A 144,179-nucleotide genomic window follows, 5' to 3' on the forward strand; every position below is an offset into this window, starting at 1 on the left:
ATTTTAGATGATGATCAATTCTTTGATAGAAACGATTTCCAAATTGAAGTAATAATAATAGTAATAAATATATACTATATATATTGAATTTCTAGATTTCTTGAACTATTCAATATCTGATGAAGACTAGGAACGTAGAACAAATGCTACCCAGTGAAAAGTTTGCATACAATTCTCTATATAGCAATACTTTTGTTTACCTTTACTTGAGGGTGGATGTGTATGTGTTTCAATTATTCTTAAATCTTTACTTTAAAGTTTCTTAGAAGAAAGGTTCAGAGGTTAATTTTTCAAATAATATATTGTATTTAAATTAAATAAAAAGTAAACAAAGGCATAGTAAACTCCTTTGTATTTACTTATCATTGATTTATATTAGAACTCCTTTGTTTTGGTCACTGCTAGTAATTTTAAAGGAGATAATGAATATGCCTTGCTCTGGAATTCAAACTAAATTAAAGCAAATTGAAATATGTTCGAATTAATGATGAGGTGAGTATAGTTTAATTAACTTGCATTTCGTATCTTGTGACATGCTTATGCATAGAATTATACGAGTATTTATCTTGGCATGCTTGGAAAATGTTTTGATATGTAGTTTTTTTTAATACAAGTAGATAAATTGTAGCTCGCGGAAGGAATAGGTCGTAATTGCTAATAATATAAGAATATTTTATTAAAAAAAAAATCATGACTATAGAAGAGAAGCTTCTAATTATGAAATGGTTTTTCTTTTGCTTATCCTTTTCCATTTTAACTAAAAACAATCGGTTTGCTAAGAAGAAAATGTTTGTTTTTAAAGCTTAAACAAACATGAAATGTATTTTTCTTGTAAAATATTTTTTTAAACGAAATATTTTCTTGTAAAATGTTTTTTTTTTTTTTTTTCTAAATCAATTTTTGTGATATTTTTTAAGTCAGCTTTTGTGCACTATTAACTCTCTTTCACAGTGTTACTCACCAACAATAGCGAATAGTACTCCCTAAACAATCCCCCCCTCTCTCTCCCCGTTACTCTCTATCTCTCTCTCTAGGTTAAACCATCCATCCCTCTCTTTCTTGTTATTTTCTCTCCCCACTCTCTCTAAACCAAAGCATGCTCTTAACTAAAATCTATTCCTTGACTAATCCAAATTTGTGTCCATCTCTCTCTTCTCTCACTCCATGTATATACATATAGAGAATTTTATGTATATACATATAGAGAGAGACGACTGAAGATTAGATTTTTAGATTGGGATGACTAAAAAAAATTCGTTGTTAGAGGGGTTCAATAAGAATACGGATGGTTAGATGACCCAAGGTAACTTGTGGAAAATGACTTACGAAATTGTTTTGGTAAATCATTTTCAGTCATTTGGGGGTAAAATGATTTATATGAAAAATAATTTCCGAACCCAGGAGTCTTACAGAGAAATGAAAATATTTTCCGCTAAACATCGGAACATTGAAAAATGAGAAAAATAATTTCTGAATAGATAATGAATAATTTTTTTTTTTTTTTTTTCAATAATGAATAATTCAATATGAAGAAAAATCACCAACCATAACCAAGCGTAAATTAATGTACCAAAATAGTGGGGGCATATAAAATGCCTATTTTGTGGGAAATTATAGGTTTTTATGTTAAACAATAAATGCATGAACTTAGGAACTTTAATCTCTTCTATTAATAAAAGAAATTTTTCATTGTTCTTTGTCAACAAAAGAATGTTTGAAATATTGACTAGTAGTTATTTTTGTGCTCAAAAACAAAAAACAAAATTTGTGGAGATTTATTCTATAAGTGTACGAAAATCTCACAAATATAATACACCCCCCGTCTCGAATTAAATATTCCTTTTTGATGATCTAATTTTTTAAGAGGGTGCATTTTAATATTTTTTATTGTATTGGTAGTTAATTAATTATTAACTTTGTCCATGACGGTCCACATGATGTGATAGTTTATTTTTTATAAGTTCAATACAAAAAGGTCGTCGTCCCTCTCCATCTGCATTGTGACGCTAATAGTGACCCAACCGTTCTCCACGTGATGACCTAAGGTCGCTAACACAACGACCTTGGTGGTTGTTCCTCACAGCGTGAACTAGATCGCCAGCGATGACCTGGTATTCTATCCCACGACGACCTGTAGGTCGCTATGCAGAAAAAACCCAACATGGGTTGCCATCCACATAGCTGTAATGACCCAAGTCCACTGGATCCGGATCGCTAATCGGATCCTTACCCAACCCGAAATCATTTGAGGGTAACATGGTCATTTCACGTTAAATTACTACTTTAAAGCCCAACAAGGACAAAGTGATCATTTAGCATAATTATAATGATTTAAGACCCAAAAGGGTACAATAGTCATTTATTTGAGTCGTAAAATGAATAAGGTGAAGTCCGGGGATAATACAGTTATTTTCGGGGTCAAAATATAATTAATGTAATATTCTGGTCACATAATGTGTAATAATATACATGAGTGAGTGGAAAAGGGCAAAGTAGAGATAATAAACCACAATGGTAAAACACTCAAGAACCGGTCGACATGTAACGTACCCTTACACTTTGACTGGTTAGTGTGGTTCACGTCGACCGGTTTGTGATCGAACGTGTGGAAATTTTACGTCAAGTGGTTTAAACATGCAATTCAACACATAGAAAAATCGACTAAACACGTATCTTCACAACAATTAGCTTAAACATGCAATTCAACACGTAGTATTGCAACAATCATGCTTCTCACATATACACATACATCTAAACCATAATGGCCATGAACAATTACTACAATTAGGCATGCTAGATTGCAAATACAAAAGAACCAACTCACTATAATCAAAGATTGCATGGTTTAGGAATCTCTACCTCAAATGAAGAGCAAATACTTCAAAAATCCCCTATTTTCAAAAATGCAAAGGTGGCGCAAATGAAAATCCGTTCCGATCAACTCGTAGCGCTCAACGAACTCGTCAATTTTGCCTTCTATGGCAAAGCCGAAATCCAAGTAATCTCAGGGTTGTAATAACTTGGAAGAGTCCAAACATAATTTGAATTAAGAAAGGTATAGAAAGGGAAAAAAGTAAATAAATAATAAATATATTAGGTTAAAATTGAAAAAAGTAAATTAATGTATAAATAAAAATAAAGGATTTTTTTTTTTTTTTTTTTTTTTTTTTTAATATAGTAGTGGTTAACTTGTAAAACGAAAATAATTTTTTTTTTTTTTTTGTTAATATCGTGGTTAACTTGTAAAACGAAATTTAATTAGTTTACAATAAGGTAAAATTTAAATTTTAATTAAACAGTTACCTATTTTATTTCAATTGGTAACTTGTTTTATTATTTGGTAAATTATTTTATTAAACAATTTTTATTTATTTTTAATTGATAACTTGTTTTAGTTGTGTTAACCTTGAAACATAATAGGATTTATTTTAATTGATAAATTATTTTACTCTTTGATAAATTATTTTATTATTTTAATTGATAACTTATTTTAGTTGTGTTAACCTTGAATTGTGCCAGGATCCGGCTCTAACCGGGTCGCGTCCACGTATCTCTTGTTTAGACTTCTATTACGTACTCGTGTTCACATTCATACCATTGCATTAAATTGTGTTCACATTCGTACCATTGTTCTTTAATTAAAGAAGGTTCCGGTGATATTCAAATGTTCTTATATTATATTATATATATTATTGACTTCTGTGTTTCTGTATCGTGTGGGCTTTTCCAGTATGCACTTTTTCTCTACAAGTCAATATTCTTCTTTTCCTCTTCTTGACCAATTAATCACATGAGAAATGTCTAATTTGGCTAGACCCAAGAATTTTAACATAGAAACTAAGAATGTTTCTTCATGCATACCGTTGAAAAATTGCAAAAAAAGGTTAGTCAAGGCACTGTATATAATATTATAAACAAAGTTGCATGATGGGTTGTATTTACTGTGAGCTCAGTGGGAGCGTCCGTCCCATTAAAATTTTTGTTATTGTGTTTTATATTTTTAAATTTATATTTTTTTATATTTATACTTATTAAATTTTGACATTGTTCCCATTAAAATTATAAAAAAATAATAATAATAATAAGAAAAAAAAATTCCTTATCCTCTCTATAAATTTGCACCTCTTCATATAAATTTTTAAATCCATCCCTATTTGCATGATATAATTTTCGAGAGATCAGCGTACTCTCTTTAGGAGTTCGAATATCATTAAAAGTGACTAATTGAATTTAAATGATGAACGTAATATACAAATAAATATTGCTTGCATATAGAATTTACAAACTGTTCCAAAAGTTCAAAGTGACCGGGCAGCAAGTGGATTGATTATTAAAAAACCAAAAAGTTCAAGTGAGGTTTTATATATATTTTTTTCTTTGTATTTTTTAGGTAAGCAAGTGAGATTTTATCATTTACCATTTTATTTTCCGAACATTGAAGCAATATATATATATATATATATATATATATATATATATATATATATATATATATATTACATTTGGGCCCAAGGAGATCATTTACCATTTTGAATCCAAATAAATGTTTATATCATTAAATCAAGTACTTCAGTGAAACCCATATTAATTTTAGTATCTCAATCCTATTAATAATGGTAGAATTTTTCATGTGTCAATTTCCTTTCAGTCCAACTATATATTGTGTCGTTATTGTTTTCTCAAATGACTGGCAGAGTGGCCCTCCCTTTCATACCATGTTTTTGCATATTATCCGGAAAACATTTTCCTCATTCATCCAATCTAGAAAGAATGCCAATTATCCGAACAAGTTGCTGGAATTTCACAAATGCTTCTCCAAGGTTTAAGACGTGTATAGGACACACATGATATACTGTATAAAGCAACTTATAGCTGGAATTTCACCATTTGTAATCGTTGTTGTTTTGCGTTTTCATTTCATTTGAAGGAAAAACAATATTTTTATTGTTCTGTGTTTATTTGTAATTGAAAGTCTAAAATCTAACTGTTACAAGATTTTCAAAAGTAAAAATATAAAAACATATTTGATAATGTCAAAATATTGCAGTCTCACAAAATTACCGCTTAAAAAAGCATGCTACAATGTTTGAGCTACGGTGTGTCACTGCCAAAATATCATGAAACACCAACAAATTAATGTTTCCAATATTGGACATGTTTCGAAAAACGTATCCGGTACCCTTCAAATGTATCTAACCGGTTATCAAATATGTGGCGCGCAAGAGAAAATATTTGCTAATAAGAACCCAAGTGATCATAGTCTAATAAGAGCCCAAGTGATCACAGTCGTGGATTTTTTGTCCGGCAATTGATCATATATTTGCACTTTTGGCACTCGGCATGTCCAACTAAAAATAAATAAATGATATCAAACCCTCTTTAAGAAATTTAAAATTTTATGATAGTCTTCGACTAATCAGACAAGAATAATGAGAAAGAGATACTACGGAGTTAGAGGTTTATCGGTTCCAAGTCCCTACTTTTTTTTTTTTTTTTTTTCGATAATTAGTCCCTACTTTAAAAGATAAGGAATTTGAATTTTGGTAAGGACATGATGTATAAATAACAATTAGAAAAAATAATAATAATGAGAAAGAGACTTGTACCCACTCTCTTATTTAGAATTCTATTACTGGTGTTCACATTCGGTATACATGGTGTGCCTTTTCCAGTATGCACTTTTTCTCTACCAGTCAATCTTCTTCTTTTCGTCTTATTGATTAATTAAAATTTAAACATAAGAAATGTCTAAGTTGGCTGGACCCTAGAATTTTTACATCTCAAAAGAATTTTTCTTCATGCCTACCATTGAAAAAACTGCACAAAAATGTACTTCGGTGGAACCCACATTAATTATAGTTAATTTCTCAATCTTTTTTTTTTCTTTTTTTTTTTTTCCAACAATTTGAAATCCTATTCATAATGTTTATAGTGGAATTTTTTGTCTGAAATTTTAAAAAATTTCTTCATTATGGTAGCAAAATCATCGTTCACAGTCAAGTTTCTCTCACTCCAACTATTCTGTGTAAATTGTTTGCTCAAATGAATGGCAGAGTGATCGACCATCCCTTTCATACCATGTTTTGGCATATTATATATCCGAACAAGTTGCTGGAATTTCACAAATGGTTCTCCTAGGTTTAACTTGTAAGACAAATGTAATGGACACACATGATATATTAATGTAGAAGCAATGCTATTGTAAATATTTATTTCTTCATTATCGGATCAAAGAGTATACATATGTAACCAAGTTTTCTATTTTTGTAAATTTAAAAATTATTTTTTTAGTAAATACCATATAACCAAGGTGGTTATATAAAACGAATAAAGATATCAAAACAAAAGTGATTTGGTTATATTTGCAATTAATTAGCTAGTTAATTCCATCTGCCCTTGAGGAAGCCTCTGCAAATCTTTCCCCAACACTTCCTATCTGGTTCGGCTATCTGCAATTTTGCCTTGGCATCTTCAGCAAGACCTTTCTGCAAGTAATAATTAATGAAGTAACCAAAATGAGCTCAACGGAAAGGGAAATGAAGTTATATGAAAAACTAATACGTACCTCTATAGATTCGTTTGTGAGAAGACGATCGATGAGATTGTTAAGAATGTCCTTGGTATACTCTGGATGACCTTGAATCCCTAAAATGTGGTCTCCGATGGTGTACATCTCCACACCGGTTTTATCCGAATATGCAATCACTTCAGCACCCACAGGAACCTCCCATACCTCATCTTGGTGGCATTCAATGATCGAAAGGGATGCTGGGATTTCTTCTGAGCCTTCAAGGAAACCGCATGGGGAGAAATCTTTCACAATTTTCACTTTTCTAAGCCCAATATCCCAACCACTGTTAGCCTTCCCAACTTTTCCACCCAATGATCTGCACAAAACCTATATATATATATATATAACACCATGGATTAGTTTCTTTTCAATGAATATATCAAATACTGTCTATATTAGTAGTAAACACAATATGAATTAATTATATACACAATGTGAAAAGTACTACTATATATATAAATTTTACCTGGTGTCCAAAGCAAATACCAAGGACTTTCTTATGCATGGAGTCTAGGGTTTGCAAAAGAAAGCAAAGCTTGAGAACCCAAGGGTCATTGCCATAGGCGTCGAAAGGGCTACCACTGACCACAAAGCCATCATAGTTTTGGAGCTCATTCATGTCCGGGAACTCTCCTTCAACAACCCTAAACAAGTCCCACCTCTCTCCTTCTTCGCCGAAAGCTGCAACAAACACATTGAAGTAGCCACCGTACACGTCCTTCACATACTCAGAATCCTTTGCTGCTAGTAGCAAAGCATATCTTTTCTGTACTTCAACCTTCATGATCTTAATTAAATGTGTGTGTGAGAGAGAGAGATTTAGTGTGTGAAATAAAATTGCTAGAGAGAGAGAGATATGTAGAGAGAGAGAGAGAGAGAGAGAGTACGTATGATGTAATCAAAGTATGAAATGTTTGAGGAGCAAGGGTCCTTTTTTTATAGGCATAGCAGACCACCAATATCTTATGATACGGAAATTTCCATACATGTGGCGTGGATCGACTTTGCATATATATATATTAAAGCAAATTACTAAATTCTAAATTCTTGGAGAGAAGAGAGAATTGACCGTAACCATGTGATCAAAACCGAGTGAGGAAATACATGCACATACATAATCGTTACAGCCACGGTGTCTGTCTTTCTAGAATAAAACTAGTGGTGCACTCGTTTCAAATGGTAAACTTTAAATCACGTAATTCTTCTTAACAGGTCACACTTTCGCTCAAATTGTCATAACTTAATTTTTCTGCTCCCGCTTTGTATCACTTTGGTTAGACCAGACAATGATAGTTAATTTAAACTCAATTACTGCTATATATTTATGACTATTAATAGTGATATTGTGTAGGAAAATTAAATTAGTTGGACCTCCCAAACTCTTAAAAATTTCGTTTTTATGGTGAGTCTGGTGACCTATTTGGTTATTAAAAGTGGTTAACATGCTTTTAAAATATTACATCTCATGAAAAACATTTTTATTATTATTGCAAATTCTTCCTAGATACAACATGTATATTACAACTCTATAATCTATTCATATATATATTATTTATTATAAATTAAAGAGAGAAGAAAAAGTATGCTCAACACTTACATGTCTCTTCTCTTTATTTTTTTTTGCTAATATTGTTTCATTTATAGAATTGCTCTTAAAGATATACATTAAAAAATGAATTGTAAGAAATATATATATATATATATATATATATATATATATATATACAATTATTTTATTTTATTTTATTTTTGAAATTTAATCTTGTATTGCTAATTTGGCCTCCCAAATGGTCAATTAAGCTTCTCACGCATATAAAAAGCTCAAGTGGGTGGGGTTAAAAATATTTTAGTCTTTTGGTTTTACTCCTTAACACCTAATCCTACTATTTTCCACATACGCGCTATACAGAGCGAGTCTTGTTCAAAGTGGGAAGGCGACTACGAAGAAATCAACTGTATTCAAACGCTTCGCATGGCTGGTTTTTGAAGACCGGGTCGTCTTGGATTAGAAAATTGCAAATCTAAATAATATGGGTTTGGGTTTGGGCTGACAAATTCAATATATAATAACCCAAATTTATGATATTTTGTTTGTTTTTGGCAGAATTATTATTTCGAAAGGCTTGTTGAGTGTCATCTTGCATTTGGGAGAGAATAATATATCAAGATTAATTTACAAGGATGACTAGTGAATAATGAGTCTCTTGGCACGAGTAGTAAGTTCGAATGTCTTACGTTTAATTCTTCTCATAGGGCACAAAAGCACTTAAATTTGAATTATATGTGTAGTTTTTGAGCGATTATATTGCAATCAAAAGTTTAGAAGAATAATTTCGAGTATAATAAGATTTATTTTAATTAATAACTTATTTTATTCTTTGGTAAATTATTATTTTTATTTTATTTATAAATGATTTGATATACCTTGACCCCTTGTAATTTTAATAAAATCTAATAAATTAGTTTACAATAAGGTAAAAATTAATTTTTAATTAAACAATTACCTATTTTATTTTAATTGTTAACTTGTTTTATTATTTGGTAAATTATTTTATTAAACAATTATCTATTTTATTTTAATTGGTAACTTGTTTTATTTATGAACAATTTGAATCACCTTGACCCCCTGAACTTTTAATAATATATTCAGTATAATAGCTCGTGCGATACACGTGGAATCATTTAAAATAATTATTATAAAAGTTAAATAGTTCATTTTAAATAAAACGAAAAGCAATCATATTTATAATATTTATTCAATATAATTTAATTATAAAATAAAAGTTTGTGAAACGAAAATATATTTGAGAAAAAGAGAAAAGAAAAGATATGAATACATTATTAAATAAGATAGATAAAACTAAAATCTTACAAAAGAGTTTGTAGGTAAGAATAACATTATTTAACTTAGTATCTTTTACCAACCAAATTTAAGTCTTACAGGGATAAAATTCAACCATTAAATATATATAAACACTGAAAACATAAATATATTTATAATGTAATCTTTTTTTTTAAAAAAAAAAAAAAAAGTATAAAAGTTTGGTAGGTGTTGAATATATCCCACTTCACATAGCCCACATTTCTTGGTCAAATGGTCAACGGACTATGCCACATCATCAATAATGGCCCACAAAGCTTGGTCAAATAGTCAACGGACTACATTACATTATCAACGATGGCTTACAAGTCAAATGATCAAACAACCAACAATCAAAGTTACGTGGCACTTACCATGTCATCAGTATACATCAAACTGAAGATCGAAGACTAGAAGACCTAAGTCAGGAATAGGACTCAGGATTACTTGGGATCCAAGGAGGTTCTTGGTTTGGTGGATGAAGTTCAGGGCCCGTCGAGTCGACCCTCAGCCTGACTCGCAGAGAAAGATATACCATTTTGACTCCCATACAATTTAGACTCATTTTAATTATCTGTTAGGAGAGTCCTTCAGATTATTTAGTGATCACAGGAGTCTGTAGTATTTGTTCACTCAGCGGGAGCTGAATATGAATGTAATGACCCGGTCATTTTCATTTCTTTCCCTTTCTTCAAATTTTGCGGATAAATTTTTTTTTTCATTGTCTTTTCCTTTTCGGGTTCGATTTCCCGCCTCTTAGTGTCGTCTCGAATGCTCGGAAATGGTTTCTGAGACTCTTTCCTTTGAATTAACAACTTCCTTTGAGGACCGAGTCATTTTCACATTTTTTTGTTTTTTGACACTATTCATTTTTTCGTCTTTTCCTTATTTCGTCATTTTCTCGTTTTTCACTTTTACTTGCATAACCTCATTTTTTGTGCTCGGATTTGATTCCAGTTTTGCATACGTCCATGATATTTAAATTCCATGACATCTACATTTTTACTTTTGCAGAAATGCATATTAAATGCTTACTTTCTTTGTAAAAGTCATGAAAATAAGACTTTTTGTAATTATCCATAACTTGAGAGGTTTTTGGGTAATTAAGTAAAGTAATTATTTTTCGTCTTAGGGACCATTTTGTAATTTAATTTGGAAGATATTTTCAAAAAGGACTTGTTTGCAATTTTCGGAAAGTGTGACAAGTGTCACACTCTCATTGGTCCACTTGTTGACATTTGTGTGGAAACACTTTGATGCCTTGGATGATGACATGTGGAAGGTGGAGATTCACCCACTTGTTGGCCTAGGATTGGTACGCTTGTTGGCATAGATGGTTGACAAATGTAGGTTCAATATTAAGTCTTGGAAGTTTACATAGGATGGTGACAAGTGTAGGCTTGAGATTAAGTCTAGGAATGAACCATAGATTCATGACAAGTGTAGGTTCACCATTTAGTCTTGCATTGTGTGTGTGAGAGGGGTAGTGTAAGAGCACATAGTGAGTGGAGGATTTCTAGCCCTTCCACTCACCATTTTACACTTTATCATTTTCATTTTCATTTGTCTTCGAGAACCATAACCTAGCCACCATTGAAGAAAAACTTGGTTAATAGCTTTCTTTTTTATTTTGGCCTCCTTCCACTCACCTTAAACATAAAACCTTGGAAGACAAAAGCTTCCTCTCACTCCCCTCTTCATTAACCCTAAACTTGTTTTCCATTTTGAGCTTGGTTGCTCAGATTATAGAGATTCAATTCTCTATTGAGGTAGGGGGTGTTATCATTTATCTTCCAATTGATTTTATTTGCTCCTATAGTGATATCTAAGTTATATGTTTGTCTTGTATTAAAATGAGAAATAAATGATTAATTGTAACTTGTATGTAATTCACTTTAGACTTAATAAATAACATGACCCTGGCTTGATTCATAACTTATGTTAATTTGAGGTCATTTAAAGTTGTTTTAAAATCTAGAGGGATTAATGAATTAATTTAATTAATTTTTATTTATATGCTTCCATGACTTAAATCAAGTTTTGAAGTGATTTATATAATAACCATGACATGTACTACAACATATATTAAATTGAGCATGTTTGGATGAGAAGTGAAATCTAGGAAATTTAGTTGTTTTATTTAATTGTTTAAATTATGATTTTAAACTTATATCATACTTGTGAGGCTATGTTCTTGTTGTTGAATGATATTGTTGTAATTAGTGGCAAATTGCATAATGATCATTCAATATTCTTCATGCCATTTTAGTTGAGAACTTAGGGCATGTATTGTGTTTCCAAAATTGATTTGTGCATGTTGATGGCTTTACATTGTATATATATATGTTATGTTGATACATATATGTAATGTGCACAAATTGTTGATTTTGGAAACTTGGAGATGTCATTGTTATGACTATGGCTAGGGCATGGTTCTAGTACGGGGGAAAGTCCCTCTACAAGTCTAGTGCGCACATAGGGAGGTTACCCATGTGCTAGTAACCCTAAAGTAACCACATTGTCGATTTGATCCGGCTTGATGTCCAAGTATCCACTTTGGTTTGATTTTGCATTTAAATTCCAAGTTGTTAACTTTGTAAAATTACATCTCATTGTGTTATGTTGAAAGTTCTATTGTCACTTGATAGCATGAATTAAATGGTATTAGATTGTAACTTGGTACAAAGATAAACCCATGCATTCCCTACGAGTAAACTTGTTTACTCACCCTTAAGTTAATGGGTGTTTTGCAGGTAAAGAAGCCTTAGTGTGGGATGCACAGCATTCTTAGACTCACTAGAGTTCTTAAAGTATTTTTGATGACATAGAATATGTATATGTTAGCATATCTTGTCCTACTTTTGCTTACTTTGATAAAACTTGTACTTATTGTCTAAGTTATGTAATGTGCACTTAAGTCCACCTTTTGACACTCTTAGAATGTGGTTGTAATGAGGCCAAGGGCCAAAGACACTTATGTGAAATGTATGCTAACTTTGAACTTCATTGTTGCCTATGGAAGATATGTGGATTAATGCATTGAAGGGTTCTATTTTGCATATAACATGCCATGAGGCCATAGGCCATTGCAACACATCTATTTTATCACATTACATATGCTTGCATGCTCACTTTGGCAAACAACGCCACCCTTGGTGAAACAAAGACTCTAAGTAACATTTTTAGGGAGTTTTACCATATTCTGTTCTAGGGGCATTTCGGGTATTTCAAAATGCATTTTTTTCATTTTTCCATGTGTGTCACATAGAAAACTCAATTTTGAGGGGGGTTTCTTCTTTGTGTTTTTCCAGAAAATGCCATCTTGGCCCTCAAAAATCTATTTTTTTCCGAAAAATCATTGCTGCCAGGTTTTTGCCAACTTTAGTGCAAATATACTTGGTACTATTCATCGACTTTTTTTTTGAAAAGTGTGACGACCGATCCGAAAATTCCAGGGGTCTTGTGGGTGTATTTTAAGATTGCATTTTCAATTTAGGCAATATAAAAACCTTCCAAAGCCCCATTTCCTTTCTTTGGGCAGTAACTTGGAACGATTTTTGACCTCTAGACCTGATTTTCTTGAGGGTATTTTGGACATTTTGCAATGCTTTTTTTTTTTTGTTTCCGTTCGTGTTTCAGGTAGAAAACTTGATTTTAGGGGGGGTTCTTCTTTGAGTTTTTCCAGAAAAGTCCGTTTAGATGCCCGTTTTTACTCTCAGTTGCAGCAGTAGTGGGTTGACGGCACTGTAGCTGTCACGGCCTTCGTCGGGCCGCCGCAACGTCGATTTTGTTTTTGACCTTTCTCCCTCATCCGGACTCCAAATGAAGTGAGTTTTTTTTTTTAATTGATTAATTTTTCATTGTCTATCCAACGGTGTGCTCGGTTGCACCCAGATATTTCTGGATAATTACCAGTTTACCCTTTTAGCTTTATTGCTCATTTTTCTTTGTTTTGTCGTTTCTCCTTCGTCCGGAATCCGGATAATGAAATTCTTGAGTCCATCATGATTAGTTTTTCATTATCTTCCCAGTGGTGTGCTCGATAGCACTTGAATCCATTTTTTTGTAAAATGACCATTTTACCCCTAGGTTCCTTTTTGTCCGTTTTTGAAACGACACTTCTGCATTTGTTTTCCTTTGGGTTCCATGATCTCATTGAGGGTCACATTGGTGTCTTAGAGATGCATTGTATCATTAGAGACCGTTGTTTCACCTTTCGCTTCCGCATTTCGGATCCGTTATCGGGTCATCTTTTGGTCATCACTGACGCAACGAGTTTACAAAACTTGGGCCGTCACAATAAAACAGCGCAGATGGTTAGAGTTTGTGAAAGACTATCATTTTTCTATTCAGTACCATCCAGAGAAAGCGAATATGGTGGCAGATGCACTCAGTCGTTGACCCTATGCAAGTCTTTCTGCTTTATTCACCACTGAGTGGAATACATTAAAGAACGTTGACGAGTTATCTAATATTTTATGGCTTGCATGGTGGATACACCTATCAGTCACAAGGTCTTGAAAGCACAACTCACAGATCAGCAGTGCATTAACATGATTGTAGAGATAGCTTCTGGAGAAGTTCCATTCTACTATGTTGGGATTGATGGAGGCTTGAGGTACAAGTGACGTTTAGTGGTACCTTCTACTGACGATTTGAGTAATGATGTGATGAGTGAGGCTCATCATTCTGAGTTTTTTGTTTATCCAGGAGAAGATAAAATGTATCAGGATATGAAGCGGCAATTTTGGTGTGCAGGTATGAATAAAGACATTGTTATTTTTATCTTTCGGTGTAGTACTTGTCAGATGATCAAGATTGATCATCAGAGGCTGCCAGGATCTCTACAACCACTACCTATACCAGAGTAGAAATGGGAGGGCATTTCTATGGATTTTGTGGAGGGATTGCCTAATTCATACAACGATCACAATTCCATTTGGGTTATCGTTGATAGGTTGATTAAATCAGCTCATTTCTTGCCTATCCGCACTGATTTCACTTCAGAGCAGTTGGCAAGACTTTACATTACAGAGATTGTAAAATTACATGGCATTCTGTTATCTATTATATCGGACGGGGATTCGAGCTTTGTGTCCGGATTCTGGAAGAGTTTTCAGCAAGCTTTGGGTACAGAGTTGCATCTTAGTACTGCTTATCATCCTCAGACAGATGGTCAAACCGAGAAGGTTAATCAAATCATGGAGGATATGCTTCGTTCTTATGTTCTGGAATTCAAGGACACTAGGAGAATTATTTGCCACTTATGGAGTTTGCGTATAATAATAGCTTTAAGAAGACTATTGGTATGGCACCGTTTAAGGCATTGTACGGCTGACCATGTTGATCTCCTGTTTGTTGGATGAAGGTTAGAAAGAGCAGATTTTTGGGTCCTGAGTTCATTAAGGATACCTCCGAAAAGATCGTTCTTATTAAGGATCGCATGCGCACCGCTCAGAGTAGGCAGAAGAGTTATGCAGATCGTCGTACTCGTGCATTAGAGTTTCAGGTTGGGGATTAGGTTCTCCTCAAAATATCTCCTATGAAAGGCGTAATGCACTTTAGGAAGAAAGGGAGTTGTCACCATGGTTTATCGGTCCATTCATGATTACGGATCAAGTTGGAGCTATAGCTTATCGGTTGGCACTTCCTGATCATTTGGACCGTGTGCACAATGTGTTTCATGTTTCCATGTTGCGGAAATTTCTACGAGATAAGGATCGATATCAGCATATCGATGTTGGTGAGATTGAGTTGCAGCCGAATGCCACTTATGTGGAGCTACCGTGTCGTATTATTGACCATCGAGATCAGATTCTTCGTAATAAGGTTATACCTTTAGTGTGTGTTCAGTGGAGTTACCATAATAAGGTTGAGTCTACTTGGGAACGGTAGGATGTCATTCGCTCGCAGTTTCTTGAAATACTGGAAGAAGGTAAGAGCGAATTCTGAGGACGGAATTCCTTTTGTTAGATGGGAAGAATGTAATACCCCTAATTTTAAAAGGATAGTCTCGGTATTTTTTTATGGTTTTATTGCAATTATTTTTGGTTATATAGCTATTTGTTTAATTGGTTAATTGTTTATTTTCATTATTTGTTTATTTGGATTTTTGTTTAATTGGTTAATTGTTTAATTGATTTATTTGTTTACTTAATTGTTTAATTGATTTATTATTATTTGCTTATGTGGACTTTTTAATTTATTATTTAAATTAAATGGAGTTGGGCTTGGATAGCAGTAATGGACCAACGGTTTAGGTCACATGGATTACTTGGATAGGGGATTAAATTGGTATGGTTATTACCCATGGATGGTTGTACATATATAAATGGATATATGTGTATATAAAGCTAGTTTAATTATTAATATTATTAATAATTAAATTAGTATTAATATTCTGTATATATGTATTATATGGTTTTAGGGATTAATATATATATATGTGTGATTATTACGTGTAGGATGGCAGACTTTTATATATATATATATATATATATATATAATTCTTTTATATTATATTTTCTTTTATTTTTCGTTTCTGTCTCCTCATTTAATTAGAATTAGGTTTTCATATAAGCCTATATATACTGTGTTATGTGTCTGCCAAGGGTTTTAGAACCCTTTTCACGTAATAGTGTCGGCAGAGAGATATTACGGAGAGGTCTGAGAGAGAACTGAGGGAACGAACTAGGATTTTTGTCGAGAGCAAAAGCTAAACCAAGGGGAGGTTATTGAAGACTGCTTGTGGGTTGAACCAGGAGCAGTAGATGAGTGGAGAACAGTTGAGGATTTGCCGAAAAATCTAGGACGACGACGTTGAGATTTTAATCCGAAATCTATGAGGCAAGTTCTTTCTCTTGCTCTTTCCCTTAGACTTGTGTTCTGTGTATGCCTAGATAATCTCCAGGATTAATCAAACATTAAAATTGTCCTTGTGTGCATGTTAATTCATAAATTAAACTTTATATTGTGATTGAAATTAAAATTGGGTTATCGTATCAATTGTTTCATCATATGTGTTTTAATTGTTGTTAGTGATGCATACTGGGTTTATATAATAATCTGGAATTATTCGGGACATAGTTCAAACCCTTAGGACCATTAACAATGGAGAACAGAGGGGTTGAAGGTCACCGAAGACGGAAAAGGAAGGTTACAGCAGGTCGAGACGCGACTCTTTTTGAAAAAGAGCAGGCTCCTTTTGAAAAGAGCAGGCTCATTCGAACTCTTTTGCTTTGATACATACTGGAGTTTTTTTTAGGCACTGTTTGGATGTTATGGGATTCCAGAACTATTTTGGGTTAATGATGGGATGCTAAATAATATTTTATGATATATTAAAACCCCATAATGCATAATTTATATCTATATGCTAATGATTTGAATAGTATGAAAGTATAAACAAGTTTGCATGCTGTTAACGGATATAGAAGATTTAATTGCTTAATTTTATTTTTAGCAATTTAAATGACTGTGACATGATTTTCAAATCTTGTATTGGATGCATAATATGGACATATACATATCAGATTTTTATTATACTTATTCTGGATTATGATTGATGAACTATTTATTTCTACTTCATCAATTATTGGATTTGTGAATTATATGCACTGGTATGGGACGGTGGCATACTAGGAATGAATTAGTTCAAAACACTAAGTCCTACATATTCTATTAAAAGGAAATGGATTAACTATAAAAGTTAAGTCCTATTTATATCTGTATCAGGTCAATAAACAATTGAATAACATACCTTAGCTTTTGGATAGATTTATATATATATGATTATGGTACCGTGATATGAGCTTGAGTCTCAAGATCATTGTTAGGGTGCGTATATCACCTAGGATGGATAACTGGACATAGTAGACACCTGTTCCCTGGTAGGTCTACGTATATATGCCCACTTTATGTGCGATTTGCATGTTACCTTCTATTCAAGTTGAGACAAACCTATGGACTAGTGAGCGTCTTATAGTGTGTATTTATACATATATGAACTATTTAGCTATTGTTGAGTTGTCTATGATGTATCTGCGTATCGAGTCTCTGTTTGGATTGTAACAGAGTAGAACTTGTTTGTGGGCCTGACCCACTATTATTTTTCAGGTATTAGACGGTTCTAGTCTTAAAGTTTGTTCGTGCTAAGCAGAGATAGTCAATCATTCTTCTGACTACATAGGACTATTAGTTATGTTTAGTTTTGGTTTTCCCTTTTTAGTTCAGTTGTTTATTTTCTAGTTGGGTTATTATTAGGAGTCCACTAAATGGATTCCCGAGTTGTAATAATGATGGAGGTTTTGGAATATTGGATTATTTTATTAATACTTTGAGGATTTATTATTCAGAATTCTTTCGGCGTATTTAATTATTTATTATTTATTCTTTTTTTGTATTCATGCATGTTTAAATACTTAATTGTTTGGTATCCCTCGGATCTGTGCTCGGACTTGATCACCCGTGGCACTAGAATCGAGGGGCATCACATTAACATTGTTTTATAATGTTAATGGGTCCACATGTGATGTCATATGATGACGTCATCAAACCTCTCACTTGGCCTATATAAGGAGGTTCTCCAAGGCTAAGAAAAATGGGAGAAAATGGAAGGAGGAAACTGCTTCCTAGAGATAAAGAGCTCTCATACTCTCTAATATATATGCTTTCTCCATACTTTCCACACACTCACCAAGGGAGTCAATGGTGTACACACTGCCATCTTCACCATCTCTCTCGAGTTTGCCTATGCTTCCACCTCTCTCAATCCACCTTGGATTCTACTTTGTTGTTTGGATCACTTAGATTTGTGTTATGATATCACCATTTATATGTATTTTATTGTGTTACGAAAACCGCTAGGGATATCAACACAAAATCGATGGACTCAAGCGACTATCTGATGCGATCATAACGTCCTCTGTATGGACTCACAACTTCACTTACCACCCCCACACTGGTAATATTACTCTAAAACTCATGCTCATTATTTTCTCACACTTCCTTTTTACTTGATGCACAATCAATTTAGCATCAAAGCTAAAGCATGTTCCTTAAATAACTCATGCCCATACACTATTAATTTGGTATTTAATTTCAGACTCTTTAAATGCTACATATGCTACATGTTGTCAATTAACAGTTCTACGAATAATTCGCCCAATAATCGGCTTCATTTATTTTGTTCATACAATCACTCCAACATATATATATAATGTTACATTCGAGCTTCTCCAGCATCGCCAATAATGGGTATCCAATGTTACATTCAAAAAAAAAAAAAAATTATTATTATCATCCACCATACTTACGAAGCTACACCGCAATTTTTAACCGCTAATATCATGTTCATGGACAATAAGTCTAACTCTACATACTGCTATGATTTTGCTACACGATCTGGTAAAATTATACTTACTTTTTTAATAAATTACAAGTCACATGGCATGCTCGACATTAATGAGATATTTTTTTCGACTACTGCAAAATCTCTCACAAACCTTGAGCCCCATAACTTCATTGTACAGTAAACTCATTTCACCTAGGAGACTGCATCACACAAACATAACACCTAATATTGACTATACTTGTTACTAGCATCACATATATGTAAAGTAGCATACAGACTTCAAGATTTGCGCACTCCATACATATATATATATATATATGGTGCGTGACTTTCACACGCCCTAAATTTTTTCGCAGATCTTTTATTCCTACAATCCTTAGATCTTTATTAATGAATTACATATCTCCCCATGTCAAATCATTCCAAACTAGTTTTACAAATAAAGACTTTCTATCTTGTCGGCTGCTAACCTGCACACTTACAAGGTAAAAGATATACACTTGTTACCAAGTTGCTTTTACAACTGGCGTCCTGCTTCGGTCTATTCAATCAAGGTCATATCAACTTGCACAATTTTTCATGGAAATAGAGCTCGATACAACTAGCTTCTAACGTTTCATATTTAACTGGTTGTAAATCTTGAATTTCACAACTTATTAAATATATATATATATATATATACACACACACACACACACACATATATATTGTTTCTCATGTATTATATACACACCACTTGACGTATGTCAAGCTCCAAGACACAGTATTGCATAATAAGCTTTAACCCGCTCACTCCCTATACTCGGGCATATTGTATATTTGATAAGCGCTGAATATTACATATTCAAGCGCCCTTATTTGCATTAGTTAAGTCCATTAGTTGATCAAAATGTATAGTTTAGCTTTATTTGTTTGTTTTCTTCTACTTTCAGGTTGGTTCCTCCGAATATGGTTAAAGGAACGGTTTTGACAATCTCTTGAAGAATCAAAAGACGCCGTTGCTGGGGACCGTCTTTTGGGCCAAGTTTCTTTAGTCATCATGCATGTGAGTTATGCAGCATTGTATTCAGAATGACAATCGTGTCATCGGGCCAATCCATGTGATTCAAAAAAAGGGTGATATGTGTTGAAGACAAGCCTCCGCGGGCGCCCGTCGCACCACCGCTGGCGCCCGCCAATCACCCTAGTAACAAGCCTTCTTTCGCGGGGCCCCGCAATGTCTCGTGGGCCCCTGCCAGAAGCCTCCGCGGGCGCCCGCCAAATGCCCCAGTAAGCTTCCTCGGATTCTAAGGACCCGCGGGCCCCCGCCGATCTACAGACAGCTCTGCATTGGTTGGTTCAAGACTGTCCCCTTGACCTTTTATGTGGTCCTAAAGACTTCTAGGGTTATAGGGGGCACGAAAATGGATGGAAATGGGATTATTTTTGGTTATATAAAGGCCTTGAGGCCATGGGATTGAAAATACATATTTTTGGTAACATTCTAGAGAGAGAGAGAGAGGAGTTCTTAAGGGTTTATATATTTTGGGTCCTCTAGGTGCAAAAATGGAAGGTTTTTTCATCTCTTCTCCTTCTTCCATTGCTCCTATGGGTAACTAACTCCCTATCTAGGGAGGTGATGAAGCCCTCTCTAGTAAGCATGTTCTAGTTTTTGGTTTATTTTGGGAAAAATGATGTTTATATGTGAGTGTTCTATAATCTAGAGTCTACATTTGATGTAATGAATTGAATTTGATATAAATGATCATGTTGAATTTATTTTCTTGTCTTTGAATGTATGTTCTCATGTTTGTATTACTTGATTTTTTATAGTGACAATGAAAATGAGATTGTGGAATGGTTTTAATGGCATGTTGTATGAGAACCTTGTTAGTCCATGGCTTAGGATTTCCCTTTGATGGATTAATCTTGATTTTTAACTTCATGTTCTCTTATCATATGATTGATGGCTTGATAATCTCTAGCTTAGCAAGCATGTCTAAGACTACACACTAGTTTAGGTAGTTCAAGTATGTGTAACTTTGATAGGTTATTCTTGCCATTGATTTCATGAATTTCTTGAAGGAATGTAGCAATGTTGTGTTGTAGCATTTCATGGTCACATATTTATGTTGTTTTCCCTAAATTTACCTCAACTAGCATGTTTATAGGGTAAGTAGTGGATTCACCTCCCTAGTCCCCTCTACATTATCTTTATCTCTTTAATTCTTCGCAAATTACTGTTTTATGCATTTTTCAATTCCTAATTTTAGTGACAACCCAAACAAAACTCTATACCCCTTCATCATTCTAAAAGTGATTTTAGACACCTTGGTTGCCATAAACTAGCAGTCCCAGTGGTTCGACTTACCCGACCAATAGCCCTATTTTATAATGATTTGTGCTATTACAAGGGTTGATTTATTATAGATCGAGTCTTAAAGCCGATCAATTTTTGACGCCGTTGCCGGGGATTGCAAACGGTTTTGCAACCGAGGTCTAAGGGCTAACTTTGGTTTGATTGTTAATACTGTGTTTGGTGAATATTTCCTTGTGTGGTTTGACCACTATTGTGTTTTAAGTTATTGTGAGATTCTAGGAACTCAAGGCTCGCTAATGGAACGCTAGCAAATTTGTAAGTCTAGAGGACTCCCAGTAAGTTCTTCATGCTTCTAGTTTCAAAATTGTCAATATTGTGCATGTGGTTAAAATTAGTGATAGTTAAGTTGTGAAGCCCTTGTCGAGGCTATTTATTGTTTCTTTTCAATTGCAAAGCATTAGTCATTGTCGTGGCCATTTATTTTCTGTATTGATAATTGAGGAGAAAGGGAACATCATATATGGAGGTTATGGTGATGCATTGTTGTCTTGATTGTGTTACGATTTGTTGATGTTTAGCCATAGATCACTTTCCTTACCGACTCTTGACTCGCTAGTTGACATAAATTCACTTGAAAGGACTCTTAGAAGAAACCTTAGGGAATCTGCTAGCATAAGAGGAATTGAACTTGAATTTAATACAATGACCGGTAATGAAGAAAATTTGGCGAATGAGGGAATCAATAATAATGGGGCTGAAATCCCAAACGTAGTTCCCATGACTCTTCGGGATCATTTCATCCCTACCACTTATGCTTTTCCCTCTTGCATAGTGATGCCAAATATCGAAACCGCTCAATATGAAATCAAATCTAGTGCAATTCAAATGCTTCCATCCTTCCATGGCTTTGACAATGAGGATCCCTATAAGCATCTTGATGAATTCCTTGAAATCTGTTCTACCATCAAAATGAGGGGTTTCCCTGAGAATGCACTCCACTTGCGTCTATTTCCATTCTCCTTGAAAAATAGGGTAAAGTATTGGTTAAACTCCCTTGTTGCAAACTCCATCACATCATGGGCCTAATTGCAACAAGAATTTCTAAAGAAATACTATCCCGGTGAGTAAAACCAATCAAATGAGGCACTCCATTCTTAGTTTTTCTCAAATTGATGGAGAACAACTCCATGGACTCGGGAAAGATTACAAGATCTTCTTAGGAAATGCCCGCATCATCTAATTCCAAAATGGCAATTAGTGAAAGCCTTCTATAATGGATTAACCGAACCATATAGACTCATGGTTGACTCCTCATGTGGAAGGATGTTCATGTCTAAGAATGCGGACGAGGCTTGGACCTTACTCGAGAATTTGAGTGAAAATTCATTGCAACACAATTCTCGTAGGGCTCCGATCTCAACCAATGCTAAGAACACCAATCCTTGTCAACCAAAAACAATGAGGGAAGAATCTTCTCAAGTGGATGCCATAGCTCATAAATTCTATCAATTAATGGCACCACATCTCTCTCCCTCTTTGTCTCAAAATTCGGCAAGTGCGGTGTGTGCATCATGCACGAGTCCCTTCCATCTCTCTGAAGATTGCCCCATACTGGAGTAATTTCTTAATCCCAATCATGAGCAAGCAAATACGACGTTTTCCAGACCTGGAAACAATCCTTATTCTAATACCTATAATTCAGGCTAGGGAGATCATCCGAATTTTTCGTGAAGGCAACCCGCCCCACAAAATTCGACTTTCAGAAATAAAGGCATCAAAATCAGCCCCCTTCTCAATTTCAAAATTGTGACGGCCCAAGTTTTTCAACCCGGTGTGTCAGTGATGAACCGAAAGATGACCCGATAACGGATCCGAAATGCGAAAGCAAAAGACAAACAACGGTCTCTAGAGATACGACATGACTCTAAGACGCCAATGTGACCTTCAACGAGGTCACGAAACCCAAAGGAATCAAATGTGGAAGCAACGTTTCAAAAACGAACAAGAATGAAAATAGGGGAAAAAACGTCATTTCTAGCCTAAAAGTGGGTGCCACCAAGCACACCATTGGAAAGACAACGAAAAATTAATGAACTTAGACTCAAAAATCACTTGATTTGGAGTCCGGATGAAGAAGATATGGCTAACGGAAGAAGAAGGGGCAAAACGGTCAAAAAGTGCCAACCCAAGAACATCTAACTGGTTACCAAGCCTTCCTAACCAGTTAGGAGACCAAAAAATTCGACCAAAACACTGCCCATGCACATGTAACCGGTTACGAGGCCCTATCTAAACGTTTCCATGTGAAGGAGGCAGAATGGGCAGCCCAAAAACCTGGCAGCAGGGGTTTTTCCGGAAAAAATGGAAATTTGAGACCTTAGATGACATTTTCTGGAAAAACACAAAGAAGAAACCCCCCTCAAAATCAAGTTTTCTACATGACTTCCAAAAAAAATTGAAAAATACGCACTATGAAATACCCAAAATGCCCTCCCAAGAAAACTGGTCCAGAGGGTCCAAAAAGTTGCTAAATTGAAAAACAGAAGCTGAACTTCGGAATCAATTTTCGATGCCAAGACGACATTTTCTGGAAAAATACGAAGAAGAAACCCCCCCTAAAATCATGTTTTATATTCAACCATGTGAATAACGGAATTTATTTCCCAAAGAAAATTCCCAAAATCCCCTTAGGTCAGATTATGCAACAAAAGTGTAAAATGAATCCGTTGGAGGCTCAAAACACAAACGATGAGGTTTTGCCCGGAAACGACTATGCACGCGAACGTAACTTACCTATTTAGACATGTTACAATGGTCCATGGCTTAAAAATATAGCCGATGCAAAATCCAACCCCCCAACGGGCAAAAAGGCAAAAAAAATGGAACTTTGAACGAAAACTCAAAATTCAAAATTATGAAATGGTGCCAAAATACCGTTTGGCCCTTGGCCACACTTCATACAAGATTAACAAGACCCTAGGGAAGAATCAAAATAGAATTCCCACACCTGATGCAACCATGGTGAAGCAATGACTTGCGATTTTTCAAGGTTTTCATAACATTTCATGAAGTTAAAAAGTTGAATAGAATACAATATACATGTCATTAGCCTCCAACCTCATCTCATACATATCAAATACATTGAAAGAAGTGTACTTAAGAGTACACATTACATACATAGAATCAAATATACATATTTTGACATATAAGACTACAATTGGCATTCCGAGCTAACCTTCACAAAAATAGAAGTCTCCAAGTCCACAAACCATCCAAGCATAATGAAGACCTCAACTTTGATTCGTGTACCTAAAATATGCCCCAGTATCGTAGGGGTGAGTAACATAAAGCTACTCGTAAGAGATAAGCATGCATCGACCTAGCGTTTTACAAATTATCACCTTATGGTGAAACATGTTAAAGGGCTCATGCCACCTAACGTCTACATCAATGTGTGACTTGGGGAGCATCCTAAGCTACCTAAGATCATTTCTAGCATGAAACACATCGTTCATGAAATTCAAGCAACATGGAAGCATGTTATACAAAGCAACAAGACATAGATTTTCAAAGTTATGAACTCGAAATCTAAAACACAAGAATTACCAAAATGGGTCATGCCACCTAACGTCTATGTTCCAAATGAAATTATAGGATCATTCCTAAGCTATATTTGAACATCAAAACACGAATCATGATATCAATACACTTTAACCAACATTGGAACTTCCAATACAACGCATAAAGCATGATTTCACAAAGTTAACATCCTGCAATATATTATGGAGAATCAAATAAGAAACAATAAGTTATAACATCATATAGTTATCAACTTGAAACGAAATGCGAAATCAACCAAAGTGGATACTTGGATATCACGCCGGATCAGACCGACACCATAGTTACTTTAGGGTTACTAGCCCATGGGTAACCTCCCTATGTGCGCACTAGACTATATAGAGGGACAATCCCCCGTACTAGAACCAAGTCCTAGCCGTAGCCAAACAACGACATCCCCAAGTTTCCAAAATCAACAAGTTGTGCAACAACGTATATATCAACATGTATATACAAGATATCAACTATCTACCAAGCACAACCAAATTTGGAAACATATACAATACATGCACAAAGTCCACAACTACTATGGCATGAAAAATGTCCAATACAAAGAGTGCAATTTCTTACATAAGGCAACAACATATTCATTAAGGAAAACACATTCTCATGAATATTAATATAACAACTATGTTATCCAATGCTCAAAATATAACCAAGTGAACTTACAACAAGTCCAACTCCATGATTTAAACATAGAAACAACTTACAAAACGTAATAAAATCCATGGAACAAATATATAGAATTTAATTAAGCAAAAATAATCAAATTCTCTAGATTCTAAATTAATTCCAAATAACCCCAAATTAATATATGTTGAAGGACATGTCATGGTCATCACATATATAACTCCAAACGACCAATTAAGTGATTAAAACACTTAAAACAAAATTAATTAAGCTAATTAATTAATTTCCTCTAGATTTTTAAACAATTCCAAATGCTCTCAATTTAAGATATGTTAGAGAACATGCCAAGGCCTATCTAAATATCACATTACAACTTGATTTCATGCTTGTTATGACCATGTGAATTAAACTTTCACCAAAGATAAATATTAAATAAAATTTGTAATTTTTAACCAAATGATCCAAATTTAATATATGTCAACAACCATACCAAAGCCAAATTTTCTAGCATGTCACAATCTAATTCCAATTTATATATCATCATGGAAATTAAACCTTAAACAAAGAAATTAATTAAATTAATTTCTAGATCTTGAACTAAAGCATGCATACAAGTTGTATAAGCTCATATAATCATCAATACAGCACAAAAATAATCCTAAGACACCCCCTACCTCCATTTGAGATGAAATCTCAAATCCCCACCAAAATAAATCGGCTCCGAATCCGACGAAACTCCTAGGTTTTGTCGGGGACAACACCACGAACATGAATCCCAAGGAAGCCCCATCAAAAACACAACTTAACTTCAAACCCGAACTCAAGAAACGGCCAAAACAAGATTCCAATCGGTTGGAATCGAAGGCCTCGCCGAGGGAAACAATAAACACAAAGGCATCACCACTTTTTAATGAAGGGAAGAAGTCCAAAAGAGGGGAGAGAAGATGGCAGCCATGGATGGAGCTTGGACCGGCCATGAGAGAGGAGAGAGAGCAAAAAATCTGATTTTTCTTTCTAAGACCTCCTATTTATAGAAAAACTCAAAAAGTGCCCTGAATGGGCCCCGCCGGGTCTGGAAAAGTGGAATTCGCGCAGACACGCTCAAATGGCAAAACTTCATGGATAAAAAGGATTCCAAATGAGAAAATATGAACAATGGAAGAAACGGCGTCGAAAACCGAGTCTCGAGCAGAGAGTTATGCCCAAAACAAGTTTGGCGCAAACCGGGGCCAAAAACCCTGAAACTGGAAAACATCGTCCAGGAGGAAATTCTAAGAGTCCACGACTCGACGAAATGTGAAAATGAATCCCATATGAGGATCCAGGCTCAAAACAAGGCATTGAGCAATAACTTTCATTAATTGCACAATGACCCCTCCAAAAAGTGAAAATTGCGAAACTGCCCCAGAATGAAAATATCTTCTAAAAGATATTTTCTTAGATACCCCTGAAATAAAATATCTTCAAAAGATATTTATGAAAAACACCCCAAGAAAAGAAAAGGTTTCCAAAGAACTTTGCATTTATGCCCCTTTGGACACCGGGAGCAACCAGAGTACTTTCTCACGAAAGAAAAGATACGTATCTCATAGAAATCATTGGGAAGGAAGATACGTGAAGTCAGAAACCAAATCCGAACACAAGAAGTGTGGTTACACAAATAGAGTGACAAATGAGGAAAAGACGGAATAGGGAAAAAGACAAAAAATGAATAGTGTCGAAAAACGAAAAATGTGGGAATGACTTGGTCCTCAAAGGAAGTTGTCAATCCACAAAAAAGAGTCTCGGAAATCACTCCAGAGCACTCGAGACGACACTAATCGACAAGAACCCAAACTCAGAAGGGAAAAGACAATGGAAAAAAAATTTATCCGAAAAATCCGGGTCATTACAAAAATAGGCCATTTCAGGCCTCGTCAAGCTACCGTCCCCCTTATAATCCAAATGTTTCTAATCAACCTCCTGCGTTTCTAACTGATGAGATTTTGGCTGCAAACAAGCAAATGATGGAATCCAACAAGCAACTCTTGACATCATTGCAGCCCACTCTCCAAATGGTTCATTCTCATACTCAGGCTATTGCTAAACTTGAGAATCAAGTGGGTCAAATAGCCACTTCAATGAACCAACTTCTTCAAAGAGATAAAGGGAAGCTTCCCGCTCAACCATTTGAGAATCCTAGAGGGATTCATGTGATTGACGAAACCCCTCCTTCGAGTAGGCCAACTCATAAACAAGTCCAAACAATCACCACCCTTAGGAGTGGTCGAGTTATGGATAACAAGGTTGATGGAAGAAACAATGAAAGTTCTTTCTCCCAAAAATCCAATTCTCAGCTCTTCTAATCCAAATCTCACTCCTGAATTTCCAAAGTCTAATGCTGAAAATACCAAGCTTGTTGCCCCAAATGTGGAGACTTCTTATGAGCCTAAGGCTCCGTTTCCTCAACGTCTCCAAGAGTCGACACATTTTAGGAACAAAAATTGTAAAATTCAAGACATGTGGGAAGTCTTCAAGGAAGTAAAGATCAACTTGCCTCTCTTAGATGCTATAAAGCAAATCCCTGCCTATGCTAAATGCCTCAAGGATTTGTGCACTCAAAAGCGCACCTCCAAAAATCATTTGCCAAAGAAAGTAAGATTGACCGAAAATGTGAGTGCAATCATTCAACACAGTGCTCCTCCAAAGTATAAGGATCCGGGCACCCCAACAATCTCGTGTGTCATTGGGGACAACAAGATAGAAAGAGCCCTCCTTGACTTAGGAGTTAGTGTAAACTTGATTCCATATTCAGTCTACTTACAACATGGGTTGGGAGATCTTAAGCCAACCTTCGTGGTCTTGTAGATTGCCGACAGATCAGTCAAGCATCCACGGAGCATTCTTGAAGATGTCATAATCAAAGTGGACAAATTCTACTTCCTGGTAGATTTTGTGGTTCTTGACACGGAACCGGTCCATGATCCAAAGAAGCATATCCTCGTGATCCTTGGTAGGCCATTCTTAGCTACAGCTAAGGCTTCAATTAATTGCCGAACCGGGGTAATGGACATCGCCTTTGGAAATATGCAAGTCAAGCTCCACATTTTCCTTGCCACTCAACATCCTTCTAAAAGAGGATGATTGTTTCCTTTTTGATGTGGTCAATAAAGTGGTTGAAGAATCTTTCCCCTTCATTCTAAGCAAAAATCCTTTGGAAACTTGCATGTCTTATTTTGACCTTTCGAACTTTGATATTGACCAAGCCATCCAAGAAGTGAATTCGTTGCTCGACATAGGTGCTATCATGGACTTTCCCCCTTGGAAAATGCCAAAAGAACCATTTCCTCAACTCTCTACTACTCCTCCGGTCCCTTCCTTGAAATCTTCACCACAACTTGAGTTAAAGCCGCTTCTGGCCCACCTCAAGTATGTGTTTCTTGGTGCTAGTCAAACTCTTCCAGTCATCATTGCATCAGACCTTTTAAAGGACCAAGAAAATAGCCTTTTAGCGGTGCTTCAAGAGCACAAAGAAGCTATTGGCTGGGTAGTGGCTGATTTGAAAGGAATCGACCCTTCTATTTGTATGCACTACATTCATTTGGAGGACGACGCTAAACCTTCTAGAAAGGTGCAGCGCCAGTTGAATCCCAACATGAAGGAAGTGGTCATGAAAGAAGTGATCAAGCTACTAGATGCGGGAATCATCTACTCTATCTCTGATAGCAAATGGGTAAGCCCCACTTAAGTTATTCCCAAGAAATCCGGCCTCACCGTTGTTGAGAATTCAACGGGAGAACTCGTGCCGCAACGCACCACCATCGGGTGGCGTGTGTGCATTGACTACCGCAAACTCAATTCTACCACTAGGAAGGATCATTTCCCACTTCCATTCATTGATCAAATCCTAGAGCGGTTAGCCGACCAAAGCTACTATTGTTTCCTTAATGGTTATTCCGGCTATAACCAAGTGACAATTGATCCTCAAGATCAAGAAAAGACCACATTCACATGTCCATTTGGAACATTTGCCTATAGACGCATGCCCTTTGGACTATGCAACGCACCAGCAACTTTTCAAAGGTGCATGATGTCCATATTTTCCGATATGGTCGAAAAGTTTTTGGAAGTGTTCATGGATGATTTTTCCGTCTTTGGATCTTCCTTTGACTCATGTCTCCAAAATCTATCCCTTGTGCTTCAAAGATGCAAGGAGATAAATCTTATTCTAAGTTGGGAGAAGAGTCACTTTATGGTACAAGAAGGCATTGTCTTGGGACATGTCATTTCAAAAAGGGGAATTGAGGTTGACAAAGCCAAAGTCGAGTTGGTCTCTAACCTTCCTCCTCCAAATTCTGTCCGGCAAATCCGTTCCTTCCTTAGGCATGCTGGTTTCTATCGTCGCTTCATCAAAGATTTTAGCAAAATCTCTCGGCCCTTGTGTAACCTTCTTGCAATGGATGTTCCGTTCAATTTTGATGAGGCTTGTTTGGAAGCGATTATGAAACTTCATACCCTTCTCTCATCCGCCCCAATCATGAAACCGCCTAATTGGTCTCTTCCATTTGAGATCATGTGTGATGCATCCGATTATGCATTAGGTGCGGTTTTGGGCCAGCGTGTGGACAAGCTTCCGCATGATATCTATTATGCTAGCAAGACTCTCTCTGATGCTCAGTTAAATTACACCACCACTGAAAAAGAATTACCAGCTGTAGTGAACGCCTTGGATAAATTCCGCTCTTACCTTCTAGGATCCAAGGTCATTGTCTTTTCAGACCATGCCGCTCTAAGGCATTTGCTCTCCAAAAAAGAGACCAAACCCCGTCTCATCCGATGGATACTCTTACTCCAAGAGTTTGATATTGAGATTCGGGATAAAAAGGGAATAAACAATGTTGTCGCAGACCATCTCTCTCGCTTACTCATTGAGAAATCTTCCGAATTTGCTACGTTCGTGATTCCTTCCCAGATGAGCAACTGTTTCAGATTTCTAATTCAAGTCTTCCTTGGTTCGCATATATTGTCAACTATCTTGCGATAGGAAAAATTCCCTCCAATTGGTCAAAACAAGAAAGAGACCGTTTCTTCTCCCAAGTCAAGCATTTCTTTTGGGAAGATCCAGAATTATTCAAGTATTGCCCAAATCAAATTATCCGGCAATGCATTCCCAAAACTGAATTCACAAGTGTCCTAAATTTCTACCACACCCTTGCTTGTGCGGGTCACTTCAGTGCCAAGAAGATTGCTGACAAGGTCCTTCAAAGCGGATTCTATTGGCCTTCCTCGTTTCGGGATGCTTATAACTTTTGCAAGTCATATGAGCATTGCCAAAAGCTTGGCTCCATGTCTAGAAGAGACATGATGCCCCTCACTCCCATCTTGATCATAGAAATTTTCAATGTGTGGGGGATTGACTTCATGGGACCATTTCCATCTTCTTATGGCTATGAGTATATCCTTGTAGCGGTGGATTATGTGTCTAAGTGGATTAAGGCCGAGGCTGCCAAAACCAATGATCATAAAGTTGTGGTCAAATTCATTCTATCAAATATTTTCAGTCGTTTTGGTACACCCCGGGCACTCATCAGTGATGGCGGATCACACTTCCAAAATCGTTATCTCAAATCCGTCCTTTCTAAGTACTCCGTCATTCACAAGGTTGCCACGCCTTACCACCCTCAAACGGGTGGTCAAGTGGAAGTATCTAATCGGGAGATTAAGCATATCCTAGAAAAAACGGTTCGACCGGATCGCAAAGATTGGTCATTAAGACTAAACGATGCGTTTTAGGCCTACCAAACAACGTATAAGACGCCTATCGGCATGTCACTATATCGGCTTGTCTTTGGAAAAGCTTGTCATCTCCCAGTCGAATTAGAGCACTGTGCTTATTATGACATAAAAAGGCTCAACTTTGATCTCAAACAAGCCTGCTCTACTCGTAAATTGCAACTCAATGAGCTTGAAGAAATTCGAAATGATGCGTATGAAAGTGCCAAAATCTATAAGGCAAAGACTAAAACTTTTCATGACAAACACATTGTTAACAAGTCTTTTGCCCCTGGACAAAAAGTTTGGCTTTCAATTCTCGCTTGAAACTCTTCCCCGGCAACGGCGTCATGTGGTAAGCGCCGAATATTGCATATTCAAGCACCCTTATTTGCATTAGTTAAGTCCATTAGTTGATCATAATGTATAGTTTAGCTTTATTTGTTTGTTTTCTTCTACTTTCAAGTTGGTTCCTCCGAATATGGTTAAAGGAACGGTTTTAACAATCTCTTAAAGAATCAAAGGACGTCGTTGCTGGACCGTCTTTTGGGCCAAGTTTCTTTAGTCATCATGCTTGTGAGTTTTGTAGCATTGTATTCAGAATGACAATCGTGTCGTCGGGCCAATCTATGTGATTCAAAAAAAGGGTGATATATGTTGAAGACAAGCCTCCGCGAGCGCCCGCCGCGCCACCGCGGGCGCCCGCTAATCACCCCAGTAACAAGCCTTCCTCCGCGAGGCCCCGCAGTGTCTCGCGGGGCCCCTCTGTAAACCTTTGTGGGCGCCAGCCCAGATCCGGCGGGTGCCCGCCAAACACGCCAGTGGGTTCATGGAGATCCGCGAGCGCTCGCCGCGCGCGCTGCTGTTACAAAATGGGCTTTCAAGCCCATTTTGTCATATTATAACCCCTCATTCTCTCTTTCTCTCTCTCTAAACCCTCGCCCCAAACCTATACCAACCTTCTTCCACCAACCAATCTCCGTCATCTCCATCCATTTCATCCATCTCAATCCATCATCCTTCCCTCTTCCATCTCATTCTTACCCTCCAATTCTTCTCTCATCAAGCACAAGAGGACTTTGTTCCTCCACATTGGGTAAGTTCTCGCTTCTCATTTTTTCTTTGATTTCATGATCAATGGAGGATGGGATTGTTATTGTGGAGACTGTAGACTTTGTTAGGGTTGTGTATTGTTGATTATAGGTTCAAATTTTGGGATTTCTACATATCTAACATCATTTTGCCCCTCTTCCCAATTCTTGTGCACACCAGGTGTTTGTAAAAAGTCCTGAACCAGCTCTCTTCACTCAAATGGCGCCCAAATCATCTTCAAAGTGTGCTCGCTTATCCGAGGGACCTTCTAATGTGCCTCCCACGCCAAATTGGGCTGATTGGACAATCGAAACCGAAGCCCGATTCGACATCGAAAATGGTTTCGAAAACAATCCCGAGACGGCTTGGGTAGTCCGTGAATTGAGGGAGCGGGGTCTCGCATCTCTCTTTAAGCCTCGTGCCAGTGCATACTATCTGCGGGTGGTCCGCCTCTTTTACTCCAACCTATTCTATTCCTGTGCGGAACCAGAGATCATCAAGACCACCATTGATGGCGAGGCTTTCGAATTTACCCCCGATGATCTTGCGGCAGTTTTAGCTTGCCCACTGGCATCGCCAGTGGATGATGCGGGCCTGCCCTTTTATGTTGAAGCTCCGGCCTAGTTGTCATTGGTGGACATTGTGGGGGAGATTTGCTATAATCAATATACCGGTAATCGAACCACAAGCACCAATAAGTCATTCTTACCATGCCGGCTGTGGTTTCTAGATTCAGTCCTAGCCAAGAACGTCCTTCCCGTACCAGGCTATTCTAAGCGTAAGGGGGATTTTCTGAAAGCCCTCTACGCCGCTGAAAAGGAGCATTGGTTTTCTGTCCCGCAGCTTGTCTGGGACCAAATCCTCAAGATTTACAATGAATTAATTTTGGTCAGGTCAAGCAGCACCATCGCTTGGGTATTTCCATTTCCATATCTTGTCACCCGACTGTTAAAAAATACAGGGTTCCGGCCCCCGCGTCATGAGGAGAAAAAGAAAGATGTGTTTGATTTCAACCTTGGGGTCTGGAAGTCGAGCACGGTTTAGCTCAAGACGTCCCGTCAGGCCCGAATTGGGGATGAGCTGGATTGGGGTGCGCCGGCTCCCCCTGTGGCTCCTACTTCCCCTGTTCATGATGCCCCCTCTGCTTCGGCTACCCCTGTTGTACCGCCGCCACCTGTCATGACTCAAGCTCAATATTATAATCTCAGTGCTCGCCTTGATGCATTTCACATGCACCTCAAAAGCATAGAGAGCACCATTAAGGCTACTCAGGAGAGTCAGCAGGTTTTGAAAGGCATACTCCAGACATTGATTAACCATGCGCCCGGCACGCCTGGCGGTTCCTGTTCCACTCCGATGATAGAGTGACTTTATGATTCTAGTTTTTATTTCCCTTCTCAGTAGTACTTTTTAGACTTCTTTTGGGGCCACGTTTGGCATTTGCTTTCCTGTACTTCTTTTGAACTTATAACTGCATCACTTTTGCTACTTTGCATGAATATTAGTGTTTAAATCAATAAGTTGCAGTTATTTTTATTCATTTTTGGATTCATATGATACTTGTTGTATATAGATGTCTTTTGACAGGTTTTTGAAGCCAAGTTTGGGGGCATGCTCATCGAATTCACGAGGTGGCTTATTTTTGCAGCGCCATTAAAATTCCTCCTTCCCTTGGTATTATTGTTCTCTATACCCTCTTTTTCATTCCTTTTCATTCTTTGTCTTCTCCCATTGAGGACAATGTGACATTTAAGTTTAGGGGTGCACTGTTGCATTTTTTAGATAACATTTTTGCTTGCATGACCGTAACTTGATGCATGTAAGTTAATAAGACCATTTTGTTGGAAGCAATGATAGTGTAATCATGGAACTTGTTGGAGATGGAAGCATATGTTTAAGACTTTTTGTATAGAGACAAATGATAATTTTGAAAATATAAAAAATTTTGAAATAACCATGTTGATCCATATCGGTTTGTATAAATGCTTCAATTAGATTTTTGTCGGATTTCATACTCTTCTATGCTTCACATTGCACAGATGCACACCGGGAACCTAATTGTGAGGTATGCAACCCAATTAACCTTTCCAACTTGAATTATTAAGCCCTAAGAGTGTCTCTACACTTAACACCCTAAAGCCATCCGGTTTGGGAGTTGTTGGCCTAACATTTGCTACATGGGTTGATTAGAAAGCTTAAGGGACTTAGACATTGCACGGTCATTCACAAAAAGATAAATAAATAAATATGGGTCGTTGGAGTTCGTAACCTTGCCAATTCGAGTTATTAAGTCCTAGGAGTGTTTCTACACTTAACACCCTAAAGTCATCCAGTTTGAGAGTTGTTGGCCTAACACTTGCTATATGGGTTGGTTAGAATAAATTTTCAGCAAGCAACAAAAGTTGTATTGTGAATAAAGTCATGCCTTAGAGACCCCATTTAGAAGGAAATTCAATGATTTGAAGGCTTGTGTTCCTGTGATTGAAAAAAGAGGGTAAAAGTCACATATTGGGAATCCAGTTCACTATCACTGAAATTAGAGTTTATTTTTATTCAAGACATGACAATTGAAGTTTTTATATAGACTATGATGATTAATGCATAAAAGTTGAAATGTGTTTTGCCATTTTATTTATCAAAGCTTCATATATGCAAGGTAATCTGCTTAATGAATCTGTCTCCAATTTTTGGTTGTTCCAAGTTATATTTGAGCTTTGTAGGTATTTTCGCACTTCATGATTGACTCATGTTGTCATTTTTGTTAGGTTCTATATTTTGGTTTGCTATGGGACTAGCAAAATGTAAGTTTGGGGGTGCGATAAGCGCCAAATATTGCATATTCAAGCGCCCTTATTTGTATTTGTTAAGTCCATTAGTTGATCATAATGTATAATTTAGCTTTATTTGTTTGTTTTCTTCTACTTTCAGGTTGGTTCCTCCGAATATGGTTCAAGGAACGATTTTGACAATCTCTTGAAGAATCAAAGGACACCGTTGCTGGGGACCGTCTTTTGGGCCAAGTTTCTTTAGTCATCATGCATGTGAGTTATGCAGCATTGTATTCAGAATGACGATCGTGTCGTCAGGCCAATCCATGTGATTCAAAGGGTGATATGTGTTGAAGACAAGCCTCCGCGAGCGCCCGCCAATCACCCCAGTAACAAGACTTCCTCCGCGGGGCCCCGCAGTGTCTTGTGGGCCCCCACCGGAAGCCTCCCCGGGCGCCCGCCGCGCCACCGCGGGCACCCGCCAAATGCCCCAGTAAGCTTCCTCGGATTCTAAGGACCCGCGGGCGCCCTCCAACGCCCCGCGGACCCCCGCCAATCTGCAGACAGCTCTGCATTGGTTGGTTCAAGGCTGTCCCCTTGACCTTTTGTGTGGTCCTAAAGACTTTTAGGGTTGTAGGGGGCACAAAAATGGATGGAAATAGGATTATTTTTGGTTATATAAAGGCCTTGAGGCCATGGGATTGGATATACATATTTTTGGTAACATTCTAGAGAGAGAAAGAGGAGTTCTTGAGGGTTTGTGTATTTTGGGTCCTCTAGGTGCAAAAATGGAAGGTTTCTTCATCTCTTCTCCTTCTTCCATTGCTCCTATAGGTAACTAACTCCCTATCTAGGGAGCTGATGAAGCCCTCTCTAGTAAGCATGTTCTAGCTTTTGGTTTATTTTGGGGAAAATGATGTATATATGTTGGTGTTCCATAATCTAAAGTCTACACTTGATGTAATGAACTGAATTTGATATCAATGATCATGTTGAATTTATTTTCTTGTCTTAGAATATATGTTCTCATGGTTGTATTACTTGATTTTTCATAGTGATAATGAAAATGAGATTGTGGAATAGTTTTAATGGCATGTTGTATGAGAACCTTGATAGTCCATGGCTCAGGATTTCCCTTTGATAGATTAATCTTGATTTTTAACTTCATGTGCTCTTATCATATGATTGATGGCTTGATAATCTCTAGCTTAGCAAGCATGTCAAAGACTACACACTAGTTTAAGTAGTTCAAGCATGTATAACTTTGATAGGTTATCCTTGCCATTGATTTCATGAATTTCTTAAAGAAATGTAGCAATGTTGTGTTGTAGGATTTCATGGTCACATATTTATATTGTTTCCCCTAAATTTACCTCAACTAGCATGTTTATAGGGTAGGTAATAGATTCACTTCCCTAGTCCCCTCTACATTATCTTTATCTCTTTAATTCTTCGCAAATTACCGTTTTATACATTTTTCAATTCCTAATTTTAGTGACAACCCAAACAAAACTCTATACCCCTTCATCATTCTAAAAGTGATTTTAGACATCTTGGTTGCCATAAACTAACAGTCCTAGTGGTTCGACTTACCCGACCAATAACCCTATTTTACAATGATTTGTGCTATTGTAAGAGTTGATTTATTATAGATCGTATGTAGCCAGTACGGTGGAGATCATGTATGCAAACCCATTTTTTACACTATAAAGCCAACGCGACCCGAAAGTATCAATTTTCGTGAGACCACCTTGGCTAGACTATTGAGTCTGCAAACTGTAAACTCGACTACACTTTTCGAAGCACGAGCTCGCATCTTACGACCAACAAAACTTGTTACCAGGTTCATAAAGACCACATCGAGTAAAACTGCTTAAACCTAATGCGACAATCCTTCAGTACCTAAACCTCGAGCGCGCTGATGCTCCTTGAGTATTGGACCTTCCCAGTCCTAGCTTGCTCTCAAGTTATATATATATATATATATATATATATATATATATATATATATATATATAAAATAATAAACAAAAAAAAAAAAAAAAAACACTTAAGGATATTTGATTGCCCCATTCCTACTTTCAAGGTTGAACCCGTTTACTTTTAAGACAGTTGGCACCTTCCCTATCCTCTGTACATGTATTATTCATGTTGTGGGAACTATCATGAACGATGTAGCCCTTTCCCAACTTTGCACTATTGCAGTCCATCGCCAACACACTCCGTGAGATCTCAATCATCGACACTCTTACATTCCACACCATCGACTCAACGTTATGGAACACATTCTGCCTCCTCGACACACTTCCACTTATGTTGCAGTTGCTCACGCCTTTCACTTGGTTTACACTACCCACGATTTCGTCATTCTCATAACCTCATTCACAGTAGCGAAATGTTGATAATAACATTTTCTCAATCCTTATTATTTTTGCCTCCTTTCTTATTAAATCTATCAAACATGGAAGAGAAAATTCTCGAGTTCCCAACTGTATCCCTCTTTTATCAAACCAATCTGTATCACAAGCAACAAAATTCTTGTTGTTACAATAAATATTACTTACTACCACTGGCCAAGCGTGCCTCATTACATGGACTTATACTTGTTTCGTCTCTCGAAACACTACTCACACAGTCATAACTAGGCTCTGCCACTTGAGCATACCCATATGGGACCCAAAATCTCATGTAACATTTGAACTCACACATTCCCATCTGTTCCAAACTCGAGTCATTGCGCCCTCAATAAATCCACGGCCTTCAACCCATCACTGCATAATGATAACAAAGGTCTTGTGCCGCTCGAGTTACATTCATGAACAATCTTGAAGGTGTGCAAGCTCGGAGCGACAACTCTCCAGCACCCAAATCTCGACCGTACGCTACTCAAAATCTTGAACCTCTCAAGTCATTATTATGGAGTTTAATAAACCAATCAAATACCTACCTACATCTATCCATGCAACTAAAGCAAGAACATATCATAACAGCTTTGTGCAAACAATAAAGGATTGATGGCCATCAAAAGTGAGACCCATCCACTAAGTATTTCTTTTCTAATGCTCATGTATTTGCAGCCATATAATTAACACAACACATGCCCATAAGTATTGATGACCCATACATGACCATATGTCAAAGAATTAAATATTCCAGACTTGCATGTTATCACAAATTTAACATATGCATTAATGTAAGTTGGCAGCCTCATGCTTACTGCTCGATGCTCAACTACACAATCTAACAAGCACGTATGCAATGGAATAACAGCCGGTTGACTCACCCTCAAACTCTCGCACACTCGCTCATCACACTATTAACTCGTAACCTACTTGTGCCTATTATTTCCATTGGAGTATCTCATGCCTTTCATTTGGTTCTCACACACCATCGTGACCACGTTATAAAATTTTGTCAATGTAAATCCGTCTCACCTTTGTAGTGTCATATATCTTCCACCGGCTGCACACTCACCAACACAGAGTTTCATTCATGCATATAGACAAAGACGCAGTACTATTTGCTATTTTAAATAAATATCCATACAAAACCTTATACTAACACATAACCATAGGTCTAAGTGGACTTTACACGACATGACATTGCTGCACAACTTTCAAGACCCTTTTGCTCAAAATATACCACTTGATGGTGCTCTCAATGTAGTCTTTTACTTCCATACATTATTGTGTGTGTGTGTATATATAAAAATTCTTATATATATATATGTGCGCGCGCGCGCGCATATAAAGGCGCACCTATCTAACATCCTACTAACAAATAGCACCACCTTTTATGGTACTTTATTGGAATAGTCTAGAGTTGCAGCTGCCATTTTGGTGTTTATATTTTGCAAGCTTATGTCATGCATGAATATACATACGTGGATACTCTCACACCTCTCAAGACATTTCACTTGTAATGACTTCCCTCTCCAAACATAACTGATGTGAATCCATATGTACATGACACTTGACATTAGCTATCAAGATAAGACACCTTTTAACTACTCAGTGTCCTCGAAGTGAAGCCTTGTAACTAAAATTTATTGCCAAGCTCACCCACGACTTCAAAAGGCCTTGAAACTCAATTTGTGACGACCTGAATTCTCTAAACCCGGTGTTTCAGCGAGTAATTCGAAAACTAATCCGATAATGGATCCCCAGATGCGGAAGCAATGAAAGGAAAGAAGTCTCTAGAGATGAACGCCACCTCTAAGACGACAAAATGACTTCCCGAGAAGTCACGAGATTTAAAAGGAAATAAATGCGGAAGCTAAGGTTTGAAACGAATAAGGCAATGAACTAGGGGTAAATTGGTCATTCCAAATAAAAATGGATACTACCATGAAAACCATTGGATAGGCAACAAAAAATTAATAAACTTTGACTCAAAAATCACCTGATTTGGAATTAGAATGAATCAGATATGAATTTCTGAAGTTTTACAAAAAGGTTGCCAAAATGTGCCCGATAAGATCAATATGTTGCGAGCAGTTTTATTTTCGAAAACAAGTGATTTTCAAGGCTAAAATGGGGTTCCCCCCTAAAAATGAGTCCTCTGATCAACCATGGTTCAAACCAAAAATAAAATGTAACAAAAAATGACCAAAATTCCCCCGAGTGCAAGGTATGTCAAGAAGAAAAAATAATTTGCTGTTTTTCGAAAACGCTTGATTTTCAGGGCTAAAACGAAACTTTTTGGAAGAAGTTTGTGAAGTAACCCCCTCTAAAAATGAGTTATCTAATCAACCATAGTCTAAACCAAATATGAAATGCAATAAAAAAATAACCAAAATGCCCCCAAGATAAAACTATGCCATAGAGATAAAAACATGCTAAAAATTGCCATACATTCCATACATCAAAAGAGTTTGGCCCTTGGCCTCATTACATACATGTAAAAGTAGCATTAAAATAAAGTACCTAGGTTCATATTACATATCAAAAAGGAAGCAAAACATGCTTCTAAACAAGTGGTACATTAATAACATAAAAATATAGCCAAATCATGCCAACATTTGGATGTCAAAAATACACAAAAAGATAACCAAATGTTACTCAAGCCAAGTTAGGGATGTTGAGCATCCAAAAAGATAATTTCCTTTCCTGAAAAAACAACAACCAACTAGGGTGAGTAAACGAGTTACTCCGTAGGATAATGTGTATGCGTATAACCTAAAATTTTAACGGTTTTGCAAGTGAATATAAACGGATATACGTGGATCATGTCACCTAACGTCTAAGTTCAGTAGTGGAGCTAAGGGATCATCCTAAAGCTACCTTGGAACATTTTAAACACAATCCACCATAAGTGATACAATTAAACAACATTGGAATAACCAATACAAAACAACAAGTTAGAACTATTTAATGTTATCAACTTGAAACGAAATGCGAAATCAAACAACATGGATATACTTTGACATCTCGCCGGATAAAACCAATGCAATTAGCTACTTTTGGGTTACTAGCCCATCGGTAACTTCCATAAGTGCGCACTAAATTGGGGAGAACTCGCATCTCCCGCACTAGAGCCGTACTCTGGCCATGTCACAACAACGACGCTCCAAGAATCCAAAATCAACAAATTATACATAACATATACTAAGTATACAATGCACTTTACCACCTTCCATGCACAACCAAATTTGTAAACCACACAAATCATGCCCTAAGTCCTCAACTACAATGGCATTTTCAACAACAAGTTCACAATGTGAATCAAATCAAGCTACTACTAAATTGTCAACATATGAAATCCATTCATACAAGTACACAAAGAGTTTCAAATCCATGATTTAAACATCAATACAATATCAAATACATAATTAAGTCATTGGCAAGATTAATATAGAATTTCTATAGTTACACAAATAAAAATCTCTAGATTTCAAATCATCACCAAGTGAGATAAGATTAATACAAGTTAAAAATCATCCACAAGCCTTAAACTGTGATACCCCTCAACTCTAAAACATGGGTTAATCAGGCCCAAACCCAAGCCCAAACCTAAGGGAATATCAAATAATTAAAGTATTTAAACGAACACAGAACACAAAATGAAATAGAAATAAAGAATAAAGCTGAAAAAATACTAATTAATAAATTCTCATTAATTAATCCAATAAACCTCTAATAACAAAATCCTCTGATACCAGTAATTAGTTAAAATTACAACTTATAAATCCATCATGTGGACCCCTAATCCAAAATCTAACTAAAATAAAATAATATCTGACTAAAACAATAATAAGGAAATCCTACCTTAAGATGGAGGAGTGAATAAATCGTCTATGCTCAGTACGAATAATCCTTAAGCCTAGAACTAACGAACACCTGAAAAATAATGGTGGGTCAGGCCCACAAATAAGTTCTGAACTACTACATCTCAGACAAAGACCCAGAACTCATAGACATCCTAATCAATTCAACAATAACTACATAGTCCGTATATATATAGATACACACTAAAGGAACCTCACTAGACTATAAGGTTGTCTCAACCTGAATAGTAGGCAACATGCAAAACGCATATATAATGGGCATGAGTATCTAGACTTACTAGGGTACACAACTACATTATATCTAGTTACACATCCCTGGCAATATATGCACCCCAGCCATGATCCTAAGACTAAAGCTCATATCATGGCATATAACTATATATATATAATCCGTCCTATCCAAACATAATATAAATATCCGGTATGTCATCCAACTGATTCAGTTGACCTGACATGAAAATATGTATGATTTAACATTTTAATTAATCCATTCCGTTATACATGAATAGGTAGGCTTAACGTTTTTAGTTAATTCGTCCCTAATATGTCACCATTCCATATTGGTACATATAATACATACAATCCATAAATGATGCTACAGTTATAATATCACATCAAATAAATCCATACATAGCATGATAAAAATCATACACATATTCCTTTGCATTTAATTGACCAAAATATAATAATTTTAAGTAGCATGCACTTAATTTATCTCATAAGAAATTAACATGCATCTCAATTAAATTATACAAGTCTATAATTTGATTAAATTCATTTAAATTCAAACAATTGAATAAAATAATTTAATCCTATCATATTTAATTAACTTAACATTTTCAATTGATTAAATTTCATACTTAAAATATAAACTTTAAATCAGGCTTTTTAAATTCTCCATAATCTAATTTAACAATTTAAAAATCATTAAAACAAATTAAACAATATATATACACATAGAGTATACAAAACCCATTACATAAATTATATACGCCATAATTTCAGAGTTTATCATGCAAATAGGTTTAATTAATTAAATTAAATATCCTGGAATTAATCTAAGTTTATACAAAATATGAATCAAAAGAGAAGAAAAGAAAAGAGCTTGCCTTTAAGGAATTGATAAAAATCTTAGCCTCCTTCCTCTTTCTCTTTCTAAACCCTTTGCCTTTTCATCCAAACTATAATACGTGATTTTTTCTAACCCCTTCATACAAACCTATAGTTATATATCTATAAGCTAAATAATAACCCTAATCATTTTCCCAAACTAAGTCAACTTAAAATAGAAAATAATAAATATTAAAATATTTAAAAAGTAATTAAAAATATATTACGTATATAATCTATGTATAATATCCTTATTATACAAATAAAAAAAAATATACATCAGATTATTAATACTAAGTTACAATAATATTAATTACTTAATTACTTTCCTAATATATATATATATATATATAAACCTATCAATGGATAACTAAAAATATGTTACGTATATAATCTATGTATATCCTTATTATACAAATATAAAAATATATACATCAGATTATTAATACTAAGTTACAATAATATTAATTAATAAATTACTTTCTTTTTATATATATATAACTATCCATGGGTAACTAAAAATATGTTAAGTATATAATCTATGTATACCTTTATTATACAAATATAAAAATACATACATCAGATTATTAATATAAAGTTACAATAATATTAATTAATAAATTATTTTCCATTTATATATATATATATAAAACTATCCATTGTAACTAAAAATATGTTATGTATATCATTATTATACAAATATAAAAATATATATTTTAAAATTACTTTCCTTTTATATATATAACTATCCATGGGTAACTAAAAAAATGTTACGTATATAATCTATATATATCCTTATTATACAAATATAAAAATATACATCAGATTATTAATACTAAGTTACAATAATATTAATTAATAAATTACTATCCTTATATATATATAAAACTATCTATGGGTAATTAAAAATATGTTACGTATATAATCTATGTATATCCTTATTATATAAATATATACATCAGATTATGAATACTAAGTTACAATAATATTAATTAATAAATTACTTTCCTTTTATATATATATATATATATATATATATATATATATATATATAACTATCCATGAGTAATTATCCTTACCCATTAAACCTCCTATCCAAGTAATCCATGTGATCCAATTGGTTGGTCTATTACTACTAACCAAATCCATAAAATAAAATAAATATTTAATTATTTAATCTACAATTAATTACAAATAAACAAAACACATCAATTAAATCAACTAATTCAAATAATATTCAAGTGCATACTTTCAATTAATCAATTAAGTCAAATAAAACATTTAAGCAAATGAAATATTTAATTAACCAATTCAATTAAACACGTAATCAAATAGCCAAATAATCAAGTAAATAAATAAAAATGTAATTAAAATATTTAAAATAATACCGAGACTATCCTTTTAAAATTATGGGTATTACATTTCAAACAATATAAAGCCATAAGTTGATTTAATACAATATACATCTATATCCAACCCTAGAATTCGAAAAACATGCATATAATGTATATTAACCTCAAGAACACATTAAATTACTAAGGCTTTATTTGGTTAGGCAGAAATAGCTAGAAAAGAAAGGAAAGAGAAAAATTTTAAACTTTTTAAAAGTTTGGATAGATAGAAAGAGAATCGTAATGGAAAATTTAGTTTCCCGCGTGGAGTATTTTTCCCTAAAAATTTTTCCTCTAAAAACACGCGAAAATTTATTTTCGCGTGAAAGAATTGCCTATTTATTTACAGTTCCTATTTTACCCAACAGTTTAATCGTTGCAAAATTCTCTTCAAAGGTAAGTTATCTCTCAACGTTTCTCTGCAACGCAAATTATACAAATAATTTTTTTTTTTTTTAATTATCTGTTCTATATTTATTTACAATTTCTATTTTACCCAGCAGTTTAATCGTTACAAAGTTCTCTCCAAAGGTAAAGTCTCTCTCAATGTTTCTCTGGCAATGCAAATTATACAAATAGAATTTTTTTTTTTAATTATCTGTTCTATATTGCAATTCTAGCCACTCATAATCCCAAATCATACTAAAATCTGAATTTTTTATAATTAGGGATGTTATTTTAACGATTTCTTTTGTTCCAAATATATACCCAGTATCCAATATATATATAGATATTGGGTATATATACCCAGAATCCAAATCATACTAAAATCGGAATTTTTTATAATTAGGAATGCTATTTTAACGATTTCTGTAGTTCCAAATATATACCCATTATCCAATATCTATATATATATATGTGTGTGTGTGTGTGTGATCTACAAAGGCAGGTAGAAGTGGATGCTCTTTACAAACACAAAGAGACAACACATAGTATGATATATATATATATATACCATGTTGTCACGCCCTAAATTCCTAAACACAGTCTCATGCCATGAATATAATAGAAATTTTTAAAAAAATTAAATTAAATTCTTTTTTTATTTTTTTATATTCTTTACTTATTTACTTCATTACGCTGTGAACAACTAAGCCTTGTATATATTAGTATGGTGCGTAATCTGGTTAGGCTTACATGAATAATTGAAGTCAAATTTCCACAGCAATTAAAGCATGATTCTAGAGATCCAACAAAATGGTTTAATTCTCCGTAGTGGTGCATCGTAACACTTTTTTTCCACTGTCATATATTTACAATGTCATTTATTTACAATATTCATATTCACCTACGTATAGAGATAATGATCACTTGTACCATATCAGTTTCCTTATCCAAATATAATATATATTTTTTCATTATTTTGCAAACCAACATCTATGTACCTGGGAGTAATCATTTTTCCCATTCAAAGGAATATATATATATATATATATATATATATATATATATATATATATATATATTCTATATAGATACTCATGTACCTCTCTCTTTATATAAATGAATATACAATAGAATCGATTTTTCTCTTTGTTTTGATTTGTCTCTTTATTTTTTTATATCTTCCTTGTGCTGCTTTGTGTTTCCCTTTTCTTTATGTTTATTTAAGGTATATTAGACTAGGTGTCTTATTAGTGTGTTTATAGTTTTGTGAATTGGTTATCAGTGAGTTTAATTCATGGAATTGCATGCTTTGGTGTTATTTTCAAATGAGTTGTGTTTTTTCTTAATTAAACAGCAAAAAAGTGGTGATTAGCCTATATTCTTAATTTTAGTTGTTCTTATTTCTATAGTGTGTATGAGAAAAGACGCATGTCTAATGATTTGTGTCGCAATTATAAAAAAGCAAAAAAGATAAAAAAAAAAAAAAAATTAAATTTGGTGACTTTCAAAACATTGAATTGAAGGTATACTTTATTAACAAGTTCAGATTTTTGAAGTTAATCTAGAACTCGGTATCCTATATGGATAACAAATTAGTTATCATTGTGTTATAACCATTGAAACTAAAATAGTACTTCTTTGTTATACTATATGTGTTTGATTATAATTGTTTCTTGTTATTAAACTTTTCAGATAGATATTAATGACGAACATGATGAAGAGCTTAGTCTCATTGTTACACAATTTGTTGGTACTGTAACTTATATGTGTACATACTACTTACCACAATTTGATAGGGGTCCACAACGTAATTGCTATTTGACTAGATGATAATTTGTGAGTGACATTATGCAATCTAATGAACACTGTCATAACTTATTGCGGATGAATGAGGAATCCTTTCAAAGATTCGTGTACATATTTCGAGGAACTGGGAGCTTGATATCCCTAGCCGCATGAATGCATTTGAGTTCTTGAATGTTGATCCTATCAAAGCAAGAGCCTTTTTGATTTATCCTTTTGAGATGCGTTACTTGTTTTTACTTCGACAACTCTCCCCAAGTAGTTCTTCTACTATTTAAATTTTAAAACTTTGTAGCATGAATGTTTTATTGAAAGACCATATTGAACTTTTGATTTGGTATATTAATGCAAGTCAATTCCACATGATATATATATATATATATAGTTATATGGTGAAATATTTGGTTTTTCTCTCAAAGGGTAGTTTTGGTATGTATAATCATTTTCTTTTTACTTTCATGCTATCCAAACTAACAAACTAATATTTTTCTACTATTTTCTTGAATAAATTTTCATGCTAACCAAATGCATGCTAGAAAATCACTTTTCGTTTCATTCACTTCACTTTTCTTTCACTTTCTATTTCTTTTCTTTTCTACCTTATTTCCATCTAACCAAATGGAGCCTAAGGGTATAAACATAAAGCATTCTCTACCTCACTAGAGAATTGAATCTCTAGAATCCTCGAGGAAATTGATGCAAAATGGGAAACCAAGCAAAGGTATGGTAGAGATGGATGTGAGAAAGCTTTTGTCTTCAAGGTGGAAGACCAAAAGCCAAAGGGAAGAGGCTTGAAAGTGAGCAATGGAGGCTCGGGTTTTGATGTCAATAATGGTGGTTTTGGTGAGGAAGATAACAATCTTTAACTTTTCCACTAACCTAAATGCTTATGTTAGTCGAATACACTACACCAACACTACCTCTCACACACACACACATCTACCCTTCACTTGTCACCATCCTAGACCTCTTCACAAGGCTTAATCCAAGCCTTACACTTGTCAAAATCCTAGGCTAACAAGTGTTTCAATGGAAAGTCAATAAATGGGCCAATGAAAGTGTGACACTTGTCACTCTTTCTCAAAATTGTAAGTTAATCCCTCTTCTAAATATCGAGCAAAAATAATTACAAAATGGTCCTTAAGCAAAAATATCTTTAAAACTTAATTACACAAATAACCTCGAAAAACGAAAATGTTTCTGAAGAAACTATGCAACTATACCCCCAAAAAATAAAATTAAACAAGTATTTTTCTATGAAATTAAATCATGCATTGACAGTAAAAGATTAAATAATGCAATGCATGTAGTGTCGAAAATCGGTTCCGGACACCAAATCCTACCTCGGGCTCAACAAAATCTTAAGGCAACATGGAAAAGAATAAAACAAATAAATAAATAAAATAATAAATAAATAATATATATATATATATAATGAATGCCGAAAAAACGGAAAAGGAAAAAGAAGACTCGGCCTTCACACAATTTGTTGCCAAGCTCACTCACAGCACTTCGAGAAACCAACATAGAACTTATGTGTTCTACCCAAACCTACACATTGTTATACACCTTGACACATCGAGACATCCATACACCTAACTTGGTAGCTCAACCTCTACTCAAGGACTAACAAATGCTTGTTATTACAAGACATAGTGCTCACTCCTACTGGCTAACCCACCTTATAACATGGGTACTGGGATTTCACAAAATAGTTGAAGTGGCTCAAGATGTGTGGGCAGATTTTCTTTGCTTCTTCTTCCTCGAAGTTAAACTTAGACATACACCTCATACCAAACTTGTTCCCATGCACTTGAAGCCTCTCAAAATCAGTCCCATACTGTAATTATCCGGTCATTTTCATCCCTTTCTTTTTTTAAAAATTTTACGGATAAATTTTTTTCCGTTTAATTTTCTTTTCTGAGTTCTGTTTGTTGTCACTGAGTGTCATCTTGAGTGCTTGGAATTGGTTTCCAAGACTTTTTCGTGTGGATTGACAACTTCCTTTAAGGACCGAGTTATTTCCACATTTTCGTTTTTCGACACTATTCATCTTTCGTCTTTTTTTCGGTTGTCACTTTGTTGGCATAACCTCACTTTTCGTGTTCGGATTTGATCCCGGTTTTGCATGCATCCATGATATTTAAATTCCATGCTATGTGTATCTTTACTTTTGTAGAAAAGCATGTTAAATGTTTACTTTTCTTGTAAAGGGAAAGAAATCATAACTTTTGGTAATTATTCTAAACTTTTGGGATTTTAGTGTAATTATATAAAGTAATTATTTTTCGTCTTAGGGACCATTTTGTAATTCAATTTGGAAGATATTTTCAAAAAGGACCTTTTTACAATTTTTGGAAAGTGTGACAAGTGTCACACTCCCATTAGTCCACTTGTTGACATTTGTGTGGGGACAATTTGATGCCTTGGATGATGACACTTGGAGGGTGGAGATTCACCCACTTGTTGGCCTAGGATTGGTGCACTTGTTAGCTTGGATGGTTGATAAGTGTAGACTTGAGATTAAGCCTAGGGATGAGTCATAGATTTGTGACAAGTGTAGGACTCACCTTTAGTCTTGCAAGTGTGTGTGCGTGAGGCAGTGCAAGAGCACCTAGTGAGTGGAGAATCCCACCACATTTAGTTTAGGGTTTATGTTTTTATTTCATTCATCTCCTGCCTCTCTTGTAGAGAAAACCCTAACCACCATTAGAGAAGCTTGATGCTTAAGCTTTGACCTTGATTTTTGAGGCCTTTCCACTCACCTTAGACCATAAACCTTGGAACACTTTTTGTTCCCCTCACTCTCCTCTTCATAACCCTAGAAGGGTTTACTATTTTGTGTTTGCTAGCCTTGGATTCAAGAGAAACAATCCTCTTGTGAGGTAAGGGGGTGTTATAATTTATTTTTCCAAGTGTTTTAATTGTTTTGGTATGAAATACAAGTTATATGCATGTGTTATATTAATTTGAGAAATTAATGATCAATTATAACTTGCATATAACTCACTTTGACTTGAAATATGGCATGGCCTTCACTCGATCTTTGATATATATTTATTTGGAACCATTTGAATGAGTTTTTAAATCTAGAGATTAAATGAATTTAATTTGATTTAAATTCTAGTTAATTGTACCGTACCTGTTCTCTAATTTTGACTTGATATATGGTGTGGCCATGACTTAATCCATGACATATATTTATTTGAGATCATTTGAATAACCTTTGAAATCTAGAGATTTAATTAAATTTAAATTAATTAAATTATCCATGTTTATATCTTACTCATTTTGTGAAATTGATGTGATAATTGCAATCACCATGGAATGGACATTCACATATATTATTTTGAGAATTTTTAGACAACCTTGATTTCTAGAGAAATTAATTAATTAGGTTAATTAATTTCTAATTAGTGTTCTAATGAATTAGACATCTATTTCATAGGGCTTTTATCTTTTTATCATGTATCATGACTTGTTACAACTTAGCTCCATTAATATAGTTAATGAACTTGCACCCTTGCATTGGAATGATTTAATTGTTCAAGAGTTGTTAAACAAATAATTGAATCTTAATCTTATACTTGTGGTGTATTTACATCAATAGATTCTATGTGCTATATATATGTTGTAGTCTAGGTCGATGCATACCATGATTTCTTACATTTCGCAAGCCATCATAGTTAAGAATCTAGGGCATGACTTGTGTGTTCCAAAATCTTGGTTGTGAATGAGACGTGGTTAATGCATTTCTTGTATTTTGATACAATCTTAACTTGCACAACTTGTTGATTTTGGAACTTGGGATATCAAACAAGAATTGACATGGCTAGGACTTGGTTCTAGTACGGGAGATAGAGAGCTCCCTATATTATCGTGTGCATTCGAGGAGGGTACCCTTGGATTAGTAGCCCTAAAGTGATCCCAAAAGAACTGTGGTCTATGGTGCGCACTAGGGGAATGGTGCCCATGGGTTAGTAGCCCTAAAGTGATCTCAAGAGTCTAGTTTGATCCGAGCGATATCCGAGTTTCCACATTGGTTGATTTCACTCTTTAAATTTCAAGTTGTTATTCTTTGAAGATTTAAACTTTTCGTGTATGTGAAATGTTCCAATCTCGTTTAATTGCATAGATATTATGCCTTGTTCTTGATTTCGTGCATTAAACTTGTCGTGTTGTGTGGAATGTCCCATTCTTGTTTAATTGCATGGATATTATGCATTATCCTTGATTTCACGCCTTGTCCTTGTCGTGTTAATTGAATTGTTTCAATCTTGTCAATTTTTCCTAGTTAACTCGTTTTGTGTTACTTTATGCTATCGTGACTTAGGAATGATCCTATACATGTAACTTGACTTAGATTCTAGGTGGCATGGACCACATGTAATGATTTATATCAACATGCAAAATCTCTAAACTATTAGATCTCAAATGTTAGCTCTTAAAGATCTAAGAACCTTGTCGTGTTATAGGGAGTACTTCTCACCTTATTTAATCGCATAGATTTTATGTTTGCTTCGTGTGTTTATATTTCATCTAGCACACTTGAAATCGTGCAGTTGCTTCTTGTATATATTGGATTCCATCCAGTACACTCGTGTCTTGTATACTTACCTTGTGTGTTTCCAATCTTGTTAGTATAACTGTGTTTTGTATACTTACCTCGCATGTTTTCATCTTCGTTAATACACTTGTAACTGGTATGCATGTATGTCATGTATCTTATTTCAATTGCATGAGTAGCTTAGGATGATCCATGAGTCTAATCTTTGACATAGACGTTAGGTGGCATGACCCTTTTGAATCGTTTCATGCTAGTCTAAAAATCTGAAAGAAATCGAGCCGATGCATGCTCATTCTCTACGAGTAAACTTGTTTACTCACCCCAAAGTTACTGGGGGTTTTGATCAGGTACGAAGACTTGGTTCATGATGTTCATCATTGTTTGGATGATCGTAGATTTAAAGGTTTTAATTCTTGTAAAGGTTGGCTTGAAATGCCACTTATAGCCCTTTATGTCAAAATGTGTACATTTGATTTCATGTAGGTAATGTGTACATAAGTACACCTTTTGTATTGTATTTAACATGTATGAGATGAGGCCGGAGGCTAATGACATGTATATTGTATTCTGTGTAACTTTTAACTTCATGAAATATTATAAAAATATTGAAAAATGACAAGTTATTGTTTCACCATGTTTGCATCGGGTGTGGGAATTCTATTTTTGTTCTTTTATAGGGTCTCATTAATCATGTATGAAGTGTGGTCAAGGGCCAAATGGTAATTTCCAATCATTTGTAAATTTTGGTTTTCAAAATTTTTATTTCAAGTTCATTTTTGCCTTTTTGGACATCAGGGGGTCGGATTTTGCATCGGTCATTTCTGGGAGCCATGGGCCATTTCCGCGCGCTCAAAATCACTTATTACATGTGCGTGCATATTCGTTTCAGCTTAGAAGTGCATTTGGGGTCAAATACATGCTTGGTGCAAAGTTGCATTTTCACCGTTTTGAGCCAGATCTGATCTAAGGGCATTTTAGACATTTCATAGTAGTTTTTTTTTTTGTTTCCGTCTACATGGTTGGGTATAAAAATGATTTTGAGGGGGGTTTCTTCTTTGTGTTTTTTTCAAAAATGCCCAAAAAGTCCTCAAAAGCACATTTCAAACTCAGAAATCTGCTAAGCCTTTAACAGAACGAGTGATGCATGAGCACTCGTAGCCTTTCACGAGCACTCGTAGTACTGTTCATGTGTGTGTGTGTGTGTTGGTTCAGCACTGCACCTCCAACTTCGGGTTATCGTATCTTCTTTGTTTTAACTCCGAATTGGTTCGTTCTTGAGTCTAAATTGACAGCGTTGAAATAAGCTTTCCAATGGTACCAATTTTAGCTTCATATTCTTCTCCTATCTCAAGATATCCTTATTTTAGTGAAGTAGTGTCAGTTTTTTGTTCGAATCGGGATAGGGTTTCCCTTCCTTCAACTTCAAGACTTGATATCTTTGCCATCCGGATTCCGAATCAAGTGATTCTTAAGTCCATCTTGGTTAATTTTTCGTTGTCTATCCAATAGTGTACACGGGGGTACCCATTTCAGATGGAATTACCATTTTACCCTTTAGCCTTAAGTGTTCGTCTTGTCGTTTTTCTTTCGTCCGGACTCCAAATCATGCAATTCTTGAGTCCATCTTAATTAATTTTTCATTGTCTTTCCAGTGGTGTGCTCGGTGGCACCCGAGTCCATATTTTTAGAAATGACTATTTTGCCCTTGGGGCTTAATTATTATCTTTCCGGTCTTTTGCTTCCGCGTCCATCCTCATTGAGTTCCACGATGTCATGGAAGGTCATCTTAGGGTCTTAAAGGTGTGTTATGTCTTGGAAGACCATTGTCTTGCTTCTTGCTTCCGCATCTGCAGCCATTATCAGGTCAATCCTCAGTTCATCAAATGCCACGCTGGGTTGAAAAATCCAGGGTCGTTGCACATACTGCCTAACTTGTGCTCATTATCTCTCTCCAACTCCTAACAACTTCGACTACAAAATGCTTCAAAAATTTTCTTAGCCGAGGAGTACTTCTCGAGACATCTCACCTTTGAGGTTCGAGAATATACATAAAAAATAAAATAAAAACAAAAAGGTTATTTGCCATTCAAGCCCGACCTCAACAATGTATTATTTGGTAGCATATCTATTCATATCTCGCTAAACCCAGGACCCTCGACCCATTACCGCATCACATGCTAAAGGTCCTTTGTCCCTTGAGCTCCTTTCAGCCTCTATATCTCAAGGCGAACCTTACCTGCAAGTCCTCAAGCTTTACACCTCTTCACATTCTAAACAAGCACAACTCCTACACCGTATGCAATGGGCAATCACTCCCATCTGTATACAATCATTTAAGCTGCTCTTACATTATTAGGTCAACGATACACTTTATAGCAGACCATACAAGTGGTCCAAATTTATTTATTTATTATTATAAAAAAAATGGCTCGAAATGGGTTTGAAATTCCCAACCAAACACTAAATAGTCGTATACAAACACCCTTGTGTATTTCCTATATACATACAAGCTTAATTACTGATCACCTATTGAAACTCATAACTTTAGCCATCTACCTATAACCACCCATGCAGCCACTCCGTCTAATAGCATTAACCAGCATGTTTCTTTTCATAGTCATTACAAAAGACTTGATTTCTTTTCATCCATTTGACTCACATCCTATTATCATTATTATTATACCATTGATATAATAATAATAATTCAATGATTGCCTCCAAACAAGATACAGACGCATCGTTCCAAACTCTTTTTAGCAGCGTTGTCGTAACTATTTATGCAATAGTGTCTCACGCTATCCACTTAGCTCATACCCTCATTCACATTTAGACTTGAACACTTACTAGTGCTAACACTCACGCACTCACTCATGTTCACCATCACTTATGCAGTAGTGTCTCACGTTATCTACTTGGCTCGCACACTCATTCGCATTTAGACTTGAGCACTCATTAGTGCTAACACTCTCGCACTCATTTGTGCTCACCATCATTTATGCAATAGTGTCTCACGTTATCCTACTCGGCTCGCACACTCATTCGCATTTAGACTTGAGCACTCACTAGTGCCAACATTCTCGCACTCACTTGTGCTTACCATCATTTACACAGTAGTGTCTCACGTTATCCTACTCGGCTCGCACCCTCATTTGCATTTAGACTTGACCACTCACTAGTGCCAAACACTCTCGCACTAGTGTATCACACCATCCGCTCATGCTCACCATCATATATACAGTAGTGTATCACACCATCCACTCAACCCAAACACCTTACCAAGCTACAAAACCCCATTGATATGCTGATCTTATATAAAAACCTTGAGCGATCCGGCCTCAAACATAAAAACCTTAAGCGATGCGATCCATCCTCAAGTCCCAAAACCTTGAGCGATCCGTCCTCAAGTACTACAACCTCGAGCACACGATCCATCTTTGAGTACCAAAACCTAGAGCGATCCATCCTCAAGTACTAAAACCTCGAGCGATATGATCCATCCTCGAGTACGAATACCTCGAGTGATGCAATCCATCCTCGAGTAAAAAAACCTTAAGCGATCCGTCTTCAAGTACTAAACCCTCGAGTGATACGACCCATCATCAAGTACTAAAACCTTAAGCGATCCGTCCTTAAGTACTAAAACCTCAATCGATGTGATCTATCCTCAAGTACGAAAACCTCGAGTGATGTAATCCATCCTCAAGTACAAAACACTTCAGCAATCCGTCCTCAAGTACTAAAACCTCAAGTAATACGATCCATCATCAAGTGCAAAAACCTTGAGCACTCCATCCTCAAATACTAAAACCAAGGATACAAGGCCGACTTAAATATTTCTCGCATTCTCACACTTAAGAAGTTTAGAGTTATTCGAATGCTCTCATTTCAAACGTTTTACGAGTTGAAACACTTAGAAACTTAGACAAATAAAGCATTCTAAACCAACGACCACAAGCTCGACCCTTCAAACCTTTCTCGAGTTCTCACACTTAGAAAGATTGGATTTTCATCAAATGTTTTCATTTCAAACGTTTCTCGAGTTATAACACTTAAAAACTTTGCAAAATCGAACATTCCAACCTAGGCCACCAGGCAGACACATCATTTATACACATCTATCCTCTTATCTTTTACAAAGTCCACCCATACAAAGGGACTATATAAAGCATTGACTCTACACATACCACACTTGTGTTGTCATATTTCAAGTTGGACACTTAGCTTTCACACTTAGTCGCAATCGCTCTTGCCAATACTCTATCGCACTCGATCGTGCCAGTACTCACTTACACTTGCTCGTGTCATTACTGTATCGCACTCAATTATACCGATACTCATTCACACTCGATAGTGCTAGCATGGCCTAACTCGTGCTTCTCATTTGTTTTGTCGTGTTTCACACCATCTATTTGGCTTATACACTCACTTTCACTAGTTCATGCTAGTACTCTATCGCACACGATCGTGCAAGTACTCATTCGCACTTGATCGTGCCATTATTATATCGCACTTAATCGTGCAAGTACTCATTCGCACTTGATCGTGCTAGCATAGGATAACTCGTGCTTCGTATTTGTTTCGTAGCATTTCACGCCATCTACTTAGCTTGCACACTCACTTACACTTGCTTTTGCAAATCGCACTCGATCGTGCCAGTACTCACTTACCCTTGCTAGTGCTAGTACTCTATTGTACTTGATCGTGCCAGTACTCACTTTCATTTTCTTATGCCAGTACTCTATCGCACTCAATCGTGCCACTACTCACTTGCATTCGCTCGTACCCGTACTCTATCGCACTCCATCGTGCCAGTACTCATCCGCACTCGATCATTCAAAATTTTGCAATTACTCATGCTAACACTCACTAGCATTCACTCGTTCTTGTCACTTACGTTGTAGTAGCTCTCGCCATCCACCTGGCTCGAACACCCACTCGCTCATGTTTATCCCTTACATTGTAATGTCTCTCGCCATCCATCTAGCTCGAACACTTACTCACTCTCACACTCTCATGATCACTCATGCCAACACTCACTAACACTCGTTCATGCCCGTCACTTATGTTATAGTGTTTATCGCCATCCATTTGGCTTGCACACTTTTACGCACTCTAACTAAGACACTCGCTCGTGCCAACACTCACTCGCCCTCTATCGTGCCCGCACATTCCTACTCGTGTATATCATTTTACGTTGTAGTGTCTCTCGCTATCTACTTGGCTTGCACACTCTTTAACACTTGAACTATTGGACTCGCTAGTAACCCTTGGCATCGCTCCGGGTCACCAAATCCTGAAATCATTCTAGGTCATCAAACCCTGGTATCGCACCAGGTCACCAGATACTGTTATCACTCCAGGTCACCAAACCTCGGTATCGCACCAAGTTAAGCACAACCTTGCATAAGCACCACTTTCGAGTCATTTGTACACGGCTAACCTTCTATGAATCCTACAAAGCTCACCCATGCAGGGGGACTAAATGTAGGTGTTGAATATATCTCACTTCACATGGCTCACATTTCTTGGTCAAATGGTCAACGGACTATGCCAAATCATCAATAATGGCCCACAAAGCTTGGTCAAATAATCAACGGACTACACCATATCATCAACGATGACTCACAAGTCAAACAACCAATAATCAAATTAGTTATGTGGCACTTACCATGTCATCAGCATACATCGAACTGAAGATCAAAGACTTGAAAACTTGAGTTGAGAGCAGGACTCAGGATTACTCGAGATCCGAGGAGGTTCTTGGTTTAGTGGATGAAGTTCAAACAGGGACGGAGTCAGAAAATTGTGCAAGAAAGGGCGATAGTGTAATTTAATAATTTTAGTAGGGGCAATAGTGTAATTTTATAGATATACATATCAAAATAACTAAAATAGTAGGGTATATTACTAAAAAAAGAAAAATTCATTGGCAGCAATTGCCCCCATTGACTTATACATACCTCCGTCCCTGAGTTCAGGGCTCGTCGAGTCGACCTGACTCGCAGAGAGATATACCATTTTAACTCCCATACAATTTAGACTCATTTTAATTAACATTGTTTTATAATGTTAATGGGTCCACATGTAATGTCATATAATGACGTCATCGAATCTTTCACTTGACCTATATAAGGAAGTTCTTCAAGGTTAAAAAAGGGGGGAGAAAAAAGAAGGAGGAAACTGCCTCGTGGAGATAGAGAGCTCCTGTGCTCTCTGATATTTATGTTTTCTCCATACTTTCCACATCCTCACCAAGGGAGTCAATGGTGTACTATTACATTGCCATCTTCACCCTCTCTCTCGAGTTTGCCCGTGCTTCTACCTCTTTTAGTCCACCTCAAATTTTACTTTGTTGTCTGGATCACTCAGATTTGTTTATGATATCACCATTTATATGTATTTTATTATGTTACGAAAACGAACCCTGCTAGTCTAAGCATAAATATACCTGATACACATTTGATAACTCAGTCATACAATCATAATTAATATATATATATATATATATATATATATACACACACACACACACATAGAAGAATATATGCAATCTATACATAAATATAAATGAACACAGATGTATAATCATATAATTCAAAGATAAATAGTAAAAATAAAGCTTTTGGAACCAAAAATAAAATTAAGTAAAAATTAAATAATAAAAACTACTACCTATATAATATCACAATAAGTCTTTGGTCTAAAAATGAATATTCATAATATCCTTAATATTCTTAATGAACACATTTTGAAAGTTCTTAATATTGTTAATATCCAAAATTAAGAATATTAATAGCATTGAGTTTGAACATATAAACAGGGTGATATAAGAATTTAATTTACTTTAAAACATATATATGTTCTTCAGTTCTAATAGTAAAAATAAAAAAATAAATTTGTATTACCTCAAATACCTTCAAAGAAGTAATGTTCCAGAGATGTTATTCTTATAATCTAAAATTATTGCAAAAGGAAATAAAAATGATAAAAATTTAAGAAAATTACAAATCAGATACTCCATTAAATAAAAAGTGGAGAAAGTAAAAACACAATTTGGAACAATAAAGAAAACCGATAAACCCATACTAGCTTAATTAGTTTTGGTCCTTCGTCTACAAAAGACATTTATTAAATTTGATATAAATTCAAAATTTGCTATTATAAAGCAGGACATAATTTTTCAAGATTTCAATATTTAACTAAATGAGCAATAGCTCAGGGGTGCAAAATATTTGTTTCTATTTAACTTTTTAGCTCACTGAAAAAGGTACCTTAATAAGTCAATATATCTAAAACATTAGTTTGCTGCATGTAAAACATTGATGTTTGAGCAAAATGCACAAAGGTAATATGACCATTTTGCTTTATTAAATTACATTTCGTACAACTTTTTACAATTATAGAATATGTAACAAATAAATTTCAGAATAGCATATGGAGTAGAAACATGATAATCAGTATTATGACTGCATATTCAAATACAGTCATATAGTAAAGGATTGCATCAAACAAAATTAATGTGAATTATATGAAACAATAGGCATTATCACGTATTTATTTCTATCATAATATTACTAAAAATATTATTTCTTTTTTAACTTTATGAACAGTTTTATAGAATTCTTTGTCCATTGTAACTTAAAAAAAAACAAAACAGTACACAGAAAAAGAAGAAAAAAGGACTGCCACAAGAAAGAGAATTTCATATTTGCCCCACTTTAACTATAAAATAATAATAATAATAATAATAATAAGGATGGGGAGGGGGAACTTAAACAGAAAAAGAAAAAAAAAAGTTTCATATTAACCTCATTGTAAGTAAAAAAATAAACAAAAAAAAAAAAGAAGGAAAAAGTGGCACAAAAAATATTGAATTTTAGAAGTAGATTGAAGACCAACTATAATCCTTTTAATAATTTCAAAATATACGGAGAAGAAGAAAAGAAAAAGAAAAGAAAAGAACTCATTGTAACTAAAAAAATTAAAGAATAATAATTAACTAATAAAAAAGAATGCGAAAAGAAAAAAAAAAAAAAAAAATCATTCTCATAGTTACTTCAATATGGGACTGCTAGAAAACCAATTAAACTTACGTGTGCCTTTGATGAGAGGTATACTTCATTGTTACTTCAAGGGCTGCCAAAAAGAAGAAAAACCCTATTGTAACTTTAAAAAAATGTATATAAAAAAGAAGAAAAATGAATTGCAACAAGAAAAACCTTATTGTAACTTTAAAAAAATGTATATAAAAAAGAAGAAACGAATTGCAGCAAGAACATTTAATAAAAAAGAATGCCAAAAAAAAAAAAAAAAATCATTCTCATATTTACTTCATTATGGGACTGCTAGAAAACCAATTAAACTTACGTGTGCCTTTGATGAGAGGTATACTTCATTGTTACTTCAAGGGCAGCCAAAAAGAAGAAAAACCCTATTGTAACTTTAAAAAATGTATACAAAAAAGAAGAAAAATGAATTGCAACAAGAACATTTTCGTATAAAAATGACACGTAAACAGAAGAAGAAACGAATTGCAGCAAGAACATTTTTGTATAAAAAAGGCACGTGAACAGAAGAAGACGGAAAATAACTACCACAATGTATATATATTTTATTTATAAAAAATTAAAGAATATTTATTAACTAATAAAAAAGAAGGGCTAAAATCATAAATCCTGTTGTTTACAAAAACTATCAACTAACCTCCTCAATTAAAGAAACTATCATATTTTCATGTTTTAAAAAGTCTATCATATCACCTTTTCTCGTCAATTTCCCGTCTAAAACTAACGGGAAGAATAATATTTCATTTAATCTGACCAAACTGCCCTTTTAATCACCTAAGGACTAAAATGTCCTGCCTCAATCTAAAAAATCTCTAATTTTCAACAATGGGAGCCTTCAAACTTCATATTTTCTAACGTGCTTCAGTAGTGACCAATGTAAACTCTGTAGATACCTGTTTCTCGTGGTCCCGAAAATAGCTGTAAGAGTCTGGGAATGTACCACTAAGACAATATGAGGAATGCAGAGAGGTAGGAGAAGGGAGAGAAAACCAATCTAGTCAGAGGATTTGAACAATGGTAGGGAAGAAGCTGTCATCAATTCCTTTTTTTCCTTTTGTCCTTGCCCCCCTTGTTATAGCCCTAGGTCATCCAAGTGGTGTCTTGTTGGGCCTCCACCATTATAACGGGTTAGGACCATGCCCCTTTTGGGTCATGTTGCCCTAATCCCTACTTCTTTGGATCGACTGCCAAGTGTACCTTTCCTGTTGAATAATCCAAAAATAGCAGGCTGTAAATGCAATTGTACTATTCCAGCTGTCTTTTGTTCTTATCCTCAAACTAGGTCTTGCCTTAGTAGGCAAGACATTACTAATTTTCCATCCTCCAATCCAAAATCCCTTCTACATCCCAAAGTTACTCGAGGAGTCCTACCACAACTCCTCGTTGATCAAGACTAGGTCAGAGTTCAAGACCCGTCGCTCGGCAAGTTTTGCAGGGGTCACATAATCACATTGAGGCTCAAGGCCCGTCAACCGACAGATTTTTGCGAAGGTCGAATCGAGGTTCAAGGCCCATCGATCGACAAGCTTCGTAGAGGTCAAATCGAGGTTCAAGGCCCATCGATCGACGAGCTTTGTAGAGGTCAGATTGAGGTTTAAGGCTAGGGGTGGGCAAAAAATCTGCTAATCCGCGAACCCGATCCAATCCAATCCGATCCGTATGGATCGGATCGGATTACCAGACCCACGGATCGGTGGCGGATTCTAAAAAATTGAATCCGTAGTCCACGGATCGGATCACGGATTAGGCTGTCAAAAATCCGATCCGTAGCAATCCGTAGGTAATCCGTAAAATATATATATATATATATATATATATATATATATATATATATAGCAACTCTATCCGTGACAATTCGTGTGCCACATACCTGACGTTTTTTATTTTTTATTTTTTTTGGTAAGTATTTACTGATAGTCTACGGTTTGAGAAGATTCATAGAGATTGTTCTGCTACCCCTTTTTTTTCACTGCACTGCTAATCTGCTACTTCCTTTTTTTTTTTTCACTTCACTGCTACTTTTGGACCTTTGGTTATGTAATATTTGCCTATTTGGTTCACCGCTACTTTTGGATCTTTGGTTATGTAATATTTGGCATATGGATCTGCTATCCCTTTTTTTATTTCACTTCACTGCTACTATTATGTAATATTGGCATAGTCCTACTGTTTTTTCGGATAATTTGGATAACTACTATCCTCTTGGTTATGCAATATTTTACAGTTTGATTATTCTTGTTATTATGCATTTAAATTGGGTTAATCTATGTTCTATTTTACACTTCTGTAATTGGATATGAAATTGGTAAAAAATTAAAAATAAACTAATTTAGAAAATTTAGTCGACGGATTGGATCCGATCCGATCCGTTATTTCACAGATCCGATCCGATCCGATCCGTGGACTAACGGATTGGTGGTGGATTCAACATTCTCCAATCCGTTGTGAGCGGATCGGATTAGGAATGATGCCTAATCCGATCCGATCCGATCCGTGGCCACCCCTATTCAAGGCCCATCGATCGACAAGCTTAGTAGTCAGATCGAGGTTCAAAGCCCATCGATTGACAAATTTTTGCAGAGGTCAGATCGAGGTTCAAGGCCCATCGATCGACAAGCTTCGTAAAGGTCAGATCAAGGTTCAAGGCCCATCGACCGACAAGCTTTGTAGAGGTCAGATCGAGGTTCAAGGCCCGTCGATTGACAAGCTTCGTAGAGGTCAGATCGAGGTTCAAGGCCCGTCGATTGACAAATTTTGTAGGAAGAAGATCGAGGTTCAAGCCCAAGGTCCATCGACAAAATGTTGGCCCAAAGTTAGATACCCAGTGATCTGTTATTGTTGAGGTGGACTTTGTCATAATTTTGACTGTTTGACTTGACCTTAGGTGACGTGGTTGCACCACATCCACATTTAGTCCCCCTGCACGTGGCATTTTGAATTTTGAAATAAAGGATAAAATGGCGCGTGCATAAAGACGTGATGATTAATGATATTGGAAACCGAGGCGTTTGCGGTTGACAGCGGCTATGTATTTAATGGGAAAATGATGAGACACAACCGTTGAGTGCCATCGTCTTCCCCAAAACTGAATCTTGGTCTATATATATAGAATCAGTTCAGTTAGAAATCCATTACAAAAAAATAAATGCAGTGGAAGAGAGTGGGAAGAAAAATAGAGTAAAGTGAACGTGCTGCTGGAAACAGGAATTGGTGTGCGAGTGCAACAATATTACAATTATGTGCAAGAGCAGTTAGGATATTTGACAAAATGACGAAGAGAAAGCAGTTGTGCAGACCCGGTGAACCACGTTGGCAGTACCACCGGAGGAGAAGTGGAAGAGGGCTCCGTTTTTTAGACCTATGGATAGGTTCTGGACAGCGGCGGGAGACATGGCCAGGGATAAGATTGACAGTGGGCCAGCCCAATTGATGAAAGAGGAGGTCCCCGTGGAATTAAGAGCTCGGCCGCCAGCGGACTGTGTGCACCGGCTTACTATTGAACAAGGGATGTATCCATTTTGTGCTATTGATTTCAAAACACCGGTGGGCCTATGTGCAGGATGGGAGGAGTGGTCCGAACACATCTTTAGCCACAAAATGTACATGAACTGGCTATGACAAGCACGAGTTGCTCGAGCCATGTGTCTGTCCCGCAAACTGAAAGTGCCCCGAGACAACCCAGGCTTGGAATTGCTAGTGTCAAGATGGTGTAGTGCAACCCATACCTTTGTGGCAAAATGGGGAGAGTTTACACCCACACTAGAAGACGTAGGCCAATTGCTTGGCCTGCATGTCATGGGCAGGGGATTTACAGTGCCCCTGACGATGGATGAGGCGGAGAAGGGAATCATGGCTGCATTAGAAAAAGGTCTGGAGAAGACCAAAAATTATGGGTCTTTCTTTAATGCGAAGGGGGCTAAACGCGAAGAGAGAGCAAAGGGAGCCAGAAAAAGCACAACAGGAGTTTGGATACGGTACTGGTTTAAGGATTTACAGCCTTCCTTCAAGGGGGACAAGTCAGAGCGTCCCTTTGTCGATGTAGACAAAATTGGGCATCCTGCAGAACTCGCAGCATATGTATTGTGCTGGTTGTCAAAGTATATATTCCCAGGGACTCCAGACAATGCACCCCTGAGTTGATGGTGTCTGATAGCGGTGAAGATAGCAAGTGGGATTGCAATTCCTTTGGGACCGTTATTCTTGGGGACACTGTACCATCGATTGGACATGATCGCTGAGGATAGCGTGCGTTCGACTGGTCGCTACCCCATAGTCTCTTATGTAGCGAGTGGGTTCTTACAGATGTTCTTATATGAGAGATTTCCCTCATATGGGCCTTTACCCTTGGAGTTGAGCGACCATGGAGCGCGCGGAAGGTGCTAGTCAAGGCAAATGTGCAGGTTAGCTCTTGGGGAAGTGATAGACTCTAAGCGAGAGTTTGTGTTCAGACCCTATCGAGAGGAGATACTGGGTGTGGTTGATATGGGGATCTATTGGGAGGATGTAAGAGTGTTCACACCGAGGCAAGAAACGGAGGATGCAGATGAGCAAACGTTTGCCTTGGTGGTGCTGCGAGGACACCTGCCCGGGCGATTTAAGTTGGGAGATGTGAGTAAGGTGTACAATCCAAGGCGTGTTCCCAGGCAATTTGGGTATGATCAAGGTGTTCCCAACTATTGTGAATGGGAAGAAAGGTACGATGAATTGGAAGAAGTTTTATTCCGGTTTAGTGTACTGTACGCCTTGGCTGAGGAAGAAAATGGCAGCATCGTGATTCCTTCGCGGCATCGCCAAGGTGATGTAACAGGAAATTACAGGCGATTTTGGGTAAATTGCTTACGGGCCTTCAGGACGTTTTGCTTGCAGAATCCTCATCCTTGTGCTCCCATGCCCATATACAAGGACGATGTGTCCCTTCGCATGCCTAGGCCAGTAGTGCGAGGTCATAGGTCAATAATGGCGCCGTTAGCTTCAGAGATGGGTGACGTAACGTACGATGCCGTGCCCGAAGCACATGTACCTATCGCGCCCATCGAGCCAATAGTAGACAGAAGTGCATCGAGGGAGGCTCAGGCCAAAAAGGTTGTGGCAGAGGGTAGTGAAGAGCCGATCGCTAACCTGAGATGGCGGAAACGCAAGGCCTCAGCAGTACAAATTTCTGATGAAGAATCGATAGGAGAGGCAGAAGAAGTGGTGGAGCTGAGTGACGATGGTCTGTCGATGGATGAGAAAGTGGCGGGACCAACGGAGGAGGGGATACCAAAAGCCAAGGACAAGTTCAGTGGGAACATTGGTGCAGCGCTAGCTGCCGGAGGCTCGAAGAGAGAAATTGTAAGACGGTTAATGACAGTCGAGAGCTCTCTTCCTCCAATCCGTAAAGTCATGGGTAAGTAATAGCAATTAAGTTTTCTTCCTTTAAATGCGAGGGAAACTTATGTCTCGCTTTTGAATTGTGCAGGTCAACAACCACGAAGGGCGAGGAAAACCCCAGTAACAATCCTGCGTATGCCACAGGTAGAGGAAACCTCAATACCAAGAACACTAGCGCCACTGTTACTGCTGGAGTACCCGGCGAGCGAGGCGTCAAAGGTGTAGGTGGAAACAATGAAAGAAGAGACCTCAGGTGATAAAGTGAGATTGGAGGACACGGAGGCAGAGATGCGTGATGGGGTGCATGAAGTGGTAGTGTTGGATCGATAATCATCGCTGGAAGGTTCCAACAACACATTGAATAGGCGAGCCTCGGAAGAAGTCAAGAGTGGGAATAACAGTGTGATAGGTGAGATCCACCCTATTGCAAAGGAACAGCTGGAAGATGACGCTCAATTGGTGGTGACCGTGAAGTAAAAAATGGAGGCAACCTGGTGAGGGGTAACCATTGAAGCACGCTATATTCCATTGCTTGAGGCAGCGAGAATGGTGCAGCCAGCGACGGTGGATGCGTTTGGAAGAAGACACCCGATGTTCCATCGCTTTGGGTACGAAGCCTTGGGTCGAGTACTCGAAATATTTGCTGCAGTGGCGCAGGGGGAGGAGTCAGAAGAGTTAATACAAGAGGCCCGCGAGCTGATTAAACTACTAAAAGATCGAGTGGAGATTGAATGGCTTAAAAAGAGATTGCAGGCTTGCGAACATGTGATAGGGCAGGCCTTCCTAGCCCAACAGATGGTGGAATTGGACGCCAGAATTGCGAGAGACAAGCGCATGATGGAAGAGATCCAAACTCGCCTTATAATAGCAGAACAGGAACGGACTCTTGTAGAAGAAACCTTCAATAAGCTAGGTGGCGATAAAGCGATTTTGTTGTCTTATACATAAGGAAGTTACAGCACATGTATGACCAACAGATCAATTATGTATTCTTTTGCTATTGAATGAAGTGAAATTATATATTATCTTTTGCTATTTAATGAAGTGATAAAGTTAAAGAGCAATTATAATAACTGATACAATAGCAAACATGCATATGTTACTAATGAAATAGGAATGTCACCAGGTACAGAAGAGAAAGGACTAACTGTGATAAAGCTTTAACCAGCTAGAGTTTATAGGTTCAGCCTTGCGCCCGTCACCCTGCAGTTTACAGTAGCCACTGCGCTGGACCTCGATGACAACATAAGGTCCTTCCTATTTAGGGGTGAACTTTGGGGCAGAGGTGTTGTGCATAATATATTTAGCGGCTTTAAGAACAAGATCACTGACTTGAAAAGTATGAGGGCGTACATGCTTGTTGTAGGCTTTAGCCAAGGTGTGTTGATAAACTTTGAGGTGCTGTCTAGCCAACTCCCGTCATTCATCTAGGGCTTCAAGATGAGTGAAATGATCAACCTTACTTCGAACTGCCAAGGCAGCAGTGGGAAGGGCAATCTTAACAGGGAGAATAGCTTCCGTGCCATATAGGAGGGAAAAAGGAGTCTGGCCTGTGGCGCGCTTTTTAGAAGTGCGATGGGTCCAAAAAGCTAAGGGCAGCTAGTCAACCCAGTTAAATTTATGCTTGGCAACCGTGCGACTGAGAATCTTGAGGAGGGATTTATTGGTTGCCTCGGCTTGACCATTGCCTTTGGGATAGTAAGCAGAAGACCGGCGTTGTGTGATGTTATATTGTTGGAGGAGCTGAGCCACCCGAGAATTGATAAAAGGCGAGCCATTGTCTGATAGAATAATCACCGGGATGCTAAAGCAGCAAATGATGTGCTCACGAATAAAGGCGGAGACAGCGTTGCCTGTGGCATGTCGTAAGGGAATGGCTTCAACCCATTTGGAGAAGAAATCAGTGGCGGTGAGAATCCAGTGCATTTGACGGATCGTTGGATTGATTGGGCCAATGAGATCTAAACCCCAAATGTGGAAGGGCCAAGGGGTAGTAAGAGGGTGAAGCGCAGTGGGCGGAGTATGGATTCGATGGTGATGATATTGACATGGCTTGCATTGTTGAACAAGTGCCTTGGCATCGTGCTCCATCGTTGGCTAATAGAGCCCTTTGTGGATCAAGTGTTGAAACAATTTGTAGACACCCTGGTGCTCGAGGGAATGGGCTTAATGAAGTGCCTTGTAAATCTCGGCGCCAGCAAGGCATCGCAAGAGGTCTCCTTCGCGCGAGAGGCGAAACAATCGACCATCACAAAGCTGGAATCGCGATGCCTGATGCTTAAGTTTGGCAATCAGGGCTGGATCGTCCGGGCGATGGCCATGCTGAAGATAACGGATAAAGGGAATTCGCCAATCAGTCAGTTCGAGCTCGAGAATCTCAGCCGTGTCCGGGCATTTTTGACAAGCGACACATGCGTGCTACAACGCAGCCGCCTGACTTGACATTTGAGGCCAATAATAGCCTTGGTGCTAGAGTTGTCGATAAAGAGCAATATCAGTAGTAGCACAATGCTGCTAATGGACGCGGGAGATAACTTCACTGGCCTCTATATCCCCTAGACAGCGACTGAGGATGCCAGAGGGAGATCGGTGATACAGGACCCCTTGGATCAAATGAAAGTTTTTGAGCTGAGCAAGAGGCAAAGAACCTATGAAAGTTTGCATTTGATCGATGATTGGATGGCGCCAATCAGTGAATTCTTCGGGAGGGAGAAGACTGACAATGGCAGGTTATGTTTGTTTTCGAATAGTGATCTGTTGAGTATCGCCAGAGATATCAAGTTTTAAAGCAAGCGTGGCAAGGGCATCAGGGTATCAATTGACAGATCGAGGGTTATGAGCCAGGCGAACAGAGGCAAACCGTGAGAGAAGTTTTTGAATGATTGTGCGATACAAAGCCAAGGAAGGCTCGCGAATTACAAATTCTTCAGAAGTCTGTTTGACAATCAACTTAGAATCACCATCAATGCATAACCGGGAGACCTGTTTATCGAGTGCTATTTGGAGCCCGAGGATGAGTGCTTCATATTCAGCTTCATTGTTGGTACATTTGAAGTCTAACTTGACAGTAGCAGTGGAGGTGAGAGTTGGGCAGGAGAGCACAATGCCTGCGCCCCCTCCTCGCGCTGTGGAAGAACCATCGAAAGATAAGTGCCACTCCTGGTGCCGCTCGAGAGAGACGACCTGTAAGTCATCGAGGGGCAACTGTTCATCGACCGGCTCATGAGCTTCATTGGGAAATTGAGCAAGCAAATCTGCGAGGGCTTGGCTTTTGATGGCACGTGGCTGCTGACAGGTGACGTCAAATTCTACGAGATAGAGGAGCCATCGCGCGGCCTTGCCTGTAAGCATTGGCTTGGAGAGGAGATGTTTATAGGGATCACACTTGGTGAGGAGAATGATGCGATGAGCAAGAAAATAGTGACGGAACTTATGCGCAGCGAAGACCAAAGCAAGGCAATGCTTTTCAATAAGAGAATACCGTTCTTCAGCATCGCAGATCAGGTGACTAATGTAGTATACCGTGCGCTCTTGGGCATTAACTTCCTGTGTGAGCAGGGCCCCTATGGATCGCGGTGTAGAAGTAATGTACAAGAAGAGGGGTTGGTCTCTCTGCGGGGTATGCATGATCTGTGGGGATAAGAGCACATGCTTGATTCTCTCGAAGGCCGCCTGATGAATGTCTATCCAAGAAAACTTCGCTTTTCCTTTAACAAGGGTGGTAAAAGCGTAGGTTGCCTCAGCGAGGGCTAGCAAGAAATGACGAAGATAAGAAACTTTGCCAAAGAAACTCTTTAATTGTCTTGCAGTCGTTTGAGAAGGCATGTCAATGATTGCTTTGGACTTTGCTGGATCAACTTCGATGCCCTGGCGAGTGACCATGAAGCCTAGGAATTTGCCGTGGTTAACACCGAAAGCACATTTGAGGGGATTCATCTTGAGATTATACTGACGGCAACGTTCAAACACTTGGCACAAATCATGGAGGTGGTTGGCTGCCTGTTTGGACTTGACGACCAAATCATCCACATAGTCTTCGAGATTATGATGAAGTAAATCGTGGAAGATAACAGTCATAACTCACTGGTAGGTGGAACCTGCATTTTTCAAACCAAAAAGCATGACAGTATAGTGGAAGTTACCAAGAAGAGTTCGAAAGACGGTCTTCTCAGCATCGCCCTCAGCCATCCGAATTTGGTTGTAACCACTAAAGCCGTCCATAAAGGAAAACATTTCGTGACCTGCAATGCCATCGACCAAAGTGTCAATAATGGGCAACGGGAAATCATCTTTTGGGCAGGCCTTGTTAAGATCCCTGAAATTAACGCACACTCGGATTTGACCATTTTTTTTCTGCACAGGGACAATGTTGGCTAGCCACGTAGGGTGAATGATGGGCTTGATAAAACCAGCAGCTAACAACTTCTAGACCTTATCTTTGATTTGCAGCTCGAGCTCCAGCCGAAAAGTGCGTGAGCCTTGCTTAACCGGGCGAGCATTGGGCAAGACATTAAGATGGTGGGAGACTAGCGACGGGTGGAGCCTTGGCATTTTGCTGTATGTCCAAGCGAATACATCGCGAAATTCCTACAAAAGGGAAACAAGATGAGAATGATCGTGAGGGCTGAGTGAACCCGAGAGAAACGTAATACGAGGCTGCTCATTGGGGTGGGTCAGGTTAACTTCAACAAGATCTGGCAATGGTGCCTTATCGAGGATCCGAGGCTGATAATCTGGGGGTCAGTAGAGTGAACCTAAGCTGACCCTGGGCACCGTCACAAACGGTAGATGACACGACCATTGGGGAGGCGAACATGCTTACATTCACGTAGAGTATCGTTGGTCTGAACTGGAGATGGCGGATGAAAAATGCCCTTCTGGGCGTCTGCCCAAGTAGGTAAAAGGGTGCTGATAATGGTCATATTGCAATCTTGTATACAGTCATCAAGGTCATTGAAGAACAAAGTGTCAGTATAATGGGCCTCAAAGGCAGCAAAGGGGCGATCTGAACACAGGACGATGATGACCTTGTTGTTCCAAATGCCTTTAAAACACTGATGGTAAGTAGACGGAACAATGCCAAAGCGGTGCATCCATGCGCGCCTTAGCAGGATGTGATAGGATGTATCGCTATCAATGACATGGAACTTTGTGGAGGCTTGAAATTTGTTAACAGCTAGATCGACATTAACGTAGCCCATCGTGCGACGAAGATCATTACCAAACCCAGCAACTTCGATTGGCTCCTTGACCAGGCGATCGTCGAGGATGCCTGCTTTGCGAAAAGTGGAGAGGGGCATGACATTGATGGAGGAACCATTATCAAGAAAAGCACGTTTGAACTCTACCCCTTTGATGGAAGCCAACACGTACAGTGGTCGATTTTGAGCACCTTGACTCTGTTTGTCAGCATCAGAGAAAGAAAGGGTTGTCTTTGGTGCAGAGTGAGGTTTAGCGGAGGCAACCAGACACACATCCCGTTCTGAAAATTCAACATTATGGCCTGAATGCGTCTCTGCAAGCTCATCATAACAGGTGATAACAGCCACCCGATGATCAGGGTATGGGAAACGGTGAACATCTTTGGGGGGAGTGACTTCGAGATCATGGAAGCTATGTCGTTAAACTGTGGGAACTTGGGAACCAAATACCCTTGTGGATATGGGGTTTGTGCGATAGCAAAAGGGTAAGGAGGCTCACTGCCAAAATCCAAAGCACGAGATATTGGTGTGCTTTTCTTAAAGAAGTCACGCACCTCAGAGCATGTGAACACTCCTTTTGGGGCGGAGTAGGAGTAGGAGGGAAGAGGACGATGTGCTTTAGGGTTTACCTGAGCATAAATAGGTGGGGAGCAAAACATGGGCTCTTTATCTTAAGACAGGAAAGCACGGAGAGCCATAGGGGTTACCTGTGGTGTAGGGTTGTAGGGCTCTGGAGTAGGCTGTGACAAGTCTGCACTACGCACTCGACCCGTTGGCGACCTTGCAACCTGTTGCTCATGCAGTGAGGGTAAAGTTACACCAGCCGGAATACTGCTAGCGAATGCCAACTGAGTTGCTGACGGAATCTCTGCAAGGATCATCGTTGGCTTTGCCGAAACCCTCTTATCAAGAACATGGAGGGCCTCTTCAAATTTCTCCATTCGAGTCATCAGCTGGTGGTTCATGTTCTGCATAGCTTCCAGAACAACATCGACGCTGGATTTGTGTCTGGACTTTGAGGAATGAGATTTAGTGCTGGCAGCCCTAGTACTAGTGTCTCTGGCGCTATTGGCTTTGGCACTTGTGGCCCAATGACTGGCGATTTTGGGACTGACAACTTTAACACTGGTGGCTTCAACTGCAGATGTTTCTACTTGCGCCGGAGGGGGAACCTCATCTGAATTCATCGTTTTGCTAGGATAATCCCCAGTGAAGTCGCCAAATGTAGATACCTATTTTTTGTGGGTCCCGAAAGTAGCTGTAAGAGTCTGGGAATATACCACTAAGACAATATGAGGAATGCAGAGAGGTAGGAGAAGGTAGAGAAAACCAGTCCAGTCAGAGGATTTGAACAATGGTAGGGAATAAGCTGCCGTCAGTTCCTTTTTTTCCTTTTGTCCTTGCCCCCCTTTTTATAGCCCTAGGTCATCCAGGTGGTGTCTTGTTGGGCCTCCATCCTTAGAACGGGTTAGGACCATGCCCCTTTTGGGTCATGTTACCCTAATCCCTACTTCTTTGGATCGGCTGCCAAGTGTACCTTTCCTGTTGAATAATCCAAAAATAGCAGGCTGTAAAGGCAATTGTACTATTCTAGCTGTCTTTTGCTCTTATCCTCAAACTAGGTTTTGCCTTAGTAGGCAAGACATTACTAATTTTCCATCCTCCAATCCAAAATCCCCTCTGCATCCCAAAGTTACTCGAAGAGTCCTACCACAACTCCTCGTTGATCAAGATTAGGTCAGAGTTCAAGATCCGTCGCTCGGCAAGTTTTACAGGGGTCACATTGAGGCTCAAGGCCCGTCAACCGATAGATTTTTGCGAAGGTCGAATCAAGGTTCAAAGCCCGTCGATTGATGAATTTTTGTGGAGGTCGGATCGAGGTTCAAGGCCCATCGATCGACAAGCTTCGTAAAGGTCAGATCGAGGTTCAAGGCCCATCGATCGACGAGCTTTGTAAAGGTCAGATCGAGGTTTAAGACCCATCGATCGACAAGCTTCGTAGTTAGATCGAGGTCCAAGGCCCGTCGATTGACAAATTTTTGCGGAGGTCGGATCAAGGTTCAAGGCTCATCAATCGACAAGCTTCGTAGAGGTCGGATCGAGGTTCAAGGCCCATCGACTGACGAGCTTTGTAGAGGTCAGATTGAGGTTCAAGGCTCATCGATCGACAAACTTCGTAGAGGTCAGATCGAGGTTCAAGGCCCATCGATTGACAAGCTTTGTAGAGGTCAGATTGAGGTTCAAGGCCCGTTGATTGACAAATTTCGTAGGGGGTAGATCGAGGTTCAATGCCCAAAGTCCATCGACAAAATGTTGGCCCAAAGTTAGATACCCAGTGATCAGTTATTGTTGATGTGGACTTTGTCATAATGTTGACTGTTTGACTTGACCTTGGGTGACGTAGCTGCACCACATCCACAAACTCCAAACAAACATTATCAACCAAATTTCAGAGATCAGTCCGATGATGATACAAGACCCACTTCGACGAAGCCCAAATAAGCTCCATGAACATGCATGAGCTTTCATCAGTGACCAAATCGAGAAGCTCACACCCAACGACGACATTTCAAATGACCTTAACCCAGTAACTTCCATTGATACCCGCGAGTTTCTTTTTGTCTGGTGCACTCCTTTTCGGCGAGCTTCACAAACCTAACTAGTAAAGAGTCTCAGCAACTAAATCGGCGAGAAGGTCCGATAAAGCAAAGACCCAACAAATTGCTTAAGTCCGGTGACACCTCAAGCCCTCCTTGGCGAAACCCATCAGCCCGGCGACGTCTTACGCAACCTCGAACCAACTACAGCAACCAATATCTGATGAGCTTCCGAACAACGACTAAAACAAACGGATTCCCAAATGCATGCACTATCTATTGTGAACATATATAAAGTTGTAGACATCTATCGGTCCATGCAAACTCCATCAACGCCGGCGATATGTACTGAGCATCCAGCTAGCTAAACTCAACACGAGCTCCAAGTTGCTCCAAAACCCGCCTCGACGTACTCTATCAGCAACCAAACCTGAAAGCTCCATTAGCAAAAAGACCGGCGAGGCCCAGTTCAGCGAGGCTTACCCATGTCGATCATCATCCAGTGAGCTACACTTTCATGCATGCGTATCCGGCGAGCCTTGATACATCTGACATAAAGCTTCTTCAAAAGACCCAACTCCGACGAGCTTCAATCCAGTCCGGCCAAACAGTTCCGTCGAGCCCCTTATATATATTTCCGGTGACATCTCAGAGCATTAGCAATAACTTATTCAACCACTGCCATCCTTTCGTACATGAGCCAGCTTTTCACCGGTAGTCTATTGATTCACTCACTTTCTCTCTCTAAAACTATTTCTTCTTTTTCTCTCTTCATATTAACTTCATTGAAGAAAAATGGGCACAAAAAAATAAAATATCAACCCCATTGTAACTAAGAAAACGTGCTTTAAAAAGGTAAAAAAATAATAATAATAATCCATTTAAAAATAATTAAAATTAGATAGAATCCTGAGTGCAATAAAATTATTATTTTATTTTATTAAAATTATTAGATAGATTCCTAAGTAGAATAAAATTATTATTTTAATTGATAACTTATTTTATTATTTTATTTATAAATCAATTATTTGAAACACCGTAACATTCTTGTACTTATAATAATAGTATAGGTATAGATATAGAAATATATAGATATAGATATAACTTGTGAAGCATGGACGTATAAGGCATACCTGTGTCGTGTCCGTGTCGGACATTGACACTCATCGGATACTCATCGAACACGTGTCCGACACTTCATATATTTGTCCATAAATAAAAATAAATTTTTATTATTTTGCACACTTTCTCGACACTTCCGGACCCTTCATCGACACTTCTTGGACATTTAGGACGACACTTTCAAATATTTCTAACACAAGCCTACCCGATAATTTTAAAAATAATATGAACACGTTCTAAAGTGTTCAACTTTTTCCTTGAAATTTTTTTACAATGTACACATATGATCCAAGTGAAACATTAGATGATATTTGTTCATTTAAAATTAAAAACACTATTATGACAAAGTATTTGATATAAAATGCATTACACCTTTTGGTATAAAAATTAGAAATGAATTAAATTTTATAATACTATTACTCAATATATGTATATAAATAAAAATTCTTATTTATATATAGCCGTGTCCAAATCGTACCCGTGTCCTACTTTATAAAAATTTAACGTTTTGACGTATCAGTGTTGTATCCGTGTCCGTGCTACGTATCAGTAACATATGGAATATAACATTATGAGCCCCATGAGTGTAGAAATAAATATAATTTAATAATTTTTTAGTATACAAACACAAACATATTTGATGGAGCTAAGATTTGTAATGATCAATAGCAATTAATGGGCGGCTTTGATTGCATATGAAGCTAGGTCACTCTAATGTTTTATCATTTTGGTAATGGAGATCGCAGATCGAGATCGGAGATTCATGGCCAACAAGGTGCTTTTCGGGTTTGAAATGGGGGTTCTCATAGCGGGGGTGGTGGTCGGGGTGATGGTTATGGTGTGTTAACGAACCAAGATGTGAGGAGCGTAGAGGTTTAGTGGGTAGCGCGTGGTCGAAGGAAAGAGGTGCATGGATCAGATGCGCTAAAGAGTGTGGCTAGTGTGGGTACAGTTGTGGATACTCCTTTGACGGTTAAGATCCAAGCTGGTGGTTTAACGGTTCAGATATGTCTAAACATGCGTGCCTAGATCAAGGGAGGAAAATCAACTAGGTATTGACGCATATGTAGCCCGATTAAGGTTGAGTACCATCAACTTAGATAAATATGGGTAGGCAAGAAGTCAGGTCATGGGTGTTTGCACCCTAAAATTAAAAAATAATAATAATAATAGATAGCATTAGTCGATTGGAGAAAAGAAAAAAAAAAAAAAAAAAATTCAAAAAGAAAATAAAAATTGAAGTTTATTACTCTTATACTTTCATACAAAGACAAATTACAATTGTCAATTTAAAAAGAGGAGTTAATTGTACTAAGGAACGAATATGGGAGCACTTACTTGTGAAATGATAATGATACAATGGGAACATGAAGTGGTAGTTTTGCAGATTATAAGTGATTGCAAGGGCATTTATCTATCAATACATATAATTATCTTCATACACTGATGTGGCATGATCTTAAAGGTTGTACATGTACAACAAAGCAATCAAAAAGATGATCAATATAAGGGCCCGTTTGGCATGCGTTTTACTTTAGGCGTTTTGTTTTTGACTAAAACAGAAATAGCGTTTTTACTATTGGAGTGTTTTGGCAAAAATCGGAAGCACGTTTGGGAACGATCTTTTACTGTAGAAATGTCGGAAACAAAAACATGCAAAACATGTTTGGTAAGTCATGCGTTTCAAGAATTTTAAAAACAAAACATGTTTGGTAGCTCCAACTGTTGTAAACAAAATAAAACAGAAACAAAAAACATGTTTGGTTATCATTGTTTTTAATTTATTTTTATAAATTTTAAATTTATTTATAAATTTATTTCTATATAAATAGTCTATATATTTTTAATAAATATATTAAAATTTGAACACACAAACACACACACACACACACACACACACACACACACACACAGAGCATGTTATCTTGATCTGAAACTACACTTTAAGTTATTTGAAATTTCCTGGTATAGTTTGTTCCTTTGGTGATGATTGTCCATAGGTTTGTGTTTCATTCATTTTGCTCATTTTTCGCATTAGCGAAAGAAGAAAAAAAAAATACTACACAGCTCTGATAATAATTTTCGACTCTTATAAGTCTGCATTGGTGGGAATTTAACTCCAAAATACAGATTCTTGCCTTCTCTTTTATAAAAAAATGTAAACCCCCACCAAATTATATATATATTAATTTTTGTAATAGCCTATTTACAAGTTATTTGTAATAACCTACTTCAATTTTATTATCATTATACATGTATAGTCCAACTCAATATTAAAAATAAATAATATCTAGTCACATTTTACTATACTACATGAGAGTCAACATTTGTAAAAAAATTTGCAATAACCTATTTACAAGTTCTTTACAATAACCTGCTTCAATTTTATTATGATTATACCTGTATAGTCCAACTCAACATTAAAAATAAATAATCTCTAGTCACATTTTACAATACTACATGAGAGTCAATATTTGTAAAAAAAATTTGCAATAACCTATTTACAAGTTCTTTGCAATAATCTGCTTCAATTTTATTATCCTGATACCTGTATAGTCCAACACAACATTAAAATAAAAACGAACTCAATTGAAAGCATAATTGAAATAGAGTGTATAACATTTACAAGTCCTTAAATATTCAACCAACAAATTAAACAAGTTTAAGTTGTACATAAAATGTTTGGAACAAAGCATTAACAATACATAGTTGTCACTAAAAATTGATAAGAAGTTCATAAAGTGGATGACAATGGCAACGACACATCATCTTCATAACAGCACATGTGGCCTTCAAGAGAGCATCAACACACTTCATATCTGCAATAATAGCATTTAAGTTGAATTATATATCTGTAAAAAAGATTTATATTACATATATATATTGCAAGCTCACAATAGCAACAAATATATTACATATAAAAGAAAAAATATACCATCACTTTCAGAAGGATCAAGAGTGCCAAAGAGAATTCCAAATTTGATCAGCAATAGTATTACGCAACTGATCCATTTCTCGAAGCTGAGCCGAAGGCACATGCTCAACAATCTCATCATCTTCACCATCACTTTGAGGAGGATCATTACCATCAAATATGTCATCAGGCTGATGCTGATTTTTGATGAAATTATGTAATGTGCAACAAGCCATTACAATCAATACTTGTGTTGAAAACTTATAAGGAGGCATTGCCCTCAAAATAGCGAATCTCATCTTCAATAACCCAAAGTATCGCTCAATTATATTTCTCAAAGATGAATGCCTATAATTGAACACTTCCTCCCGACCACGAGGTTGTCTAGTCCTACGGTATTCCTGAAAGTGGTAAGTATGACCTCGAAATGGGGCCAAATAACCAGGCTTATTGGCATACCCTGAGTCCACCAAATAATACTTACCTGCCATGTTTAGAATACATAAAGATATATACAGTATGATAAACTAACCATATATTAAGTGAATTTGTAAAATAATATTACCTGCTGGTGGAGCTGGAAAGTTCATTGCCTCATTTTCAGTATACTCATTTAGGATTCTCGAATCATTAGCTGAGCCTTCTCACCCAGCTAGCACATATGTGAACCTCATGTCAAAGTCACATACAGCCATTACATTTTGTGTAGTATAACCCTTTCTACCACGAAATGGAAGTTGTGTACTTGCTGGCAGAGTTGCAGGAATGTGGGTTCCATCTATAGCTCCCACACAATGCCTGAAGTAAGGGTAAAACCTAGAAGACTCTCTAATCTTATTCGGAATCACAGAAAAATTAGGAGGGGCAATGATATGGGTGCCCAACTGACATACTGCATGCAACATAGCATGGAAGTGTCTAGAAATGGTTTCAGTGGAGTGTTGAAATCTCTCTGCTACAACACGATTCCTTTGATTATGAGATAAAGTGAGCAAAAAGATTGCCACTTGTTCATAAATAGTTAAAAATTTAGAATCCTTCAGCCCTATACCTTTCAGGGTACTACACAATGTTCTGAAAACTTCAGGGTACATCCTAAAATTTTCATAACATCTTTCTCTATGGCCGTTTAAAATCTCCATAACATATGTTTCCCCTTGTAAAATGGAATCCCTACAATGCCTCTTTTGATAAAAGTTCTGCTCTTCTAAAAGAGCAGCAAATATTAAGACACTCTCATTGTCCTCCTCATCGTCATATAATTGAATTATTCTTCTTATATTGTTCCACATATCCATTACCCTATTTAAAGATTTAATACAAGCAAAACATTTAAGTTAATAAGCAAATTAATTAAATAATAAACAAAACATTTAAATAATAAAACAAACATTTAAATAATGGTATTAAAGTCTTTGAGTACTAACAGGCATCCAAGAAATAAAATTATTTAAGTTATTATAGCCATCCAAATGTGAGATAATAAAAGTATTTAAGTTATTACAACAATCCAGATGTGAGATAATAAAAATATTTAAGTTATTACAGTAATCCAGATGTGAGATAATAAAAGTATTTAAGTTATTACAGTCATCCAGATGTGAGATAATAAAAATATTTAAGTTATTACAGTCATCCAAATGTGAGATAATAAAAGTATTTAAGTTATTACAGTCATCCAAATGTGAGATAGTAATAAGTTAAACGATGACACAAAACACAATCATCCATAAAGAAAAACTCAAACATTCAATGCCCAACCAATTCTTACATCCTCAGGTGCCGAAAGAAAAAATTTCTGCCACTTCTCAGAATCATGTAATAACTTCGATACCTTAGCGAATTGGGCCATCTCAATTCCAGGTATTTTTTGTAAAAGGAGCATGGAGGCATCAAACATTTCATAATCTCTATCATTTTTTGAGGGAGAGAGAGCTTCATCATCTCCTTTCTCACATGAAGATACACGAGTAGAAGTAGAAGATGCTTTAGCTGCTTTCTCTATTGCAGCTTCCATTCTCTCAGCTCTCCTCTCAGAATTCTCATTCATGTTTGACAAGAGTGCAGCTATACCAGGAGATAAAGCATCTCTTTTGGGACTGACCTCACAACCCTCTTCCTCATCATCGTCATCATTGGGAGTGGGCAAAATGATTGTGGGTGGTGCTGTAGTGGATGGGTGGGCATGCATCCCTTTTGCATATGTGTCCCCAAATATAGTCGACATCTTGTCAAAATGCTTACATCCATACTTTTTATACTTATTTGCATTCGTAACAACCTACAAATTTTGTTATAATATTAACCACATAACCAATAATATACAAGATTTTATTATTTATTTAGGACTAATAATTAAATTCCTAACCTTGCACAACCTGTCCCATCTCTCTTCCTCAACAATAACCATGCCCGTCTCATGGTTATATCCCACGCCAGTCTTCGATAATAATTTCTTAAACTCAGTATAAATTTTCCTCAAACCATTAAACTTATTCCGAAGTTGGGTTAAACCAAATTTTCTCCCCGTTTGAACATTCATTTGTTTGATTAAATTACTCCAACCACTTTTACTAAATCTTGTGCCACTACGATTATTAGCTTTAACTTCTTCCACCATAATATTCACGAATTTTTCAATGAGTGACTCAACCCATAACAATTTTCCATCGTTCGTAACTTCAACCACTTCTTCAATTGTGAGAGAATCACCGCATTGTTCCACATTCTCAACATTCATATCCATCTAACATATTAATAACAACACTATAATTAATAACAAAAAAATATATATATTAAACTAGGAAAAACTATTGATGGTATTAAAGTTACTCTATCACAACTACTGATTCATGAATGTTTATACTATTAGAATATATTTATTCCCCTTTTATACATTTGCTAGAAAGAGCTTATGATTTTAGGTTTTACTTAGTTCCTAGGAAACGTACATATAGTTAATATGGCATAAGTGCTGGAAAGTCCTACGAGAAGTTCACGCATTTAATAAAGAATACTGAATGAAAATATAAAAAATAAAAAACAAGAAGAGAAAGGAGAAATTGGTGATAAATGTTACAATATTAGGTATTTTACTAAAGGGAAATATGGTCATTTCATTGTAATAGCAATTGTATATATATACACATACGTGAGAGGAGAAGGGAAGCACTCTTGGTCACAAAATTTCACTAATAATTGTGTTTTCTTATTCTAGAAATCCTAAATTCATTAAGAGTAAAAGATGTAGATATTCTTCTGAACTTATGCATATTTTACTTAAAAGTGCTCAATTCTTGATTAAATATGCCACAAACTTTACAAGAAAATGATTTGGAGAGTTTTGAGAAACTTTTGCTTCTAGATAAACTTTTAATTAAAAATCCATATCAATAACAGTATATTTTCGATTGTATGGAATATTTATCATTTAATATTGTAACATACTTACATGTTATGCATCCACTTAATTATTCATATTTTTCTTATCCTTTTATAGATTTGTATAACCTTGAACCTAGTCATTTTATATATGCATATCGCCTAATCTAATTGGAAACTCTGTAACCATGTCACTCCCAAGCTCCCAAGCCAATTTTCTATACTACAACTGTGCAGCATGCCGTGGAGTCTCATTTTTTGTTTGTATGTGTGGTGTAGAATTCGACATACAGATTGTTGTGAAAGAAATCACCGGATTTGAAGAGAGGACAGCGGAGGAGAACAGGCCGCGAGAGGGAAGATCGGCGAGAAATATGGAGGCTCCGCCGTCCGGTTGGTTTGAAATCGACGGCGGAGCAGAAGAGCCTTCCATGGTGCCCAAAAGCACAAACCCTCGACAATTTTTATACCAGAGAGAGAAAGAGAGAGAGAGTCGAAAGAAATTCGTCTTTGTGACTATATGAGAGTATACGTATAGATTTTCTTTACAGATTTGGACTTCGTGCTTGCAGATTTGGAAACAACATCAAAGGAAACAACAAAGAAAGGGAAATAGAAGACAGTACTCACAGTATATCGCGATTCCTTTTTGTCGCCTCCCAAATCGCCTCCCAAATCGTTTCTCTAGGGTTTCAGAGGAGAGAGAAAACATCGGGCCAAAATGTTGCAAATCCGTTTTAAGGCTACTTCATCCGCTACAGTATTGGACCAACTTACTTCATCCGCTACAGTGTTTTTTATTGGGCTACAGTACTGAAACAACCAAAAACACCATTTTGGTGTTTCACTTTTGGACCCAAATTCAGCACTATTTAAAACAATATTTTTGTACTGTTTAAAACAAAATAAGTGTCACCAAACATGTTTTTGGGCCTAAAATGAAGCCCTGCAACAAAAACACCAAAGTAAAACACATAACAAACAGGCCCTAAGAGTATGAGTTGTGGACGACAGTTGAAGATCAATATATGGGGATTGCGTGGCAAAAGGAAAATATAAAAGTTTAAATATGAAGAATTGTTTGTGTTTGAATTTGAAAAGTGATAGTACAACGAATTGCCATGCAAAACTATAAATATAAGAGGGGTCTGTAATAAAGGTCCCCAACCAAACTTCATAAATTACTTTCTCACAGTGTAGCTTTTATTTTCTGCACTTCTCTTCTACTTTATTGTTTTTCTTAGGAGTAGTGTTAGAGTAAAATTCATATTCTTGTACTTGTATTCTTGTATAAGAATTCTACTTATGAAATAAAGTGGACGCTTGGCTTTGTCCCCTCCATTATTATTTTGTAAGTTGTTTGTTTTGGAATGAGTGAACGCTTGGACAGCTTCCGTTGTTTCCTTCATTTATTCCACCATTATTATTGTTGAAAGTCCTCTTCAGTGAGGCATCGAAGAATCTAAAGAAAGGGGTCATTCCTGCCTTCTAACAATCGTCCGATTCCAAAAGGCCGATCTGTTGATCTCATCAATTCAGGAATAGTTTAGTTATTCAACAACTCAGGTCGAATCAAACCCTAGCATGCCCCGTAAAAATTGAACGCCAAACAATGGGCAAATGTAGTTACAGGTCAACCTGAACCTGCATATATAATTTTTTTTACCTTCTCTTATTTGTACAAATGAGGTGGTGGTTGTTCCTTCAATTAAACTTATTGAAGTATATGAGGGGCAGAATGGGAGAATTGCTTGGTTGGAATTTTTTTTTTTTTTTAGATTAAGGGGTCTTCGAGGTTTTGTTCTGACTAATTTCCAAGGACCCAGGAAAGGTGCCTCCCCACCCGAGTCGGGTAAGTCGTGGAGCATGGTTGTGGAGGTATGGCTGAAGAAATTATTTACACTCAGTGGGAGTCAAACCTTAGATCTGATGCTTCACGAGGCACCAAGGCCAAGTGACTATGCCATTGAGCCAACCCCTCGGGGTTCCTTGGTTAGGTGTTTCATTAATAATAAACTTTCGTTTTATATTATAAATTCCATTGCTCATTAATTGTGTAATAAGGATGGATTGATGGAAGTTTTTGATATAGAAAAAGGGTTTTACATCTTTAAATTTGTAAATAGCTGGAAATAGGGAGGACGTTCTTGAGTGCGGGCCATTGCATTTTGTTAATCACTTAATTGTGCTAAAAAATTGGGAAAATGGTATGTCTTTGGATAAAGATTGTGTGGATAAACTATCTATATGAGTAAAATTTTCAAATATTCCGCTGTAATATTGGACTAAAGAAGGGTTAAGATACATAGCTAGTGCAGTTGTTCGGCCTTTATATGTTGATTCATTGACAGAAGGAAAGACACAGCTTAGTTTTGCTCAAATTTGTATAAATGTCAGTGCGGATCCAGAGCTTATATTAGAATAAGTTCTAGAGAGTATTCTGAAGTAGCGTAGTGTGGAGAAGGTTGTTTTACTTTGGGTACTACGTCTATATTGACTACTTATAATATTTCTGATATTAGTACTACTGGTCAAAATAGTATTATACTAATTATCATGGAGGAATCGATTTATGGTATTGAGTAACAATTGGGGCTGGTTTGTGATGAATAATAATTATTGGTATCCTTTAGTATAATTATTTCTATTTCCACTAAATAGAAATAATTAAATAGAAGAGTTTCTATTAGGCTAAGAAGTTAGCGTACTATTAGAATTCTATTAAAGTCTTGGATAAGGATAAACTTATCAGATCCCACTCATAGTCTTACATGGAATGCAAATAGTAGATCTAATGGTATGTGTGGAATAAGGAGATGTAATTATTTGAAATGTAGTGGCCCCAGATCCTTTTGATTCAATTGAAGGGATTAATCAATTGAAAGAGATTTATATTATTAATATATCAGATTCTCTATGCATAATTTAGAAGGAGATCTGAAGCCCACACTTATAACTACTTGAGGAATTCAAAATCGGAAATAGGAGTGAAGATTCGAAAGGTACAGCGGTCCATTGGAGATCAAGGTTTGTGCATTTCACATCTAGCAATCAACTCATTATTGGTGGTATGCAATTATTCAATTATCTTAGAAGTATGTTGATCTAACCTTGTTCGGTAATTGAGGATTAATATAATTCGTTAAAATTGATTGAAATGATCATGGGACACTCGTAAAATTATTTTTATTAAATTAAAAATCGCTTATGCAATATTATTTTTGTTATTCTAAGGGTTGCTTTCTCAACTGCCGAGTCTAAGACTCGCTCATAAGTTAACTGATAAAAACAACTTTCACCCCCGATTTTTATAAAGTGCATATAAATTCCTATATTTTGAAAATCTGTAGTAAATTGCCCTTTGATCGTTACTTTTACCATTTTTGTTTTGCAAAAATTCTAAAATTTAAGGTATTTTAGGTCGGTCTTCGATATATATTTTTTTTTACAAAAATCCCAAAAAAAATTATAAGAAACCCCAAATACCCCAAAGCTCCAAAAAAAATACAAAAAACCACAAATTTTGAAATCTTTTTTATTTTGATTTTTACTTAAAGGCATTTTTGGTATTTCAATCTTCAAAATGAAGAATCACCCTTATTTGTTCAATTTTAAAAATGTATGAATTTCTTTTAACACCCAGTATTTGCACATTTTGTATATAACAGTATGATTTTTGGCAATTTACCTTATATATAAATATAAAGTAGAGAAAATAGCACTTCGATACTATATACCTTTCACTTATAAAAATAAATTTATTCTATACTTCAATAATACTATTAAGTCTCACTTTATTACCTTTTTCCACATTAATTTTATATCTCTTAATCAGGGCGGAGCTAGAGTTTCATTCCAAGGGATGCATTTAGGGAGAGAGAATCAACTAACGTGACAAATATAAATTTTTTACACCTAAACGAGAAAAAATATATATCATAACAAAATCACTATTTTTTTCAATCCTAATTTATTAATTCCTTTTATTACATGTATAATTGATCGCAATCCATCAACATACTATTAATTTAAGGAGCCATACGTACTAAACAGGCAAAAATCTCACTTATAGTAGCTTTAAGTAAAACACCGTGCTATAGAAGTATTTTGCACCAATAATAGTATGGCAACAAGTATTTCAGAAGTGGTAAATCAATACTACGTATTTCCTATTGCTTATCATGTCACGCAAGACTAAAGTTGCATATTCAATTTGCTAATATACCAATTTAACTCTACTAAAATTGTGACGTTAAACTACATTTCTCTATCAAAATAATACGGTAATTAAGTAATATAAGAGATATAAATATTTTGCAAAAGATTAAAGAAGGTAGAAGAAGTTAAAAAGTTAGGAAGAATGGGGACGCAAATAATTCAATATAAACCATGATAGTATTCTTAATCTAATTCAATATCTTTTCTCATTTATACTAGAATAAGAATGAGTTAATGTTACGGTGGCAATTTGTAGTGGTAAATCATATAGTGTCGTGTCGATTTAAAAGTATTTTGTTAAATAGGTCAATTTGAATATGATTTATTTAATAATCGTGTTAGGAACCCTTGATGCAAACACGATTCATTTATTAAACTACTTTCACGAGTAACCTATTTAACCCATTTAATTTAAATAAGTCATGTACCGATTATAAAATTGAGTATAAAAAATAAAAATATAATGAAAAATTGAGATAATAGAAAACAAAATTCATGAAAATAAGAATAATTTGGATAATACAATTACAAAAAAGCCCAAATACAATAGCCATATTGAATTTAGGGTAAAGTACAACAACACTCATTTAGGTTTGTTAAAAGGACACTTAGATGAAAGTTACTTGTTTTTGGGACAACGACACCCCCTTGAAGAAATTACATCCAAACAAGGACTTAAATCATATAAAAAAACAAAATTGTTCCTTAATATTAAATTCGAATTTATTGCAAAATATCTGACCTGTCAAAATAACGTAATTGTCCCTGAAAGTTTAGGGCCACAAATTAACGCCACTTGGCGCCAAATTAGCAACCCATGAATTGCAAAATATCAGACCTATTTTTTTTTTTTTACCAAAATTTTGTTCTTGTTTTATTTACTATATTATCTATTAATTTACAAAAAAAAATATGGGTTTTTTTTTTTTAACAAAAATTTCATTCATGTTTTCTTTACTAAAATGGGTTTTTCTTTACAAAAAAATATTGTAAGAAAATATGGGGTTTTCTTTTTGCAGTTTTATAAATATGGGGTTTTTTTTACAAGAAAATTTTGTTCTTGTTTTCTTTACTAATATGTGATTTTCTTTGTTCCTTTTTTTTTTTACCAAAATTTTGTTATTTTGAGAAATTGTGGCAGAATGAAATTAAATTTTTTTTTTTAACAAATGGGGATTATCAATTTTGTTGTTACCATAAAAACAAAATGAAAAATAACTAACATAGTGAATCCAGTGTGGGCTACGAAGCGAAGTAACACCCAATAACATCAATTAGCTCTTGAAAGACATCATTCGGAAGTTGGATAACCCATCCATAATCTCTCACAAATTTTTTAAGGCAAAATTGAAGAATATTGATGGATATAAGTAGCATCCATAGACACCCTTTTAGATTGGTCAAACTTTCTTTTTTTTTTTGTAAGAAATTAAAAATTTATTACAGCAAAATAAATATGCAATTTTGTTATCAATTTTGTTATTTTGAGAAATTGTGGGTTATCAATTTTGTTGCTTTGAGAAATTGTAGCATAATGAAAACAAATGTTTTTTTTTTTTTTTTTTTTTTTTTTTACTAAAAATTTTATATTCCTAACATTGTGGGAGTGGTTTCATCCCATTTATTTGTAAAGTTAAAAAGATCAACTAAAGGATTAAAGGACAATTTAGTTAATTTTTTTTTAATGCAAGTCGGCTTCAAAGAATGTCTTTGTCCTTTTGGCAAGGCTGTAAACCTTGAATTTATATTAAAATAATAAAAATGTCCATAATAATTATTAGGTTATTGCATAACCCGCTATTTACAAAAACTATCAATCGGGCTCTGGAAACCCCAAAAAGAAATAAAGCAACGGATAAAAGCAATTAAACAAGTAAGGAAGTAAAATTGAATCTGGTGAGCTCCAACTGCTATGAATATATCATCTATATATTATTAATCTGTTGTTGATCGGAGAAGATATATTAGGGATTTGTATCCAGAAATTGTTCCTGGATAGGTTATTAGGGATTTGTATCCAGAAATTGTTCCTGGATAGGTTTGATTAGTGTCAAAGTGTACCTACATACTATATCACAGTAAAGTACTAAAGTGTGAATAGATCGATATGGTTGAAATGGAGTTTCTTGGGATGAACTTCAGTTGTGTGTTTGGAGCTCTCAGCAACGGCAAGTTTCCGGACAAAGATTGTTTGCTTCCTCTCGTATCCAAGCTTCTCGGCTACTGTATCGTTGCTGCTTCCACCACCGTCAAAGTCCCTCAGGTATCCATTTGTTTCTTCTTCAAATTCTATAATTCTTCCTACTAAGATTGTTGTTATTATTGAATTAGTGCACGGACTGGCGATCGCAATTTGTCTGGTATTATGATTTTAGAAACCTACCCATTTTAGATCAAAGGGTTTGACCCATCTTAACTTAGACTTGTAAATGCGCCTACTTTTGGTGATCTTTTGTATTTTGCCCTAATTTAGGATTACTACATTAATTCTTTTTTTTCAGTGCAAATGCGTAAGTTTAGGTATAACCCATTAGTCTTCCAAAGAGAATGGATTTAAAGTAATTATTATCCGTAATTTATATGATTGAATTATTTAAAGGTTCTAGGAATTAAAATCAGCTTGTCAATGACTAATTGCATTATCTATTGGGGACCAGCACACCTAAATACTTTAAAAATTGGACAGCCTTAAGCCTGAGATGCTAACTTGGGTTTATGAATTATGATGCTTCTTTAATACATAATATTATCCATAAACTAAAAGATAAAGTTTGTCAATGTAAATGAATGGAAGGCATATTCCTTCCCACTCTCCGACCAATCCTAGGTAAATATAAACATCTGTCTCAGATGTGGATGGTGATAATGGAGGAGGGCATTGGAAATATAGATGGAAACTCTCGATTTACATTTAACACTTGATATGTGTGTATATATATTTTTCATGTACACTTGTGAGTAAAACGCCTCATAATAGATTCTCATTGGCTTTAATGATTGTTTCTCATAGTTTTGGTTCCATGGGTGTTTGTCTTAAATTGGTTCAGTTCCTGATTATAGGATCCACACTGTAGGAAAATGGAATTCAGCAACGGAGTTATGTATTTATTTATTTTTTGATAAGTGAATTCCGCAACTGAGTTATTATATTTATAGAAAGTGAGTATCTTGTTATTTTTTAATTCCTAGATATTATATTAATCATACGTATACATTACATCTGGAGTAGTGTTTGTTTGATACCTTCTCTCTCTATTTTTCACTCTCTACTTTTGGTTAGGAGTTGGTTATAGTTTCCGGCCAACATCAAAAAGAGGTCTCAACGAGCCTGAAGCGCAGGGAAGATATACCGATTAGTCCCATCCAATACTGCTTTAATAAGTCCTCAGTGTTAAAACAAACAATAGAAGTTCTAGATAGGTCAAACCCCTCAAGAGGGCTATATAGTTCCTTAAAGCTCAAGGAAATAGCTGTTGAATCGGTTTTGTTCCATAATCAGACGAGGAAGGCTTCCACCTCGATCAACCCACTGCAGCCGATGCCTCACCCCTGAATTCAACAGCCAGCCCGGCCCCCGGTTTGGCAGGAATAGGCGTAGCAGCCCTATCCTTTTGTTCCATCAGTCCGAAGGTGGAAAGGTGTTCGGTCCTAGAACCCCCTAAGGGGTCGGTTTGAGGTCCCTTTCTCCTCCCCTGGATGCCTAACAGACTGGTTGAAGTGGCAGCCCCATCTCTAAAAACACCCGTACCCCGACTGAACACACTATTAAGAAATGCCTTAGCAACATACACCGTTAAATACTCGCTGGCGCGGGAAGGGAAGCAACAGGCAACACACTAAGTACGACACCACTCTTGCAAAGAGACGCACAAGGAGTACAGAAGTTAAACTCATATTATGGTAAGAAAGATCAGAGAATGAATTAGATAGAGTAGAGTAAAGATGTAACACAAATTACACATGTCTGAGAACGAACTAGGACAGGAGGTTGAGACTTATAGAAAGCTCTACTACTTTTCTGTCAATCTCTATGAAGTTTCTGTAAATTTCAATCAGTTCGATTGCATTTCTGCTCTCTAGTGGTATTCTGAGGATATTTTTGCTATTCTTTGACTATTTGGGCAGTCCTCCACACATCTCTAACTTTGGGCAGCACTGAACAACCACCCCAAGCATTAATCAAGCCCATCGTTGACTCTGGCAAGACCCATTGGATCCCAAAGATGGCACACAACATGTCCCATTTGTCTCTAGCTCTGGGACAATGTAAAAGGAGATGGTCCACCGATTTCTCATTCCTCGTACACGTAAAACACCAATTGACTATAATCTGACGCCTCCTCCTAAGGTTGTCAATCGTCAAGATCTTCCCCAGAACAGTTGTACAACCAAAAAAGGCCACCTTCAGAGGGGCCTCAAAGCCCCAAATTTCTTTCCACAGAAAGGAAATCCCCTGAGCCACCAAAAGATGGCAATAAAAAGATTGCACCTCAAACCTCCCGTTACTCGTGCCCGTCCAGATTGACGCTCAATCAGATAAAGTGAAGAGGTCTTTTTAGTTTTTTATTTTCTAGCAGATTAAAAGGATTTGTTTACCTCTTGTTGAGAAAGTCCGAGCAACTTCTATAAAAGGCACTGCTATGTTTAGAACCTCTCAGAAGTTAAGGACGCTGAAACCTCTGTTGAAGCTATTTAATAAAAGAGAGTTCTATTATACTTATCAAAAATAAAAATAAAAGAGAGTTCTATTATATCTCTGCTGCAGTTGATAAGGTTAGGGTCAGATTTGCTTGAATTGCAGCACCAGCTTGATAAGCACCCTTTATCTTCTGAAGTCTTAAGTAGAGAGAAGGAATTGTTGAAGGAATTTCATGAGAAATCACAAGTGGAAGAGAGTCTTCTTAGACAAAAATCTAGAATTCAGTGGCTGAACTTAGGAGATCAAAATTCTAAGTTTTTCTTTATAGCTATGAATCAAAGAAGAACCATCACTAACATTGGCTCTATTTCTCAGGAAGATGGTACTATATTAACTGATATATATGCTGTTAAGAGTGAGATTCTGGGATTATGATTCTATCATAATATGTTGGGGAGGATATGAATTCAGACGTTACAGGGCTTTAAGATCTTAATGTGCAGCAAATTTTTGACAGCCATAGGCAAACTCTAGCTGCTCGTGTAACCCCTGGGGAAGTTAGATCTGTATTATTTTCATTGAAGGATGGTAAAGCTCCACGTCCAAATGGGTTTAATGCCTTGTTCTTTAAGAGGACATGGCACATCGTTGTTGGTTCAGAAGTTAAAAGGCTATTCTGTCATTCTTTTTTGCTGGTACGATAATGACAGAATGGAATGCAAATGCCATTACACTGGTTCCAAAGAATTTATTGCAAAAATTATTGCTAATAGAATCAAAGGAGTCCTTTCTGCTTGCATTTTTAGCACTCTGGCAGCTTTCGTACCTGTTAGAACCATTTCTGACTGACATCTTTGTGGCTGAAGAATTGTTGATACAATAGGCTGGCAGTTTATCTTAAAGACTCTCTCAGTGATGGGTTTTCCACAATAGGTCATTAGCTAGATCAGTGTTTGCTTGTCATCTGTTAAGTTTTCAGCTCTCAGAAATGATGGGGAGTTGAATGGTTATTTTGCAATCAAAAGGGGCTTAAGGCACCCTATGTCACCTTATTTGTTTGTCCATGCAATGGAAGTGCTATCTTGTTTAATGGATAAGGAAATTGAACAAGCTAAATTCTATTATGACTGGATATGCAGCAAGATGAAGATTACTCACTTAAAGTTTGCAGATGACTTGTTAGTTCTGTCAGCTGGAAGAATGGAATACTATACTGATTATTCAGAGAATTTTAGGAAAATTCAGCTCTTGGTCAGGTCTGATTCCAAATGCAGATAAAAGTTTTTCTTTTTTCTTTTTCTTTTTTTTAAAAAGAAGTTACTGAGGATGTCAAGGCTCAAATCTTAAGTATTCTGCAGTTTGCTGAGGCTAAACTCCCTGTTATACCTTGGTGTACCTTTAATTTCTTTTAGCCTGAAAGCTACTAAAAGTAAGGTGTTGATTGAAAGACTGACTAAGAAAGTTCACTCTGTGATAAATAAAGTCCTTATTTTTGCAGGACGTTCAGTTGACAAATATAGTCCTTTTTTTTATTCAGGTCTATTGGTCCTCTTTATTCATTCTTCCATAGTGGATCATTGATGACATTAACCAGATCTTGAGGCAATTCTTATGGAAAGGTCCAATTCTGGGACAAGGTGGTTGTAAGGTGGCTTGGGAGGAAGTTTGTGTGCCTAAAGTGGAAGGTGGTCTATGTGTAAAGCATTTACTGGCCTAGAATAAGGCTACTGTGCTGAAGCATCTTTGGAGGTTAATACAGCCTTGCTCAGATTATCTTTGGGTTGTATGTTTGATTAAGCAAAGTAATATTTGGCAGCTCAAGGTTCCAGGTGACTGCTCTTGGGTATGGAGGAGAATTTTGAAACTTAGAAGCCTCGTGTCAGATATAAAATAGGTAATGGCCTGGACACTAATCTGTGGTTTGGTTTGTGGCTTCTGTTGAAGGATTTATATATTTAGTAATGGTTGTTAACATGGTATCAAAGCCAAAGGTCTTGAGTTCAAACCTCAACATCACCCTAATTAAAATTGAAACACGTGTTGGACCAAAAGAAGGCCACACGAGAGGGGGTGTGTTGAAGGATTTATATATTTAAGTTACACCCTCTCCAACAGCTTAAGCTTTTGGAGTAGACGGTTGTTAACAGCTTCCTAGTGGTCCTATTGTGGCTTCAAGGGGTGAAAGTATTTTTCATGACTATGGTTTAGGAATGGCAACCAAAGTTGCATTATGAATGGAAGTTGGTATTGGGCCTCCATTGATTCTGAAACCTTGGTGGACTTGCAGCAGGAAGCTAGAATGATTTGTCCAGATGTATCTACTGTTTACAAAGTCATTTGGAAAGGAGTCTCTGATAAGTTTGTTAATCAGTCTGTCTTTTATGAAATCAGACCTTCTAAGCCTAGATTTTCTTGGGTATCTGCTGTGTGGTTTACATAGTATGTGCCAAAATTTTCCTTCTTTTTGTGGTTGGCTGTTAGAGGCAGATTGCATACTTAGGGCACGTTGCAATCTATTGGGTTACTTAAATCAGTTAGCTGTATACTGCATAGCTGATTGTGAATATCATTGCCATTTATTTTTTAATTGTCCATCCTTAAATCAGATATGGTCCTTTATTGCGGGAAATTAACTGGATCATTGCCTTCTCATCTGAGTGTTATTGTGTCTTGGGTCAGCTCTAATCTGAAAGGGTCTAAATTCGCAAGCATGGTCAGTAAACTAGTCTTATCTGGTATTATGTACTATATTTGGCTGGAGAGGAATTCGAGATTGTATGAGAACAAGTATGAGGATTCGAGATCTTTGCAGTTGGAAATCTTCAACTCTGTTAGGTTTAAATTACTTGGCCTAAAATCTATTAAACCTTCTGCAATTAATCTCTGGCTTCGTCATTCTTGGCAAGTTCAGAAAGATAGCCTCTGAGATCCCTTTAGTTCTCTGAATCTAGTAATATTCTCTGGAATGGGATTCTGCTCAAATCTATTTCTCCTTGCCGCATGATTTTCAGACTTCGTCACAAAACAAAAACAAAAAAACCTGTTGTGAGAAGGCTTCTTTTTGAAAGCTACTCTTTCTGCCTTGTTATTGTGTTTGTTGTTCTTTTCAGATCCTCTCTTTTTTTTTTTCTTTTTTTTTTTTTGTAATATTGGTTATACTGTTGGTTGGTTCCTGTTATTGGGTAAGGAGGGTGGGGATCAGTTTGTTGGTTCTGTGTGCATGGGTAGTTTATCTAGGAGTAGTTTTGTTTAGCTGGCTCATGTTGTTTGTATTGTTGCTTGGGAGGTATGCATTGGTTTCTCTTTGTATGCATTGCTTCTTTCAATAAATTTATCTTACACATATAAAAAATTAGTTGTTTTTTTTTTTTTTTTTTTGATAAGTAAGAATTTTATAAAAAAGCGCTCAAAGGGGAGCGAAACCCAAGGATACAAGAAGAAAAAACCAAAAAGGCCTCAAGCCTTCAAAGAGGCCAAAAACATAACAATCTCCTCAACAGAACGATAATCTCTCCCTGAGACCCAACAAAAGAGAGTAGAAATAATAGAAAACTTAAGCATAGAAATGGGTTTCTCCTTGCCATCAAAGTATCTTCGATTCCTCTCGAGCCAAATGCACCACCAAACACAGAGAGGGGTAGCCCTCAAGCATCCCGGATGAGTGCCCCAACAGAGACACCTCTCCAAGCCTCAATCAACCCTCTAGAGGAAAATTAGTTGTTCAAACAAAAACTTGAAAGAAAAAAGAGTTAGGGCAGATCTCCTCTTCCTCAATGAGAGAGAGAGAGAGAGAGAGAGGAAAAAGAAATTGTCATCAATTATTTTGTCTATTATACAGATGAGAATGTGGCAGGGGTTTGTGTGTCTGATATCAACATGTATCTAAGCATCAGACTTGTCAAATCCTCAAACCCAAGGACACGGGAAATTCTCAGCACCATTTTTATTTCACTCTCTTTTTTTCTTTTTAAGTAAAAGGAACATAATAAAATTGTTTTATGTATAATTACAGAATAAATTTGTATTATTGGATATGCTCGTTTGTTGCCTTTCCAGCCATACATGTCAAGCACATATCCCATACTTATGTCTCTGTGTCTTGTGCCCAACATGGGTAATTCATCTATTTTTAAGGAGTCCATGTAACACGTCATATGAGGGTGTATTGGTCTTTCAAACATTAACTTCTCAATCTTTTTTTTTTTTTTTGATAAGTAAAAATATATTAGAAAAACGTTCAAAAGGGGAACGCATCCCTAATACAAGAGAAAAAATCTAAGGACCAATAGAATCCAAGAGATCAAAGAAATCATCAGTCGAGGAGCATGTACTTCCTCTAACATAAAAGAATAAAGAACGAAGAATATGAATTTTTAAATTAGCTAAGGACGATTCTTTTCCTTCAAAGGATCTGTTATTTCTCTCACGCCACAAACACCACCAGACACAATGAGGAACAATCTTCCAATAAGCACGAGCTTGTTTCTTAACAGGACAGCTTCTCCAAGCGTTAATCAATTGAGAGGAGTGCTTAGGCATTACCCAAAAAATACCGAAAATGCTGAAAATAAAACTCCAACAACCAAACGCCACAGGACAATGCAAAAGAATGTGATCCACGGATTCACTATCATCTTTGCATAAACAACACCAATTAACAATGATGTTGCCTCTCTTTCTCAAATTGTCCAAAGTCAAAATCTTCCCCAATGTAGCTGTCCAAACGAAGAACGCGATTCGAAGAGGGGCTTTAGAGCACCACACGGACTTCCAAGGAAACTCGGAACCAACGAAATTGGATAAATGAATAAACATAGAGCGGACATCATACCGACCATGAGCCAAAGGAACCCACAAAATATCATCACACCCTCTGCCAATATCCTTCTGCCTATACAAAATATCCAAAAAAACAGAAACTTCCTCCATTTCCCAATCCTGAATCTCTTCATGAATAAAGGGTTCTGGTCCTCTGGATTACTGCATTCTCTGGTACGTAAAACTACTCAATAAATGTCTGCCTTACTTTTATATGCGATTGGATACAAAGAATGACCGAGTGGTTTAAATTGCAGAAATGATGACCTTACTTTTAACAATAAATAAGGTTTAGTTCCCTTATTATGTCCTTATTGTTGATTATCTCACAGGAATGTGCTTCTTGCACCTAGGACATGGTAAATGTTTGCTTGAAATTATGATTTGCGTGTTCAGTAGCATCTCTAATTTGATCAATTTGTTCTTCATTTGCAGATATTAAAAGTTTTGCAACACAAAAGTGTCAGAGGGCTTAGTGTTGTGGGCTTCGAACTCGAAGTAGTTGGTTATACTATTGCATTAGCATATTGTCTTCACAAAGGGCTACCATTTTCAGCCTACGGGGAGTTGTTATTTCTATTGATCCAAGGTCTAGTCCGTAACACCTTCTTATATTTGCTTACTGGTAATGATGTACCATATTGATGGAAAATGCACATGATAATGTCACTAATGTGAGCCAAGCCTTCTCTCCAATTCTTTTTTCTCCTAATAGTTTTTTTTCAGAAATTACCTGCCATCCATTTCAAATGGGCACCACATTAGATTGGTGACTTCCATCTTACTTCATGTTTGTGTTTCTTCTGAAATAAATTGTAAGATGAAGGACTTGTCTTTTGTTCCAATGTCAGTGAAAAAGCCTTTCTAAGTCATGAATAAGAAATGAGATGGAAGGAGACAGTGTCAGAAATCAAACATAATAAATTGGGTACTCTTGTTTTTTACTATTTATCCATTTGGTACTCTAAGGGTAAAGATAAATTGGGAGGGGCGACTCATGTTATGAATTGGGTGATTATTTTCTTCTGTTCAGGTTATCAATTCATTGTTCCTGGATGTTACAATGTTGGGGTTGGTTATGGATTATACAATGAACAGAAATTGTGCGAAGCTATATAACTTGGACCTCGATTTTGTGCATTGAAATTGACAACTTGAATTCAAATGACCAGAATTTGACCCCCTTTCTTGACAGGCTTAATTTCACTTAACCCCCTATACTATTTTTTTGTGGCAAATAACTCCCCTGAACTATGGTTTTGGCGGATAACCACCTAATTCATCAAATAGACTGCACTTTACTCCCTCGCCCTTAGTTGTCTGTTATATAAGGTGGTAAATTGACTTTATTGCTTTTAATAAAAATATGTTATTGAATGGAAAATATATCAATTACAAAATTGCCTAAAAATCGTTGTGTCCGATGTTATAATTTTGTAATTGATATGTTTTCTATTCAATAACATCTTTCTCTTTAAAATGGTCGATATGGTTATTTTACCACCTTATTTAATACTGACAACTAAAAGTAAGTGGGTAAGGTGCAAATTTTTTGATAGATTATCTGCCAAAATCATAGTTTAGGGGAGTTATGCGCCACAAAAAGGGTAGTACAGGGGGGTTAAGTGCAATTAAGCCTTCTTTAAATGATGTTATACATATATCGGGTTTATTTGGATGGCCTGATCAATGAGTAATGACCTTTTTATGTCTGTAATATACAATAATATGTATTCTCTGAATTCATTTGCATAATCATGCAGCTCTGAAACACCACCATTTTTAAATATGAAATGACCTAGATTTTTTGAAGAAAAATAGATAATAGCTGTCTTTGTATTGCAAATTCTATCTCCGTGATATTATATTGTATTTCTGAACGTTTTCTTGATATGGCAATCTCAAGGGATCTAATATACTTCTTTTCCTTGTCTTTTACAGCTATAATATTAGTTGCAGTTATCTACTATTTTTCTCAACCTTTGGGAACCAAGACATGGATTAAGGCATTGCTGTATCCTACTTGCTTTCTGAAACCGATCATTATTTGCATTATTATTATTTTTTTTCCTAGTTGATACTCACACACACATGCCTCCACTGAGGCTCGAACCCCTGACCTCTCTTTGAGAAGTAAGGGCCTGATACCGCTAGGCCACTGGCCTGTTGGTTATAATATTAGTTGCAATTATCTACTATTTTTCTCAACCTGTGGGAACCAAGACATGGAAAACGAATTGTTCCTTCCGCTGCCGGGGTCTTATTGATAGGTGGTTGATTTTATCAGAGTATACTATATATATATATATATATATATATATATATATATATTGATAGGTGGTTGATTTTATCAGAGTATACTATATATATATATATATATATATATATATATATATATATATATATAGTATACTCTGATAACTGCTGTCCTTTGTTTATTTGGTAGTATTTTCTATGGTAGAATAAGAATATAGTTTGTGTTTCCTTACTAATTTGTTGCAGATATTGTGCTGTGGCACCCACCATCTTAGCTGGTCAAATTGATCCCATTCTCTTTGAAACTTTATATGTGAGTAAATATGCTATTTCTTTGCTTTACTTTTCAAAAAAAAAAAAGACAATATGCTATTTCAGACAGCAACTACATTTTTTGCTAGTTTCCTCTCAGTTCTCACTTGTCTCCCCACTTCTCTCGTCCTAGTTAATTATATGCATATGATTCTCATCAACAAATTATTTAAATTTTCTTGTCTGTTTTAATTTTCAAGCAATTAATTTCTTCAGCTAAGTTAGAATTCCCAGCTTGTCTGAATCTGACATTTTTCATTGTGGGGAAATAAATTTATTTCAGGCATCTCAGCATGCAATTTTCTTCTTTGCCAGGGTCCCACAAATTTGGCAAAATTATACTGTAAGTTAACACTTGATGGTTTCCTTTCTTATTCTTTTTTCCCTGTGTTGTTTGTTTCTTCTGGATGGAAGGAACAAGAAGACTTTATTCTGTTTAAGGTCTTAATCACTTTACTGTTCAACTTATGCAGTTAAGTTCACTCGAACAAAAAGTACCAACCTTTGTATTTTATAAAACAGAAGGCATGCACTACTCCATTTTGGTGTCCCCATTTATCATATCCTTCCCTTCCTCTTTCCCCCTTAATGGCTCTTGATTTCTGAGATTCAGGACCTAACGTTAATCAGTCGTAACTCCTTGAAATTTCTTTTCGGGGTTGTATAAGAAGCTCAAATATTCCACCACAGAAATTTCTTAGATTAAGCACACCAACCTCACCATCTTACTTTATATTTCTTGTCCCTAGTCAAGCCAACCTATGGTCTCTAGATTCTTTGCAGTTGCGGATCCGAGATGTTTTGTATGGGGATGGAGGGGGGGACCCTAAATATTTTTGAAGGACCTATGTGGAAGTGATATGAAATCATTTGGTGAAAGAATGGAAAAATCAGGACTTTCAGCCATAAGGTAGGTCTGCCTTCAGTCATGATCATGTTTTTTACAAGGAAAATGATAAATGAACCGATTAAACACACCGGTTTATTAAACCGACAGCCATGGAAAGCAAATGTGGCTAGCCACGTGATAAAGCAAAAGACTTGCAATTTTCTAACCATTTGTCTGTCTTCTCTTATGTTTATCCTTGTGTCACTTTCCAATGATTCACTCTTACCTCAAACCTGAAACTTCTGTCTTTCTAGCCCTCCCACCTTTGATCAAATCCTATGCCATCCCCTTGTTGACATTACTGCTGCTTTGCCTTCTAGAACTTCAACTCCAACCACACTTCTGACCTACGCTCTCTCCCTCATATGATGATCAATTTCAAATCCTCTCTCAAATGAAACTCAGACTTCCTTACTTACCCATTTTCAAACCCTTAACACGATATTTTGAAAAAAATTGTGAGGAATGGTCTTTTACTGTTTTTGAAGCTTCAATTTGTTAACGGTGGTGGGAGATATATCACTCTAACTCAACACATATGTCTCTTTTTACATATTTTAACATATACATATATACACAGACACACACACACATGTATAGAAATGCCTCTTAGTTTGCATAGATTGTGTTTGCTCCCCATGAATTTGATCTGTACATGTCTTATTAATTTCCAAGGAAGCATGAGTTTAAAGATGTGACTATAGCTAGACGAAATGGAAAAATATGCAATCATTAACGTCAACAAAATCTTTAATCGGTAAACCTGATCTTCTATAGCATATTTTTTTTAATTGTATTCAATGATATAAAACAGAGATCGATTAGATAACTGAACATGTGTATCCCTCTATGCACGTAAGCTAATTAAGTGGGAGCCATTTCCAAGCATCACTGCTGTTAGCCTGACTGAAACTCAATTTGAGAATAAAAAGATGACCCACACAAAAAATCATCAATATTTGCTACCAATAAAGAGTTATTCCTTAGAACCGGAATTGATTTTCGATGAGAAAATGAATCACAATGAAATCAAGTGGTTCGAGTCATCACCATCGCTGAAGTTGAATAACTCATGCAAGGATGAAAAAATAATGGTGTTAGTGACAACATTGAGCAGCCAGCGGTGAACAATCTCTTCTTGCAGAAGAATGGGCAAGATTACACAATAGAGGGACTCAGTGCATGGAGTCGGCTTAGTTGCTCGGTCTAAATAGCACTACTCTTTTTACAAATTTGAACCCTTCATCTTTGTTGAGTCGCACTCAAATGATCGATACAGATCATTTTCCTGTACTGAACTCGAACTTATTTGAATGTTTGCATTACATTTAGAAGAAGTAGTGAATGGGCGAAATTCATAAGAACTCAATGCCTGGTAGGTAAGACTTAACATGACACCAAAATGAAAAGTATATAGTGATTCAGGCTCAAGTGATCCCATCACAGGTTCAATTAATACTTAATGCACAATGCTAGTGATATGACATGAGAGAGCTGAAGTGAAAGCATCGGTGACTCCAGTATGGATCATATCTGCGCATCTGTTCATATTTAGTGATATCAAATATTGTTAAATTATTTAGGTTAATCACTTCCATCCAGTTACCTAACCTGTCAATCTATATTTTATATGTTTTGTTTGCTATTTTTTTACTACCTACGAGGACTTGACTTCTGCTATTAAGGTTGAAAGTCTATCTGGATATGACTTGCCTTACCAGGCTGATGTAGTGTCAATCCCTTTATAAATGATATCATAATAAATAACAATTTATCTAAGATCATATCTAATACTCCCATCCCCCCAGTTGGTACTCACACCCACCTCAGAATTGTTTGCACCCAAGAGAAGTCAAACCTTTGACCTGATGCTTTATGAGTCACCAGGGCTAAGTGACTTACCCACTTGAGCCAACCCCTTGGGGTTTAATGTATTTTTTTTTTCTTTTGATTATTTAGCTAAAAAAATAATAGTTATTCTAGATTTGTTCTTTATGATTGTTCAATATCCATTAAATGATGGAACCCATTTATTCTCTTTGTTGACTTGACACTACTGTATGTGAAACTGTATGAACTCAATAGGTTGAAATCTATGCTAGTATTTCTTAATAATTGCATACATAATGTGAATAGATCCATTCGCCTTTTATGTAGCATTTGAAAGACATTTGCTTGTTTCCTATAAGAAATTATGTACTCTCTTTCAGAATTATCTCAAGAACTTTTATGCATTTAAATTAGCTATTATTTTTATGCTTAAAATGACTTTCTATTCTTTGAGCAGAACAAAAGTACAGGGGAGCTCAGCTTTTTAACCTGCTTAATGAATTTCGGAGGTTCCACAGGTGAGTTCACATTATTTATTGCATCAGTGCAGGGCACGGTTTTGTATGTCTGGGGAGAAGTCATAAAATATTTATTTTTGTATTGCAGTAAGAGTCTTCACCAGCATCCAGGAAAAAGCTCCAACAAGTGGTATCCTTGTTTTGAAATCTTAATGGAGCCTAAATTTTCGTATACTTATTATGTCTGGAATTATGTGAACCTTCTTCCAAGCAGAGCTTGTCTTTTCTAATCCTAAAACGTACTTATTATTTAAGATATATTACACTAGCATCCCTTCTTTTAGCCTAGTTACAGGTAGACCCTCTTTACTTTGACAAATGACACTGAACTCCCCTTCTCTAACAATCTTCCGAAGAGTCTGAGAACAAAGACAACCTTTCTGTGATTGTATTGGAAATAGGCCCTCTTTACTTTGACAATTGACACTGAACTCCCCTAGGGCAGTCATTAAGAAATTCAATATCACAATGGCTACACTAGGCTCGAGCTCCATCACTACCAGAGTCATATATCCCACATTGACTACAACAACAACCATTTCCAGCAACCCTCTCATAACTATCACCATACCAAAGTCTCTCTCTCTCTCTCGTGCTCGCGCGCTCGTGCACGCATGTCTTTGTATGTGTTTTCTACCAAACCTTCCTGTGTGCACGCGTGCGCTCGTGCTCACGTGTCTTTGTATGTGTTTTCTACCAAACCTACCACCTGAAAACACCACCAGCAACTACCATAGTATAACGGGCCGGGCGATTGCCATTCAATCCAAAAGCTCAAGTTGTTTGGTGGTGCTACCTACCCGCCCTTATAAGCCCAAATTTCTCCCCAACCTGATCCAATGTGGGACAAGACCCATGTGACATTCTCCTGTACCCGAACTCACAACGCCCTCATTGCAATTGGACCACCCTACCTACCCGTCCACCCTAATAGTGAGAGGACTGAGTAACGACTTGAAAACCTCCGTGTGGCCACTTGGTGTGGCGCCAAATAAGGGACTGGGTCTGCTTTGATACCACTTCTAACAAGATGGGTGCTTGCCATCAAACCCAAAAGTTTAAGCTATTAGTTAGTGCTGCCTGCAGGCCCTTATAAGTCCAAAACTCTCCCTAACTTGATTTGATGTGGGACAAAACCCCTGTGATACATAGCCGCCATGTCAACCTCCACTGTGAACCATAAATTCTAGCTCCATTGACTCAAACTCCAACCCCCCATCTGATTAACAATAAATGATCCACCAGCTTCCAAGCCACGTTTATCCATGATTTCAACAATACCACTTCCACCCTTGCGACTCCCCTGGTAGATCACCTAATTCAATTTATCATGTTTAGTTCCCAACCTTGTTACTAAATTCAATTATTCCATCCGTAGTTATGATCAAAATTCAAGTGCACCGCCTAATTGATTTTACATATTAGATGATGAAAAATAATTGATGTATGAGATCATTGATTCTATTAATTTTTTATGATGTTATCTGCAAGTATTGTAATTTAATGTTTTGCCACACACCATTACTACCTCGAAAATAATCAAATATAGAGATGATGAAGTTTTGGTTTGGTTGGGGAAATGGTTTAATGGTCATTTGTGGTGGAAAATAGTTGGTATGAAGGTGGCGGCTTTGTGGGAGTGAGTTGAAGGTCATGGAGGTCGCTTTGGTGGCATGACTCATGAGTTGACGGTCACGGAGATCAGGTGAGTTTTTAGGGATGAAAAAACTCTGATTCAGAAACACACACACAAATACTTTGATTTGGATTATATATACGTATATTTTATATATATATATATATATATATATATATATATATATATTGATAGTTGTAGAATTTCTTAATTCAAATTCTTCTTAAGATAGGCGTAGCAATGGAATGCGGAAATATTTATGTATGTATATAGAGATACACACGCACACACCAAGAGATGGTTGTGGAGGCTGTGGTTATAGCTAGTTATGATTATGGATTTTCAGGTACAATGATCAGATGGTGGTTCATATGGGCATATGCATGGTTTGGGGGTTTGGATCAGAGTGGTTGGTAGTGGTGGAGAAGGTAGAGGCAAACAATGATGATGGTGTTTGGTTGAATGATTGAGATGCATTGGGCATTGAATTTAGTTAGAGGGAGAAAGAGATGAGAAAAGATAAGGTGACAGATCAACATCTAAAATGTATGGTGGTGAATATTGGTTTTGGCGGTAATCAGTGTAAGCTTAAATTTGATGTTTAGAGAATATCACATCCCCAATTTGGAATAGCTTAATGGGAAGGGGATAACTGTTTACACGTCAATAAATATCCATAAAGATCTGCTTGTTATGATGCTTTCATTTCCTCAAGGCTCCCCTTTTTTGTTGGCTCTGTTCCCCCCATCCAAAAAAAAAAAATTCTTTATCGCTAACTAATAAATCTATTTAGCAGAGAAAATATAACAGTGGAATTTTTAGTGTTGATATGCATTGCGAGGCACAACTTGTATAGGAAAAAGGCCAAGGGGACATTATAAGGACATCGATGCAAATAGCCTGATACAGGAGAGAACTGAAACAAAGTCCGTGTACCTTTGTAAATAAGGTTTAGTCTTTTGAGTTTAGTGTGTGGTAATAAAGGCCATTCAATACTCTTTTAAATTTTAATTGTGTATTGTATTTTTTTATTTTATTTATTTTTGGTAAAATAAACGTGCTGGCCACCTAGCCTCTTAACACAGCTCTCTCCTGACCCAATTATGTGCAGCTCCCTCTATATTTATGTTTTCTTGAGCTGTATAAATGGGGCCATTGCGTGATGGAATGGTAAAAGCTCTGAAAATGCTAATTCAAAACATTAAGTCTGTTTTCAATTCAAAACAATCCATGATTATAATTAGAATTGTACAAGTTCAGGTTCCATTTTTATTATGCAACTGTTTGACATCCTTAATTTGTTTGAAGTTGTTATGGGATCGGCACTTGGTATTGTGTTGAACGGTACCATATTGAGTCAGATAATCTTATACCAGAAGCCCCGTGATAAGAAAGGTGATAAAAAGGAGTAGGAGAGCGAGGATATGGCTCAGGAGTTCCCTCTTCAACTCACTGTTAAGTGTGTGCTGCAAACATATCGGATTCCCAAGGTCATATCCTATTCTATGACGATCTTCCAAGATGAAATTTAGCATTTTGTATTGCATGAACATCAGTTCGCCTTTCTCTGGTTCAAACTCCCATGTTCGCAGTCAACATATCATTTGCTTATATGGATTTATGTTTCTTGGATGAATTTTTCTCTCAAGTAGATGTCACATATTGGAATGATGTTCATTTTTATACAACTATAATGAATGAGAAACAAATCAGCACTGAAATTCTCGAAGGCGGATCTAACTTTATTATCGAATTGAAATTCACAAGTGTTTGAAGGTAATATTTTTTGATTTAGAATCTTGTAATCTTCATTGTTAGCTCTGGATTCCTTTTGCAATGAGTAGTTCCTTCTATAATACTTATTGATTACAAAATGCAACCCTTTTCTTGTTTTGTTTCTCCTATTTGGTGGAAGGATGGATGGCAAGGCTTTTAATGATGTTTGTCAAGATTTATTAATTATGTTGATAGGTATGAGCATGATAACTTTAATTGAAGTCATATATATGTTGATAGCTATGAGCATGATAACTTCAAAAACAATCAAGCACGTGTTTTTGGGTGAGCCGGGCATACCACAACATTGTTATTCCCATCTAATTAAAAATTAAAAAACCCCATTCTAGTTAGTTGAGGGAAGCTTTTATATTTGAGTGGAACCAATTTCCTTGAAATGTATATTTTGATCAGTTGGGCATGGTCGATTGTATTTTGTTTGGTTAGGGCACACTAATAACATGACATGACCTGTGACCTGACTTGTTCGGTTCATGCAATGTTTTCTCACACTACTACCACATATCTGATTTTTTACTTCAAACAAGGTTTCTCAAGGAAAAAAATAAAAAAAACAAGGTTTCTCATGGCTCATTTATAACCCAACCTAGGAAAAGCCAAGTACATAAGAAAACTTGTTTCGTGCATATCATGACATGTCCGACTCATTCAATATCTTCTCACACTATTCAAGACATGGTTGTCGATTCCATAATACTAGATTAAATAGCACACAACTAATCTAATTTTTACTGATTCAAAACAAGGCTTCCAAATGCATTTGGCTAATTTATTTACCCAGGTACATCGCCTTTCAAGGACACCTTCTAAGTAAGCTGTTAATTTATACGTATTTCTTTTTGTATTCTCAACTCTGGGCCTTAAAATTCAGATCTAGACAACATTACATAGCCCCAACTTGCTGAATCGTTTGTGTCACCATTCAAGAAGAGAGTTGACATTTCTAAATATGTATCACAAAGCGATGCAACATAAATGTTCCTCTGATTAATTTTCTTAAAATATTTCTTTTTACTAATGACTCAGCAGTAGGAAAAGCCTCCAACCACAGAAACACAGATATTTGGAAAATTGTCTCGTTGATCTCACTTGCATTTTCAAACTAGCCCGCACGGCCATCACATGACAAAAGCATACTTTTCTATGCAAATTGCCAATAAATCTATGGCTTCAAAGCACACCATTCACCAACATCATACAGACCTGATACTATGCCCCATTTGTTCAGCAAGTAGTCTTTTTATAGGGTATGTGAACTGAATAATTCCAAAAAGTTTACCATATAAGTGGATACAATCTAAGTCACATAAAACGGGAGCGAGAGCGAATTTGAGAGAACAGAAAAATTATGTCATAAATAGTGAAAATATGAGCGAAAGCGCGCGCGAAACTTGAGAACAAAAGTGTACTCGGAACGTGAGAACAACACCTGTTGAGAATGATTTGTGTGACCTGACTTCAGGCACACCATCCACCAACATCATAAAGACTTGATACCATGCCCCATTTGTTCAGTAAGTAGTCTTTTTACAAGGTTGGTGAACACAATAATTCCATAAAGTTCCCTGTACAAGTGGAGACAACTAATTTAGATATGACAATTATATAAACAATTTCCGTCCAAATATTTTGGAAAATGAACAAAATAAAAATAAAAATAAAAAAAATTTAAGAAAGTTTCAGCTAAGAAAACATTCATAAACCCGGCATTAAAGAAAGAAAAGTAAAATGTTTGTTCATTTCATGAACTTCTATTAACATAAATTAATCCATATATATATATATATATATAAGGATAAGGATCTGAACCAGAACTACTGTAGGTTTTATAATTTTCACACAAAAAGTAAAATGTTTGTTCATTTCATGAACTTCTATTAACATAAATTAATCCATATATATATATATATATATAAGGTTAAGGTTCTGAACCAGAACAACTGTAGGTTTTATAATTTTCACACAAAAAGGGAAGTGTAATAATAATTGAACGCCACCACCTGGAGAGCCTTTTTGCTTCAAATGCAAAATCAACAATTCTCCGAGCCTGTCTCTGACTCTCTATGGCCAAAGTAAATCTAAATCCTTCAGAGCTCACCGGTTCGGCAAATTTTTCCGACTGGAATGAGTGATAAATTCCCATGCAAGTGAAAGGGAAAAGGTCTGACGGATGTGGTATTCATATATTTACCATGAATTAAATTTGAGCAGATGCACATATCAGGTTTCATGCATCAGCAAGTATATAACATTCCAAAGAATCAAACTGATGGTATCTAAGGAGAGGGTACAATCATTGTTCTACGATGATGAAAATCCGGAGTCAAGCAGCAGCAGCATAAGAATTAACCGCATGAATAACCTCCGAACCAACAACAAAAGTGAAGAATACGTGGATGCGAAGGAAATTGGGGCAAAACACAAATTTTAAAAGTCAGGGCACAAGACAGCAAACGATGTAGTCAACCTGAAAAGAAGAGAAATATGCAAAAAAGGAAAGGATGAATGCAAATACCGGAATGTGGCATGCGTGAAACTTGTTATCCCTACCTCATTGTAGCTTTTTTCTTCCTTGCATGCAGTTATCTTCCATCATTTTGCATTTCCTTTACCCATTGAAGTTCACCAAGACACAGTATCCGAGGAAAGACGGACCAAACACAAAACAGACGAAAATTGGCGTTGCCTTGATTTAATATATGAACATAAATATATTAATAGACAACTGTCTTTTAAACAAGTAAAAACAGGATTTCAAATTTCACAAAAAGAATAGAATTTGTCAAATGTAAAAGGCACACACATGATGCTGTATGACAGTTAAATGGGGTTTTAAGATACAGATATTTGAAGATATATATATATATATATATAGAGAGAGAGAGAGAGAGAGAGAGAGAGAGAGAGAGAGAGATAGATAGAGATAGAGAGAGCGCAGAGAATGCTTACAAGGAAGGTATGTTTTCTAAAAAAATAAAGAAGCCTAGTTCAAACTAAAATCTAGTTTATTAAACATGCCAAACAGCCTATGTTCCTTCTTGTTCAATTCAAACCAGGATTTTAATACTAAATAATCTACATTATAGTTCAACCCAATAGGAGGCAAGGACCTCCAAAGGTTGGAGTCCAGACAACCAGACCTTGGCTAGATCAATTTCTAGAATGCCTAAATGCTTGCATTCTGTACAATGTTGCGTTTTTATAAAATAGAACTGTACCAAATAGAAGGGAAGAGAATCCTCCTTATTTTAAGATACACACATGATGCTGTATGAATTTGTCAAATGTAAAAGGCACACACATGATGCTGTATGACAGTTAAATGGGGTTTTAAGATACAGATATTTGAAGATATATATACATATATATATATATATATATATAGAGAGAGAGAGAGAGAGAGAGAGAGAGAGAGAGAGAGAGATAGATAGAGATAGAGAGAGCGGCAGAGAATGCTTACAAGGAAGGTATGTTTTCTAAAAAAATAAAGAAGCCTAGTTCAAACTAAAATCTAGTTTATTAAACATGCCAAACAGCCTATGTTCCTTCTTGTTCAATTCAAACCAGGATTTTAATACTAAATAATCTACATTATAGTTCAACCCAATAGGAGGCAAGGACCTCCAAAGGTTGGAGTCCAGACAACCAGACCTTGGCTAGATCAATTTCTAGAATGCCTAAATGCTTGCATTCTGTACAATGTTGCGTTTTTATAAAATAGAACTGTACCAAATAGAAGGGAAGAGAATCCTCCTTATTTTGGGGAACCTTTAAAATAGTGCAGTTAAGGCACCTAGGCAACAAGTAGCTTAACAGATATCACATTGCATCTTAATTTCTAAATCACATTAAACTAACATTCCCCTTCTACAACCATGTAAAACAAAAATAAAAATATTTTTAAAAATATTAAAAGCATTGAATAACATTTGATTATTTAGAGCTCGAGTGCTATCCGTGGTTAGTCATTAATCAAAATTTTATACTTTTTAAAACAATTAATTTGCTATGTCATTATGCTATGCTTGTAGATGAATTCCTCGTCCAAAAGTTAATTTTGCTCTCCTATGCATGTAGGTATCCCATACCTTAGGTGGCCAGTGCAAGGTCAGTCAGGTGCATGTATTCAACAGGTGCATGTATGCATGGGTTCCTTTGCTACAAATTCATATTCCCTCGACCAGTGCAAGGTCAGTCAGGTGCATGCATTCAACAGCTTCAAAATAATCCACATGGCATATAAAGCATTTGATTAAGATCCAACCATGTAATGCTAGAACTCAATTGCTACAGCACCAAACAACTAAGTACTGCCTACATCTTAAGAATGACATAATGGAAAACCCAACGCCAGATAACAGCACATGTATTTGCTTAGAAGTGTGATTTATATGTTTGTTGACTCACAAACATTCAGAAAAGGCAGATAATCCAAAAGATAAATGGAAAGGAACATGAAATACCTTTTAAATTTTAGTTGAAGAAAGACCGACAGAAGGCTAAAGAAGGCTTGCATCAGCTTAAGATAACAACCTGCATATAATTAGATCTTATAGAAAGAAGCAGCCAGTCAAGAGTTTAATCCGATACATGCAACTTACCAAATCAATCAACCTCTCAAAAAGTGGGTAAATTAGTCTAGGAGTACACTTCTCACATCATATGATGCAGTTATTATGACATTGGTCCAACTGGTGCATTAACATGCAGGTCAAGCACCACCACCAAGGCTCTTCCTGCCCAATAGACAAGCTCCCCGCACATCCATGTGTAGCTCCACAAACACACACACACAAACAAACAAACAAACACAGTGTATGTTAACCAAATACAACCAGTGATATTCTTAATCTTTTTTACTAGATATATCTGACAAGTTACCAGACAGCAGAACTAACTGCTACAGTTTGGAAGGTTCGACACTGGGTGACAAGGTTATGCAACTGAGCTTATTTAGAAGGCCTAGTTGATCTCAAGCAAGATTCCAACAGAGTCAAGGAAAACAAATATGACAAGATTCCAACAGAGTCAAAGAAGAGACAGTTTTTCATTTACCTTCATGCATCCAAATGGCAGAGAAACATTATCAAACTTTCAAGGAGTGAGTGTTGCATGTAATACAAGTGGAGTAATTATAATTGGGAACCATCCAATTCACCAGGAGAAATGTTACTGTAAACCAAAATAAAGGTGTAAATGATCGATCAATGCAGATGTGATTCGGTCTCATTGTTGGAATACACTTTACTGATTCGGTCATCAGCAATGAAATCAACTTTAGTTCCAACTTCGCAGTGTGAGTGTGAGTGTGTGACTTCACTGTGTCCGGTGTCCCATAACATTTTTTTTATCAAAGTAAGCATAATCTGATCTGGGATGGTAGCCGTTTATATCACAATTCAAGTGAAATCCATGGAATCATTCCACAGAAATAAGATTCAAGCACCACACTTACAATGTTTGTTGCACTTGATCCATTTGTTTATGCAACATCTAAGCTTTATAGCTTGTACCCAATGATGGACATCAAAAGCCAAATCAAATATCTAAAACAAAGTGATTAAAAATAACCAGACATTAATTAATTGGGATGAACATAATTACATTTGTCAAACTTCCTTCCCATCAGACTTTCCCATGCACCAGGAGCATAAGAACTAGTTACATGTCGTGCTGGTACTGTGTTTCTACCATGTCAAATTAATAGACAAGCAACTAAGTTAAGTGTATATTTTCTTTAATTCTGTGTAAAAAAAAAAAAAAAAATTAAAACACTTCCTGAGTTTATAAAAATGTTTTCAAATTCAATCATGTGGCATAACAAGGGCCAGCTTGGATAACATGGTCTTAGGTACTAATTACTAACCCTACTGCTCCTTCAACATATAATAACTGATTCAAAATCAAGAGTGAAGTCTGCATATTCACCTCCCATTCTACTTTTATAAAGCAATATTAAAATAGTTGTTATCACATCATGAAGCAAATTTCGGGTGGATAGGGTATGATATATAGCAGGGAAAAAAATGCAAAACCACTCTGAACGGTGAAATTCAAGTTAAAAGGCAATAAACAGCACACGGAATTAAATACACAATTAAAAAAACAGATAAAATACATCACAAAATAATGTAAACCAGACCAATACTGCTTTTCCTTCCCAAATTCTGGTCAAATCCTTCTCTAACTGTTGCGTGAACCGCTGCCAAAGCTTGACCACCTTCTGAAAGTGCAAGCAACTAAATTTCTGCCTGCAATAATGCCTAACCTCGCCTTGAATGACGATGATCGACCAGAACTGCTCGAAGCAATGTTAGCAGCCCCGTCTTGGGTGGCAGCTGCTGGGAGGTCTACATTGTTTTCCTGCACACCACCGTCACTAGCACTGGCGTCCTGATGCTCGGGTTCACCGGTGTCCAAATTAACAGCCAGTGATCCCCTGTTTGCCCTCAACCAATCAGCACCCTCACAAGTCACTGCCCTACATTTCTTAACCTTCACCTTCACCAAATTAGGGCAACCACAAGCAAGTGCTTCCATGCCATGATCTGAAACAGGGCAGCTCTTGATACAAAGCTTCTTCAATGCCATGCACTTTGCAGCAATGCACGAAATTTCGTCATCGCCAACCGACTCACTTCCACACAATGCCAACCGCTCTAAATTCAGGCAATTCGCTGCCAGAATCTCTAAACTCCTACGTGTTGGATTAACACCTATAAGCACCAGTTCCTGAAGGTTTGGGCAATGTTTTGCAACAGCAATTAGTCCATCGTCGCTTATACGATTCGTCTTCCATCCGTCTATGTGAAGCTTTCTCAAAAGCTTACACTGTTCAGCAACTGACTTAAGCCCCACATTTGTGCATTCAGGTGTCTTCACAAGGTGTAAGATTTCAAGATTCGAACAATTAGATAATGCCGCGAGACCAGCATCGCTTACCTGAAGCCTCTCGAGATGAACTTCCACCACAGCGCTGACTCGATTCGCTATCACTTCCAGAAGCTTATCCCAATCGCCGGAGCACCTGAAAAGCTTTAGGGTTCTTAGATTCTTCGAACCGATGATGAGAGGACCGAAACATTGTCCATTGTAAAGCTCCTTCAAGCATATCGTTTTGAGAGACGATGCAGCCACACCGGGCCCGATCGGCTCCGCAGCTGCTCCGTCAGTGATGCCGCGGAGCCGCTTCACCGACAATTCTTCGAGCGACGAGCAGTTATCCAGCACGGCGTTCATGCCTTTGGCTCCGAACGTGCACGATCCACACGAGAGCTTCTTCAAACCCTTGCAATTTTTTGCCAAGACCAACATGCCGGCGTCGGTCAACTCTCGGCAAGCACGGAGCTTCAGACGGGTTAGGTTTCGGCATCGGAAAGAGATGAGCTTGAGAGCTTCGTCGCCGATGCTCGCAGATCTGCGATCGCATTTCAGAGCGAGTTTAGTCACCGCATCGAACCTCGAAAACAGCGACGGAACCACCGACAGAAGATCGGCTTGGGCGTTGAGAGAGAGACGGTGACGGCTTTGTCCCTCGATCTGAAACCACCGGCGACAGACAAGAGAGCATCGTTTCCGATCACCGGAGCCAAGCGACTGGAATATGCAAGCTAAGCACTCGTCGGGAAGGTTGGAGATGTAGTCGGGGAGATCAGGAGCGTCGATAATGATGTCCTCAAATGAATCAATCGATTTACCATTCATCGGAGATATCACACCCGTCGATCTGTGCTTGGAAGACCGATGGCTATGATTGGTGGTGTCGCGACGGGTTGGAACAGCGGCCGTCGAAGCTGACTGGCCCATCCACGGCGACCGGATCAGGAATGATGGACCTGACCTGACCTGACCTGCACCTGCACGAGGCTCGATCCCTTATCCGATAGTGGAGGGAGCTACTGTTCTTCCTCGGATGTTTGTGTCGTGGCTTTGCATTTGCAACATCGAAAGTTCAGAGTCGAACTTGAAAATGGATTTCATTTGGCTTTTGGGTGGTTTGCAACCTTTTGACAATTCTCCTATAGTAGTAGTACATTTCCTCTGCATGTGGTGGGTGAGTTTTTATGGTGGCACGCTCGGAAAGTTACCCTAGTCCTCCTCTCATAATTTCATGCTTTTTTTTAAATTTTCACTTGAGGGAGGCCGTTTTCTAGGCAGGCCCTTTGAACCCACCCCAAAGGCAACAAACCGGATATAACAACATGTCTCATAGCTACAGCATCAAGTTAGTTAAGAGTGATAAAGGGATGGCAAGAATCGATCCCAGGCCATGTCTGTGGCCGCTCAAAGACTTCCCAAAGGGAGGCCATGTTTTGCGCAACCATAAAATTGTTATATTTGTGATACTATGTTACGGATTTGAAATAGAATTTTTTTTTTTTTTATACGAGATGGTAAGATTTCGTAGGCCATCGATTTACAATAGAAAGTGTCTTTTTACGCGATAATATAAAATTATGTGCATCTAACATTCTTTTGATCTTAAAGATTGTATATATTTTCATCCATTGTAGACTTTGTAGCCCTCCCTTAAAAAAGAGAAAATAAAGTCTCTAAAAACATTTCGAGCATTTTAAAATTGTTATATTTATGATAAAAATGTCACGGATTTGATCTTAAAAAAGAGAGAAGATTGTATACATTTGATCCATTACTTTGCACCCCTTTCTTAAAAAAGAGATAATAAAGTCTCTAAAAAGATCCCGGTGACTACTGAGCACAATTAACTTTTCTTTCATTTTTCATTTTGAAAGATTAAGAATTCAAGTGATTTACTGAATTTGATGTTACAATTATATATACATGTAACTATGACTATAATTTTCATCTTGAAATTTGAAATGAGACAAATATAATTTCTTTTTAAGAGATTTAGCATGGGTGTGGATTGGATTGGAATACAAGGAGACGTGAAAATGATAAGGGTAAATTTAAAAGATTTTTTTTTTTTGTTTTTTTTTTTGTAAGTTAAATTGTATTAATATCCAAAAAAAAAAAAGAATTACACAGGCCCAAGGCTCAAGAGAGAGACCAAACCATTATACAATCCAGCCCATTAAACTATCCAAGCCATGTAAACAAAGACATCTATAGTTTACGAGCCCTAGACTAATAATGTCTAAGTCAATAGCGGCGCCATCTCTGATGGATTAACAAAGGCAGAGCCTTATATCATTCAATTTGGTGGCCCCGGTGGTAGCTGGATGAAGGAAGCTGGTAAATCCCATTCAATCATCAATCTTCTCGCTAAAGAAGAGTCCTTCACTTGTATAAAAAATAGCCAATGTCTTGCCATGTCACTTAACTAACTACTTCTACGTTCTGTCCAAATCTGATTGACCGTGGTTGAGAGCATTGGTTTGTTGATTGAGTTTTGCAAGCTCCTACCTTTCTAGTGATGTGATGCCCATGTGATTAGATCACTTCATAGAGATGGGGTACATGGAATCGACACTTGTCTTGAAGATGATTCCAAATCGGTCTTATGTAAGAGCATTCGAAGAATAAATGGGTGTGGGATTCATCGATTATTTGGCATAGGTGACAAAGCTTGGAGTAAGGAATCGATTGCATGCTTCTGCGTTCCAGGGTGAAGAGGCAGTTATGCACCTCAAGCCAAAGAGTGAATTTGCCCTAGAAATTGAGAAGGAGTTTTAAATCGGGTGATGCCACAGCCTTGGTTGATGAAGAGGGGAAAGTCATTCAATAGTGTGGCTAAGTAAGAAGGATCCATTGGGTGAAGGGATCCAAAAATAGGTGTTTAGGGATGAACTCGGAGGATCAATCGCAGAAAGATCATAGAATTATTCAATGATATCTGTTGGAAATTCCCATTCATTATTCGAGGTGTCCACTGCAACCCGTAAGGTGAGAAGCCCTACTTGAAGCCAATTATACTCCTAAAAATAAGTATGAGCTCCATCCCCTACTTTCCTCTTTAGCACAGTCTTAACAATCCTTTTATGCTGAAGGAGTTTCTTCCAATTGCTTGAGCACAATTGAGGGGGTGTTGATGGTCCAAAATCACCTATCCCGAATAAGTTATATCTTTACCCATTGTGCTTATAGGTTGTCCCTGCGACTGGAGATTATATTCCATAGGTGATTAAGATTTGTTGTCTTATTCAGTGCATCAAGACTGTTAAAACTCAGACCACCACATTCATTAGGCTAGCATACAGTAGCCCAAGTTACCTTAGCCCTAGAATTCTTGAATTCAATTCCTGCCCATAGAAAATTCCCCAATAGCTTATTGGCCTTAATTAAGATTGTTTAGGGAGAATGAAGAGATTTGACCAATAGTTCATCATGTTATACAGTACTGATTGAATGAGTTGTATTCTGTCGGCATAGGATATGAAACTAGATGAGCAGTGCCTTATACTGCAAGTGATTTTATCCACAAGCCTTTATAGTCAGGGGCTTTGAGCCTAATGGAAATTAAGCGGACACCCAGGTATTTAATGGGAATTTTACCACATTAAAAACCAAGTAGGTTTTTAATGTCATTAATGAGGTTTGTGCCAATACCAGATATAAAGAAAGAGTTTTTAGAGTTGTTGATGCATAAGCCAATGAGGGCAGAGAATTAGTCCATAGCTTGCTTAAGTGTGGATATGGATGGTAGGTCCCCATGGGAGAAAAGAAGGAAGTCACCCGCAAATATGAAGTAAGAGATAGACAAGTTTTTGTATCTAGAGTGGTTTTTAAATGAAGGGTTATTTGAAATGAATTTCTTTGTGATGGAATAGAAAACTTCCATAACAATGACAAAAAGTAGGGGTGAGATTGGATCCCCTTGTGTAAGCCCTTTGACCCCTTGAAAGTGGCCATGGAATTTTCCATTTAAGGAGATTGTGAAAGATAAAAAAAGGTGATGTAAGCTTTAACCCAAGCAATAAAAGCTAGAAGGAAGCCAAATAGGGATAGAGCGTCAATCATAAAATCCCACTCAACTGAGTCAAAAGTTTTCATTAGATTAACCTTGATAGCACACCTAAGAGGCTTAAGACTTCTATAGTACCCCTGCAGTAATTCTTGAGCAAGCATCACAATATCCCCATATGCCTTCCTTTAACAAATATTTTCTGGTAAGGATCAATAATAAATGGGAGAGCCTGTTTAAGCTTATTGTCAATCAGCTTAGCAATACATTTGTAAAGTATGTTGCAACACAAACTAAGTCAGAAGTCATTAAGGGTTGAGGGGTTAGGGACATTAGGGACCAGAGCAATATAGGAATTATTAACTTCCTTAAGCATTTTGTCATTGAGAAAGAAAGTTTGGATGGTAGAGATGATGTCCCTGCCTATACAATAGGCCATGTTATGTGGAAAAAGTGAGCATTAAATCCATTGGGGCCTGGGGAATTTTCCTTACTAGATTTGCTAAGTTAAGTAAATGGGGAAAACTTTCACGTTTTTAAGTTTCTTCATTTCATGAGGAAACATGTCTGGAATTTTTCATCTGTAGGAATAGATTCAAGTGCTAGTAGTGGGTGGAAAGTTAAGGATTTAGTGATGAAATGCAGTAATGTAAATTTTCTGGGTAGGAGGGAGGAGAGCTTCCCTGTAGGCATTGAAAGTGGGATATAACTTTAGCCTTTATTAGGTTCTCATTGTCAATAAGAGAACCTGCAGCTAATGTTAAGCTAGAGATCTTCCTTCTATTGATTTAAAAATTGAACATCTTGAAGAAGAAAGATGTGTTGTTATCCCCTCCTTCAACCACCTTTTTCTTGATTTTTGTTTGATAAATTATTCCTCGAAAAGAGCCAACCTTGTGTATTGCTGCATTTGTTCTTTCTCTTGAAGCTTCAGGTTCATGTCCATGGGATTGGTGTAAAGTATTTGTTAACTGTTTGGCATGATTAACCATTACAGAAGCTTAAGAAATCTTAACCCTACATTTATGTCTCAAGATCCTTTTAAGGGACTTAAGTTTCTGGACTATCTCGTACATGGTTATGCCTCTCACCTAAAAGAACTATGTCTGATCAACTATAGGTACAAAGTGGGGACTAGTGGAGAAGTAGTTAAAATACTTGAAGGGTATTTTCTTCCTTTCAGTAAGAATGCCTAGTTTATTAGGATAGGGTTGTGATCAAATATGCTTGGAGGCAGGAAAATGGCAATCTATCATGGGAAATTAGAAGGACCATACTTCATTAATAAATGTTTTATCCAAGATTTTGGCAATATTACCATGCCCAATACTTTTGTTGTTCTAAGTCTATTGAATCCCTATGTACCTCAGGCATAATACAATAAGTGAACTCAGTCATAACATTAGCTTACATGTGAGATCCCTCAAATTTCTTATGAAAGTTAGTGATAATTAAAATCCCCAAGTACAAGCCAAGGGAGTTATTGAATGAACTTGCATATTGCTTGATGCTGGCCAGAGATGCCTCCTGTCTAAATAAGCTTTATCACCATAAACTAAGGAGATAAAACAGTGTTTGTTGTTAGGAAGATGCATTATTTGAAGATGCACTGAATAGTGCATGACTGGTGTAGTTGTAAGGAGAAGATTCAACTTCACTTTGTTTAGATTCCTTATATACCAAAATTTTTCCAAAATAGAGAAGTCGTAATTATGGATCATTGCATACTCAGGAGCTATGAATTTATGAATATCCCCTTTGTTTTCTAGGGCCACCCTTGTTTTTATAACAACTAAGATATCCAGCTTATAAGAAGCAATTAGATTTTATAGCTTAAGTTGCTCAAGAAGGCTGTTTAAGCCTCTAATATTCCATGCAGCTAGGGTAATAATTGAGATGAGCGTTTGGGGTTACCTGTTTGTTACCCAATAATTGACTCTAGAGGGGGAGTGAATGGCCAATTTTCGCAATTTTATGAAAATGATTTCTAGCTAGCTTCTTAAAACAAGTATGCAATAATAAAATGAAATAGACAAGCAATTTAAAGCATAATAATAAGAGAGATAGGGAAGAAAAATTGCAAACAATAACTCGGCGATTTTTGCAAAATTCAGAAACTCCTACTCCTCGGCTCAAGATCACTCTTGAAACTTTCCCAAATCATTATGGCTTCTCCTTACGGGTGGAGAGCAAACCTTCACATGAAACAAGTCCTTACTTCTTTTCCTTATTAGGAGAACAACCTTCTCATAATCTTCTTTCGGGTCACACCAACCCTTTACAATAGATTGTAACTAGAATAATGAAGTACAATGAATCTCTCTCAAAGATAAAGGTACAATTTTTAGCTCACAACTAGAGTATTGAAGAATTAAAGATGGAATGAAAGCTCAATAAGTGCTCTTTAATGCTCTTTCAATGCTCTTGAATGCTCTCTTGAAGTTGTGTATTTGATCTTCAGACATTCCTCCTGTATTTATAGAGTTTTGCAGACCAATATAGTTGTTGAAAGTGGAGTACATGGATCCCAAGAAGAATATAGCCATTATATTTGAATTCTTTAGATCTACGAACAAACCGGTCAATGTGAACCTCAAACCAGTCAACGTGAAGCTTGCTTTCCTGAAATCTTCTACTGAGCAGATATCGGTTGACGTGTTAATGAAATCGGTTGACGTGGAGTTCTTCTTTCTGTATTTTGGGTTCTTTCTTTGCCTTGCCTTGATGATATGATGTATTAAAGGCCTGTACATGTTTGTATATGAATAAATACATATGTCTATGCATGGTTCAATGACTTGAGCTTCAATATATTCATCAATACTTTGACAAAGGATCCTATATCTCTCACTGACCTATCTACCCCATTTTCCTTAAAGTATTGGTTGATCATGAGGTCCTTATATGTCTTTTAAAGTTATGTGCTTGACTCTTTGCTGCTTTTGATTTTCTTGAATACTTCTATGATGATGACTTCTTTGCTTGCTTTGGAAATGACCTTGCTTGTCTTTGCACATTGTCATTCATTTTACCTTACATTTAAACTTAATGAAGACATTAGTATATTAAACCCCATTAATGGTTTATTATCATCGAAATCAATAAATTGTATTTGGATTAAGTCCATATGATCAACACTATCAAATGTTCTAGCCCTTTGAAAGTTAAGACATGCATTTTCAAGCCTCATTTGCTCTTTTTCTTTCTGCCATTGCTCTTCTTTCCTTTGGTAGCATTAGAGTTGGCCTGGCATTAAGTAAAGGACATAGAGAAAGGTAGTGAATGCTCTGACTCCTCATATTTTGAGTCAGAGGTAATGTTCTTGCCTTTGACATCATTAAGAGTTTCCTCATGATTTACATGAGAAAAGCCAATGGTATTATCCTGGCATTCTTCAGCATTAAATGGGTAAAACTAATTTTTCAGCACAAGTGATGAGCATTTCATTGTAAGAGGCTTTGAAATTAGGTCTCGTTTAGGCCTATAATTATCAATGAATGACCTAGCTAACTACTTGCCTTGCAGCAACAAGAGTTTTTTTTGGGTGGAATGAGTGAGTTTTTTGTGGCCAGTCCTTTGCTAGGTGCCACAATCTAAAGCTGATTAGCTATAGGTGGTGGCATGGTAAGGGTTATTGGCTTTGGGGATGAGCAGTGGAGATGTATGGTTAGGCGTAGGAGTAGGTCAGAGGAAGGAATAGTGGGGAGATTATAAAAGTGACCATTATTAGTGCTAAAATGCTAAGGGCTTTGACATAGGGGAGATTTTTGCCTTCTTGAAGGAACCACCCTCCATTAAATGGAATGTTGGTTAAAATGAGCATGTGATGAGGCTCATTTGTCCTTAGTGAATGGCAAAGGGAAGATGAATGCCCAACATTCTTACAAATAATGCAATATTTAGGGACCTCTTAGTATTCCGCTTTAATTTTAACTATCTTTCCATCCCCTATTTTTAGGGGAATAGACTGTAAAAGAGGTGAGTTTAGGTCAAGCTCAATGCAAATCATGTTACACTTCAACTTCTATCTACTTTCAGTAGCTTGATCAACATGTAATGGTATACTAAGGACACTAGTGATGAGCGCTGAAAAGTGCGTATTTAAACCCCTTAAGCTTAGGTATTCTAGAACCTTTATTTGTCTTATTTTACCGTTTTGTATTGATTTCGTGTTATTTCTATTTTCAGGTACTTATCCTCAAAATAAGCTAACTCAGCCAAATAAGAGCATAATTGAAGCAATTCTGGGATGAATTAAAAAAAGGAGCAAAGTAAAGCAAAAGGAAGTAAAAAGTGCAATTTCAGCAACTTCGATCGATCTCAAGAAAAGTTCGATCGATCCAACTTTCATCGATCTCAGCACTCCAAGATAGATCCAGGCTATAATGTCATCTTAAGAGATCCCAAAAGTTCAATCGATCCAACATCATTCTTTGATCGATCAAACTTTCTTGTCCTTATCCATATGCCAGATCTTATCTAGCTATACCACCCTACCAACCACTTTTGTCCTTTTCCCAAAAATATCTTCAAAATATCTCAGATTTGTTTTTATCCAAAAAGGCGCCGCCATTGAGGATCGATCCAACTTCAATTCGCTAGATCTCAGCCATGTTCGATCGATCTCAACTCAAGTTCGATCTATCGAACTTCCCAAATCCCGAGAAAAATCCAAATTCCAGCTCATTAAAAGTTGTCTCATATCCAATCATTAGAGGAATATTGGTGTACGAGCCCAGCTCATTTTGGGTAATTTTTGACCTACCTATATAAGGAATATGAGCCACTTTTACACATATACATTTACTTAGAGAAGATAATACTTAGTGAGGAAGCAAAGGAGATGAGGAGGCTAGAGACACCATTGGAGACTCTTCATCAACTAATGAGCAGATTTCTTCCATGGAGCTTGCCCTTGAGGGTTGGAAGACATCACCTATGAGTGGCTAGACATCCTCTTGGGGCTAGAGTTAGCCCTAAGCATACTTTCTACTTCTTGATTTATGTATTTTTGAGGGGATTTGTATTGTGATTCATATCTTGACACTTTTATATATATAGATCTTGTTTATTCAATGATTTATGTGGTTTAATACTTCCAATTGATCATTTCATTCTATCCACATGTCTATGTATGCTAGAATAGATGTTCATGTGTTTGTCTCTATTTCTTGTGTTATTGATGCATGTCTATGTGTATTGATGCTATAGATCTAGAGATTGTCAAGACATAGTACTTAATGGCATGTTCTTATGGTTTATTTGATGGTTCATACTCATTTCTTGATGGATTGTACCTTTCCCTTAGTTTAATTTCATGTCATTAGCTTAGTTGTAGTATAGTTGTTAAATAGGAGGACAATCCATACTTGTTGTTGATGTTCCATAATTATGAAAGCAAGTAACATATTTCTCTAACCTTGTAACGACCCGGTAATTTGCCTTCCTTTCCCTTTTCCTGAAATTTTACGAATGAATTTTTTTCGTTTAATTTTCTTTTATGAGCTCTGTTTTGTGTCACTTAGTGTCATCTCGAGTGCTCGGAATTGGTTCTTGAGAATCTTTTCCGTGGATTAACAACTTTCTTTGAGGACCGAGTCATTTTCACATTTTTCGTTTTTCGACACTATACGCTATTTCGTCCTTTTCCCTATTCTGTCTTATCTCCGTTTGTCAGTTTTTGGCACGACCTCACTTTTCGTGCTCGGAGTTAGTTTTTAACTTCACATATCGTGATCTTGGGTGGTTTCCACGAAATATGTATCTTCACTTTTCCAAGAAGGTACTCTGGTCGCTCCCGGTGTCCATAAGGGCATGGATGCACAATTCTTTAGAATTCTTTTCTTTTCTTGGGGTGTTTTTCATAAATATCTTTTGAAGATATTTTATTTCAGGGGTATCTAAGAAAATATCTTTTGGAAGATATTTTCATTCTGGGGCAATTTCGTAGTTAACCCTTTTGTAGGGGCCATTGTGTAATTAACGAAAGTTATTGCAAAATGTCTCGTCTAAAGTCTGGATCCTCGTACGGGATTCATTTTCACATTTCGTCAAGTCGTGGACTCTTAGAATTCCGTTCTGGTCGTTTTTCTCCAGTTTCAGAATTTCTGGACCCGGTTGCCGCCGAACTTGTTTGGGGCATAACTTTCTGCTCGAGACTCAGTTTTTGATGCCATTTCTTCCATTATTCATATTTTCTCATTTTGAATCTTTTTTGTTCATAGATTTTTTCCATTTGAGTGCGTTTGCTCAAAATTTACTTTTCCAGACCCGGTGGGGCCCTTTCGGGGCACTTTTAGGGTTTTTCTATAAATAGAGGACTTAAAGAGAAAAATCATAATTTTCTTCTCTCTCTCCTCTCTCTTGGACAGCAGCCATGGCTGCCAAAAGGCTGCCATGCTTCTTCTTCATTTTCCGACCACTTCCCTCGAGTGAAAACTCTTCGGCCTTAACGTTTAATGCTTGTCTTGACGCCGCGCATCTTATGCCCTTATTAGAATCCATTTCTGACGATTTTTCGAGTTCGGGTTTGGAGTCAAGTTGAGATTTTCATGGGGCTTCTTGCGGATTCTTGTTCACGGTGTTGTCCCCGATAAAACCTCTCGGTATCGTCGAATTCAGAGCATTTTTATTTCGGTGGACATTTGAGGTTTTCATCTCAAATCGAGGTAGGGGATGTTCTAGGTTTAATTCTTGTTATATAGCATGATATTGATGCTTATATAACATGATTACATGCTTAAATATAAAACCTAGAGATTTTATTATTTATTTTTCTTGTACGGGATCTGTTTTTCCCGGTTGCTCATGACTTGGTTTAAACATGTAGCATGATATTATATTACTCCATGATATGCTCATTGTCGTGTATAAAAATGGGAACATTTGAACAAGTATTAAAACTTTTATTTAATATTTATCTTAAGTGAAAGATTAATTCACATGGCCTTAATTAGCTTGAAATTAATATGTGTTAGCATATTATATTAGGCCCTAGCATGCTCATCAACATAGATTCAATTGGGAGTAATCGGAGTTGTTTAAAAATCTAGAGAATATTTAATTAATTGATTAATTAATTTGTCCCGAGTGTACTATTCACTCCATTTGATTTTCGACTTGATATTCATGATGTACATGTCATCTAGTTTCATATATATTAAATCTAGAATATTTGATTACGTTTTGAAATCTATCATTTATTATTTTTCTAGTATTAAAGTTTAATACTCATGGTCGTATCTTGCATGTAATTCACTTGTATCGTGTTTTTAAAACAAGTCTTGACATGTTGTATAACATACATTAAATTGAGGTCACTTAGATGACTTTTAAAATCTAGAGATTTTAATTAAATGAATTAATTAAAATCCATTCAATGGTTCCATGAGCTAGATTAAGTTTCTAACCTTGTATTCATGATTTCCTTGACAAGTTCTTTCACGTGTATCAAATCAAGAATAATCGGATAAGTTTTGAAACTTATATTTAATTAATTCCTTTGTATGGAACTTAATTCACATGGTCGCATCTTATATGAAATGAACTTGTAACTTGACATTGAACTTGGCCTTGACATAATCCTTGACATGCCTTGTTATAGAACACTTGAACTTACCTTGAAATCTTGATAACTTGATCCCTTAGTAGATTAAGCTCCCTTTTTATGCTCCCATCGATATAATCATGACCCCTTGTATCTAGGTTTCATTAACGTATTTAATGAACATGTACTTGTCTTGAAATGGTTTAATTACACATGTGTTGCTTAGAAGGTAATCGAATCATGTATCTTATACTTATGGTATATTTTCTTCAATGAATTCCAAGCACTATATATCATGGTTGTTGTCTATATAGTTGCACACTATGATTTTTTGACATTTCACATGCCATCATAGTTGAGTACTTAGGGCATGACTTGTATGTTCCAAAATCTTGGTTGTGCATGAAACGTGGTTAATGCATTTCTTGTATTTGATACAATCTTGACTTGCACAACTTATTGATTTTGGGACTTGGGATATCAATCAAGAATTGACATGGTTAGGACTTGGTTCAAGTACGGAGGAATGTCCTCCTACAACTATAGTGCGCACTAGGGGAAAGGTACCCATGGGTTAGTAGCCATAAAGTGATCTCAAGAGTACGGTTTTAATCCGGGCGATATTCGAGTTTCCAGATTGGTTGATTTCACACCTTGTCTTTATCGTGATATGTGAAATGCACCAACCTTGTTAATTGCATAGATACTATGCCTTGATCTTGATTTCTTGTATTACTTCTATCGTGTTAATTGGAATGTTCCAATCTTGTTAATTGCATAGATATTATGCCTTGTTCTTGACTTCACGTATGACTCTTTTCGTGTTTCATGGAATATTCCATCCTTGTGAACTTGCATAGATATTATACCTTGTCATTGATTTCTTGTATTACTCTTATCGTGTTACTTGAAATGTTCCAACATTGTTAATTTCATAGACATTATGCCTTGTACTTGGTTTTATGTATAATCCTTGTCATGTTCATTGGAATGCCCCAATCTTGTTTACTTGCATAGATATTATGCATTGTCCTTGACTTCATGTGTTTTTCTTATCGTGTTAATTGGAATGTTCCAATCTTGCTTAATTGTATTGCTAATGCAATCCATGTTGATCTATATTCATGCATCCTTCTTATCGTGTTCTTGGATTATCCCAACTTTGACTTGTTTCATGTATGTATATATATCATGATTCTTGTTGCTTTGTATAACATGTTTCTATGTTGTTGAAATGCATGAATGATGTGATTTATGCTAGAAACACTCTAAGGTAGCTTAGGATGCTCCCTGAGTCTCACTATGACATAGACGTTAGGAGGCATGAACCCCTTTAGCATGTTTCACCATAAGGTGATAAAACAGTAAAACGCTAAGTCGATACATGCTCATCTCCTACGAGTAGCTTTATGTTGCTCACCCCTACGATACTGGGGCATATTTCAGGTACGAAGACTTGGTTCATGACATTTAGCATTCCTTGGGTGGTTTGGAGACTTGAAGTCCTTTTAAATGCATTCTTGATCACATGCAAGTGTTAGCATGCTTAAGTTCAGTTTTTGAATTGTATTGTGTAAGTAGGCCAAAAATGTCATTTTTTTTCCTTTGACTTGTAATATGTGCTTAAGCACACTTTTTGGCACTCATTCTATGTATATGATATATGGCCGAGGGCCAAACTTTATTTGAAATCCTTGCATATTGAAAAATGTATAAATTTATCTCTAATGTGAATGCTATGAAAACCATGTGAATTACCATGTCATTTTTGCACTGGAGTGTACATCGAGTGTGTAATTCATCCTTTAGTATCCATTTACCATGTATGAGGTATGGCCAAGGGCCAAACACCAATTTGTCTTCACTTTTGCATTTTAGTCTTATACATTGCATTTTGGGCCAAAATAGTTAAAACCGAGCCTTTAAGGGTTCATTTTCAAATCGGGAGGTGCAAAGTGTGTTCCGGTACCTCCACTAGGTCTCATCAGTCATGTTTGAAGTGTGGCCAAGGGCCAAACGGTCATTTGAAATCATTTCCTAATTTTGGATTTCAAATTTTCCATTCCAAGTTCATTTTCGCCTTTTTGGCCGTTGGGGGGTCGGATTTTGACTCGGCCATTTCCAGGAGCCGCGGACCATTCCCGCGCGCTCAAAATTACTATTTACGTCTGTGTGCATGATTGTTTCCAGGAAAAACCCTTTTGTTTGCGTTTTGAGCCTCCTACGGAGTCATTTCCCCTTTTTGTTGAAAATTCTAGCTTAAGAGCATTTTGGGTATTTTTTTGGGAAATAAATTCCGTTCTTGACTCCGTCACATAGAAAATGTGATTTTAGGGTGAGTTTCTTCTTCGTGTTTTTCCGAAAAATGTCATCTTGGCCTCGAAAACCGCATCGCAAACTCAAATTTATGCTAAAACACTGTTCCTGCTATCTTGGGTTGCTTCTGCCCATTTGGGCGGGCGCCTGCGGGTCTTGGGCGGGGGCCCGTAGGTCTTGGGTGGGCCCCCGCCAAGTTTCAGGGCTACCCCGCACCTCTTCCCGTGATTCTGCCCATTTGGGCGGGCTCCCGCGGGTTTTAGGCGGGCGCCCGCGAATACTGTTCCTGCACTAGACATTCTTCTTCAACGAGCCATATCTCACTCGTTTTAACTCGAAATTGGTCCATTCTTGAGTCTAAACTGACCGCGTCGAAATGATCTTTCCAATGGTACCAATTAGAGATTCAGATTCTATTTTTAACTCAGGTTATTCATGTTTTAGTGAAATACTATCAGAATTTGGTTCGAACCGGGATAGGGTTTCCCTTCCTTCGACTTCGGGACTTGATATCTTTGTCATTCGGACTCCGAATTAGGTGATTCTTGATTCTAAATTCATTAATTTTTCATTTTCTTTCCAATGGTATGCTTGGTAGCATCCATTTCTCTGTGAAATGACCATTTTGCCCCTGGGGGCTTAATTGTTATCCTTCCGATCTCTTGCTTCCGCACTTATTCCTTTGGGTTCCGAGACCTCATAGAAGGTCATCTTAGGGTCTTAGAGGTGTGTTGTGCCTTGGGAGACCATTGTCTTATTTCTAGCTTCCGCATCTTGGATCCAGTCCGGGTCATCACAGGACACACTGGGTTAAAAAATCTAGGGTCGTCACAAACCTTGTGATGTGTTTGGATTGTGAGCTTAAAGAAATGATTAATGGCTTAGTTTGATATGTTGTACTATCCACCATGTTTTTTAGACAATATATGCTTAATTTGTCATCCATGCTTGTTGGAACAACCACACACACACACTTTGTTGCAATACATGTCTTCCCCTCATTAATCATTCATTAAAGGTGTAGAAAAGTTATGCTTAGTGGTGATCTCTAAACCCCAAGATCTCTCTCTCTTTTATTCTCTCTATTGCATTATTGTTTACTTTAGTTTAAATTGCATCTAATTTAATTCAACCAACCAACCACTACTTTGATCACTCGACCTACTAACCCTAATCTTGATTCCTCAACCTAGTACGACCCCTCAATCCTTTGGGATGATCCCTTCTCACTCATACTACATAGTATAGGTGTTAAGCGATTTATAAATTTAAATTATGGTGTCCACTTGACACTAATTTCCAAACTCAAAGTTTTGTGCATTGTTTTGTGAGACGCCCGAGAAGACACCATAGTTTTTTTTGGCGCCGTTGCCGAGGATTGATTGATTGGCAACGTCGTATTTATGGAATCAATTAGGAATTAGTACTCTTTTGATCGTGTCTTTACTTTGTTTTCAATTTTTGTTACTTATTGTGTATGTTCTTGTTTAACTAGGAGCATTGGGCTAAGAAGGTGAGCAAAGGAGCATTCCAAGCAAAGGAGCTAAACAAGCAAAAAAAAAGGCTAAAATCATTATATTTAAAAAAATTAATAAAAAAATAAAAATAAAAATAATGGCTTAGCTAAAAGCTAAAAATTTGGAGTTGAAGTGCTAAAGGACCTTTGTGAGCTTTTTCTTACTCAAACCCTTAGTTAAATCGTCGGCCCACGTGGAGGCTTGTATTTCAATTCTTAGATAAATCGTGATCCCACGTGGAGGCAATTTACTTTTCTTGCATATTGTTGATAGCATGGGAGTATGGGAACATTGTATGTGGAGGAAGTTTATTGATTGTTGATTTGTTGTGAATGAGAAGTGCTTGCTTGTTTTGTTGTGATTCGTGTGTTGCTAAAAGTCTTAGGTAGTCCTTGTCATATCATTTGTCCTAGGCATTCACATGAAAAATCTAGAGGGCAATCTTGGATACTTAGACCTACGTTTCATGTAAAAGCCCCCTCTTAATCAACATGGCCCCGGAGTTCAAGCTCCAATTCCTCCAATGGTCATTCGCGATCATTACAATCTTCATGCATATCATGCACCTACTTGTATTGTGTTGCCTAATTTTGAAGCAAATCAATATGAAATCAAGTCCGAGACTATTCAAATGTGTCCACTCTTTTATGGCTTAGATGATAAGGAACCTTACAAACATCTTAATGAATTCTTCGAAATATGTTCCACCGTAAGATATATAGATGTCCCGAAGGAAGTTCTTAAACTACTTCTCTTCCCTTTCACACTCAAAAATAAAGCAAAGCATTGGTTCAATACTTTGGGGGTGAATTCAATAACATCTTGGGCACAAATGCAAAATGAATTTTTGAAAAAATTCTACCCCGTAAGTTTGACTAATGTAATGCGTGCTTCAATTAGAGAATTTTCTCAAAGGAAAGGGGAGTGGTTACATGAGGCTTGGGAAAGATTGAATGACTTGCTAAGCAAATGTCCACATCATGGTATTCCGAAATGGCAAGTGGTTCAATATTTCTATGAGAGCCTATCCGACATTCATAAGGACATAGTCGATACGTCATATGGAGGATCATATTTTGGAAAATATGAAGATGACATATGGCACCTCTTTGAGAAAATGAGTGAAAACTCATTGCAAAAATATTATACTTCTCAGTTTGACCATAGTTCAAAGGAAAAGAAGAGAGATTTGCAAGTATGTCAAGTAGAGAATCCATTAGAGATTGTAGCCGAGGTTAAGACTCTCTCTTAAAAACTTAATCAATTCTTGTTGAGTCAAAAACCGGTTATAAAATCACCTTCTTTTCATCATATTTCTCATCGTAGTGAGCCATGCATGACATGTTCAAGTGTTTTGCATACCACTTTCAATTGTCCCAATGGACATGCATTCAATGAACACTTTGAACAAGTCAATGCAACGTTCGTTCACCCTTACTCAAGTGCATATGTTCCAATGTGGAATGAAAATTTGAATTTCCATTAAGCTAAAAAGTTTCAAAGCAAATATATTCCACCTCATAAAAAGGAAGGAGGTTCCCAAGGATTTGTTTCTTCTTTATCTCATCAAAGAACTAATCATTTTTCGCATCCTCAAATGTATGATTCGCAAATTTGCTCTCATTATCCTCATGCACTTTCTAGCAATTCTACGTTTGAAGATGAGGTTTTGGTAGCCTTGGATAGCTTAGAGATGAATACCAACTTGTTGCATTCCTATTCTCAATCCATATCAAAGCTAGAAGCCCAAATTGGGACCATAGCTAATGCATTGAATGCAAGAGAAATTGGGAAATTACCTAGTCAACCCGAGAGGAATCCAAAAGCCCGATTTGGTATGGAAGCAAACCCTACATTAGGGTGTTTGTCCCAAGCTCAAGTGCAAGCCATCACCACTTTGAGAAATGGTAAACAAGTGGACAATAGGGTTGAACTACCAAAGGAAGATAGTGAATCGGTGCAACATAAAGTTGTCACCCATCTAATTCCCAATTCCATTCCTACTTCCTTAAATGAAAATGTTCCTAACCGGAATTCTTAATCATCTCCATCATCTTCTCAAATTGCAAAGTCTCATGAGCCAAAAGCTCCGTTCCCTAATGCTTTAAAAGAAACTTCGCCTTATGGGAGGCAAGAAGGGAAAATACATAACATGATGGAAGTTTTCAAGCAAGTAAACATCAATCTTCCTCTTTTGGATGCCATTAAGCAAATTCCACCTTATGCAAAATTCTTGAAAGACCTTTGCACATAAAAGAGGAAAAGTAAGGGACCAAGCCCTAAAAAAGTGTTTCTCATGGAGCAAGTGAGCTCTATTATTCAACAAAACACTCCACCTAAGTTCAAAGATCCCGGTGCTCCGACCATCTCATGTGTGATTGGGAACCATGAAGTTCGTAGAGCTCTTCTTGACTTAGGTGCAAGTGTTAATTTGATTCCTTACTCCATGTATGTCCAACTAGGTTTGAATGAGTTGAAGCCAACCTCGGTGGTGCTTCAATTGGCCGGTAGATCCGTCAAAACACCTAGGGGCATGGTTGAGGACATCCTCATCAAAGTTGATAAGTTTTACTTCCCGGTTGATTTTGTAGTTCTTGATACCGAACCGGTTCCCAATCCCACCAACCACATCCCAATCATCTTAGGAAGGCCATTCCTTACCACCGCAAATGCAACCATCAATTGTAGATCCGGGGTTATGGACCTTTCGTTTGGTAACATCATGGTCAAGCTTAATGTTTTCAACGCAAGTCGACCTCCCGTGGATGAAGACGAGTGTTGTCTTGTAGATGTGTTGGATGAGATTGTTGAGGGATCAATTTCCACCATGGTCATGAAACAACCAATTGAGCACAACCTTTCATCTCTCTTATCCGATGATCCTCTTGCTTCTTGCCTTCTTGAAATGTATGGAAATTGTGGGTTTGATGATGAAAATCAATGGATGAAGTAAGCAATCTCATGGAATCTGTTGCAAGCTTGGATTTTCCATCTTGGAAAACTCCAATAGAACATCTTCCTCTACTTTCTAGTACTCCACCGGTCTCATCTTTAGTTTCTCCACCAATTCTTGAGCTTAAAACTCTACCTTCTAATCTCAAGTATGCATTTCTAGGACCAAAAGAGACTTCCAGTTATCATTTCTTCAAGTCTTGAAAAAGACCAAGAAGACGCTCTCTTAAATGTGCTTAAAGAAAATAAGGAAGCCATAGGATGGAGTGTGGCGGATCTTAAGGGAATTGATCCTTCTATTTGTATGCATCGCATACTTATGGAAAAAGATAGAAAACCCTTTAGGGATGCCCAAATGAGACTTAACCCTAACACGAAAGAGGTAGTCAAAAAGGAAGTAGTCAAGCTGTTAGATGCCAGGATCATTTACCCAATCTCTAATAGTAAATGGGTGAGTCCTACTCAAGTAGTTCCCAAGAAATCGGGGATTACCGTGGTTGAGAATGCAAAGGGTGAAGAAATCTCTAAGCATACCGCCAATTCATGGCGTGTATGCATTGATTACCGCAAATTAAATGTTGCCACTAGAAAAGATCACTTCCCTCTGCCATTCATTGATCAAATTCTAGAAAGATTGTCCGGACAACAGTACTATTGCTTCCTTAATGGCTATTAAGGGTACAATCAAGTAGCCCTTGACCCATTGGACCAAGAGAAAACCACCTTTATTTGTCCATTCGGCACATTTGCTTATAGACGGATGCCTTTTGGTTTGTGCAATGCCCCCGCCACATTCCAAAGGTGTATGATGTCAATTTTCTCGGACATGGTGGAAGAGTATCTAGAAGTGTTCATGGATGATTTTTCTGTCTTTGGGTCTTCATTTGATGCATGCCCTCAAAAATTTGGATCTAGTGCTTAAGAGATGTCGTGAAACAAACCCTGTTCTTAGTTAGGAAAAGAGCCATTTTATGGTTCAAGAGGGTATCGTTTTGGGTCACGTCATCTCGAGGAAGGGGATTGAGGTAGATAAAGCGAAAGTAGAGCTTATTGCTAAATTGCCACCACCTTCAACGGTGAGAGAGGTTCGCTCCTTTCTAGGTCATGCCGGCTTCTATCGCCGATTCATAAAAGACTTTAGCAAAATTGCTTGACCCTTGTGCAATCTCCTTGCCAAGGAAACCCCTTTTGTCTTTGATCAAGCATGCCTAGACGCTTTTCACAAATTACGTGCTTTATTGTCATCTGCTCCTATCATGCAACCTCCCAATTGGTCATTACTATTTGAAATTATGTGTGATGCTTCTGATTATGCCATGGGAGCTGTTTTGGGCCAAAGAGTAGGAAAGCTTCCTTGTGCCATATACTATGCAATGAAAACTTTCTCGAGAGCTCAATTGAATTACTCCACTACCGAGAAAGAATTACTTGCTGTAGTGTATGCTCTTGATAAATTTTGATCATATCTTTTAGGTTCTAAGGTTGGTGTTTACTCTGATCATGCTACCCTGAGACATCTTCTGACAAAGAGAAAAACAAAACCTAAATTGATTAGATGGATTTTGCTCCTTTAGGAATTCGATTTTGAAATCAATGACAAGAAAGGCACCAAGAATGTAGTTGTCGATCATCTCTCTAGGTTATCGATAGAACCTTTCCCTAGTTCACCAATTCGTGATTCTTTTCCGGATGAACAACTTTTTCAAGTTTCTAATGGACAAATGCCTTGGTTTACCGACATTGTGAATTATTTGGCAATTGGCAAACTTCCAACTTCTTGGTCAAAAAACGAAAAGAATCGTTTCTTTGCCAATATCCAGAATTACTATTGGGAAGATCCTGTCTTATACCGTTATTATCCGGATCAAATTGTGAAGAGATGTATTCCGAAGAGTGAGATTCCAAGTGTTCTAGTGTTTTGTCACACTCTTGCATATGGTGGGCATTTTAGTGCAAAGAAGACCGCCTTGAAGGTTCTTTAAAGTGGGCTCTTTTGGCCCACTATCCATAGAGATGCCTACAATTTTTGCAAGTCATGTGAGAGATGTCAAAAGATAGGTTCAATATCGAAAAGAGATATGATGCATTTGACCAACATTCTTGTTATGGAAATCTTTGACATATGAGGCATTGATTTTATGAGTCTATTTCCTATGTCCTATGGTTTTCAATACATTCTTCTTGCCGTTGATTATGTTTCCAAGTGGGTGGAAGCATGTACTACCAAAACAAATGACCATTCTGTGGTTATTCAATTCATCAAGTTCAATATCTTTGCTCGTTTTGGTATGCCTAGGGCTATGATAAGTGACAGAAGAAAGCATTTTTGTAATCAATTCCTAGTACATTTATTTCTTAAGTACTCTGTTACTCATAAAGTGGCCACTCCTTACCATCCTCAAACAAGTGGGCAAGTAGAAGCGTCTAACCAGGAAATTAAGTATATTCTTGAGAAGACGGTTAACACCACCTGGCAAGATTGTTCACGGAAGTTAAATGACGCTTTGTGGGCTTACCGGACGACATATAAGACTCCCATTGGCATGTCTCCTTATAGACTTGTATATGGAAAGCCTTGCCATCTTCTGGTTGAGTTAGAACATAAAGCCTTGTGGGCGGTTAAAAAGCTCAACCTTGACCTTGATAAGGCCGGAGAGAACCGGTTATTACAATTGAGTGAGTTGGAGGAGTTGAGACATAATGCTTATGATAATGCCAAACTCTACAAAGAAAGAACTAAAGTTTTTCATGATAAGCATATTGTGAAGAAGTCTTTCGAACCCAGTCAAAAAGTTTGGCTCTTCAACTCTAGATTGAAACTCTTTCCAGGGAAGTTAAAAACCAAATGGGAAGGTCCTTATGAAGTCATCTCTGTTGCACCACATGGGGCGGTTGAAATTCAAAATTTGAAAAAGTGGAACATTTTCAAGGTTAATAGACAGAGACTAAAACCCTATATTGAGGGACAGGTCTTCCAAAGACATTTGGAAGCTGCACATCTAATAAACCTTGTGTATGAAGATATCTAGGGATGCAATACAAATGGAAGAATTTTTGCCTGTTCGATCGATCTCAATGGAAGTTCGATCGATCGAACTTCATGTCTGCATCAAACCTGCATCCAAGTCCCTCTCTGTCCAATCGTTCGAACAAAACCTGCATATTTCAGCTCTCTGTCCCATCGTTCGAACTTGTTCCTAGATCGATTTAAGTTTCTTCGATCGATCCAACTTCATCTTGGATTGATCTGCAGTTCCAACACTTAGAAAAATTTTGAACCTGTATCCACCTGCATCCAAAGACCTCTCTGTCTCATCGTTTGAACTTTTCTGTAGGTTCATGCATGTTCGATCGATCGAAAATGTTTTGCGATCGATCAGAACTTGATCGATCTGAGCATCTTTGGTTGGACCTTTTTCTTCTCTTTTTGGATTTAAAACTTATTTATTCAAAGCAGCATTACGTCTAGTTAGAGACGTTAAACTTAGCAATTATTGTTCATACTTTCTTGAATTCCTTTTTGTTCATTCAAAAAAAAAAAAAAAAAAAAAAAAAAAAAAAACTATCTTGTGCCCTTATGTGTAGTCATGCTACTTTTCTATCGGGCTTGATCTCATATCTCTCTTTCATCTTGTGTTATATTACTTTAGAATGTATAATCTGATCATTCTTATCCCACTTAAGATTTAATGTGAATTCGCTAGTGAAGATGCAAGAATTCGCTTCTTCTTTCTCTCTCTCTCTCTAGAATTCTTCCAAAAAATTCCTCCCTCTTATCCACCTGTAATGGTCTATTTATAGACCATTACAATTATTATTGTTAACTGATTACATTGGGCCTATATTCAAAAGTTTTCTTCCTTCTGGACCTGATCTCCCAAGGGGCTTGATCTTCCTCGGTGGATCCTCCAGGTTCGGCCCATTCCGGGGTGCTTTGGCATGGGCCCTACTTCAATTGTTCGACCCGATCCCATTCCAGCGAACTATATCCGGCCCATGCCACTTGCTGCATCCTCAACTGCCCCCATAATTACCCCTTATTGATTAGGGGGTAATTATTAGAGGCTGCTAATGATAACCTAACGGCTCGAGAAGATCGCGTGGGAGAATGGACGGTTAGATTTAGGGGTCGGTGTTTCGAGATTCAAAAAACCCATCGCTTTCCTGACTCCTCGGCCCTTGGGCTCACCTTGTCTTTATAAGCTTCATAGATGTTCCATCGATCCTTTTTACCGTCTCCATCTCACTTTCTGTTTTTCGAATCCTCTCCGGCGATCTCTTGCAAAAGATCCTCCTTCTAGTGGCCTTGCAGTACTTTTTGCCGTTCTCACTCTTTGAGGTTAGTTTCATTTGCATTTTTCTTTTGGAAGACTTCTTTCTCCTCCTCGAAATCTTCATTCATTCTCACCATGACAGTAGATCTAGACGTTCTTCGCATGAAACTTCACCTTCCCGACGATGTAGAAATTAGAAATTGCCCCCGAGAGGTGAATATTAGAACCGGTGCTGGCCTTCTTCCCGGCAAGGTCCTGTTTTCACTCCTCTATCTTAATCTGCTTAGGTTTCCTTTACATCCTTTCTTTTGCTATGTTTTCAACAAGCTAAATCTTTCCCCTTTGCAAGTAAACCCAAATTTCCTTAGGATTTTGTTTGTTATGCTACTCCTGATTTGTGACAGAGCTCTGGATCTGGACCTCGTAGATCTTCTCCTCTGTTACAAGGTTAGCAAGATCAAAACTGATGAACCGTTTTATCACTTTTTCCCCATTGAGAAGAGGTCCATCTGCACGGATCAAATCAAATCCGAGAAGGGTTGGAGGAAAAATATAATTGGGGTTAGGGGAGCCTAGTTCTCTCTAGCTGCGGAGGATTTCCCTATCCCGAGCACTTTTGGAGAGTGCTCTGTCTCTTTTTACAAGAAATATAAAAACCATAAGAGTGACTGTCCTTGCGATATTTGCATTCCTCGTTTTTGTACTTTCTTGTGCCATTCCTTAGGCATTCCTTGTGATGATTTGTGCTACGGTGTGTGCAGGGATAGGGATAACTACCTGAAGCAGTACGTTCTGACCAACGTTCCCTCCTGCTCAGACCTCCTCACCTCAGACAATCTCCTCGATATCTCAGTCCTCAGCAAGACAATGAGCCAACTCCAGATCCCTTCCTTTGGCAGGAAGAAAACTGCCCCCAGGCCTGCTATCACCCCTGCATCAAATTCTTCACCAGCTTCAGCATCTTCCTCTGCTACCCTTTCTGATACCACTCCTTCCACCGATCCATCCGTGATGGCTACTGACCCGGTCGCTAACACAGCGACTGCCAGTCTGAACGTTACCCCTTCTGTCAGCAATCCTCCTGGTTCTACTAATGCTTCCGCACGGGAAAAGGCAAAAGGAAAAAGGCACCAACCTAATAGTGCCCTCAGCATCGATGATGTTCCTTTGTCTCAGAGGGTTAGGCCCTCTGGGCCGAATGTGATATCCCTAGCCAGACCTCCTCAGACTAGGCCCCCTACCCCTTCTGGGCATGCATCTGCTTCAGGAACGGCGCCATGGAACCCTCGCTTCATTCGAACAGACGGATCGTCTGTTAAACCGACCGAGACCATGTTCAAAGATGGTCAGACCGCAATGGCTTACTACAGGAGCATGTGGACTCCCAAGGACATTGAGGTAGCCAAAGGTCTGTCTTAGAGGGAAGTGTTCAGCCGATTTCCCTTATCCGCCATGGAGGTAACTTTTACCCCTTAGTCAATAAGTCTTTACACAGTCTTTACACTTATTTTCTTCTAACCATCTGCTCGGCATAACCAGTTGTCCTGTATATCTCTACAGACCTTGTACGGGATGATGGCTATGCAGAAACAAGTTGAGCATGTGAATGCCAAGGTCCGTGCGCTTTCTGACAGCCTTAATGCAGCGAACAAGGAGAACGATGATTTGACTGCTTAGAAGACCGGGTTGATGGTTCAGCTTGGTAAGATTGAAAAGGAGAGGGATTCGCTGAGGAAGGAGACTGACTCTCTTCAGGATGAGAGGAATGCATTACAGCTCGAAAAGAGTGTCTGGCATACCCAGCGCGAATCCCTTAAGGCTGAAAAGGAAGAACTGCTACGCCTTCTGAGTGATGAGCAATCCGCTCGGATGGCCTTTGAGAAAAGGGCCTTGGAGGAGCGCAACACTTTACTCGATACCATCAGTAGGGTAAACGATGGTATGCTAGTTCTGCATGCTTGGTTTTCCAGAGTTGGAGCCCTCAGATATGCTCAGGGGTTCCAAGAGGGTTATGCCGATCGTGTTCCGGATGAGGATCAGACCGGTTCTACCCCTGATAATGTTGACAAGGAACTGGATATTGACCCTCCTGGTGTTTATGCTGATCCAGACTCCACCGCTGCTGAGGGCATATTTGATGAATGCCAAGAGATTGCCTCTTCTCGGATCACTCCTACTCCTTCTGCCGCTCTGACTTTGGACATTCTTCCTCTGTCCACCTTGACTCCATCCGTTATTACTGCTGAAGATAACCCTCAGCAGAATGATTCTTCCAATGCTATTGAGGGTAGGACTCAACAGAACGATTCTGTCATTCACCTCGACTCTCCACCTCGTGAGGATGGTGATACCAACAATAATGAGGAGACAGCCCAACATCATCAAGAAGCTGATGAGGCAAACGCCTCTTAGTTATAACTCTTTTTTTTTTTTGTACTGACTTTTGTATATTCGCCATCTTTACACCTCATCTTTTTTGTAACTCTTTGAACTTATTAATGAGATGGCCGACTTCTGATCAAGCTCTTTATGTAAACTCTTTTTATTTCTTAGCAAGTGCCTGGCGTTCGGCTCATAGTGCCAGCTGCCACTTTCTTTGCGTAGGTGCCTGGCGTTCGGCTAAAATGCCACTTGCCACTTGGCTTTTTATTTCTTAGCAGGTGTTTGGCGTTCGGCTCATAGTGCCAGCTGCCACTTACTTTGCTCAGGCGCCTGGCGCTCGGCTAGAATGCCACTTGCTACTTGGCCCTCTCTTTTTTCTTTTTTCTTTTTTCTTTTTTTTTTTTAGCAAGTGTTTGGCATTCGGCTCATAGTGCCAGCTGCCACTTACTTTGCTCAGGCGCCTGGCGCTCGGCTAGAATGCCACTTGCCACTTGGCCCTCTCTTTTTTTTTTCTTAGCAAGTGTTTGGCGTTCGGCTCATAGTGCCAGCTGCCATTTACTTTGCTCAGGCGCCTGGCGCTCGGCTAGAATACCACTTGCCACTTGGCCCTCTCTTTTTTTTTCTTAGCAAGTGTTTGGCGTTCGGCTCATAGTGCCAGCTGCCACTTACTTTGCTCAGGCGCCTGGCGCTTGGCTAGAATGCCACTTGCCACTTGGCCCTCTTTTTTTTTTTTCTTAGCAAGTGTTTGGCGTTCGGCTCATAGTGCCAGCTGCCACTTACTTTGCTCAACCTTTTAAAGAGGAGTATAATCTTTACAAATCTCATAAACTTGTACATTCGACTGTGTTCAATTGAAAATGAACAGAATTCAGTATTGAATATCAACTTTTTATTGATAATACCTCTTCAGAGAAGTAGCATTCCAAGGCTTGTTAACCAGCCTTCCGGCCATGGTTTCTAAGGTATATGCCCCCTTTCCTATGGCTTCTGCAATTCTGTATGGGCCTTCCCATGGTGGCATCATCTTTTTGACTATCCCCACCTTCTTTTGTAGAACCAGATCACCTGGTCTAAAGTCTATGTGCTTTACTTTCTTGTTATGGCTGTTCGCAAGCGTCTGCTGGTAGGATGTGAGCCTTACCGCTGCTGTATCTCTTTTTTCTTCCAGCAAATCGAGGTTAAACCTTAACATACTGTCATTATGCTCATGGTTCCATGCCAAGCTTCGAACAGTCGGAATTAAGTGTTCGACTGGTATAACTGCCTCGGTACCATACGCCATGGTGAATGGGCTTTCTCCGGTCGGTCGTCTTGGGGTCGTTCTGTAGGCCCATAGGACGTTCGGCAGTTCATCTAACCACCTTCCTTTCTTTTCTTCTAGCTTCTTCTTGATACAAGTAAAGATTGTTCTATTTGTAAATTCCGCCTGTCCATTGGCCTGTGGGTGACTTACTGCCGCCAGTTTTTGATTAATTCCATATTCCTCCAACAGCTTTCTTACTTGCTTACTGTCAAGGTTGGTACCATTATCCATGACGATTGACCTCGGAACACCAAACCGGCAAATAATATTACTCCAAATGAATCGTCTCACATGAGTTTGAGTAACGCTCGGATATGGCTCTGTGTAATACCCCTAAATTTAAAAAGGACATAATTGGAATTTTATTTTTATTTTATTATTCGTAGGTGTTTTTATGACTTTTGTTACGTGGCTTCCTGTTTTGTTGTTTAAATGAACTAACTATTTAATTATAAGTGCGCGTGATGAAGTGGCATTTGAATGTTAAATTAAATGTATTGTTTTTATTTTATTTTATTTTTAATCGAACTTGGGCTTGGATATGATTAACGGACTATTTGGATAGTGTAAATGGGTACCATTTTATCCATGGAAGTATATACATGTATATATATGGGTATATATGTATATAGAGTTAGTTTTAATTATTGGTATTTATTAATAATTAAACTTGAGGTATTAATCATAATTTAATATAGGTTATAATTTTAGGGTTACATATATTCTCACGTTTTTAGCCGACTTACATTATAACTTTTATGGTTGTTTTTCTTTCTCGGATTAAAATTAGAATTAGAGTTTTTGTTTTTCTAAACCTATAAATATATCATTATGTTGACTTAGGGTTTTAAAAAATATATATATATGTAAACCCTTTTCACGTACCAGAGAGATAGAGAGGAACGAAGCGTAAATTGTGAGACAATAACAGACCATCTTTGGTGAGAGTTTCAATTATGGATAAAGGATTGGTCATAGAAGAAGGGAAGGTTGAGCAGTAGGAGGCTTGACGGCAGTCATGATCGCCAGAAAAAAACCTAGGAAGACGGCGACAAGGTTTTGATTCCAAAACTGCAAAGCCAAGTTCTTTCCTTTATCTCTCCCGTTGCCTGTGTTCTGTGCATCTGTAGATAGTCTCTAAGGCTTTAATGGACAAATAAATTGAATCTTAGATGCTTAGTATTTGTTTAATCAATTATCTGTATGTAGGCGTGAATTAATTTTGTTACAGTTCATGCAAGTTTGGTTTGGTTGCAGTACTTGCTCTTTCTAAGCATGTTGGATCGATAAATGTTTTAAGTTTTAATTTGATGCAAATTGACTTAAGTAAGGATTTGAGATGGTTTTACATATACTTAGGACTCCTAGGAACAATTTTAAAAACCAACAAAGGGAGTGGAAGTGGCCGGTGCTAAAGCAGATGGTCGAAAAAACATAGTTGGAGGAGAACAGAGGCTCAGAGGGATGAAGAGCCGGCTCTGGGGATTGAAGAGCCGGCTCCCATCATTCAAGAGCCGGCTCCAAGAAGGCATAGAGCCGGCTCCATGCTTGCAAGAGCCTGCTCTTGCATTTTAGAGCAGGCTCTCTCCTATTTTGACGTATTTTAGTGTTTTCTGATTTTCTGGGCACCGTTTGGATGATTTTAATTCTTTCGAATTGTGTTGTGAGGGCATTTGGGTTCTTAATTTAAACCTCAAGTGTATTTAAACCGCTTATTGCATAGTTTATACATTTATGCTAAAGTGTTAAACAGTAGGAAACTAGATAACTTTTCAGTACTGTTAATGGTTAGAGGAAAGTTAACTTGCGTAGTTTAATTCAGTGATTGAACGGATTATAAAACCAGTCATGGGGATGATTTTGGGTGTAAATAGGATTTTTAAACTCAGTATTAAAGATGAACCGAAGGTTGGGAATAGCCGGAGACGAAGCTGAAAGGCGAAACGGAGCAAAACTGGACAGAGGAGGCTCTAAGCCTTTAAGAGGAGGCTCTAAGTTTTTATGGAGCAGGCTCTAAGTTTCTAGAACAGGCTCTAAGTTTTTATAGAGTAGGCTCCATGGTGTAAAGAGCCTGCTCTATGATTTTCAAGAGAAGGCTCTTTGGTTAGGTTACATTTGGTTGCAATCTAGAGCTGTCCGTGAACTGTTTGAGCTATGTTTGGAGTTCTAAATTGTTTTAGGGAGTGAACTAACAATTTTAAAAGTAATTTCAAGAGATCTTAAGCTCTCTAATTGCATAAGTTAGCCTATTGTAGGAAGGGAATGATCAGTGTGAAATTTAGACAATTTACATACTGTTAACGGTTGGAAGGGAAGCAGTTGTTCAATTTTTAAATGGGCAACTTAAGTAATTATAACATGATGTTAATCTTGTTTTAAATGCACGTTAGGGTCATTTACTTAATAAATTTGATCTGTGCACACTCGGGAATATAATTGCTGAATTAATAAATCCGTTCTGCAATTACGTAGATTAAGGATAGGAAATTACTTGCTTGCTCTAATATGGCAATTTAATGAATTATAACATGTTTCTAATTTTTGTTTTAGATGCACAATAGAGTCTTTTAGTTAACAGATTAGACCTGTGCATACTTTGGATTTTTATATTGCTGAAACATTAATTTTCCTGCACTTACATGAGTAAAAGGTTTACTTTAAATTGTTGAATTATTAGATACACTATTCTGCAATTAATTGGATGATGGTTTTCAACTGGATGATGGTTTTGGACTTAAATTGCTAAACTAAAACATAGGTTTTGTAATTTACATGGGAGTTAACCTGGACTTAATTGAAGAATTAACTGCATATTTTTTGTCAATTATATGAATGGATTTTGGATTTTAAGTTGACGAACGATTAAGTTTTGTCTCGTCAATTTCATGCATATTTAGTTGATAAACTGTTCCAATTTTGTTTTATCAGCTACATGGATTTATGTGGATTCTATTTGGTGTACTGATTGAGTTAATGCATCATTTACGGATCATATGCATGGTATGTACCGGTATGGGACGGTGACATACGGAATGGATTAACTAAAACAGTTAAATCCTACATGGTTTCATGTCCTGTCAACTAAAATAGTTGAACGACATATTGGATGGTTGTTTATAATTTCTGTTAATAGGAAGGATAGGGATTTAATTAAAATATTTAAATCCTAATTATATGTTGTGTTTTGGCGACAAATAGTTGACCGGCTCAACATTGTATTTGGATGGGTTGTATATACACTTAATTTATGTTAGTCTGTGCGGCTGAACAAGCTGAACGACTAGCTGGATTTCTTATGGTTGGATAGGATCAGACTTTATATATATAATTATGGTACCGCGATCTGAGCTTGAGTCTCATAGTCGACGGTTAGGGAGCGTATATGCAGTAGGATGCATAGCTAGCTATGTTGGTTGAGGTATACCCTGTTAGGCTTAGGTAGTCATGCCCACTCAGGTGCGTTTTTGCATGTTGCCTCCTATTCAGGTTGAGACCCTCAGCATAGTCTAATGAGAGTCCTGTAGTGTGGTTATATGTATATATCTATTTACGGACTATATAGATATGGTTGAGACATCTATGATGTATTTGCGTATCGAGTCTCTGTTTGGATTGTAGTTCGGATAGAACTTGTTCGTGGGCCTGACCCACTATTATTTTTCAGGTAACGAACGGTTCCAGGTCTTAGATCTTGTTCGTGCTGAGTAGAAACGACTTCTCATTCTTCCGACAACGTAGGCGGTTCCTGTATGGTTTAGCATTGGATTCTTTTTCGGTGGTTCATTTCTCAATGATGATTTTATTAGGGGTCCACCAGATGGATTCTCGAGTTGTATTAGAAATGGAGAATTTGGATGTATCAGAATAATTCTTTATTAATTTAATTTTATTCTGAGGTTTCAGTATTTGGTTTATCATTCTAGTTTCTTTTCAGCAAATTTTTATTTATTCCTATTTCCTTAATTGTATTCTGTGTTCGTTTATTGCTAATTTGTTTGATATCCTCGGGTAGTCGGGCGTGGGCCTAGCCAACCCGCATCCGGAAATCCGGGGGTATCACACTCTGTTTCCACCCACTTAGTAAAGTAATCTGTAGCCAGCAGCACATACTTGTTCTGAGCTCTGGCAGTTGGTAGAGGACCGACTACATCCATCCCCCACTGTGCGAAAGGCCATGGTGTGGCCATTACGTGCAAGTCTTCAGGTGGTTGGTGAATCAGTGGTCCGAACCTTTGGCACTTATCGCACCTTCTGGACAATTCTTCCGAGTCTCGCGACATGTTCGGCCAGAAATACCCTTGCGCCATTGCTTTGTGCGCTAAAAATCTCCCCCCTGAGTGGTTTCCATTTACACCTTCATGAATAGCTCGTAGTATTTGCCGAGCCTCTGTGGGGTAACACATTTTAAGTACGGTCCGGAAAAAGATCTTCGGTACAACTGGTTATGCACTACGGCGTACTTCGCAGCATTCGCTTTGATTTTCCTAGCCTTATCTCTTTGCTCAGGCAGAGTACCATCTCGGATGTAAGTTATGATCGGATCAATCCAATTTGGCTCATATGAATAACATTCACTTGCCAAGGATCCGAGCCTGAAGGTTCTTCGAAAATGGATGGCTGGTTTAATATTCCCACTGGAATCACCCTTGCTAATGTTTCTCCAGAACCCGAGGCACTACATGCTAGCCGGTCGGCATCTTCGTTATACTCCCTTGGAATTTGAATGAATTCAATTTTTTCAAAGTTCTTGGCCTCCCGCACAACAGCAGAACGATATGCTTCCATCGTTTCATCCTTGGTTTCATACTCACCCCTCACCTGCCGAACAATTAACTGTGAGTCACTGAAAACATTCAAATTCCTGACCTTAAGCTCCTTGGCAAGCTTAATTCCTGCCAACAACGCTTCATACTCTGCCTCATTGTTCGTGGCTCCGAATTCAAGCCGAAGCGCTTGGCTTAAGGCTGTACCTTCTGGCGTCTGCAGTTTGATCCCAATGCCTGCACCCATCTGATTTGAGGATCCATCACGAAGAGTTTCCATAAGCAACCACAAAGATCCTCCTCCACGTCCTCTAAATCACATTCTAGTAAAAAATCTGCCACCGCTTGCCCTTTGTCTGCTGTTCTAGGTTCGTATGTGATATCAAATGAGCTTAACTCTATAGCCCACTTCGTCATTCTTCCTAAGAGATCTGGTTTGTGCAGGATTATTCTGATAGGGAAAGTGGTTAGAACGATGATAGGATGTGATTCAAAATAATGCCTGAGCTTTCTTTTCGCATGCACTAGCGAGAGTATCACCCGCTCTGCCTTTGAATAATGTCTTTCGGCCTCAGTCATTGTTTTGCTAACATAGAACACCGGATATTGCTTCCCTTCTGCGTAGCGGATCAAAACGCCACTTGTCGCGATGCTGGATACTCTGAGATATAAAAATAGCTTTTCGCCCGATTCTGGAGCTGACAGTACCGGAAGGTTCTGCATATACTTTTTCAGAGCAGTTAATGCTAGGCGCTGTTCATCCCCCCAAACCTGCCTGCCGTGGCTTCGTATTGTGTTAAAAAATGGTTTGCATCGATCTGACAATTTGGAAATGAACCGGTTCAGTGCAGCAATCCGTCCCGTAAGTGTTTGCACTTCTTTGACTGTCGTCGGCTCGGCATTCTTAGTCAGACCATCTGCTTGGGCAAGGCTTGCCTCGATGCCTCTGAGATTAACCACGTGCCCTAGGAATTGGCCTGAACTTACACCGAATGAGCACTTGGTCGGATTGAGCTTCATTCCATATCGCCTCAACACATCAAACACGTCTCGCAGATGCTTCACATGATCAGCTTTCTTCTTACTTTTTACCACCATATCATCAATGTAAGCTTCCACTGTCTTCCCTATTTGTTCCTTAAAAATTTTGCTAATAAGTCTTTGGTAAGTTGCTCCGGCGTTCTTCAGCCGAATGGCATAACTTTGTAGCAATACGTCCCGCGTTCGGTAACGAAAGAAGTTTTTTCTTCATCAACGGGGTCCATGGGGATCTGATTATAACCTGAATAAGCATCTAAAAAGGTCAAGCGTTCATATCCAGTAGTTGCATCCACCATCTGATCAATCTTTGGCAGCGGGAAGCTATCCTTCGGACAGGCTTTGTTTAAATTGGTAAAATCAATGCATACGCGCCATTTCCTATTTTTCTTCTGCACAACGACCACATTCGATAACTAGTCAGGGTAGTACACTTCTCTAACAAACCCCGCGTCAAGCAGCTTGTCAACCTCCTCGGCAATAATTCTGTTGCGCTCGGGGGTAAACCGTCGCTGTTTCTGCTTTATAGGTTTTGCATTGGGGTTAACGTTCAAGGAGTGACAAGATACAGAAGGATCGATCCCTGGCATGTCTAGGTGACTCCATGCAAACACATCTGCGTTTTGAGACAAAAAATCAACTAATTCCTGCTTTTCCTCCTCAACGAGTCGTTCCCCCACTCTGGTTGTTCGTTCCGGTCGGAACTGATCGATCTGCACATCAAACAGGGGTTCTTCAGTCTAGCCTACTGGCTCCTCCTCCCCACTCTGCTTGGAGGGAGGCTCCTGTAATTACTATCTCGGACTTGCTGAACGAATTAGAGCTTTCCCCTTTTCGGCATGTTTCAGTGTTACAGAATAACATTCTTTAGCTGCAACCTGGTCTCCATGAATATCAATCACTTTGGTTCCGTCTGGCCCCAGGCATCTCATTACTTGATGCAGAGTGGAAGGAACACCTTGAACTCTGTGGATCCATCCTCTGCCCATCAGAAGATTGTAAGAGGGATGAATTTCAACAACCACAAAGGTTTCCATCAAAACCCTCTCGGCAACATGCACCGCTACCTCCACCGTACCGACGGGCTCTACTCGCTTTCCATCAAACCCTAGTAGTGGATTCCCGGTGGATATCAGCCGATCCTGTTTGATCTCGAGTCGATCGAATGTATCTCTTGGCATGATGTTCGCACTACTTCTAGGGTCAATTAGAACTCTGCGCACCAAACATTTGGCCACTGTCAAACTTACGACCAGCGGGTCCTCATGAGGGATCTGAACACGCAACAAGTCTGTTACGTCAAACTTTATCTGCGTTGATGCACTATGTTAGTGCAGAGTGTTTACACTGCCTATCCTTCTCTTCATCCGTGCCTGGCGAAGGCGTGTTCGAAGCAGTTCATCTGACACCTCGGCAGGTTCTGGCCGATCGTGAATTGCATTGATTACTCGAACTGGTTGCGTGTTGTGAGAATTCGACTTCTGATTCTTCTTCACGTGCTCCATTGGTCGGTTCTGTTCCACCGCTGGTCCTTGAATATAACTTGCAAACTCCTCTCTGGCTATCAGCATCTCTACCTGTCTCCTTAGGTTCCTGCATTCGTTAGTCTGGTGGCCAAAATCAGAATGAAATGCACAGTGCTTAGACTGATCCCTCTGTTCGAGAGGTTATCTGATTGGTAATGGAGGTCAGAAATTATCTTTATTTTCTTGGTACAGTCTTGCCAGGGTAACTTTCAATGGAGTAACCAGCTCTTCCTCTCTGGGCCTCTTCTCGGATTTCCACGAGGAGCGTTGCGGCTGAACCTGTTTTTGCCTGATCTTTGCTTTGGTCTTTTCTTCCGTGGATATGACGGATGTCTTCCGAGCGTTTGTCGCCTCTTCTTCTTCCAAGCACACAAATCCATCGGCTCTTTCGTTAAGTTCATCCATAGTCTTCGGCGTGTTCACCACCAAGCTTGTGTGGAATGGGGTGCCATGGTTCATGGCCAGTATGAATGCTTGAACAGCCGTTGAAGGGTGACATTCAATAACTATGCTCTTGGTAAGGTTAAACCTGGTTAGGAAAGCCTGGAGACACTCATCAGCATGTTGCTTCATTATGAATAGGCTCGAAATATCTTTCGCTGGACGCTTGTTTCCATAGTATTGGCTTATAAACCGATCACACAAGCTTCGGAAACTATCCACTGAACCCCTCGGCAGGTTCTTAAACCAATTCAGAGCTGGTCCGGCCAGACTCGTAGGAAAGCACTTACACATCAAAGAGTCATTCTCAGTGTTTAAAGCCATTTTCAACTGGATGTGATACACGTGATCGATCAGATCGGTCGTTCCGTCGAACAGAATGAAAACGGGCATGAAAAATTTCCTCGGACTTAGAGCATTCAGAATCTCATCTGTGAACGGTGAATCAACCGTTCGAGCTGCTGAACGGAGTGCTTCATTTTCCCTCTGGAACCCCGCAGTTGCTCTCTGGTCTACCGATCTCCTCTCTGAGCTGTGATAGTCGAACGTTGTCATGGAAGGCCGATAGGTCGGATCGAATGACCTGTCCTCAACAAAGTCTTTGCGCCATGGAGGCATAGCTTTGTGACGATTCAACTCTGTTGCTTCACCTCGGCTGAGCGTTTTTTGATGTGGATCAAAAGTCATTGCTTCATTTCGCCTGATCTGCTCACGCCGTAGATCCATGTGTGTTGATCCTTCACGATCATCAATACGACGAAGATTTGGCGGCAAACCGTCTCGGCGGATTTCCTCGCGGTGAGGATCTACTAGATTGTTTCCAACCTCCTCACCGTGATGTGCTGCATCGGTACGTGCACCTTCTTCTCCTACTGGGAGTGGTCGTGGAATTACTGGAGCTTCTTGACGCTGCATTTCAGTCCTTAAATCCGCATTTTCTCTCCGGAGAGCTTCGATCATGTTCATCAACTCATCAAGTTTCACTTGCTGGACGTTCTCAACCGTATTGGAGTTGTCACCCCCTATCATGATTCCGGATCGAAGCAAAGGTATGAATTACGAACTCCGAAACAGATCTAAGCGTCACCGGTGCAAACTCCGTTAGATCTGGGCTTAACTTCACCGAATCGTGATCACTGTTTGCTAGATCTGAACTTTTCTAGCTTTGAACTCACCGGATCTGATTG

At 37.4% G+C, this 144,179-nt stretch overlaps 7 protein-coding genes across 7 annotated transcripts; 1 reads left to right on the plus strand and 6 right to left on the minus strand.

The window, feature by feature from the left end:
- Nucleotides 1-6,125: 6,125 nt before the first annotated feature.
- On the minus strand, nt 6,126-7,484 carry LOC132278913 (gamma-glutamyl peptidase 5-like). The gene is made up of 3 exons (XM_059780819.1): nt 7,038-7,484; nt 6,566-6,898; nt 6,126-6,485 (listed from the first exon to the last, which is right to left on the minus strand). Exons 1-3 carry the CDS (start codon nt 7,353-7,355, stop codon nt 6,381-6,383), a joined length of 756 nt encoding a protein of 251 aa, XP_059636802.1. The 5' UTR covers nt 7,356-7,484; the 3' UTR covers nt 6,126-6,380.
- A 58,036-nt stretch (nt 7,485-65,520) lies between these two features.
- LOC132277591 (uncharacterized) lies at nt 65,521-65,847 on the minus strand. Its single transcript, XM_059779429.1, has one exon. It carries the CDS (start codon nt 65,845-65,847, stop codon nt 65,521-65,523), a length of 327 nt encoding a protein of 108 aa, XP_059635412.1.
- Nucleotides 65,848-75,793: 9,946 nt separating this feature from the next.
- Nucleotides 75,794-77,053, minus strand: LOC132277592 (uncharacterized). Its single transcript, XM_059779430.1, has 3 exons — nt 76,501-77,053; nt 76,321-76,395; nt 75,794-76,239 (listed from the first exon to the last, which is right to left on the minus strand). Exons 1-3 carry the CDS (start codon nt 77,051-77,053, stop codon nt 75,794-75,796), a joined length of 1,074 nt encoding a protein of 357 aa, XP_059635413.1.
- Nucleotides 77,054-77,496: 443 nt separating this feature from the next.
- On the minus strand, nt 77,497-79,569 carry LOC132277595 (uncharacterized). Its single transcript, XM_059779434.1, has 3 exons — nt 79,450-79,569; nt 78,124-78,501; nt 77,497-78,036 (listed from the first exon to the last, which is right to left on the minus strand). The coding sequence occupies exons 1-3, from the start codon at nt 79,567-79,569 to the stop codon at nt 77,497-77,499; spliced, it is 1,038 nt and encodes a 345-aa protein (XP_059635417.1).
- A 5,585-nt stretch (nt 79,570-85,154) lies between these two features.
- LOC132276553 (mannose-P-dolichol utilization defect 1 protein homolog 2) lies at nt 85,155-101,981 on the plus strand. The gene is made up of 8 exons (XM_059778016.1): nt 85,155-85,617; nt 93,247-93,400; nt 94,753-94,825; nt 95,314-95,380; nt 95,663-95,722; nt 98,556-98,616; nt 98,705-98,746; nt 101,561-101,981. The coding sequence occupies exons 1-8, from the start codon at nt 85,462-85,464 to the stop codon at nt 101,662-101,664; spliced, it is 717 nt and encodes a 238-aa protein (XP_059633999.1). The 5' UTR covers nt 85,155-85,461; the 3' UTR covers nt 101,665-101,981.
- Nucleotides 101,982-108,061: 6,080 nt separating this feature from the next.
- Nucleotides 108,062-110,116, minus strand: LOC132276280 (F-box protein At1g47056-like). The gene has a single exon (XM_059777633.1). It carries the CDS (start codon nt 109,853-109,855, stop codon nt 108,233-108,235), a length of 1,623 nt encoding a protein of 540 aa, XP_059633616.1. The 5' UTR covers nt 109,856-110,116; the 3' UTR covers nt 108,062-108,232.
- Nucleotides 110,117-141,441: 31,325 nt separating this feature from the next.
- Nucleotides 141,442-142,596, minus strand: LOC132277596 (uncharacterized). Its single transcript, XM_059779435.1, has 3 exons — nt 142,372-142,596; nt 141,835-142,299; nt 141,442-141,738 (listed from the first exon to the last, which is right to left on the minus strand). The coding sequence occupies exons 1-3, from the start codon at nt 142,594-142,596 to the stop codon at nt 141,442-141,444; spliced, it is 987 nt and encodes a 328-aa protein (XP_059635418.1).
- Nucleotides 142,597-144,179: the final 1,583 nt, after the last annotated feature.

The sequence above is a fragment of the Cornus florida genome, unplaced genomic scaffold, assembly GCF_030987335.1.
Source record: "Cornus florida cultivar Cherokee Brave unplaced genomic scaffold, ASM3098733v1 CherokeeBrave_3.0.0_Hap2_Chr10, whole genome shotgun sequence".
Taxonomy (NCBI): Eukaryota; Viridiplantae; Streptophyta; class Magnoliopsida; order Cornales; family Cornaceae; genus Cornus; species Cornus florida.

Coding starts and splice junctions, on each gene's coding strand:
- LOC132278913 (XM_059780819.1), bottom strand. CDS start 7,355: ATGAAGGTTGAAGTACAGAAAAGATATGCTTTGCTACTAGCAGCAAAG. Junction 6,899..7,037: donor GTATTTGCTTTGGACACCAG/GTAAAATTTATA, acceptor ATATATATATAG/GTTTTGTGCAGATCATTGGG. Junction 6,486..6,565: donor TCACAAACGAATCTATAGAG/GTACGTATTAGT, acceptor TATTACTTGCAG/AAAGGTCTTGCTGAAGATGC.
- LOC132277591 (XM_059779429.1), bottom strand. CDS start 65,847: ATGCACTGGATTCTCACCGCCACTGATTTCTTCTCCAAATGGGTTGAA.
- LOC132277592 (XM_059779430.1), bottom strand. CDS start 77,053: ATGGATATGTGGAACAATATAAGAAGAATAATTCAATTATATGACGAT. Junction 76,396..76,500: donor TCCTGCAACTCTGCCAGCAA/GTACACAACTTC, acceptor CTGGGTGAGAAG/GCTCAGCTAATGATTCGAGA. Junction 76,240..76,320: donor CTTTCCAGCTCCACCAGCAG/GTAATATTATTT, acceptor TAAACATGGCAG/GTAAGTATTATTTGGTGGAC.
- LOC132277595 (XM_059779434.1), bottom strand. CDS start 79,569: ATGGAAGGCTCTTCTGCTCCGCCGTCGATTTCAAACCAACCGGACGGC. Junction 78,502..79,449: donor CTGTCCTCTCTTCAAATCCG/GTGATTTCTTTC, acceptor TTAATATGTTAG/ATGGATATGAATGTTGAGAA. Junction 78,037..78,123: donor GATGGGACAGGTTGTGCAAG/GTTAGGAATTTA, acceptor CAAAATTTGTAG/GTTGTTACGAATGCAAATAA.
- LOC132276553 (XM_059778016.1), top strand. CDS start 85,462: ATGGTTGAAATGGAGTTTCTTGGGATGAACTTCAGTTGTGTGTTTGGA. Junction 95,381..95,662: donor TTCTCTTTGAAACTTTATAT/GTGAGTAAATAT, acceptor AATTTATTTCAG/GCATCTCAGCATGCAATTTT. Junction 98,617..98,704: donor GAATTTCGGAGGTTCCACAG/GTGAGTTCACAT, acceptor TTTGTATTGCAG/TAAGAGTCTTCACCAGCATC.
- LOC132276280 (XM_059777633.1), bottom strand. CDS start 109,855: ATGGGCCAGTCAGCTTCGACGGCCGCTGTTCCAACCCGTCGCGACACC.
- LOC132277596 (XM_059779435.1), bottom strand. CDS start 142,596: ATGCTGATAGCCAGAGAGGAGTTTGCAAGTTATATTCAAGGACCAGCG. Junction 142,300..142,371: donor TGAAGAGAAGGATAGGCAGT/GTAAACACTCTG, acceptor TTGCGTGTTCAG/ATCCCTCATGAGGACCCGCT. Junction 141,739..141,834: donor GGAAAGCTCTAATTCGTTCA/GCAAGTCCGAGA, acceptor TTTGATGTGCAG/ATCGATCAGTTCCGACCGGA.